This window comes from Vipera berus (genome assembly GCF_964194415.1).
Source record: "Vipera berus genome assembly, chromosome: 15".
Lineage (NCBI taxonomy): Eukaryota > Metazoa > Chordata > Lepidosauria > Squamata > Viperidae > Vipera > Vipera berus.
This window is the reverse complement of record NC_138218.1, coordinates 10870839-11012074: the sequence shown is the minus strand read 5'-3', so window position 1 is coordinate 11012074 and position 141236 is coordinate 10870839. Positions and strand designations below refer to the sequence as shown.

Genomic DNA, 141236 nt, shown 5'->3' with positions numbered 1-141236 from the left:
CTTTTTAAGGTCTCAATATCTTTTTTATATCGTAACGACCAAACCTGGACGCAATATTCCAAGGGTGGTCCTAGCAAGGCGTTATAAAGTGGTACTAAAACTTCTATTTATTTTTTACATCTTTGGACACGGAATTCTGAATTCTCTTGAATCGTGTCCATCTCCTGAAGCTGCCAGCTGGATGAATCTCAACCTCCAAATTACACCATCCAGACAGCTTTGCACAGCTCGCCGAACTGCAAACTAACCAAGGCTGTTTTAACCTAGCTGTGTGAACTCGCTCTCTGTGGCTCGTGGTTCAGCGTGCATCCGGAAAATTAAGATAATTGAGTAAACCACGGTTCATTTAACCGTGGATTAATTGCTGTGCAATCTGCCAAAGAGAGAGCACCACAAGTCTTCGGCACCACGATTCCTGTTTGCAAAGTTTTTTTTAAAAAAATATATATATGAAGATGTAGCTGCTGAAATAAATCTGGATATGTTAAATAACCTCTTTCCCGAATAGGCAGAGGGGGTGGAAAAGTCCTGAACTGAGAAGGTTGGGATAATAAAACAAGTGAGATTTATACAGTGGTGGGATTTTAAAAAAAATCTCTTTAGGGATGCCTATTCTCAGGGGGAATCATCCAGTGATCCCAGGCTGGCTAATCAATAGGGCAGTTTTCTCAGCCCTGCTTTGCCATCTGGGAATGCACTGGAAGATTAGCATATCATTTCTCTCCCCCCCCCCCATCTCCCAGCACAGAAGAGAGGCAGCCTCAAGAGAAGGAAGAAGAACATTAAAACTCTGTTTTCTTATTTGTTCTTCCTTCTTTAATTTTCTGCATCTTTCAGACCTTTCCTTCCTTCCTTCCTTCCCTGCTTCAGCATCTTTTAATCCTTCCTTCCTTCCTTCCTTCCTTCCTTCCTTCCTTCCTTCCTTCCTTCCTTCCTTCCTTCCTTCCTTCCTTCCTTCCTTCCTTCCTTCCTCTTTTAATGCCAAAAAGCATCCCAATGAACTCTAAAACATTAGGAATGTATTTCCTTTGCCTTGAATCCTTCCTTATTTCTGGAAAAGCATGCATCGAAGCTCTGGATCTGTAACAATATTTTCTCTGTTTTGCAGTCTGATATTTGATTTTCCTCATTTTAAGAGAGTTTCTCTTGGTTTTTAACAACCTTGTCCTCCAATTTATGAGTAGGTCCTTTCTTCCAACAGAGACAAATTTTCACTATTTGGGATTTTTCCCCTATGTACGTTAGCCAGCAAAAATTTCCTATGCGGAAGGCATCCCCCTGCTAACCCCGGTCTATTTCTCCAAAATGCACTTTCGGAGAAACATGAAATGCACAGGTTTTTTGCAAGCTTTTTCTTGCAACCAGAAGATATTCCGAGTGATATGAATTATACATAACTGCCCGTCAGGTTGCATGTCAGTCAGAAACTGTGAAATGTGAATAAACTTTGTTTCTTCCCATCGTTAAATATTTGCCAGAGTAGACCAGCTGAGGGCACTAACCAAGTGTAGAACGCTCTGGAATATCACATAACAAGATTCAGTTGGAGCAAAGCCTCCAGGGACAGAGGCAGTCTATCTTAAATTTGAAACTTTGTGAGAAAGAACTTTAGATTACTGGTGCCTTTCAGGACAGCTTGCGAGCAGAATCCCCAGCAGGAAATTGAGGTGGTTGGGGTCTTTTTTATGCTTCACACTACCAATATTTTGCCCAATTTCGGTTCCAATTTCAGATCCAATAACACAGTCCACTTATCTACAGACACAAATAAAAAGCACTGGGTTTTAAAGTCTCACCCAGAAAGTGCTGATTGTTAATCCTGGATGTTAATTTTTATTTTTCTATGTAGTTTTTGAGCCCAAAAGGACCCCTTGAAACTTTTAAAGGATATTTACCAATAAAGGAGAATATTTGTAACTCAAGTGTTGAATGGAGGGCTCCTCATTTAGCACTGATGATGTTACCTAGTTGGGTAATAAAATGTCTGCAAGAAAACAACCAAGCTTAGAGAGTACCAAGGACCCCACAGTCCTCCTCCTCCTCCTAGTTTTGTTTCAAAGTCTTTGGCAGCTGCCTGGAATCAATTCTTGTGCCAGCACAATTTCACAGAGTTTTCTTTAACAAGATTTGTTGAGATGAATGGGACGGAACTGCAATCATTCCAGCACCTGAACTAGTTTGAAACCTTTTAAAACCGATACATCTCCTTGGAGTTTTAAAGCAGAGCAAAACCCTTTAGATGTTCTTCCTATGATCTGGCAAGCGAGCAGACCTTTTCTGTTAGCCGAGAAGCTCACCTTTGGCTGTTTACTCACTAATCTCTTAGATCTTCCTCAGTCTGAGAAGAAACTATTGGGAGAGGAGAGGAAAAAAGAGAGGGGGAGGGAAGAGGGGGAAAAATGTGTGTGGGGGGAGCCCAAGGGGGATGAGAAATGGTCATCGTGGCCTCAGCTTGAAGGAAGCTGTTTCTACCCTGGCATTACTCGTTCAGCTGGGAGGGAGCAATCTTTATCTCAGCTTTAGCAGTCAGAGGCATAAAAGCTCCTCGTTTATGGCCTGTGTTCATTCACTCAGACACGGCTGGCTCATTGCATGTGAATTCTCCCAGGAAAAGCGTCTCTCGCACTTACCGCTTGGTGTGGGTTCAATCCTCCTTCTCTAGTTACGCTTGCAAGGACCGCTTGCCTCTAAAAGCACATTTAGCTGCTCATTGACAGCAACAGGGCAATAGAGAAATGCCTTTCTCTCTCTCTCTCTCTCTCTCTCTCTCTCTCTCTCTCTCTCTCTCTCTCTCTCTCTCTCTCTCTCTCTCTCTCTCTCTCTCCCATCTTTCAACCTTCCTTCCTTCCTTCCTTCCTTCCTTCCTTCCTTCCTTCCTTCCTTCCTTCCTTCCTTCCTTCCTTCCTTCCTTCTTTCCTCCCTCCCTCCCTCCCTCCCTCCCTGGCTTTTATGCCTAAGGTGCGACTAGAACTCACCATCTACTGGTGATTGGTGCAAAGTCACCCAGCTGGCTTTCATGCCTAAGGCAAAACTAGAACTCACCATCTCCCAGTTTCTAGCCTGGTGCCTTAACCCCTAGCTCAAACTGGCTCTCCCACATTATAGAAGTGGCTTCTGTTGAGATGGTGTGCATTGCTGTTATTGGAGTACGACGGACAAAATAAGAGTTTCCTTCCCCTTTAAATAATAATAAAAAAAAACAAGCTATGATTTAGCTGCCTTTTGAGCATTGCCATCTGAAACGGTGTCTGGGAAAATCTGGAAATTCTTTTTCAAGCACCCGGTCATCCTTCAGGATTCTGCTTTTCCAGACTGGGTGACAAAACAAACCAGCCCTTGCTAACTAAAACCAATCCCCGTTTTGAGAAGACTAGTGTGTCAGGATCACGGCCAAAATGAGCCTCCGTTTTGTCACTTCTATTCACCGTGCAAGATTTTTTCCCCCTCCATCTTTCACTAACATGCACAGTCAATTAACACCCCCTTTCTCCCCCCCCCAGCTATTTCTGACAACTCAATATTGAGGTTTATCTGAAAATTATAGATTTCTCTCTTTTTTTTAAAAAAATATATTTGCTGACAGGAAAGATTAAGTGTAGGGAGGGCAGTGCACCACAGCACACAAATCTGAACTCATTTAAAGACGTTAATAAGCAGCCTCTTTCTTGCTTGCTTCCGTCTTGCAAACCCACAGATCTAATTTTCATATCCTGGTCTTAAACGCTGACTTCTCAAATCTACGGCCCGTGCCGACGAAGATGTTAATAATCATAAAATGTGTAAAAAGTACTCATTTGCTGTTTTTCCTCTGAGAGTAAATTGCCTCCGATGAAGCTAAGCACAACTGATTTATTAAACGTTGTCTTAATAACTGCCAAACTCTACAAATGGAGTCTTGCTGGTGGCATCCAGCATTTGAGGGTAAACAGTCTATTTTGTTTTATTTTGTAATTTAAGAGTAAGGAAAGGGAGGGCCATCCATTCTGAAGTGGACCACAGACCTTCGAAAGGGAAGTTTAATTGCTGGCTTGTTCCATAACTTTTTTTTTTCAAAATGAAAAACTGTAATTGGTTTGTGCTATTGCTTGTTTTAAAATTAGATCCATTTGCTGTTAAATATTTCTGGGTGTTTCCCCCCCCCCCCATGTTTCTTGCCTAATGCAGAAGTCAGATCATAACAGAGGGTTTGTTTTAAGTGTGAAAACGGGTTTTTAAAGTCATCGGCTGGACCCTGTTGTGGGTATTACCAGGGCAGTTTTGCAAAACAAGTTTGTGCAGATTGCTAATTCTGTTTAGCTTTAAGCCAGGTTGAGAGACTTTGTTTGTGGTCATTAACTGGCACATTTAACCCAGGTTAGTTCCAAGCCAGTTGGTTTGCTGAGACTGTAGTTAGCTTGTGGTTTATATTTAATATATCCAGCCTAACATTATGACACCAAAACTCAATTTTCCAAATCCTACTATTAATAATGGAGATTCTTTTGCCTTCTGTAGTGTTCTCCCGAAACAATCAAGTCTCATATGCTTGCTTGTTTGGTAATTATTCCCTTGCTAATTTGTTTGGGTAGGTTTTAATACTGTTTGCTCATTTGCATGTGTGCCTTTGAAGACACACTGCAAGGAAATGTGTTGGGGAAGCCTGTTATATTTTGATCAGCGCTTTCCCTACTTAAAGTCAAGCAAAGGCCAATCACTAGAGCAGAAGCAGGTCTTGATGTGTTTAAGAGGAGTTTGATGCAAAGTATGAGGTTCAGGTTGAAGTTCAAAAGAGTATATCAAAAGAATGTTATAAGTGCTGCAAGAGTACAAATATGCTTGTTGTGTTGGCCTGGCAGAATCCTGGTGGAAACAGCACAAGGGTGACAATGAAGCACCAACTATGGACAACGTGACTTGCCTCGATGCCCTGGAGGTGTGTGAACCAAGAAAGTTTTTTTAAAAGTTTTCGTTGACGAAGAACTGAGTAGCTTTGAATTATGCAGGTTTGACACCAATGCAGAGTTGAAGGTTGATTGCTGCATATGATTAGAGCAGAACGTAGCAAGGCCTGAACCACAGAGCCGGGAGCCACACATAGATGTGTGCTGTTGCCTTGGTCGTTTAATCGGTTTGCAGGGAAGTGTGTAAAGGGTGGCTTCTGGTGACATTACCTGTAGTTGCCCAGGCTCTTCTCTGTATGCAGACAGTGACAACTCATTGGTGTGTAAGCTTGAATGATTTGCAGCAAATGTTAGATAGATTTTATGATGCAACAAGGAGTCTGGATTTGCAAATTAATGTCTCAGGGGCCAAGGTAGCTGGGTTTGATAGGGGAAATGAAATGAACAATTACCAGGTGTTCCCAAAGGCAGAAAATCTTAGAGTGAGTAGATGAATTTATGTTCCTGGGGATGATGCCTGCTAAGAGATGGAGATATTTATTTATTTATTTATAATGAGACTTGTATCCCGCCCTATCTCCCAAAGGACTCAGGGCGGCTAACAACAATAAAATACAAATGAATACAAATATTAAAAAAGAATTAAATTGTGTCAAAGTCCCACTAAAACCAATAAAAACATTTAAAATCATAATTAGAAACCCCATTATCATCAGTCATATTTTAAGGTGGGCAAAGGCTAAAGGAAAATGGTAGTTCATAGGTGGTCTTTGGGGGGGGGGTTGTTGCAAGAAGCTAAAATAGCCGCAAGCCAGAGAGCACATGATCTTCAACATTGAACATCTGTATGGTTGCTAAGAGTTGACTCTATGAAACCAGTCAATTAATCAATGGGAAGATAGAGAAGAAGAGGACGAGTGTGGTGGATGGACTTAGTTACAGCAGAGATGGTGCACCATTGGAAGAGCGAAGGACCAAGATGGGGACACTTCATCCTGGAGAAGTTTTATTTATGTGGTTGCTAAGAATCAACACTGACTTGAATGCCCATAATGAGACAAATCAATCTTGGGTTTCAGTCTTGGTGAAGGAACGGATTTCCACAGACGAAAATGCCTTTCTGCCTCATTTAGGGAAACTCGCAAATGTAATAAGCTGCATTAGTTGGCATTTGATTTAAGTTGAGCATATTAGTGAACCAGATTAAGGCTGTTTTTTCCCCTCTTCTGCAATGCATCTCCAGACTTCAGAGCATCACGAAACCGAGCACAAATAATAATATTTGGGGGAGGGGGGACATAAAAAACAACTCATGCTTTTCCCCCCCCCTTTTTTTGTTCTTATTCACCCAAGACAAAAAAGGGCCCAGCATTTTACGGTTATTATTCATCATTTCTATAGCGCTTTCTATAGTTTAGTGCTTCCTGGAATTGTACAGCTGCAAATTGTCGGGTTGAGGGGGGTTCTCCGAGCCCAAACCTCTTCACAGGATTCTTGTGAAGGGGAAGAAATGTTCCAGGTTGCTTCTAACATTCTATTCTATTCTATTCTATTCTATTCTATTCTATTCTATTCTATTCTATTCTATTCTATTCTATTCTATGTATTCTATTCTATTCTATTCTATTCTATTCTATTCTATTCTATTCTATTCTATTCTATTCTATTCTATACTATCTCATTCTATTCTATTCTATTCTATTCTATTCTATCTATTCTATTCTATTCTATTCTATTCTATTCCTTATTTCTATTCTATTCTATTCTATTCTATTCTATTCTATTCTATTCTATTCTATTCTATTCTATTCTATTCTATTCTATTCCATATTTCTATTCTATTCTATTCCTTATTCTATTCTATTCTATTCCATATTTCTATTCTATTCTATTCCTTATTCTATTCTATTCTATTCTATTCTATTCTATTCTATTCTATTCTATTCTATTCTATTCTATCTATTCTTTCATAATTCTATTCTATTCTATTCTATTCTATTCTATTCTATTCTATTCTATTCTATTCTATTCTATTCTATTCTATTCTATTCCTTATTCTATTCTATTCTATTCTATTCTATTCTATTCTATTCTATTCTATTCTATTCTATTCTACTCCTATTTCTTATTTTCTACTATTCTATTCTATTCTATTCTATTCTATTCTATTCTATTCTATTCTATTCTATTCTATTCTATTTCTATTCTATTCTATTCTATTCTATTCTATTCTATTCTATTCTATTCTATTCTATTCTATTCTATTCTATTCTATTCTTTCATAATTCTATTCTATTCTATTCTATTCTATTCTATTCTATTCTATTCTATTCTATTCTATTCTATTCTACTCCTATTTCTTCTATTCTATTCTATTCTATTCTATTCTATTCTGTTCTGTTCTGTTCTATTCTATTTCTATTCTATTCTATTCTATTCTAATTCTATTCTATTCTATTCTATTCTATTCTATTCTATTCTATTCTATTCTATTCTATTCTATTCTATTCTATTCTATTCTATTCTATTCTATTCTATTCTATTCTATTCTATTCTATTCTCCATATTCCATACTTTATTCTATTCCATATTTCTATTCTATTCTATTCTATTCTATTCTATTCTATTCTATTCTATTCTATTCTATTCTATTCTATTCTATTCTATTCTATTCTATTCTATTCTATTCTATTCTATTCTATTCTATTCTATTCTATTGTGACCTACCGACAAGCAAAGCCATTGGGGAAGCCAGATTCACTTAACAACTGTGGCAAGAAAGGTCATAAAATGAATCAGTTGAGGTGGCTGCCTGGTGACAAAGAAGCAGAAAAAGTGATTATTTCAGAGGAAATGAAAAAAAAAACTAGAGGTGGGTTGAATGTTAAATTCCATTTTTCCAACTCTTTGTCCATCCATTCCCAAAACACAAACCTCTCCATTATATATTAATTTTTATATCCTGTGTATGCATTTGAATCCAGAATTTCCTAGCTTTCTTACACAACCACCAAGTGAGATCAAAATCACCCTTCTTGTTGTCCGTATTTCCAACGTGTATTTGAAGCGCCTTCCTACATTCTAGACAGTTTCTAAGGGGATGCAGAACCAACGGTGCATCCGTTTATAAAAATTCTCCTGCAGATGATGACAGAGTCTCTGCCTTTCAGTCGCCTCAGTCACGTATTTTCCCATTGTCCCATCTGTATATTATAACCAATGTTTTTAGCCTACTTTATCATGCATTCTTCCACTTGTTTTCTTCTCTTTCCAGATTTCATAGAAAATGGAACTCAGAATCATAAGGCTGGAAAGAATATTGGAAGTCTTCTAGACCACCAAGGCAGGAGACCTTCCAGACAACCTCTTCTTAAAAGATCATCCACAACTTCTGGAGGCAGGTTGTTCCACTGGTTTAATTATTCTCACTATCAAGAAATTTCTCCCTAGTTCTAGGCTGATCTCTCTTTGATAAGCATCCACCCATTGCATCTTGTCCTACCTTCAAGGACTTTGGAGAATAGGTTGACCCCCCCCTCCTTTTTGTGGCAGCCCCTCAAATATTGGGAGACCGCTATCATGTCCCCCATCGTCCTTCTCTTTGTTAGACCACTAGACATACCCAATACCTGCAACTGCTCTTCATATGTTTTAGCCCCCTAATCATCTTGATTGCTCTTCCCTGCAGTCTTTCTAGAATCTCAACCTCTTTTTTTATATCGTGGTGAGCAGAACTGGATGCCTATATCAATCCTTGCACAAACTTTCAATAGACGTCTATGCATTTGAGCTGTCTATCTAGAAATTCCTCACGATAAAGGCCCAAGCCTTCTGCATCTTCCTCTCCCCTCTCCCATTTGGATGCATTTTGGAGGCCCCCCCCCCCAGAAGCCACCACCACTTCTCCACTTCCATCACCATCATATTAATAATGAAAGGGCAATTCTTCCCAAGATTTCAAGCTCCTGCTTTGCATGCAAAGTAGAGGCTTGTGGTGCTTCTGCCAAGTAAAAGATGGGGGGAGAAATAATAAAGAGGGGTGATTGAGTTACAACACATGCAGCACAAAAACACACATTTCTCTTTTAGCAAACAGTGGGGGAAATTAGCTGAGGACTGTCATCCTAATCCCCAGCCTCTATTCCTTTAAAAATGAAAAAAAAAATACCGGGGTGCTCTAGGTCTCTATTTTGCAAAGGTAGCTAAACAAGCTAAAACAAATACAATTTAAAAATGACTGTGGTTGGTTCTTTATTAATGCCACAATTCTCCTGCTGATTTAGTTCATCAGTTTATCCCCTTTCTTTTTGGGGTGACCAAGACAGAAAGGCTGAGCCTGGGCCCCTCAGATTATTTCTCCCAGCGAGGGTACCCTAAGGTTGAGGTGGGTCAACATCACCCCCTAAGCGCACCCAGCTCCGGGTGGCTTTGATCCTGGGGTGTCCTGAGTTTCACGTTGAGCAGTTCTGCCATCTGTTCTCTTCTTATCTTGGACAAGCTGGTCTGGCAATTATTTATTATTTATCAAGGTCTGTGGCAATTGATGTATTTTTAGGATGGGTTTTGGATGGTCAACAAACTGAAAAGTGAATTTCTCCTGGAAGGAAGTAACAAGATTCTCTGATGGGTTGGTTTACTCGATTGCTGTCCCCCCAAAGAGAAATCTCTTGTTTCGGGGTCCCTGACAGATCATCAGCCAAGCCGAATCCAGCTTCCTTTTGAAGCAGCTCGGTCCAAAGTTGTTGTTGTTGTTGTTATTATTATTATTATTATTATTATTATTATTATTATTATTAGTAGTAGTAGTAGTAGTAGTAGTAGTAGTAGTATTGTAGTAGTAGTAGTATTGTTATTATTATTATTATTTTAAAATGTTCATTTATATTTCTTCCATTCCATCATGTCAAATACTCAGAGACTGCCTGGACAAATCCCTGCAGTTTTCTTGGCTTCTTTTTCAGAAGACGTTTGGAGAATAAAAACAAAGACAAATAGGCTGAAAAATAGTTTTTAATCCCAGAGCTGTAACCCTATTAAATACTACTGTGTAGTGCAACATTGAAGTGCGATATTGGGGGGTGGAATGCGCAGGATGTGTGTGTGTGTGTGTGTGTGTATAGTGTATGTTTTTATTTGTGGTTTTTACATGTGTGTGGTGTCTGAGATAAATACCCCCCTCCCTCACCTGTCGGGATTCCAGCCAACTCTTCCCCCCCAAAAAAAAAGTTTTCCCGCCAAAACCTGACAGAATCTCCTCCTCCCCTTTTTCTGCCCCTTCCTCAGCCAAAGCTCCAGCCCCCCCCCCCCCACAAAGAAAAGACTGGACAGCCATTTGTCTGAAATGGTCTAGGGTTTCCTGCTGAAGCAGGAGGTTGGACTAGAAGATCTCCAAGGTCCCTTCCCACTCTGTTTTTCTGTAATTCTGCCATAGCGGGACATCTTGGACACAAGAGATTAGCCCCTGCTGCGAGGGGTTGCCCTCCCCCAATAATCCCAGTGAATGCCCTTTGACTTTGGCCCCTGCCCCTTTTTTAATGGACATACGGCGTCTATTCTTAATTATAAGAACAATTAATCAGTGGAAAGACTTGCCTCCAGATGTTGTGGGTGCCCCATCACTGGAGGTTTTTAAGAAGAGACTGGACAGCCATTTGTCCAAAATGGCGCAGGGTTTCCTGCTTGAGTAGGGATTTGGACTAGAGGACCTCCAAGGTCCTTCCCAGCTCTGTTATTCTGTGGATTCTCTCTAGAAGTTGTGGGTGCCCCATCACTGAGGTTTTTAAGAAGAGATTGGACAGCCACCTGTCTCCTGCCTGAGCAGGGGGTTGGACTAGAAGACCTCCAGGGTCCCTTGCAACTCCGTTCTTCTGTTAAAGTTGTGCAGCTATATTAATGGGGAAATGGGGCAGATTGCAGCTCATCGTCAGAAAAATGAGAAATTTGGGGAAAACAGAATTGACAGGACCACCCGTTCCTAATCATCACCTGAAGATGGTACGCATTTTTCATTGTAGTTTTATGACTGTGTGTATAGCACAATGGGGGAAAACCCACCACAACCCATTAGCAACATTATGTTAAAAATATTTTTTTTCCTGCTATTTTTTTTCCTGTTAAAAGCTAAATACATCAGGTAGATCTTGCTGTACACATCCGAACGAAATAAAAGAAAATATAACTTATTTCCACGTGCACTTTAAATGTGCTTCTAACAGCTCTGGATGTTTCTCGGAAAGAGATGTAAAATTTAATCCCTGGAGCTGATTTATAAAGAGGGCCAATTTGCTTCAGTCTGCAGCAGAAGATCTTTATTACTTGGAATAAGCAGTTAAAGCACCTTGGTCTTCTTCAGCCCCAGAAAACTCCTAGATGCTGCTTCAAATTGTAGAGTTGTGTTCTTGTTATTTGTGAAGTGAAGCTCTGGCAATTAGGGGGAAACCTGGCTAGGGAAGGCAGCATACTGATTTTAAAATTAAGAAAGGAAGCGTTTAAGAGAGAACTAATAACCAATTTCTATTTGCTGCTTAGTGGTTCGTGCCTTAGCACGGCACAGTAAGATTCAATTCCTGGTGTGGTGGTGATTTGTGACGGTTCCTCTCTTTCAATGGCCTGAACATTCAGATGAGACACAAGGTAGAACCAGTCTTTTATTATTATTATTATTATTATTATCTTGTCTTTTGTGGTTGAAACTCTTAGTATTTCTTAGATGGAGTGTGGGCCTGCCCACGGACCTGTATGTGATGTAAAGGAAAAAGTCTGAGGCTTCATGTCAAAGGTAAAAGTTTCTCCTGTCCAGCTGTATCCGACTCTACGGGGTGGTGGTCATCTCCGTTTCCTAGCCGAGGGACCCAGCACTGTCCAAACACGCTTTCATGACCGTGTGCCAAAGGTGCAACTTCCCACCAAAGGGGTACCTATTTATCTACTCGCATTTGCAAGCTTTCGAACTGCTAGGTTGGCTGAGGCAGGAACAGGAGCTCAACCCATCACATGGTGCTAGGGTCTCAAACTGCCACCTCCCAGTCTACAAGCCCAGAGTCTTAACTGCTGGCCACACACACACACACACACACACACACACACACACACACACAGACCCAATGTGGTATAGGATGATGTTATTTGCAGGATCCCTTTTCCATAAGGACGCCTACTGATTCTACCAAGGTGGACACGCTCCTAGGCCCTTCCCTTAAATTTTGCACCTTATGTGAGCTAGGAAGCATGTCTTCTGCTTCCTGCCCTATGGAATACCTCTCCCCTACCTCAGCCTTGAAGAACTGACTTTCTTCCCCCAAAAGCTGGGATAGGATGAGGTGATTGCATGTTGGGAGTTTAACATGTGATTTTTTATTTTTTATTTTTGGTTGTTGTTTTAATGTTTATGGTTTTAGTAGTTTTTGCATGGTTTTTTTTTATCTTGTTTTAACTCGTGATTGGAGCTTCCCAGAGTCTGCTATAGGATGGGGAGCTATATAAATCTTTTAAATAAATCATAAATAAGCAATTAACCCCTAAGCATTTGGACAGCTCCACTTGGCTAAGTGAGAACAATTAACCAGTGGAAAGGCTTGCCTCCAGAGGTTGTGAGTGCTTTTCAAGAAGAGACGGGGAAAGACATTTGACTGGGATGGTATAGAGGGTCTCCTGTTCATGCAGGCGGTTGGACTAGAAGACCTCCAAGGTCCCTTCCAATCCTGTTTTTCTATGCTCTAAGTCAGGGATCTTCAAACTTGGCCCTTTTATGACTTGTGGACTTCAACTCCCAGCATTCTTCAGCCAGCGATGGTGGCTGAGGAATACTGGGAGTTGAAGTCCACAAGTCATAAAAGGGCCAAGTTTGAAGACCTCTGCTCTAAGTCAACATCTGTCTGTTCTACTGTGGAAGACCAAGAGATAGCAGGATATGTTTGGAGCTGTCTGCGGTCCTGAACTTTGCTGTCTCTTAATCAGGGAATTACTATTTTATCTCACGGAAGTTGACATGTATATGGCCCCAAATTTCCCCATCCAGATTGATCTCTAAAAGCTTTTCCTCCAAAAGCTTCCAAAGTGGTCCTAAATGAAACAGGGATCACTTTCATCTCCCACCTGGTGCCTTCTTTAGCGAGCAGTTATTTAGTGCTTACCTTTCTTTTTTTCCTAAAAGAGCTTTTTTGCAACCATCCGGTAGGGTGTTTGTGGACGATTCTTTGCTCATTTCATTGATAAGTAGGACTTCTATTTTTCCAAGTCCGTTTTATTGTCTTTAACCTCATTTATCCTCCAGATCATTTGATTTCCTTAGAGTGTCATCCTCCATTCTGTGAAGGTGGGATTATTAATATTTGGGGAGGGGAGAATCTTCTATAAAACTCTAAGCCAAGGTGAGCCTATGGGATAGAAGGAGCTTATAAAACCGCCATTCAATCAGTCGATAAAACAAATATCTCTGCTTGAAGAAACGTCTAGGGGTGCCTGAAAAATCCTGCTAAATGTGACTCTCTCTCTCTCTCTCTCTCTCTCTCTCTCTCTCTCTCTCTCTCTCTCTCTCTCTCTCTCTCTCTCTCTCTCTCTCTCTCTCTCTCTCTCCTCCCTCCCTCCCTCCCTCCCTCCCTCCCTCCCTCTTTCTCTCTCTCAAATGGGGCACATTTCTGCATTGAGCTTTGGTGTGGAATTCCAGTTGGAAAGCATAGAACAGCAGAAGTCCACCTTTGAAAACTACCTAGAGTAAATCCTACTTAACGTAAGAAAAATGTGAACAGGGTATTGGACCGGAAGACTTTCAAAAAATCCCTTCCAACTCTATTATTCTGTTCTGTTATGCTTCTTCTTCTTCTTTCTTTCTTTCTTTCTTTCTTTCTTTCTTTCTTTCTTTCTTTCTTTCTTTCTTTCTTTCTTTCTGTTATTCTTTTTCTCCTTTCTTTCTGCAGTTTCTGCTTTCCCCCCCCCCTTTCATCTTCCTTCCTTTCCTAACTACTTTCACCATTTATGAGTTTGGCTTCAATTATGTTCTTTGTAAAACTCGTAATAAAAATTTACCCCGGGGGAGTGGGGAAGCGTAGGCCTAAGGAAGGGAGAGGGGATTGTGTGATTCATCTTAGGTGTCGGGGGCAGCCCTCTTGAGTTTCTTTCTTTCACAAAAGGGAGAAAAAGGAGGGAGGGAAGGAACATCTACTAGCTGAAAGCCAGAAGAGAAAAAAAATGATTGTCTACCCAACCTGGGAGCTTTCAGGAGGCTATTTAGAAAGCCCTTGATAATGTTGAGTTGTTGTTTTTTTTTTCAGCCAAAGAGAAAAAGCTGGTTGACCATCCATTGAAAAGAACTCATTATCCGGTGATCTTAAAAAAAAACACAATTGCGGACAATAGTTAATTATTATTTTTTTTAAAAGGAATTGTGGGGTCTGTGCAGGGAAGACCCCCCCCATTAGAACCACTAAGGATTTATTCTCTTATTCTCTTTCCAAACACAATTGTTAAGCACAGCTAACCATTTACTTTAACTATGCTTTCTTTTTCTATTTAATGAGACCACGTTCAGGAATAATCATGGGGGGAAAAAGGGAGATCCCCGCAGGGACAGATTTAAAAGAGGAAGAAGACCATCCTCCCTCATTTGTACGTGCCGTGAGACTGGCTAATGGGAAACTGAGGCAGGGAAGATTTTGGCTTATTCCATTGCCCGGTTTCCTCACTTCTAGGCTGCCTTCCACTGGCCTGCTGTGCCCAAGACCAACAGCTAAAAAAAATGGCTACTAACTGAGACTCTGTTCCTTTCTCTTGGGGGAAAAAAATCCTCTTTTGACTGTCTGTCCCCTGTAAATGATTTTGTTTTTTAAAGAAAAGGAGCAGTCAAGATGAATGAATAGTGATCGAAGCCAGAAGCACTGTGATTCCCGTGAAGGTCACCAGAAAGTTGAAAGGGGTGGGTGGGGTTTAAGATGGTTCACAATCTGGAGCCAAATTATTGGAGCACCCCAGCCAGATCCTGAGTTCTTCTCTTTCCAGGGGGAAGAACCACAAGGACATAATGTTTCAAAGGTTCTTCCCCAAAAGGTGGGGATTGGCAGGTCCCATGGATGTTGTCCATCCTGAGGTCTCTCCTTAGGTTGTATGGGAAGGTGAGAAGCCAGGGAAGATGCAAATGGGTGAAGAGCACGTCCCCATCTCTGTGTCCTTCTGTACCCTCCTTGGCTGCTCTTCCCCAACTGAAAAATTCCCCTTGGGGACCGTTCCTTCTGAAGCCAGGCTCTTGGGTCTGGAAGGAAGGTGGGCCGCCAGAGAGAATGAAAGTGGCCGGAGAGAAGATGGCCTCTTCCATCACTCTGTCCTTCTTCAGCCTCTCTGGCTGCTTATCCTTTGCAATAGGGAAGAGAATTGGTGGGAAGCCAGAGAGGCCGCAGAAGGCCGGAGGAAGGCTGGTAAAATGAAAAACAGAACATCCACATATCTCTTGCCTAAGAGGGTAAGAATCCCACACAATTTCTCTGCCTCGAACTAGGGAAGGTCTAAAGAGTGGAGAAAGTAAGTAAGTGAAGGAGTGAGGAAGGAAGGAAGGAAGGAAGGAAGGAAGGAAGGAAGGAAGGAAGGAAGGAAGGAAGGAAGGAAGGGAGCCCTTCCAGTTTTCCTTCCCACTTTTTCACAAGCCTTTCCCACTCCTTCCTTCCCTCCCTCCCTCCCTCCCTCCCTCCCTTGAGTGTCTGTAGAAAAAAAGTAATTAGGAGTTCCATCACAAATGATTATTTCCCCCCCAAAAAGGCAACAATCATGACACGGAGTCTGTTGTGAGAGATTAATTCCACAGCTTAATTGAAAGTGCAGGAGCAGAACTGAGAGGCTGGGCGAGGATTTTGGAGAGGAAGGAACGTCTGGTGATAAAGCCCATCCATCCTTTTTTTTTTAATCCGAAATGGCCTTCCGTGTTCACAACTGTTCGCCCTCAGCTATTCCCCATGGCTAAAGTTGAGAGGGGGGGGAATCATTTATTGTACAGGTTACCTCTGATAGTTCTTCTGAGCTTTGTGATGTTTCGTTTCTTATATTACAACATTCCATGCCTCCATCCTTCAATTTCTATTCAGGGAAGCCACACAATCCGCAGGGAACTCCATAATTTGGGAGGAAAGGTGGATGGACTCAGGTGCAACAGCAGGGAGAACATCGCTGGAAGACCTGAAGGACCAGATTGTGGACAGAGTCTCCTGGAAAAAAATTATGGGGTTGCTAAGAGCGGACACCAACTTAATGGCATGTAATCAACCAACTGATCAATGCCAAGACGGAGCTCCTCTTGAGTCCATAACGCTGGGAAAGGTGGAAGGAAAGAGATGAAGAGGATGACCATAGCAAGGTAGAGGGGACACCATTGGGAATCTTAGAACAGGTTAGGGGTAGATTATCACATCAAAATCTATCTATGAGCTCGCTATGTTGATTAAATCCAAGGTTGATTCTCGCCTATTCCTTCCTCCTCCTGTTTGGGATGCTCAAATGCACCCCACACTGAACAAAGCTTTGCTTAGACGACCTCTAAGTTCCCTGAGTCTTTAAAAAAACAAAAGGCCCGGATTTCTGTGACAACAAAAGATCAGCGTGGCTCAAAATAGATTTTGTGGTGGTATTGATGGAATGACAAGAAACAGAGCTTGACACGGCTATCATTCTTCGGTCCAAAATTTGCTCAGCTTTTTTCTGTTATATATTTAGCAGAATGAGTCTATGAAGCAGCATTTATCTAGGGCCAGCGGGACGGGAGATAAATTAGGAAAATATTTTAGAAAGTGAACACAACTCTATTGCTATAGTGAAGGTTGAAGAATTTGTTTAAGAAATCCAGAATGAAAACAGTTAAGGAAAATACTTAAAACATACAACTCCTGAGAAGTTAGCAATTAGCTAGCCCATTCTCACCTTTTTTTTTTCTTAGCCTCAAATCGAGAGCACTAATTTCTGCATTAGTTTGCTTTCTTTCTTTCTTTTTTTTCTTAAAAAATAGCGTTCTTGAACTCTTGGGCGAATATAGTTCCAATCTGTGTAATTTTCCATACTGTTTTTTTCTCCTGAGCATTTTGGATGTGCTCCTAATATATACATTGTTGACAAGGAAAATTAATACCTGTCATTTTCTTGATATAGATGTCTGTGTGTGTGTGTGTGTGTGTGTGTGTGTAGGTTTGTGCTGTATTTCAGAATTTTGACAAATGCATGCTTGTTTCAGGATATAAATACATTCTGCCTGAATCCATAGGAAGGAAGAATTGGAAGGGATCTTCGAGGCCATCTAAACCAACCCTCTTGGCCAAGGCAATAAATGGGGTAAGTTTATATGAATAAACTAAATCAATTATTATTATTACTTGTTAAATTTATAACCGTTCGTTTAGTGGCTGTTTGAAGTTACAACGGTAGTGAAAAGAGAGACTTATGACTATTTTTACACTTAACAACCATTGCAGCATGGTTTAGATGCTCAGCAACGGACTCGTACTTATGACGGTCGCAGTGTCCTGGGGTCACGTGATCCCCGTTTGTGACCTTCTGACAAGCAAAGTCAATGGGGGGAAGCTGGATTCGCTTAACAACCATTAACAACGGCAGCGATTCACTTAAACAACTGTGGCAAGAAAGGTGGTAAAATGGAGCTGAACTCACTATCTCAGTTAGCCACAGAAATTATCCGCTCAATTGTGGTCGTAAGGGGAGGACTGCCTGTGTTTGCTCACTAACTCGCCGTTGGGCTGTCCCAAAGGTGCTTCTTTCACGAGGCAACTGGATTTTCTGGTTTTTCTTCGAAGACGTTTCGCTTCTCAGCCCGGAAGCTTCTTCAGCTTCCTCTCTGTTCCTTACACAAACCAACAATTCTTTTAAACAGTTTCCATTTGAGTGACAGCTAAATGGAACCTAGTGGTAAGTTTCATGTTTCCACATAAAAGGAGGCATATAACCAAATGAAGGAAGTAAATAACCATTAAGACATTTACATAAATGCTTGCTGTTAAAATGTTTACTCTTCCTGATTTTGAATAAGGTTTTTTTCTTCTTCTTCTTCTTCTTCTTCTTCTTCTTCTTCTTCTTCTTCTTCTTCTTCTTCTTCTTCTTCTTCTTCTTCTTCTTCTTCTTCTTCTTCTTCTTCTTCTTCTTCTTCTTCTTCTTCTTCTCCTTCTCCTTCTCCTTCTCCTTCTCCTTCTTCTTCTTCTTCTTCTTCTTCTTTCTTCTTCTTCTTCTTCTTCTGGTCCTTTTGCAAAATGAGGTTGTTTTCTCCCTGGATCTCCTTGTGTGGGGGCAAGGTTGTCTTTGCGATAGAAGGATTAAACACTCTGAAGGAGGATATTATTTGTGTGCCTTTTTGTGTTCACCATAAGTGATAAAATAAAGCCAACCCACGCAGGTTTTTTTTTATGGAAGATCTAATCACAGAAACCTGATTTGAATCAATACATCAAACCATTTAAAAAAAGGGGGGGGGCTTTTATATTTATATTTATTAAATTTTTATACCGCCCTTCTCCCGAAGGACTCAGGGCGGTGTACAGGGCAATAAATATTAAAAACGAAGTACAAAAGTTAAAAAAACAATTAAATATTATGCCCGATATAAACAGTAATTAAAACCATGTTAAAAACCCAGCCCTTAACCCATCAAACCAGGCCGGATTGCTCAAATAAAAGACAAAAGAAAGGAAAATGCTCAAGTTTGTCCAATGAAGATTGCTTAGAACTGAATTTCCACTGGAGGTTTTTAAGACGTGATTGGAGAGCCATTTGTCTGAAATGGCACAGGGTCTCCTGTTTGAGCAGGGGGCTGGACTAGAAGACCTCCAAGGGCCCTTCCAACTCTGTTATTTTCTGATTATTCTGTACTCAGTCTTTGCTTTTCCAACAATGCTCAATTTAGAGCACTGAAAAGGAGCAACCCCCCCCCCCCCAAGGAAACAAAATACATTGGTTGTAAATTGAGGAGTATCGGTAAATTGTGTGGCTAGATCCTGTCAGCAGACGGTGACTTTGGGGATTGTGTCTTTCCAATATCTGCAACCCATATTCCATTAGCAGAAAGTTGGGTTCCTAATAGACCTTTGCAGGTTTCTTTTTAAAGCTCAGTGGTGACTGTTCTCAGAACTGGAGAACAGACCAAATGTCCTTTTTTCTTTGTGGCAGTAAACAATGCTGCTTGTTGATCGGTCCCGCAGGAGCTTCTCAGATCATATAAATCAAAGATGACTGCCGGGAACTTATAATAGGAATACAATCCGCTGCCTTGTCCCATTTTCTTTTCAGAAAAGTTGAATATTTCCCCATATCTGCCTCCTGAAAGTCTGTTGTTCTTTGTGTCTCCTTGGATCTTAACAAAATGAGGTTAAAATCTCTTCCGGGGCTGATTAAGTGTTCTTCTCTTTTAGCAACTCCATTTCTTCGTTTAAAGGGGGGGGGAAATAAAAGCTGTGCGTGTAAACAAAAACAACTACAAATTAGGGTCAAACTTTTCAGCAAATTGCCATGTGGTGTTTTAGAAAACAGGATACCTTGCATGATGCAAAATATAATATAGTGTGATACTTCGTTTACAGCAGGCTTGTGTCTTCAGGATTTCACTACGGGTCCGATGTGTGCACTTTGCAATTCACAAGCTCATACACGGAGCACTCAAATTTGCTAGCAAATAATCTAAAATCAGTCTTCTTCCCTTCCCTTCCTTTCCCTTCTCTTTTTTCCTTCCTTCCTTCCTTCCTTCCTTCCTTCCTTCCTTCCTTCCTTCCATCCATCCATCCATCCATCCTCATTATCTCTGGGTGATCGGTCTAAAGTCACTCGGCCGGCTTTCATGTTTAACATGGAACTAGAATTCACCATCTCCTGATGATTGGCCCAAGTCACCCAGCTGACTTTCATGCCTTAGATGGGACTAGAACTCACCCTCCCCTAGTATCTAGCCTGGTGCCCTTACCACTAGACCAAGCATACACAATGTTTCCCACTGTGCACCTTATTCCTGTTTTCTAGAGCCTTATTATTCTTTGAGGTCCCCCAATCTTCTTCACTCGTTGCATGTTGCAGAAGGTCCTGCGTGATGCTCCAGTTCTGATTCTTCTGAGCAGCTCAGTGCCTGCATTCCCCAGCAAGCATCTTCTTCCGATGTGGTCTGTGGTATTTGGTCAAGCCTTGCTTGAAATATCTCAAATTACAGCCTTTTCTCTCAGCTTCCCATGGGAAGCTGTCCGGAGGACTAAGAGCTGCCAAAGCCTGTCTTTTTATAAACCATTCCTCTCACGCCTAACTGTTCCTTTGCTTAATTTCATTTGATCGCTTGGCCGTTTGGCCTTTCGGTCCCACTCTTGGGAAAGGCATCCGTTTTCTCCACCATCTCTGGACTGGTTCTCTTCATTTCCATTCGGCTGCTTCGTCTGAGCTGTTAAGCATTGCATCGTTTTAGCTTGCCCTCTCTTGAAAAATAAAACCCTCTTCTCTATGATGGCTTCATTCTGCTGTTCACTGTAGCCTCCCCTCGACCCAAAAGCAAATCTAATAAAAGTATGAGGTGCAAATAACCAGCAACATTTGTTAAGTTCAAAGCACAGAAGAGTTGTTTATTGCTACCTCAGATAGACTAATCCAGTCAACTAACAGTCAAAGTTAAATTGGCTCTAGGTAAGGATCAACATAATTTGGGTGGGGGGGGCCACTGGATTTGGGTCTCTTGTCACTGTGCAGCAACTCCAAACTGCTGATGTATTTAACCCCACCTTCCAGCTCAGTCTCTTCTCCTGCTACATCAATTTGTGTATTATAAGATTATTCTCATGTGTGTCATGCATCCCAGAATTAGTTAAAAGATGCAATCAGGCCTCTAACGCTTGCTTCAGGAGACAATCCAAATCGAATCGATGTGGGCTGGCAGCTGTCAAATCTTTGTGAAAAAAACATTCAGTGTTGGTTAGGATGTCTAGGTCATCTTTCTGAAGCTTTGATTTCACCAACAAAGGAGGATATTTGTAGCTCAGGGTCGAAATGAGGGGTCCTTGGTGCTCTCTGAACTTGGGGGTTTCCCTGCAGACATTTCTTTACCTGACCTAGATAACATCAGCAGCGCTGGTGAGTGTGACTTGTTCCCTGTTTATATACTGTAGCTCTGAGCTTGGTTGTTTTCTTGCAGACGTTTCATTACCAAACTAGGTAACATCATCAGTGCACTGTTGAAATCACCTAATTGAGTACTGAAATGTCTGCAAGAAAGCAACCTAGCACAAAGAACACCAAGGACCCCTGACTTTGATTTTAGCATTAAAACGTTCCACCCATTAGGTCTTTTTATTCTAGAGTCCCACTGCTATCTTGTTTTTAACCATTTCCATCTTGAGAAATACTCAAAAATACAGACAGGTCCCAAAATCTTTGGGCTTGTGGGATGCTTTGATCAGTTGGTTCTCTTTGGAGAAGAATCATTTGCCTCCCTCTTCCAAATTAAATCTTTAAACAGCTCTGTGGGGGGAGCGGTTTGCATCAAACTGAGTGCCAATCACAACCCACTTTGCTGGTTGTTTTTTAACCGAGGCAAGAAGACATTTTGTCCGTCTGAATCACCTTATCTAGCTCAATGCAATTCATCAAATCAGATGAATCAGAAGTTGGGCGTTGAGGGTGGATGGAAAGCGCTGTCCAGGGTCCTGATCAGTTTTTCTAATTTCCGTCACATCCAATTAGATTCTTGTCTAATGAGGGGGTCCTTGGTGCTCTCTGAGCTGGGTTGTTTTCTTGCAGACGTTTCACTATCCAAACCAAGTAACATCATCATATAAATTTAATAAATAAATATTGAAGGAAAGAAGTTATATGAAAGGAAAGAAAAGAGAAGCACAGTGAGCTGCAACGCATTGAGGTTTTTTATCTGTCAATCTGTCTACCTCATCTCACAGCAAGCCTTCAGAAAGGCATTAGGAATTTTCTGCACCCATTCTTGCAAATTGCTGACGGTTAGAAGTCAAACTATATTAGCATGAAAATCTTAGAGTAAACAGCTGCTTGGATTGGGCTAAAATGATTGAAAATAACAGAATAATGGAATTGGAAGGGACCTTGGATGTCTTTTAGTCCAAACCCCTGCTCAAGCAGGCACCCTAGAGCAGGGGTGTCAAACTCAATTTCATTGAGGGCCGCATCAGCATTGCGGTTGCCCTCAGGGGGCCGGGTGGGCGTGGCCTACTGGGTAGGCGTGGCTAGAGTGCATATCGCCTACTGGGTGGGCGTGGCCAGCTCTACATCATTCACATCAAGGGTGCCTATGGGGGCCTGGGCAGGAGTGGGACAGATCTGAGGGTCTCTGGCAGAAGGAGGGTCTCAGGGCCAGGGCCAAGGCAGTGGGGGCCGTTCCCTCAGTTTCCAGGATGGCTTCGCGGGCCGCATGAAACCACTTCATGCGGCCCCCAGGCCTTGTGTTTGACATGTCTGCCCTAGAGGAAGAGGAAGGTGGTTTAACCGCAGTTAGACTAGCATTCTGGATGTGCCTGCCAGAATCCTTCTTTCAATGCTAGTCTGAAGGCAGTTAAACCACCTCCCCCTTCTGTTGAGATGGTTCTGCTTTTCTTTACACTTCCACTGAGCAAGATTTATATTTCTACCAAATGTTTATCACAACTGCTTCGGGGTGATGTACAGCACAGCTGCAATGTATTTTTTTTGTGTGGAAGAAAAACAGACAACCTCTCTCAATCAAAACTGGAATGTGTATGCCCAGGTGTATGTGTTTTTCGTATTTATTTATGTTTTATATTGTGTATGTTTATGGCTTGGTAAAATTGAGATGGGCGGCTATATAAATGAAATAATTGATAAAAGTACCTTTGCTTGCATTGTACTGTTAAGCCCTGTAAGGTAGACCAGCGTTAGCCATGATCAGAGTTTATAGGGATGGCTGTGGAAAATATTGTTTAGTTCTTTGGTTTGGTTGTGTTGATATTCATATTCAATATATTCAGGGCTTGCATTTGTACATCTTCTGAGCTCTCACAGAATACCTGATCATAAATTAACAAAATGAGCTGCATTCACACAACCCACAAGGCTACCAATGTAGACACAGATTTTGAGCACCCTGAACCTGGTATATTGCAGCACAAAGTCAACCAGTCGCCCATTCACTCTCCTGATTAAATGTATTGTGTAGGTAAATAAGCGTACTGTTGTAACCACATGTCATGACATGGGAACGCCATAAAAAAGTGGGTTGTGTGAACATGCCACTTAGCAAGACTATTGTTTTGTCAATGCCCGAATGCTTTATTGGCCTCGCGCTTTCCCCACAATCAATATTCTTTGTAGCCTGGATGCTTCCGATGAGTCATATTATCACCCATTATCGTTGCTGTGATTACTCACAGCCCTTAATCTTTTGCAGAGCGTTGGGATCTGAGAATCATCATAACTGGCAAGGATCCAAGCCATGCTTTGGTGGATAAGGGTAACCTCTCCTTTAAATTTCCCCACAGATCCTTGGCTCTTTGATTGCTAATTGGTCCTTCCCCCACCCAACCCATCAAAGGATTCCTCTGGAAGAGAGAGGGGGGGAAAGAGAGAGAGAGGCAGATGATAGATAGATAGATAGATAGATAGATAGATAGATAGATAGATAGATAGATAGATAGATAGATAGATAGATGATAGAGATATAAAAGATAGAGATATAGAAAACAGAGATATTAACTTTCCACATTTCTAATTCCTTGTTCCTAAATCCTAGTAAGGAATAACTGTGGTTTCACCATAACGTTAGTCCACAATATTTTTGCATCATTGTATGGATATGCACCCTTCTTAAAAAATTCTGCTTTTCCCCGAGTCTACCACGTCGAGAGCAGTTGGGATTCTGAACAAGAATGGCTGAATTCTGTCCCTTTTTGTATTAAATTCTGCTTACTGGTGGGGGGAGAGCAAGAGAGAGGAATAAAGCAAGAGTTTCTAGCAAGGCCATTCATTTCTTCTGAATTCCTTTGGTTTTCCTGGTGCTTGCACAGCCAAAGCGAAGGCAGTTAGATAATTATTCTCATTACAGTCACAAATTTGGCATGCCGGTTGTGCTGGCTTCCAAATGAATTTCTTTTGAAAAATCAAGGGATAGAAAGAAAGTGCAGGAAAAGCAGCCAATTCTGATGGCAAATCAGATCAATACGTGAACTGTTTCTCCCCCCGTTTTCTTTTTCCGTCAACGCTCGACGGTTTGAAAAGATATCGTTGCACTCAATGGCAGCTTTCTATTTTTATTTGGGCCTGAAAGTTTTAATTCCCACAAACACCCATTGGTGTCCTAGGAACAACCCCCAAAGCCATTATTTTAACGTGGTTGTTTTTTTTTAAAGTGAATTAGCCCACCTATCTCTTCGGGCGTGGGTGAAGTGGGCAACATTTATCCAAGGGACAAAATAATAGAAGGGGGAATTGCACTTTTGTCTTCCATTGAGGGTTGCCTGAACTGTATCATAAAAACCTCAGATGAAATTTTAAATGACCCTGGAAGGAAAAACATGTGCGGTTTTTTTTTTTTTGAATTGGGCTTTATGCCTCAATTTTCTTTGTTTTTCTTTTTTTACTGGTGGTGCATAAAACCCCACAAAGTCAAGTTTTTGCCTGCCAAATTAAGTAAACGGAAGCCCATTTACTAACCCTAGCCCTAACCCTAAGCTCAGAAAGTCACTACATGAAGTAAGTGGAGGACTAACGGTATTTCAGTGGGGGGAAGAAGGACAATGAACCTTTCCGTTCCCAGAGGACCAGTTTCCCCTGGGCTTGTGTTTTGTTTTCCCCCCTCCTCCTTTTTCTCCTCGTTCAAATGTTGCTTCCGTGAAAGTAAATTCTGCCAGTCGGGGAGGCAGAGGGGGTGGAAACATTAAAGGGACACTTCAGAGGAGCGCCTACAGAGACGAGGGAGCGGGAGGGAGGATGCGGATGTAAAACACTTTGCACATTAAAAGCTTGGGGATGAACCGTGAATGAAAATTGCATGGGGGAAAAAAAGAGAAAACCACTGTGATCTCCAGGCAGAGGGATGCGGGCGAAACCAAGATATAAGATCTTACGTTTGCAGCGTGAGCTTTCTCGCCTTCTTCTCTCTTCTTCCTAAATTAGTTTTATAACCGAACCATAATTAAGACTAATACCTCCAGAATTGACTAGGTCGTACTTGAAAAGAGCTTTGAAAAACTCTTTCGGCCAGAGAAATCTTAAGTTAGGGATACACGTCCGAGTTTCAAACTTTGCTTGCACCCGGAGCCCAGAAACGAAAAATATTTTTACAATAATATCACACACACACACACACACACACACACAAAATCAAAATCTTTATTAAAGGCACCAGGGCATGCGAGATTCAGTTCTACGTGGCTGGATTGGTACCGATTTCTTCATGTTTTTCTTTTGATCTCTGTTTTAATCGGCATTTATTTGTGAGATTGGTACTCTAGCTGGATGAACAAGGCTTGAGGAAGCAATCTTTTGCAATCGGTGGATTTCTTTTTATGCATACGTTGTTTGCCAGCATTGTGGCAAAGCTGAATTTGGCTTTAAAAAAAAGCCCAATTCAGAATGTGCTTGGAAGCAACTGCCTTATTTCCCTATAATTTCAAGAGCTGGCAGCAGATGTTTAGGCCCTACAAAACTTCAAAATACCTCTTGGGACACAAAAAGCAAAATGATTGTTGGCTGCACAAGTTTTTATGCACCAGCAGTAAAAAAAAGAAAAGTGCACTTCAGAACATGCTTAAATAAAGGCTCTTGAAAGCAGCTGCCTCTTTGCAATCCCAGAAAAAGAGGCAACTATTTTCAAGAGCTGGGAGCAGATGCCATGTTTAGGCCCTATAACACTTCAAAATATATCTTGGAAACCAAACAGCAAAATGAATGCTAGCTGTGTGTGGTTTCATGCACCAGCAGTTACAAAAAGAAAAATGTGCTTCAGAACGTACTTAAAGACTCTTGGAAGCAGCTGCCTCTTTGCAATCCCTGGAAAAGCAGCGACTATTTTAAAAACTTTGCCACACAATATGTGATGGAACCGCCTAACAGACAGAGGCATGCATCTGATTTAGATTAATCTATTCAGCCCCCCTTGACAACCTCTGGAGTTTCACAACAGCCGCACGGGGTATTCTCTGAATGTATAAAGAGAGCAGCGTAGTCAGGAGAAGGTAGAAACGTCAAAGTCGTCAACATAACAGGTTGTTGAAATGTGTCCCGTTAATCTCCATCGCGAGCTGTCCTCAAAGACATTTATCAGATATCCCTCGCTTACAGTAAAGGCTGCTGTAATATTAGCTACTGTCATCAGATCAGGGTCCCGAGGACAGAAAACCTTTTGCCTTCAAAAGGGCTTGAGGAAAAGCAGGATCAATGTATCCATCAGTTGTCAAACGGCCGCCAGCCAATAGAGTTAAAAATAGGGTCCGTGAGCTCATCCTTTGGACCGAAGCAATGAATTAAGTTCATCAGAATTTATTTCCCTGTCATGGGAGATGCAGCTTGCTTGTCTAATCACTGCTTCTAGAGTGGGTGCATTGCATTGGAAATTAAGCAAATCTTGGGGGAGAGCCAATGGATTACTGTTACCCAGTTTGGGGAGGAGGGAATCTGGCTTTTATTTACCAACGGAGATTCTGCTCCCCAGTGCAGTGATAAGTCTGGGACTACCTGTGCAAAAAAAAAAAAAGAGAGGCATAGACTTACCAGTTTTTGCAACATGCACCTCCAATCCTATTAAAACTATCTGCAGAATTTCACTCCCTAAGGAAGGCGGTGGTGAAGCGAATCACACCTGATTTTATTTATTTATTTATTGCCATGGTGGTTAAGCCAATCACTGCAGTCGCTAAGCGAATCACGTGTTCATTAAGTGAATACAACTTTGCTTGTCGGATGCCGGTGGCAAGGTTGCAAATGGCGATCACATGACCCTGGGATCCTGCAGCCAGGCGCCTAAATTGTGATCATGTGACCATGGTCCTAAGCGTGAGGATCGGATGTAAGCCATTTCTGTCAGTGCCTTTGAATTAAGTGAACTGTTGCAAGCCGAGGATTTCCTGTGGATTTTGAAAGGCAGGTCCTGCAAACGTAGACTTTTCTTTCTCTGTGTTTATTTCCACATGCATTTTTTTTTTTAAAAAAGCAGAGGCACAAGGAAAAAAGCTTTAATTCTACTCTCATCAAAGCCCAGCCAGGATTCCTTTAATATTTATGACAATGCTTGTTTTTTGCTTGAAACATAGCCCTGTTAACCTGGTTTTCCCTCTGAGCAGCCTTCTGTCCCCATCAAAAATCTTTCTGCTCCCACCCCTTTGTAATTTATACAGTCTTCCGGCATAGCCCTTGCCCCGGTTGAATCTGGATCAGGTTGAAGGGCACGAAGGCCATCTGTTGGAGAGCATGCTGCATGAACCTTTCCACCCCTGTCTTCTTCATCTTAGATAAATTGAATTGTTGGCGTGCAGGTTTGCTTAACCAAAGCTGAAAGAGACTCGCAGAAGGGGCAATGAATGCAACCTCGTCTTCTCAAGGAGGAAAACATCCGCCTGTTATCCTGGGAGAACGTCCTTCACGCTGCAGGTAGTCCTCAACTTACGACCACACTGGACTCCCAAATTTCTGTTGCTAAGAGAGAGATGTTAAGTGAATTTTGCCCTATGTTAATTCCTCTTCATTCGGACCCACTCTTCTCTCAGACCACCGTAAGACACCCCCCCCCTTAATTATGTGCCAGCCGTGTGCTGCAGCTGTCAAAAAAAGCCAAATGCGATCCTAGATTTGGCAATGTTGCCTTTCCACCCCCCCCCATCCCTTCTCTCGTGGATGGTCATCTCCATTGAGCATGGAAGCAAACCTTCACAGATGTTCTCCAGCTTCTATGGAACAGTGTTTCCTCAGCTATCCGACTCCCACCCTCTTGCTCTGAAGAAAGACCATTAAAACTTGGCTCTTCCAACGCATCCTGGTTGCAAAGTGTTATCGTATTGTTCCCCCGACACTGGAAAGCTTTGACTTGTGCAATTGATATCCCCGGTGTTTAGCTCTATTGATTTGCTGTCCTTCAGATTCTTTCCAACTTGATTGATGGATTGTCATTTTGGTTTTAGCTTGATTTATGAAAAGCAGCATGTCTGATGCTCAGAGCTGGCAATGGGAGAATGGCATGGAAGCCCAGGAGATGAGTAATAGCAAGAAAGAAATTAGGGGTGGGGGGGCTCTTTTGCGTGTCCTTCTTAACCACCTTCCCATGATCCAGTGGTGTGTCTTTTCAATGATAATGGAGACATTTGCGGCTGGCTGTCTACCTAATGTGTAATAATTCTGAGGAACTGTCTCACTCCAATGGGATTGGCCCACCAACTCACCTTGGCAGAAGAGTCATGTTGTGGATCCCATCCGCTGGTGGGATCCAAGGGGAGACCTTTTCCTGCCATAGGTCCTGTCCTCTGTAATATCATTTCCCCCTCCCCCAATACTGATCATTTCACCATGGGGATATTGCAATGATTGCAAAACAGTTGTACGGACCATCTTTCTGTCCGGCTCTGCTTTTCAATAAACTACCACCTTCTTTCTAAAGCAGTCTCCACTTTGTTTATTCCCAGCTTGGACTGGGCCCTGGTGAAGATTTTTCTTTCAACAGGGATATTGCAATGATTGCAGGACAGTCATACGTCACCTTTTTCATGCCGTTGTAACGTTAAACGGTCGCTAATTGAATGGTTGTAAGTCAACCACTTACAGGGGAGGGCTGTCTATACGTCCCTCGTCCCTGGAAACTCTGACTTTGCACTGTAGACTTGCTCACTCGGACAGGTCCAAAGTATTCTTTTGTTTAATGGTATCCAAGGACCATCCGGTTTTTCTTCTTAAAGACTCTTTATCTTGATTAGTAACTGCTAGCAATGAAATTATAACAGTCGTGGGTCCAAAGAGGCCAGATCCAGCTTGGCTACTACAAATGCATGTATGAAAGAAGTCCAGATTCATTCAAACTCAACACGTCTTGCAGAGTTAAGCCAATCCCTTGTGAATCGGGTCTCTGAATTCCATTCCTGTACCAACCGAGGCTTTAACTTCTTTGGACTCTGGGTTGGGCTGCCTTCGCTCTCGTTTCTTCTACACCCACAACAACATTTTTCCCTTGCCTCCCTTTATCCACCGCTGTGTTTAAGAAGAATAAACCTGGAAAAGCTCAGAGCCTCTCACTTGCTCGGAAGACAGACCGCAGGGAGTGAAGATTGAGCACTTGGCTGATGCTACTTCATTGTCGATTCTGCCCGGATCCCATCAGGATTAGCTTCTCTTTGGAGACCAAACGTAATTCAGAAGCTGCCTTAGTGCATTCTTGTTCTCATGTCAAGCCTTTCTCCGATTCTCTCAATCTTGTCTTGCTGACGGTGGCAAAATCGCTCTGGTAAATGCATCTGAGTAATTCTTTCTTCTTCTTCTTCTTTTTTTTACACACGCTGTTAGCCTGGAGCAACGTGGTTCATTTGCACTATGAAACTGCAGCAATCAAATGAATGCAGTCTTCCAATATCTGAGGGGCTGCCACAAAGAAGAGGGGGGGGGTCAAGCTATTCTGCAAAGCATCCGAGGGCAGCAACGGATGGAAGCTAATCAAGGAGAGAAGCAACCTAGAACCAACTGGTTCCTATTTATGACGGTCACAAGCGTCCCAGGGTCACGTGATCCCCTTTTGCGACCTTCTGACAGACAAAGTCAATGGGGAAGCCAGATTCACTTAACAACCATGTCACTAACTGGACAACTGCGACGATTCACTTACCAACTATTGCAAGAAAGATTGTAAAACGGGGCAAAACTCCCTTAACAACTGCTTCACTTAGCAACAGAAATTTTGGACTCAGTGGTAGCCATAAGTCGAGGATTACCTGTAATCCCACAACTCACCTGTTGAAAAAAAATTGCCTGCTCCCATCCTCTAAGGCATGACCCTGGGGATGCTGTGCCAGTCATAAATGCAAGGACTTGTAAGTGACTTTTTTCAATGCCGTCGTAGCTCTGAGCAGTTGCTACACGGACGGTTGTAAGGCAAGGACAAGCTGTATTCCTTGAAAGCATCTGGGAAGCTAACAAAAGTCTCCAGCATGAACATGTCCATCTGTAGGATTTCCATCGCTTTGGAAGACTGTTCTATCTCTCTACCGTCTTCATTTTTTTAATTACTTTTTTATTTGCAAAGGTTGTTCTGACACAGGGACTGTATTTGTCCAAGACAACATCGGAGAAGCAATGCAAAATAATTGCCTACCTAGACCGTTATTTCTCATTGCGTTGCCAATGTATTCTTTTCCTATCTTGTTCTCCAGGGCTTTGAAACTTTCTAATTTCTCTTGGGGGCCTTTCTTAGCCGACTTGAGCGTTGCAGGAGACAGAGAAGGCTTGGTGCCTCTGTTGAGTTGACGTTTTGTCTCTGAGCATCCTGTCTGCTCCTCCAAGACCCAGAGCATTGTCTGAGTCCCAGGAGAGATGATGTGGTTTGGGCATTAAGGTGTTGACGAGGGATGAGGAGCAAGAAAATTCAGATTCAAGCCTATCCTTGGAGATTTGGGAGAAGGCACAGACCTATGTTGCAGTATGATTCTTATTGCAAAAGTGGGAGGGAGGGAGGGAGGGAAGGAAGGAAGGAAGGAAGGAAGGAAGGAAGGAAGGAAGGAAGGAAGGAAGGAAGGAAGGAAGGAAGGAAGGATAGCAAGAAAGATTGTAAAATGGGACAAAACTCATGTAAGACTATCTGCATCTGCAAATTTTGTTCCCACTTGGATTAAATTGTATTTCCCATCTCTCAATGTTAATGGTATCTCCCCTTGTCCTGTCTGCGAAATTTAAATAAAAGCAGCAGTTTCCCATGCGTGAAGTTTGCTTTGTAATCTTCAGATTAAGCCCTCTCTTCAACTGCATCTCTTCCCTTCAGTTAAAATTCCGCTTCCAAATCTTTCTTAAAACAGCTTCCAACTTTGATCCCACAGCAGGATCCCTTGAATAGCGGGCAGAAACATTATCCAAGCAGAAAATGGCAAACAGAGTGAAAATAATATCTCGAGCTTCTCCTGTTCTTTTTATTTTTTCCTTTCCCTCCCCCCCCAAAAAAAATCTGGGCTTCCTGTGTAAACCTGAACTTTACAAATGTCAAGGAATAAGCAAAATGGGAAGCTAGGGAATAAGTAAATCTTTATTAAAACCCCTGATGGTAACATCCCTTTTCAGGCTAATTTGATATTAGTCTTTATGGATCATCTCTGCTTATGCCGAAAACATGTAGCTCTGGAGCAGAAATGATGCTTTAATTAGCACGGTCATAAATAAAGCTAGGCACAAACCCAAACCAGGCAAGTGAAATGGGTAACTTGGGAACTGATTACCTGGAAAGCAGGAAGTGATCCTTGATGTTAGTTTGTTTTAACCCTTTGGTTGCTGATCCGAGGTGATCGGTGGCTCAGGATTGCACTTAAGATGGAAAGTGACAGGTTGAAGAGCGAAAACGGGGCTGAAGCTGCGTCAACATTCCTGGTTCAAAGAAGTTGAAATTCCTCCTTAGTTCCAGGTTGCTTCTCTCCTTGATAGGTTTCCATCTATTGCTTCTTGTCCTGCCTTCGGGCGCTTTGGAGAAGAGGTTGTCAAATGGGGATCACATGACCCCAGAACATTGCAACCGTCATAAATGTGAGTCAGTTGCCAAGCGTCTGAATTTTGACCACGTGACCGTGGGGACGTTGCAACAGCGTGAAAACAGTCACAAGTCACCTTTTTCAGTGCCGTTGTAACTTCAAATGGTCCCTAAATGAACTATTGTAAGTTGTGGACTAGCTGTAACTTGTGCAAGAAACATCTTCCCTTGAAACACAACGGGAAGTGTTCAGGGAATAAGGCAATCAGGACTTGTATTCTATCACAGTTCGAGAGAACGGTTCTTCTGTTTTAAGAAGTCGTTTCAAAGCATCAGTTTGGTTAAGACCATATAATCTTTGAAAAATGTATCCCAATTTGCTCTTAACGGCTGAGAAATAGTTTCCAATATGTAGTTAAATAAGATCATTTACCTCTTTCCTGTAAATTCATCCTGAATACATCCATTTCCTGAGCATTGAAACTTCATTCTGTCTCCAGCCTCACCATTCCCGTGTATTCAATTTTGTTCCTAGATTTTATTATTATTATTATTATTGTTATTATTTCAACCTTTTGCTGACAAAAATGCAGTAGAGTTGCAATAACTAATTATAATCATTTCAATCTTGCATAAAGTCTAGGCGGGTAATGCACCAGGTTAGAAACCAGGAGATGAAACCAGGACTTTGGGCCAATCACAATTACCAGGAGACGGTGAGTTCTAGTCCCCCATTTGGCATGAAAACCACCTGGGTGACTTTGGGCCATTCTCAGCCCAACCTACTTCACAGAATTGTTGTGGGGAAAATAGGAGGAGGGACGAGTTTTATGCATGATTGCTGCCTTGATTTACTTATAAAGTAATAAAAGTGAGATTTTAAAAAGTCTAGTAAAATAAATAATAAATAAATCAGAGCTCCGTGGATTTGGAGATTCTGTTTAAGGGCTTCTCCAGCAAACGCCTTCCCAGTGGTGAACCAACTCATGGAATCCAATTTAATCTCCAACTCATGTGCCAGTTCCAGATGCAGAAAAGCTGTTCTCCTCTCTGATGTGCAGTGTGAAACTGGATTGATCCAGGTGGTGAAATTGGATTAGTTTAGAGCCCACGTCTGCACCGCTTGGATGCAGGTGTCGACACGCCGGCAATGTGGCTATCGCTAAATAAAGCCTCTGACTTTTTGCCATGGCAGTGCTGCAATCTCTCGAGTGGCAATTGGTCTGAAATATTGAGAACTGCCATCTGTGCACCGTAGGAAATATGACCTGCGAGAATCGTGCTCTAGAAAACAAAAACCAATTCTGGAGCATCTCAAGATCCTCAACTCGGTTGCCTTCTTTATATCTCAAGCAAAGATTGAGGGACCTAATTTAAGGGAGCTATTTTGTGGTCTTCGTTTTCCTAGGCATTTTTTCCCTCCCCTTCTGTTCCAAGAGGACTTCGTGAATGCTGATGTCTCTAGTAACTGCTCGTTTCCACGGCACCAAAAACCTTTGATCTCGTTCCAGGCGAGGCCCAGTTGCCTCGAAATCCAGAGTGGTTGCATGGATCAGACACTTGTTTTATCTCCATCTTGCCTCTAAGCTCCGGAGTCCAGGGGTGCTCAGTTGACTTGTGAAGTTTGGGCTGGAGGAAAGAATTGGCTGATGTAAAAAACCAGTGATTTTCAATTCCTAGCTAGGACCCCTGAGCTGCTGGGGATCGTCGGAACAGGAATTGGAGAGGACTTCAGAAGGGGAAGCCAAGCAAACGCAGGCATTGCAAAGTAGCCCAGATAAGGAGCCCAACTTTCTCTTTATCGTCAGGTTACCTTCACAGAATCTTGCCAGTCTCTTCTTTTCTTACCGTATATCTCTGGAAAACTTAAGGAGATGTTTCCTGTGCCCCTTTTCCTTCCAAGCCTCTTTCATAGGAGATGGTGGCTTTGGAGAACCTGGACACCATCTTTTTGTTAAATCCTGTCTTCAGGGCTCGAAGCTTCTTGCTAAAACAAATCTTCCAATTTTCATCTCCTGCAGATAATCCAGAAGACTGTTCTGGTCAATCCGAAACCCTGTCAGTCCTCCTCCTCCTCCTCCTCCTCCTCCTCCTCCTCCTCCTCCTCCACCTCCTCCTCCTCCTCCTCCTCCTCCTCCTCCTCCTTCTCCTCCTCCTCCTCCTCCTCTTCCTTCTCCTTCTCCTTCTCCTTCTTCTTCTCACGAATTTTCTGAAAATATGTCCATCTATCCCAAACTTTCTGCGGGTTCCCAATGTCAGATTCTGAGCTGATTAATTCACCATCCTGTCATCTTGTTAGCCCCGTCCTTGAAATGAATCTCGTTGGTTGTCTTGTCAGGTAGCCAAATTAAATGTACTTAGCATCCTTCATTGGTCTAATTAATCCAACATCTAGTTGTAAAACTGATCTGATTTAACACGAGTCAATTAATTTGACATCCTAGGCCTTGTTTTGATTCCCTGACAGTCACTAGCCCAAGGGCTTTAGCCTGGTTATCAAGGAAGGACCTGCCTAAAAATAACCAATTTTGATGCAAGAGTCCTAGGGCCGAATGCAAATCGCAAATTACAGCACAGCTATTTAACACGTCTTATTGAAACTTGAAGTTACAATGGCACAAAAAAGTGAATCATGACATATTGAAAAACTGGATTCACTGAACAACTGCAGAATTTCCCTATAAATTAAAAAATGGTCATAACTTTGAAACTGGTTACAAGATGCCTCAATGCAACAGCTTACCACTATCCTGGCTGAATTATGGTCGTAGGCCAAGGATTACCTATAGCGCTGTTTACTATCTGTCTAGATCTACCATTTTTCCAAGCAGGCATTACTTCCTTAAAATCTCCAAGGCTAATTGTTCAAACGTCTCTCTAAGATTGGCTGATTTTTTAAAATGTGGACAGCATGCCTCAATTCTTCCGTGTCTTTCCCATCTCTTCAATCGATTAGCTTTGGCCCGTTTATGCAGCCCACACTTTGGGGACAAAGCAAGGAAAATGGAAATGTGGCTGGATTTTAATTTACTTATTCCACATGTATATATTATTTATATATGCTTGCCTTTGCAATTCCACCCACCCTCCGTTTTTGAAAACTTCAGCGGTTTTCATGCACACCAAGCTCACTCATAAGCTGCATTCCATCTCAAGATTTGTAATAATGCAGTTTCCTCCCCCCCCCCAAAATAGTCATGTGTTGGAAGGCATTGTGATGATTGAGAATTGTTTACAAATCTACTGGCAGATTCTCGGCGAGCTGTCTTCAAACCGGGCACCAGAGTGGATTTTTGGTCTTTAACACGGCAGAGGAAGCGTCATTATAATTTCTTAGCCTTAAAGTTCAGAAATTCCCCATGATGCTGTGCAATGCTGAACAATAACTCAACTCAATGGGGATAGGAAAGGGAGTTTTCTTTTGAGAACAAAGCCAAGATTTTCTGATTTGAAGGCCAATATGTGTGGGGTTGTGAAGATCAACTTCCAGTTTGATTTGGAAGGAGGATTACAGTTGATTGGGGAGACCGAGACAGGTTAGTTTTTTCAGGACATATGCAAAAAGCCTTCTGAACTTTTTGCTCAATTCTAGAGGCATCACCTTTACCTGGGTTAAGGAATACAGCTGAATTCAACTTCCAGACTGATGTTTCCCACTGACATGTGATCTGAAAAATCTTTGGGGAACTGGGATCTCTCTCTCTGTTTTTTTTCCCCCTTCTCACTTGGGCTAGATTGTCAGGATTGATCAGAAAACATCTCAGTTGCCCCTTTTTGCCCAGTTTTAATTAGCATCCCTTTCATCTCTAGCCTGAAGGAATCTGCTCACTCCTGTCTCCTTAATTAATGTTCATTAAGTAAATCCAAAGAACGTCTTCGCTTTACTAACTGGAAGATTCTTAACCCTTGCAAGAGGCAGCAATGGTGTAGAGGAAGAGTAGGGCTGACCTACCACTCCTAGCATTTTCGGGATTACTTCGGGATTATTTCAAGTTAGTTGGCGCTCTTGTATCAGGCATGAACAACTGGCGCTCAAATGCTAGTTGTAGCTAGTAGAGTTCAAACTACCTACTTTATTGTTTGTTGCCCATAATACAGGAATCTCCCCAGACTGACACCCGGTCATAAGTTAAGGCCTACCTGTGTCTCCAGGGCTCAAAAGTTACGGCTCTTTCTGTGAGCAGAAATGCCTGGCAGATTTTTCCCCTCCCTGGTGAGATTCAATGCCCCCCCCACTCAGAGGTGGCTTTGATAGCAACTTCGTTTTGCTGTGCTGTTTTCCTGCGCCTGTCAGAGCTGTGACAAGCCGGGTGTTTTTGAACGCCGAAGACAAATGCACTGAGCTGTCTGTCAACCCAGAAAGATGTAACCCAGCTCATTTGGAGAACATGCAAAGAGCTTTATGGGAAATGTCATCTGGAGCAGCCTGACAAAGCCCTCAGACGCCAATCCAACACAACAGCACAGCCTTCTACTAATGGGCTAATCGTGGTTAGCGGATCAACAGCACTCTGTATGAGTGTGTGTGTGTGTGTGTGTGTGTGTGTGTGCACATGCAAATACAGATAGCCCTCAACCCTACAGCCATTCATTTAGCAACTGTTCACAGTTGCAACAGCACTGAAAAAAGTGACTTAGTCCTCGCACTTACGACAGGTCCTCAGTTATGACTAAGGCAGCATTCCCATGGTCAAAATTCAGTGTCTTGGCCACAGGCAAATATTTGGGATGGTTGCAGCCTCCTGGAGTCACATGACCTTCCCAGACAGCTTCTGAGAAACTCGATAGAGGAAGCTAGATCCGTTTAATGACTGTGTGATTCAATGCTGCAATTCGCTTAACAACCGTGACCAAAAAAAAAAAGTCATAACATCAGGCACAATTCACTAAACCGCCTTGCTTAGCAACGGAAATTCTAGCCCGAATTCTGGTCGTAAGTCAAGGGCTATCTATAATACAGTTTATGCAGATCTTCACCCAGAAGGCTTTGCAAAAGGGGAATACTGTAAATTGAATTAAGGAAATCAAGGTTTGGTAGAACTTACCAATCAGATCTTAAGATGAAGTCAGCTGTACATTTCTGCCACTTGGGGGCAATCAGTTTCCAAACAGGATTTCTCTCTTTTAGCCTCTTTGGAAATTGCATCGGTATTCTTTCCTTTTCTTCCCACAGGGAAATATTGTGCTGGATCCAGAACTAAATCCATTTCAGGGTGATAAGGATCCGTGGCTGAATATTATTTGTGGTTGGCAGACCGGCTCAAGTGCACCAATTAAAAATACCCTCCAGCGTTAATTTCACCAGCCTGCCGCTCAGGATCCCACAGGGGAGCTTGTCAAACGCTTGGCTGAAGTTCAAATATCTCCACGATAAGTAAGAGGTATAAAATCAGGTGTCAGGATCATTTTTGGACAAGCCCTGTGCCGAACTTCTAATCATCCCAAACATTGTTTTCAAGCTATTGGCGGATCAATAGCTTTATCGCCTGTAGCCCGATCTCACTTCCTGAGTTGCATTTCTGCTGGGGGAGGGGAGAAATCAATTGGAAATGTGAAGTGAATCTTATTAACACATCTGTTCCCAACTGGGCTGCAGGAGAAGTCAACTTTGGGGGTGTAATTGTGGTTTGCTTTCTGAGGAGAAGGCTTCAGGACTGCAACGAATATGTTGGATTTAGTTCTGGATCCTGAAGGGAGCTGATTTGTGCACGGGTGGGGGGGGGTGGGGGGGGGTGGGAGGGGAAAGAGAGAAATTTCTGCTTGATTTTTCAGATGGGTGGTTAAGGCATGTCTTTCTTAATGTCCAACTCAGCTAACATCCCAAAAGGACATCTAGCACTTGGATTGAAAATGTCACGTCGTAATTAACTAGACTTGGTGAAGAGCAAGTGTTTTACTGTAGTACAGGCAGTCCTTGAGTTAAAGCCATTTGTGACTGTTTGGACTTATGACAGCACTGGTAAAAAATTTTAGTTGGAAGACAGAGTGGCCATTTTGCTAAGGGAAATACAGGATGTCCTCAACTTACAATTACAGTTGGGACCAGAATTTCTGCTGCTAAGTAAGGCTGTTATTAAGTGTCTCACATCTGATTTTGTGACCTTTTTGTCAGAGCAAAAACTATGCATGGTCTAGTTTTAGGTAAAGGTAAAGGTTCCCCCGCACATGAGTGCTAGTCGTTTCCGACTCTAGGGGCCGGTGCTCATCTCCGTTTCAAAGCCGAAGAGCCAGCGCTTGTCCGAGGACGTCTCCGTGGTCATGTGGCCGGCATGACTAGACGCCAAAGGCGCACGGAACGCTGTTACCTTCCCACCGGAGTGGTCCCTATTTTTCTACTTGCATTTTTACATGCTTTAGAACTGCTAGGTTGGCAGAAGCTGGGACGAGTAACAGGCGCTCACTCTGTTTTGCGGCACTCAGGATTCGACCCGCCAAACTGCCGACCTTCTGATCGACAAGCTCAGCGTCCTAACCCACTGAGCCACCACGTCCCTGGTCTAGTTTTAGTTACCTTTAAATTAATTTATTCCAGGAGACTTAATACGCCCATTTCCCATTGATCTAATCTTTGTTTTCTCCTTCTGAATCTGGTGCCAACTTCGGGACTGGTCCTCGTGACTCTATCCAAGATAATATTTTACTTCTCTGCTCTCTAAAAAGTTGATAGTCTTTGGTTTTAGAGGCACAAGTAGCAATTTCAAACAACTTAAATTCCCATCTTGAACCAAACGGCTTTCTTTAGATATACACCTATTATTGATCCGTGTTTTATTTTGCCGTTATGTAAAGTTTATGGGCTGGTTTGCCATGTCCCGGGCTTAGAAATCAATGGCAGACAATCACCTCGCTTGGAAAATGTCTGGTTGGTTGTAGATTGCAATGGCTGTAGCGTGCAACGGACAAAGATGAAACTCAAACCGGGGAAAAAAAAAGAAAATCAGGAAATGGGAGGCAGAAGGATAAACTCAGCCATCTTTCTCTAACCTAGTGCCTCCAAAGTGAAAAGAAGGACTGGGGGGGGGGAGACATGATAGCAGTCTTCCAAAATTTGAGGGACTATCACAAAGAAGAGGGGGTCAAATTATTCTCCAAAGCACCAGAAGGCAGGACAAGAGACAAGGGATGGAAACTCATCCAAGAGAGAAGCAACCTGGATTTAAGGAGGAGTTTGCTGGCAGTGAGAACAATTAATCAGGGGAACAACTTTGCCTCCGGAAGTTGTGGGTGGTCCATCACTGGAGGCTTTCAAAAAGAGACTGGACAACCATTTGTCCAGAATGGTACAGGGTCTCCTGCCTGAGCAGGGGGCTGGACTGGAAGACCTCCAACTCTGTTACTCTGTTATTCAAATGCTTTGGAGACCACCTCCCATCTTCCCCAGCCAGCACAGAAGTTGCTGCTTTAATCAACTCTATAAATGTAACAGAGACAGGGGGGAAAAATAATCAAGCTAAGGAGTTTGACCTCTTTATAAAAATAAATGCCACTTCAAAGAAAGAGGATGAACCGAAGGGAAGCGTCTTTCCCTGTTTCTGATTAAAAGTAATTGCTTCGTTTAACAGTTTTAGAACAGAAAGAAGTGAAACTTAATTTAAACTGGTGGAAACAGAAATCCCTTCAAGCCACTTTTGGATTATTTGAAAGAGGACGCTGAATATTTTCTGTAGCGTTTTGAGTACAGGCCGTCCAATTCCTGATGCTTTTGCTTTCCAAACTCTGGGTTTTTTTTCCAACTCTATGAACATGTGCAGCAGGAAAAGGCGAAAGAAAGTTTGGGAGTAAAACCACTTCCGGGAAGATGCAACGCATTGCAATGTGATGTTCAGAAATGGCCAAGAAAGTGGAGTGGAAAGGAAAGGAGATTTTATTTTATTTTATTTTATTTTATTTTATTTTATTTTATTTTATTTTATTTTATTTTATTTTATTTTATTATATTATTTTATTTTATTTTATTATTTTATTTTATTTTATTTTATTTTATTTATTTTATTTTATTTTATTTTATTATTTTATTTTATTTTAATTTTATTTTATTTTATTTTATTTTATTATTTTATTTTATTATTTTATTTTATTTTATTTTATTTCTTTCCTTTCTTTTCTTTCTCTTTCTCTCTTTCTCTATTCCTTCCCTCCTTTCTCTATTTTTTCTTTTTTTCTCTTCCTTTCTTTCTATCTCCTCCCCTCTGTTTTTCTCTTTGTCTCTATCTCTCTTTTTTATATCTCTTTCTTCCTCTTTTTTCTTTCTCTTTTTTCTTTCTTTTTCCCTCCCTCCCTCCATCTATTTCTTTCTCTTTCTTTCTTCCCTTCTTTCTCTGTTTATCTTTTTCTACCCCTTTTTTCCTCTCTTTTTTCTTTTCCTGTCTTTCTCCCTCCCCCTTCCTTTCTTATTTTCTCTCTTTCTTCCCTCTTTCTTTCTCTCATTTTAATTTGCAAAGGCCATCTGCGGTCCTATTTGGCACAGTAAGAATCATTGAGCACATCCACAATGTCCCAAGTTAAAAATCATCCAAAACATCCATTTCCGACCCACCCATGAATGGGTCCCACATAATTTCTTTGTATCATTTTTTTTAAAAGGGGAGGATACAGGATCAGCCCATAACCTGGAGGATCTGGGCAGAAAACACCCACAAACTCCACTTGAAATCAGAAGAGGGAGGGAGAAAAGGATGGTAGGAGATCAAGCACATTATTAGTTCTCTGCAATTAAGTCCCAGAGCAACCCATGCAAATTTTCCCCAGTCTGGGAAATCCCCCGATTCTATTCCCGCTGTCAAAGTACAGATCAATAGATGTTAACAAGGCTTTGAAACATGACAAGCGCTAGGAGTGGTGAGGGTTGTTTTTTTTTTGCAGGCGTTCAAAGACCCTTCATAATTCATGGTGGTTCCGCCATGCCTTCTCTCTCCCTCTGGTCTTTTTGGAAGAGCAGGGGGCTGTGTGTGACGAACATACCCATAAAGAGAGAGAGGGAAGCTTAAATTATAGATGAGGGTGAAGTTTCGGGAACCCTTGGCAGAGTGTTTGAACAGGCAAATGAGCAAAATCAAATGTGTGAGGAGCAGAAAATGCATTTTGGATCGTGGGTTTTTCATTTGTAGATGGAAAAGGATAGGTGGAATGCAAGCTTCTAGGATCTCAGAGTACAGAATAAACGAATTGCAAGGGACCTTGAAGGTCTTCTAGTCAAGCATCCTGGTCAAATGGCTGTGTAATCTCTTCTTGACAACCTCCCGTGATGGAGCTCCCTTAAGTTCTGGAAGGAAGCCGTTCCCGTGATTAACTGTTCTCACTATCAGGAAATTTCTTCTTAGTTCCAGGTTGCTTCTCTCCTTGATGAGTTTCCATCCGTTGCTTCTTCTTCCTGCCGTCTGGTGCTCTGCAAAATAGGTTGACCCCCTCTTCTCTGTGACAGCCCTTAAACATTGGTACAAGTTGTCATGTCACCCCTCATTCCTCTCTTCATTATAGTAGACCAAGCTCTCTCAACTGTTCATCATATGGTAGACCCTTAATCATCTTTGTCGTTACCCGTGATGCTTCTGTTTGTTAGACTAGACATACCCAGTTCTCCCAACTATTGATTCCACAATCCCCATCTTAGTTGTGAGTAAATCTCACAAAGACTGACCAGCTGAGCAAAGCGTCAAACTGTCTGACTTTCTCTCCTTGATAAGCTTCCACTGGTTACTTCTTGTCCTGCCCTCGGGTGCTTTGCAGGACAAGCTAAGCCCCTCTTTTCTGTGACAGCCCCTCAAATATTGAAAATATTGGAAACTCTTTCAGGCATCTCCAACTGTTTCTATCATGTTACCCAGGTAGCAGCAGAGCTACCTTTACCACCTGTTTGAAAAAGACCTGGCATCTTAGTTGAAGCAAGCCGTAGCATTTTGCCGCAACCACTGTTAGCTTTCCTTAATCCAGTAATAAATGGCCAAGTGCAGAAGGCAGTCTGTTTCCATCAAAAGCGTTATCACAGCCACAAGCCATAGCAACAGAACATGATCAAAGCACACTGACATACACGGAACAATATTTCTCTAAGAAATCAAAGCGCAAGAATAATTAACAAAGATGTACATGTCGTGTTCCTTTTCCCTCTGCCCCCAAATTCAAGCTAGATTTTTCTGAATTACAGTATTAGATCTGAAAGGGTTTTTTTTAATGAAATTAGAGAGCTTTTGCCAGTAGAAAATGTATTGTTATCAGTTTGAGAGACAGCAGGATGAAGGTTGGCTTGCCTCTGTGGAGAGCATCTCCTGAGTAATGAACCACTCACGAGTAAGTTCCCTGAAGGAGTAGGAAGGAGACATCAAACCTTGCGTCTGGTGAGGGTCTTCAAATTGTCTTCAAGTTGCCAAGAAGGAGACACTGGAGCTAAGATCTGGGTGAAGGCCTTCTATTTTGACCTAGAACATGAAATCCTAGGGCTGGAAGGGACCTTGGAGGTCATCTAGTCCAACCCCTTGCTCTATCCCATGCTGGACAACTGGCTGTCCAGTCTCTTCTTGAAAACCTCCAGTGATGGGGCACCCACAACGTCTGGAGTGGAGCCGTTCCTTCTCCATCATAATTTGCCTCCCAGTGTTATGGGCAAGCAACTGGTCCAAAGGAATGAAAGGAGAGGCTGAACATGCTTCAAAGCTCACTCAAAAGCAACCAAGAAAAACATTCTAGCCTGCAAACATGTTGGCAACCAAAGGATCCTTTGAAAAAGAAGGGAGGGAAATTAAGAACACTTTTGGCATCAATTTTTGACTGGGGTCGAATAAGGCAACTTTGCTCCTTCGTGGTATGGCTTGGTTCATCCTCCCTTCAAGGTGTCTTCCAGTGCATCAACCACGCAGTCTAGAAGTTCCTTCTGGCTGCTGGAACAGCTGGAAGACGCCTTGAGGCGACGACCAGCAAAACAAGGTGACTGCTTTGTTTTCAGCAGCAACAAAGATCACACGTCTTTCCATGCAACACCTTTGTGCCTCGCATGAAACCTCATCAAAGATTCAACATTTTGAATCTTTTCAAATCTTTTCAAAAGTGTGTTTTCTTGCACTTAGAGAATGTTTGCATGTTAAATAAGACGTTGGTCTTGCAAAAAAAGGAACAAAGTCTTTTTTTTTCTGAACATTTGAGCACCCTCTCACCTGTTCTGGCAAGACTTTAGAATCATAAAGGGATCTTGGAAGGGACCTCAGAGGTCTTCTAGTCCAACCCTCTTCTCAAGGCAGGAGTCTAATGTCATCCCAGTCAAATGGTTCTCCAGTTTATTTCTGAGGACCTCTAGTGATGGAGAGCCAACAAGGCAAGCTATTCTGTTGACTGATTGTTCTCACTGTCAGAAAATTTGTAGTTCTCAACTTGCAACCATTCATTTAGTGTCCATTCAAAGTTACAACGGTACTGAAAAAACTGACTTATGACCAGTTTCACACATACAACCGTTGCAGCATTCCCCTGTGGTCACGGGATCAAGGTTCAGATGCTGGGCAACTAACTCATATTTATGACCTTTGCAGTGTCCCAGGGTCACGTGATCCCCTTTTGCAACCTTCTGACAAGCAAAGTCAACAGGGAAGTCAGACTCATTTAACAACGGTGGCAAGAAAGGTCATAAAACGGGGCAAAATTCACTTAACAGCTGTTTTGCTTAGCAACAAAAATTTTGGGCTCAAGTGAGGTCATAATTAGAGGACTATCTGTATGATGAAATCTATCATACAGGCAAGAAAGGTGTCCATGAATTAAAAAGACACTGATATGTTCATTAATGCCTAAAGAGGGACAAGATTTGATTATTATTTTTTTAAGGAGAAACAACAGACAATATTTATTGAATGAAGACTACAACTTGTTCACAAAGATTCTAGCTGATCAACTGAAAATGATTTGGCAGGAATTTGTTCATGAGGATCGATGTAGTTTCCCCCCCAAAAAAAGATAGTTAAAGGGTAATGTTAGACATATGTTAGACATCCTAGATTATTTGAACCGATGCCATGAAAAACGAGCCGCATTGATTTTCTTAGAGGTGGAGAAGACCGTTGACAATTTGAATGGGGATTTCACGTCCATGGTTTTGGAAGATATGAATTTTGGAGAGAGAGAGAGAGAGAGAGAGACCTTTATAAAATGGGTAAGATCAATTTAGACTTGACAGAAAGTACACAAAAAAAAGCCCACATCATTAATGGAGATTTAACCACCAAAGCTTGTAAGATTCAGAAAGGAACAAGACAGGGGATGTCCTCATTTCTTGTTTATTTTTGTTCTTGAAATACTAAACGGACATATTAGACAAGATGAGAAGATTGTGGGAGTAAAGATTTTTTTTTAAAAGAATCATATGTTTTGCAATTGACTCGTTGATTCTGGAAGATCCTTTAAAGGGAATTGAAACATTAATGGGAAAACTCAAATAATCTGGTCTGAAACTAGATGCTCGAACAGAACTGATGGATAAAATGGGTCTGGAAGTTCAGAAGGAAATAAAAATATTTAAGTATCACTAGGAATTGGGATTAGTGTGTTAATATTTCAGTCCTTCGGATCAATTCACCCAACATCTTGAAGCAGGGTGCAAAATGTCATTAATTATATTGGTTCGCTTGCTTATTAGCCTTCTATCCTGCCTTTCTTTTGGGAGATGAAGGTGCGATGGATAATATTCAATCCTCTTGTTTGTTTGTTTTTCCATAACAACAACCCAGTAGAGTAGATTGAATGGTGGACATGCCAAAACTAATCATTCCTGCTAAATGTGCTGTTTGGCAAAAGTAGCTTGTTTTTGATTCAGTGACACCCTCACCCCTCAAAAAGACAAGGCTTGTGAGAGGTAAGTCGGAAGACTACCTGTAAATTCAGATGGCCAATTATAATTTGGCTGCCAAAATACAGGTGGCCATTTGGTGGCAGTAGTGAGATAAAGAATGCTACAAAGCTTTGCTGCCACCTAAAGGTTCCCTAGATTTTCACCACCTGGTTCTGGCACAGTGCAAAAGAAAGACAGGAACAGCAACAAAAAAGAGTTCGACAAATAAACTCACAAATGTTATTTTTCCGCTCTCCTGGGAATTTATCCTAGTCCTTCAGCTTTTCCTTGTAGGAAACAAACTCAATTTACAAAGGGGAAAAAAAAGATTTTGCTAGGAGCTACAGACATATTCTCTTTCTGCCATCTACAATAGGGAGTGATTCTTGCAAGTTTTTTAAGACAGCCCTTGCACCACACCAACAAGAGTTGCAAATGTCAAGGATTATTTTGATTCTACATCAGAAAAGTGCCTCCCTGGCACTAACTACTGTGCATTACTCTTGAGTACTTTATTATTGTTGTTACAAAAGTATGTGTGTGCCTCTGCAGATTTGCCCAATATTAATGGGTAAGAAGCCAGTTTAGTCTAATGGTTAAGGCACTGGGCTAGAAAGCATGAGACAGTGAGTTCAAGTCCTACCTTAGGCATCATGAAAGCTGGCTGGGTGACATTGGGAGACTCACCAGAAGATGGTGAGTTCTAATCCTGCTTTAGGCATGAAAGGTGTCTGGACTTTGAGCTGGTCTGTCTCAGCCCACATTACAGGATTGTTATTGTGAGAAATTAGGAGGAGGAAGGTGGGTTGAGTTATTTGTAAAAATAAAGGCAGGAATAGAATAGAATAGAATAGAATAGAATAGAATAGAATAGAATAGAATAGAATAGAATAGAATAGAATAGAATAGAATAGAATAGAATAGAATAGAATAGAATAGAATAGAATAGAATAGAATAGAATAGAATGTTAGATGCAAGATTAGACCACATGGAAAAATCCTGGAGCATTTCTTCCCCTTTACAAGAATCCTGTGAAGAGGTTTGGGCTCGGAGAACCCCCCTCAACCCGACAATTTGCAGCTGTACAATTCCAGGAACCACTAAACTTAATGTCCCGCAAATGCACATTTGGCCTTTTTCTCTTGCTGTTGCATATAAAAATATCCCTCGGGCACCCACTTTCCCAAGTCTTCTGGAGGGCTTAATTTGTGCATCCCTTTTGCCTGAGTTCCCCCCTTCCCCCGCCCCCAATCTGTGCAAAGAAGGGGGGGGGAAGTGTGTGTGTCTCTCTCTCTGCTTTTCCACCCAGCTAGAATAAATCCTTCTTTTTGAAGGAGCTTATTTCTTCCCAAGAAAGAGAGATTCTCCTCAAACAAGGCCATTCCTGATTCCGTCCACAAGATGGAAGTGAATGGGAGAGAGAGAGAGAGAGAAAAAAAAAGTTCCCGCGACTGGGAAATTGTTTTTCCCCATCCTCTGTGAAGGAGGAGGAGGAGGAAAGAGCTTCAGAGGCTGGGACTGTGCAAAGAAGACATCACAAAGATTCTTCCCAGACCCATCATGGCACAGCGGCTGCTTTGTTCTCTGGCTTTTGTCGTCTTCTTTCGCCCGACCGCAGGAGCCATGGATGCCTGCTACAACTCCCAAGGCCGCGCCCAGCGTTGCATGCCCACTTTCGAGAATGCAGCATTTGGGCGGCAGGCGCCGGCATCCAACACGTGCGGCTGGCCCCCCGAAACCTACTGCTTGCAGATGGGCACGCGTGAATCCAGCACCCTGTGCCACCGCTGCGACGCGGCGGACCCTTCCATGCACCACAACGCCTCCTACCTGACCGACTTCCACAGCCAGGAAGAGCCCACTTGGTGGCAAAGTCAGTCCATGGCGTTCGGGGTTCAGCACCCCACCTCTGTCAACATTACTCTGCACTTGGGTGAGTCGGGGAAGGGGGGACGCATCGGTCTCAAGCACACAGCTGCACACTTGTGTGTTTCTTTTTGATCTGTGACTTCCTTTGCAGGAAAGATCAGAAGGAACCAGATAGCAGGTTTCAAACGGTTGTGTTTTATTAAAAGCGTTGGGTTTCTCCGATGGGCAGGGGACGAAGGGAGCCGATGCTTTCCAATGGAACTGTGAAAAGCTGCTTTCAGATTCCTTCTGGTTTGCGCCTCCTCTAGAGCACTGTTTTTCTTGGCAACTTTAAGACGGGTGGGCTTCAACTCCCAGAGTTCTCCAGCCAGCATGCTTTCAATCAGTGAACAGTGATGATGTTTCTTAACTGGGTAAAAAGCGGCCTGAAAGATGAATGAATGATAACGAATGAGTGAAGAACACTGATGATGTTATCTGGATGGGTCGTGAAACGTCTACAAGCAAACAACCAAGCCCAGAGCTGCAAATAACAAGCCACACACAGCAGCCCTCTGGTGCTTTGGAAAATAGGTGGACCCCCTCTTTTCTGGGACAGTTCCTCAAATATTAGAAGTCTGCTATCCTGTCACCCCTAATCCTTCCTTTTGTTGGACTAGGCATACCGTGTTCCGTCAACCGTTCAGCATACCGTTTATCCTCCAGACTCTCTTCTCTGCACTCTTTCTAGGAGATCAGCATCTCTCTCTCTCTCTCTCTCTCTCTCTCTCTCTCTCTCTCTCTCTCTCTCTCTCTCTCTCTCTCTCTCTCTCTCAGACTGTTGTTTTCTCAGCCTCCTGTGATTTTGCCAACATCTGTTCCAAATTGAGAGAACTTCCTGCTTAGGATGAAAAAACAGAGGGAGGTTGCTGAGTTTGGGGTCCAGACTCTTACACTTCCACTCTCTTGGCCTTGTCTTGGACCTCCTGGGCGGACGCTAAGTCTCTTAGCGGTGACCTGGTGGGACCTTGAAGATTTTCTGGAACACCCAAAATGAAAACCGTAAGGCTGAAGCAACGTGGGAGTCACCAACGCTGCTGGTTCTCTGGCAGTTTGATCAAGGCTAGGAGATAGTGGTAGCTTCCTACAAGCTGAGCCAACAGGTCCTTCAAGGATTCTTCACGTGTTTTAGTGGCTTGCATGGCTGGCTCCATCGCCGCCTCCCTTCCCAAAGGGGAACTAATTTTTAGAAAGTTGCTTCTGCAAATCTGTGGTTCATTCAGATCCATTTGCTCACTTCGACAACCACAGGTCTGTACCAGAATAGGTGGAGGGAGGGAGGGAGGGAGGGAGGAAGGAAGGAAGGAAGGAAGGAAGGAAGGAAGGAAGGAAGGAAGGAAGGAAGGAAGGAAGGAAAGAAGGAGAGTATAAGGGAATTATAAAAATTATAAAAAGCTACTTTTTTTCCTCGATTTGGGCTCCTCTCCTCTCCCTCCTCCTCTCCCTCCTTTTCTCCTTCTCCTTTCTTCTCTTCTCCTCTTCTCCTTCTCCTTCCTTTTCATCTCCTCCTCCTCTCCAAAAATATTTGCAAACCACTGTCTTTTCTCTTCATCCCCTCTTCCCTGCATGCCACAATAATGGTTGAAAAAAATAGCTGTTGGGTGTCTTCTTGGTGGAAACAAGAACCGTCTTCCTCCCTTGTCTTCTCCTGATCCATGGCAGATGTTGACATTTCTCCTTGACAGTTGTTGAATAACCCCACACACTTAACCCTGCAGCTCTTTTGCGTCAGCCCAGCTCCTCCTCCACAGACAATGTTCATATGGGTGTAATTAAGGCTTGTTTTAATTTTGCTTGAGTGGGTGCCCCAGAATAACTGCCATTTTTCCATAATAGTTCAGACTCCTTACCGCCTTGCCCATTAGTTAATTGTTCTGCTTTGGACATCATGTGTGATGTTGTGCCTTGAACCATCAGCTCTTCATGGAGAGAGTCTTTCCTAAAAAATAATAAATTGCTTTGAGACTGGTTTTAAAAAAAAAGCAAATGCTCACTTTCCAGAAAAAGAACCGATCTGCTTCTGATTAATGACACGGCTGGGCATAACACTGCAGTGAATAATGGTTTCTTTTAACCATGGTTTGTTGAATTAGCCTCCATGGCTTTCATGTAGTCCATTAAGCCATGAACAGTGGCTTGGTAATCACAATAGCTGCATTTGCAGAACACACTAAAATTAACTTAAAAGCACTAGGAACAGGAGATAACCTAAAGTAACTTCTGAACATAACTCTAAAGAAAAATCTTGTTTGGTCTTGTGTTCAATTGTTCAATATTGTTAACACTGGTTTAGTTCATATGAACCCAGTTAACCTGTTTATTGGTTTAATTTGTTTTTCTGTTGATAGAATAAATTAAGTCCTAAATCAACCAGACAGACTAAATTTACAAAAACACACTTAGTCATGAAATTGCTTAACACCAGCTTTTGATGTTTTTCAGTTCAATACCTCTAGTTTTGCAGACATGAAAATAAAATTTAGCTGATCTGATTTGTTTATAGAACTTACAAGATAGAATAATTGAGTTGGAAGGGACCTTGGAGGTCTTCTAGTTCAACGCCCCCCCCCTCAATTAAGAGACCCTATGCCATTCTGGACAAATGGCTGCCCACTCTCTTTTTGAAAACGTCCAGTGATGGAGGACCCACAACTTTTGGAGGCAAGTCATTCCACTGATTAACTGTTCTCGTTGTCCAGAAATTCCTCCTTAGTTCTAGGTTGCTTCTCTCCTTGATTAGTTTCCATTTGTTGCTTCTTGTTCTGCCTTCAGGCGCTTTGGAGAATAGGTTGAAACCCCCCCCCCCTTTTCTGTGACAACTCCTCAAGTACTGGAAGACATCATTCCCCCCACCCCAATCCTTCTCTTCACTGGACATACCCAATTCCTACAACCTTTCATCATATGCTTTAGCCTCCAGCCCCCTAATCATCTTTGTTGCTCTCTCTCTCCAATTGTCTCTTTCTTTCTCTTTTTCATATTCTCTCTCTCTCTCTCTTTCACACACACACACACACACACACACACACACACACACACACACGCCAATGCCAATAGCCACTTTTCATGCAAAATGGCCTTAGGAAGCTTTAATCTGTTCTGGGTTTCCTTTCAATTTCTTCTCTGGCAAGCTATGGCTGCAACTGGTTGCAACAACAGATCCTTTCTTTGGACAGGATTCCTTTGTTTGTTGATCCAGAGAGAAAGCCGGGGCAAAGGAATAAACATTATGGTTCAGATGGAAAAGATAGCGGTGGGAAAACTAGATGTGCAGCTTGTTTTTATAGCAAGGTCGTGAGCCCAGCTCGCTGAGAAACGGTCCAGGAATGGAATGGAAAAGCTGCCTGTAGAAATTGGAAGGAGAGGAAGTTGCACTAAAATTTGCTGGAGGGTTTGCTGATCTCGTTTCCCAGTTCTCCGACCTCTGAACTCCTGATTTCCCAGAATTCTTTGGGAAAGTGTGGCTAGGAATTCTGGGACCTGCCATTCCAGCACCTCATAAAGGTGTCAGATTGAAAGCAAAGCTGTTGTTGCTTCTGCTGCTGTTGTAAACATGGCTGAGTGCTGTTTCCCTAACCGAAGGAAGTGATGGCTTGCATCAGTTCTCAAATTAAAAATCCATCAGCAAAACATTTATACAGAATTGCCACCACTTTGAGAAAACATCTCAGAGGACAGAATCAAACATTAGCATAACAAATCCCCCGTGCGGCTGCAATACTATCAATATTTATGAGGCTCTCCTCCTGGGGAAGGTGCTTACTTCTGAGTAGACATCGGTAGAGTGCACTCAACGGAGAAAAATCACAGAATAAAGAAAGCAAAAGCGGAGTAATTCAATAGGGGTGGAACTCTTCCTAATACAGGTATCCTGTGTAACAAACCGAAGGACTAGGGGTGACATGATAGCAGTCTTCCAATATTTGAGGGGCTGCCACAGAGAAGAGGGGGACAACCTCTTCTCCAAAGCACCTGAAGGCAGGACAAGACATAACGGGTGGAAACCTATCAAGGATAGCTCCAACCTAGAAATAAGTAGAAATATCAATCGGTGGAACGGCTTGCCACCTGACGTTGTGGGCACTTCATCAGTGGAGGTTTTTAAGAAGAGATTGGACAGCCCTTTGCTATAGGGTCGCCTGCTTGAGCAGGGGGTTGGACTAGAAGATCTCCAAGGTCCCTCCCAACTCCTATTATTCTGTGTTCTATAATAACCTTGAAGGGGGGAAGTTGAAAAGACCCTCATCCTACCCTGAATAGTTTCCTTCCTGGAATTCAATTTAATTTTTTTTTTCTTCCCCTCTCCACTTTAGGGAAGTCTTATGAAATCACCTACGTGAGGTTGAAATTCCACACCAGCCGTCCAGAGAGCTTTGCCATTTACAAAAAGAGCCAGGCCGACGGACCCTGGATCCCGTATCAGTTCTACAGTGCCTCTTGCAAGAAGACCTACGGAAAGCCAGAACGGCAGTTTTTGAGACCTGGAGAACATGAGCAAGTGGCCTTCTGCACGGATGAGTTCAGCGACATCTCCCCTCTAGGCGGCGGAAGCGTGGCTTTCTCCACCTTAGAAGGGCGGCCCGGTGCCTACAGTTTTGACCAAAGTCCTCTCCTCCAGGTATTAAAAATCAGGCAGGTAGAAGAATCCTAATGCAATTCTCCCTGCCTTTCGCTTGAAAACCCTCCCCCAAATTAAAACAGTTGGTTGAAGCAGTCAGACAAATCCAAATAGTTTCCAAAGCTAAACAGCAATAAAATTAGCAATTGAGTAGTGGCAGGATAAAAGCAGTGTTCAAACGAAAGATGATCCAACACGAATGCATTGACATGTTTTTGTTATCATTAGAAAAATCTGGGAAAAATTACAACGGTCTTGCCTGGTGCCCTAAAGGCAATAGAGACAGTGGAACCTGAGTGAAACTTCTGGTTCCAAATTCAGAGGGCTACTCTTGAAAAGTTCCACTCTCAAGTAAACTACTTAGCACATCTGAGAAGTTCTCTGGTGATGGTGTACAGGAAGGAACAGGATGAGGAGTAAGTCTCCTTTTTAAATTTTGGAGCCACTTCTCCAGATCTTCACAGCTCCCGTGGTTCCCCAAACCCCAAAGGAAGAACTAAGATGTAAGGAGGCCGTCTCTGGAGGCCTCCAAAACTCTTCTCTTCTTTCCAAGTTGGTTTGGGAAGGACCAAAAAGGACACAAAGAATTCTTAATTCAAACGTGGCCATCTCCTGTTTAAAGGATCTTGGATAGCAGACTTCTTGATGTTCCTCAACTCTTTTGCAAACGTTCGTGCCAGACCAGTGTGCTGCCCCCAACATTTTTATTATTCTGCAGGAATGGGTGACCTGTACTGATTTGCTGATTTCTCTGGATCGCCTTAACACCTTCGGGGACGACATCTTCAAAGACCCTAAAGTGCTTCAATCTTACTACTACGCCATTTCAGACTTCTCGGTCGGGGGGAGGTAAGATGAAACTTTATAAGAGGAAGTCTCCGAGTAATTTTGGGGGTGGCATGAGACAACTTTTATCAGTGGAAGAGGATATTTGTAGCTCGGGATTGAACTGTGGGGTCCTTGGTGCTCTCTGAGCTGGGTGCTTTTCTTGCAGGCGTTTCATTACCCAACTAGGCAACATCATCAATGTTAGAAGGGAGTGGGGACTTTCTCTCTGCTTACGTACAGAAGCTCTGAGCTTAGTGGAAAAAAGCCACTGGAAAAAGTGACCTAGGACCGTTTTTCACACTTACGGTGGTTCAGCCTCCCTATGGCCACTTGATCAAAATTCAACGTTTGGCAACTGATTCATATTTATGATGGTCGCAGTTTCCTGGGGTCACATGATCCCCTTTTGCGACCTTCTGATAAGCAAAATCAATGGGGGAGCTAAATTCACTTAACAACTGTTTTATTAACTTAATAACTGCAGTGATTCACTTAACAACCGTGGCAAGAAAGGTCGTAAAATGGGGCAAAAGTCATTTAAGGACTGTCTCACTTAGCAACAGAAATGTTGGGCTCAGCTGTGACCGTAGGTCAAGGACCTCCTGTATGTACAATCTGGAATTACTATCTTTTTCTTTTAATGTTAGGGGGAATCGTCTTTTGATAAATTGGTTTTCTTGGCAAGGCTTCTCCTGTGGTGAGGTCACCTACAGGGAGGGAATTCTCTACCTTATCTTTTTCTCATTTATGTCGAGAAAGTTTCCTCCTTGTTGTTAACCTCCTGTCTCCGGGGCGTTTTTTTTGTCTTCCACTTCAAACCTGAAATTCAGTAGATTCTAGGCAGGTTTTAAGAAAAATAAATAACGCCCCTCTGCCCAAAGATTACATCTCTCTCATTTGAGATATTGAAATTTCACGCAGCACGCCTGTCGAAATAATCCAAAAGGGCCTGGTTAAATCATATTTAAGCAGAAATGTTCAATAAAACATGTCTGCAGAGATGCTCGTAAGCTGACAGTGAGAGAGACGTCCTATCCCTCGGTTTGATTAGCGAGTAAGGCATTAAAATGTGATTAAAGTGTTCTAACGCACAATTAAAGTCTACTACCTGAAATAACGTTTAAAAAAATCAGCCAAACGAAGAAGGATTAGTTTGAGGGGACATCCAGCCATTTAAAATGTAGATATCCCTCAACTTACAACTAATTGTTTAGTGACTGAAGTTACAGAAAGTGACTTATGACCGTTTTTCACACCTAACGACTGGTGCAGCTCCCCGTGGTCAGGTGATCAAAATCCAGTGCATGGAAACTGGCATGTCTCTAGGACAGTTGCAGCATCCAGGGTTTGTGTGAACTTTCCCAGCCAGCCTCCGACAAGCCAAGTAAATGGGGAAGCATGATTTCCTTAACGGCTCCAGCGATTCGCTTAACAACTGTGGCAAGAAAAGGTCGTAAAGTGGAGCATAGTTTGCTTAACAACTGTCTCGCTTAGCAAGGGCTCAATTGCGAACGTAAGTCGAGGACTCTCTGGGGTAGAAATTGCAATTACTTTTTTTTTCCACCGAGTTCATTATTTTCCCACTAAATCGTGGTCACAGCCTATCCCTCATCCCCTTCAAGTTGAACGAATTGCGGCGTCTATGAGCCCCGTCGCTTTTTCCATTCATAAAATTGATTAAACGGTGGCCATTTTTCATTAAAAGGCTCCTTTCCCTTCCCTGCCAGAGCCTCGCTGAATATATTTCGTGTTTGCTCCGCTTGGGAAGAGAGGACATATATTTTCTTTGGATTCTTAGGGGGTCTCGAAGCTTCGGCACGCTGTGGGGTTTTTAAATGAGGTGTGTTCCACCTTGCAAATTAAATATGATGTACACTTTCCCTTGGGGCAAAGAGAAGAGAGGGAGATATCCCCCCAGCAGTCTGCTCAGAATATCTTTCTTTCTTTCTTTCTTTCTTTCTTTCTTTCTTTCTTTCTTTCTTTCTTTCTTTCTTTCTTTCTTTCTCTTTCTTTCTTTCTTTCTTTCTTTCTTTCTCTTTCTTTCTTTCTGAGGTTCTTCTTTCTTTCTTTCTTTCTTTCTTTCTTTCTTTCTTTCTTTCTTTCTTTCTTTCTTTCTTTCTTTCTTTCTTTCTTTCTTTCTTTATTTCTTCCTTGCTAATTTTCAGTGCCTGTGGCTTAGCCGGAGTCCTGAATTGTGTCCTGCAGGAAAATAAAATAAATGTCTCATAAAATCCTAACTAGGACCACCCTGCTTTTATTACTCAGTCATCTCAGAGAGCTGGAATTTTTTAGTCAGCTAAAAAAGGGCCATCGACCCTAGCCCAAAGGATGGGTCAGAGTGAGGCTCTGCAAGGATACCAGACAACTTGATTTGTCTCCAACTTTGCTGATTGTATGTTCCTCCTGGCTAAGGGAAGAGGAAGCAAATGGGGACATTGTAGACATCGGGTGTGTGACCATTTCACCCACATTTTCTGAAGGTAATTAAACCCAGGGCTGTATTAAATTACACCCAGTGATGTAAGAAGGAAATTACAAACCAGCTGGAGGAGAACAATAATTAAAGTATTGGAGTAAATTGGTGGAGTAGGGTAGGTTGGATTAGTGCTGGAGCAGAATGCTAGAATAGATCAGAGTAGGCTGGAGTAGGGATAGCTTGGTGTAGGTTGGAATAAGAGTAGGTTGTAATATAAAGAAATATGTTGTGAGTAGAGTTGGAGTAGAACTGTTGGAGTAGGAGCTGAAGCAGGTTGGAGTAGGAGTTGGAGTTGGAGTTGGAGTAGGTTAGGGTAATGATGGAGTAGCACTGCTAGAGTAGGTTGGAGTAATGTTAGAGAAGAAATAGGATGGAGTCGTGTTTCAGTAAGTAGGAGCGTTCAAGAAGAGCAACCCATTGGTTACAGTCCTGGAGGAGGATGGCAAGACCTAATCCAAGGGTGGGGTCCAGCCATTGTGACCGTAGCTTCCTTCTCCACGAAGAAGTGGGGGTGCCCTTCTCAAACAGCTGCCTCTTGTGCCTTTGCCAGATGCAAGTGTAATGGCCATGCCAGCGAATGCATCCCTAATGAAGAGGACCGGCTGGTTTGTCTCTGTCAACACAATACCACCGGGGTGGACTGTGAGATGTGCCAGCCCTTCTATCAAGACCGCCCCTGGGCAAGGGGTACAGCTGAGTCAGCCAACGAATGCCTTCGTAAGTTCCCCCTGGTTGGTGTTTTTTTTTGGGGGGGGGGTATCCATTCAACTTTTACACGCAGCTCATTCCCATCAACTTGTATCAGCTGACGCACAAAATGTAGCAAAATTGTGTATCGCTATTGAGTCACAACGGGGCACAATGGGTGGCAAGAGTCTGCAGTCAGAAAATACATCAAGGCAGCCTAATTTCATTTCTTAACATTTGCATAGTTTTAAAAAACTCTTTAAAGCTTTCCCAGTATCTATACACTACTGAGGCTCTTCTGTCTGTTTGTAATCTTCAGTTAGCTGAAACAGTACACCAGGCAACAATTTTTGTATCAAGGTACCTCAAATCACCAACTTAAAGAGAAAAAAAAAACCTTTAAAAATCCAAGACCCGTTGCTCCTGTGGGAACTGAACTTTCCAGGATGTTCAGACCAGTCTTATTCACAAAGTTGTACCCACTGCAGCATCCCCACAGTTGTGACTGTGATTTCCAACATTCCCTGCTAGCTTTCTACATGAAATGTCAATGGGGAAGCCAGCAGGAAGTCAAAAGTCATTCCCTCATCTATTGCTTTTTTGCTGACCCGTGGTGATTATCTCTTGAGGCAGGGAAATATTGACACAGGATGACCCCAATGCTCATAGATTCTCTAATGATATCTGCAAATACAGTGGTACCTTGGTACTCATCATTAATTCATTCCGGGAGGCACAATGAGTACCAAAAATGATGAGCACCAAACAAATTTCTCCCATAGTGTAGTGAGTCACAAGGTAGCCAACACCAACAAGTTCTAGCTTGTGCATTGAGTAACAAACAAACAATGAGTATCAGGACAAGATTTTCACGTCAAAATGCGTTGAGTCCCAAATTCAATGAGTTTCAAAACAGCTGAATACCAAGGGGATTCAATCTGAAGTTAGGCAGCAAGGCTTAGCTTCAGAAGAGTGAAAACTATCCATGATGCTTTTCTCCTGTCTTTATCCAGCATGCAACTGTAGCGGTAGATCAGAGGAATGCTATTATGACTGGGAACTGTACCGGCGCACTGGGCATGGTGGTCATTGCGTGAACTGCCGGGACAATACGGGTGGACCTCACTGTGAATACTGTCGGCCCAATTTTTATCGTTGGGATGATCAGATGGTGTGTCAACCCTGCAATTGCGACCAAGCAGGTAGGGTGGCAGGAAGATGGGACAATAATTTGTATTACTGGGAAGGGTGAAGCAGACAAGGGAAATAGTAGCATCATTAATCTTCCACAAGAATTCCATTCCATAGGAATGGAAAACAAATGCTTTTTATGTGCGTGTCATAGTAACCTAAGCTTGGAAGGGAACATGAGGGTCTTCCAATTCTGAGCAGAACACAGAGTAATGCTATCCAGACATTGCTTGAAACCCTCTAGTGATGAAGCCTCCATCACTTCAAGAGGCAGGCAAATCCTTTTGACTTTTTTTTCTCCTTGTCCTCCTTTTCTTTGTTTAATGGGTTTCCAGATTTAATCAAGACTAGATGAACATTGAAGCCTAAGATTGGGTAATCTTGTTATTGCTACTGTCTTCTTCTGTCTTCTCATTATTGCTTCTGACTTTTTCTTATTCCTTCCGTGGTCGTCTTATTCCTTCTGTCTTCCTAGGTTCTTTGAATCCTCAGTGCGATGCTGCAGGGAAGTGTGAGTGCAAAGCGACAGTGACAGGCTGGAAGTGCGAGCGATGCCAGGAAGGATTTCATTCCCTGAGCGAAGGAGGTTGCAGGTGAGAACCAAGGAAGTCAGAATGGAAAAGTCATCTGCTCTTTGGTGTAATGTGTAGCTGCTGATATGAAACGGACTGCCCACCTCCACCTTTGTTTTTGCAGACCTTGTGCTTGTAACTTTGCTGGAAGTTTGGGAATGTGTGACCCCAACTCAGGGCACTGCAAGTGCAAGAAAAAAGTGGAAGGCTATCTGTGCAACAAGTAAGTGAAATGTTTGTAAACTGAAATCTCTTCTCTTCTTCTTTTTCATCTACCTCTCTTTTCCTTTTCCTAAGTAACTTGACGGAATCTGCTGTTTTCTTTGTGTGGTTTCCACTGATGCTATTGAGGACAACCATTTTTAAATTTGTAAATAAATAGACGAAGAGGCAACCGTAACTGAAGGCCCCAAAACAGCCCTCATTGCATTGCCAAATTTTGATGGGAAAAGATGAAATTTGGGGAGTGCAATTTAGAGTTTAAAAAACGTGACACTTGGAAGGGTCCAAACCAACTGGCCTCAAACTATTATCCATCCATCCATCCCTTGTTAGAACAACGTGTTCTAACTGTGTGGAGCTGTCCAAGGTCCTGAAAACACAGGACCATTTCTCCAGCTTATTTATTTATTTTATTTTATTTTAATTCCATTTATATCCCACCCTTCTCCGAAGACTCAGGGCGGCTTACAAGCTTAGCAGTAGCCTTCATTCTATGTATATGCCTGCTTATTAGGGCTTTCACACACACACCCCAAGCAGCATTATTACAAAGTCAGCTTAATTGCCCCCAACAATCTGGGTCCTCATTAAACTTAAACCATTCTCTGATCTTTCTTGAGGTTCTTCTTTAATCTGTAGAGGTTCTTGTTACAATTTTGGGGCCAGGATTTTCCCCCATCAAAAGCTCCCCACGCAGAATGAAGGAGGGTTAGAGAGTGAGCATAACCACTCACTACGGTCAGTAAAAAGTTGTATGTCGGGAGAATGATTGCATAGGACTACAGATTTGTGAGACCCTTCAGAAGTCGTGATAAGGACTCAGCGCAGGGAAGGGAAAAGAAAAGATGAGAGGTGGATCACCATCAGAGAGGGCATCAATAGAGGGGGTCAAACAGTTCCTCTTATTAAATTTCCGTCACTCTCTCTCTCACACACACACTCACTCACTCACATACAAATAGCTGGAACATCTGGTCATGGAAAAACAAAAACCTCTGGATGTCTTTAATGTTTCTTCCTTAGAACGGAACAGAATATTGTTTTCCATTTTATTTTTATGGGCAAGTCGGTTCTCTTCTCAACAAGCAAAGTTTCATCTATTTACCTCATTTAGTTTGGGGGAGAAAATTTGTTCTTTTGCACCAGCAGGAGGTATTTGGATTCTAGAGACTGAAGCTTTACTTAGCAAATAGTTCCCTGTTTATTTTTTATTATTATTTAAAGGAATCTAAATAAAATGCAATTGGAAGAGAAGCCCAAGGAACTAAATCATAATAAATAAAATAAAACCAGGTGGGTGGTAGAGCATCTGGCAGGCCTCAGAAGAGGAACACCAAGCAAAATTGAAGATCTGGTGTTTAAAGATTGTCCACTTATGTTGTTGTTATTCTTGTTAACAATCTTCTTTTTTCACTAGGTTGGGGCTGGGGACTTTTAATTTTACAAAGGGATGGTGCTTTGTAAAATTTCCATAAAAGTGACCCTCTTCCCATGGTTTTGTTCACACAGATGTCAGCCCGGCAGTTTTAACCTACAACCTCACAACTCAGAGGGATGTACAAGTTGTTTCTGCTATGGACATTCAACCGTCTGCACAACAGCTCCAGGATACGAACCCCGTGACATTGTCTCTGACTTCAGACAAGGTGAGTTGCAAGATTTTGGTTTCGTTTTCTGGTCTGTCTTGAAGGACTGACATTTTATCTACTCTGTCTGTCTATCATCTATCTATCAATCATCTATTTATCATATATCTATCATCTGTCTGTCTGTCTGTCTGTCTGTGTCTGTCTGTGTCTGTCTGTCTGTCTGTCTGTCTGTCTGTCTGTCTATCTATCTATCTATCTATCTATCTATCTATCTATCTAGGAACAGGAGGAAAACCTGGTATCAGATCAGCAATTAGATAAAAAAAAATCTGAGTTTGAGACACAACTGTCCCAGATGTTCTCTGTGGAGCATTTCAGAGCAATTTGGGGGCACACCACACCGTCCCTGGGAATTGGGACACCCTTTCATTCAGTTGAAGGTCCCCAAAAGATCTATTATCTGAACTATTAAATCCGTGAGCTGCTGTGAAAAACATTTTGGCCAATTACTTTTTGCAGAATCCCTTAAAACGTCTGGATCATTCATGTCTTAGCTTAGTATAAGTGGGGCCATGTAGCTTTGCCTTTAAAAACAAACAGACAACCCCTGTGTGTGTGTGGGGGGGGGGTTGTACAGATGGAGTGTGAAACACCATCCTATTAAAATCCATCCTGATTATATTTAAAATGGAATGTGAATTGCCACATTAATTTTAATGCGTTCTTGGGTTTGTAGCAGAATTAACCTTTGTCTCTGCTTAGCATGGGAAATTCAACTTATTTTTTGCTGGGCCACTTAAGGGCAACGTTTTTAAAGCAAGGGATAATTGTATTTTTTTTAAAAAAAAAATAAAAGCGTTGCAGTCTTTCAATGACATGTAATTAAAGATGCAATCTTTTCTGCTCTCCATGAGTAAGGATGCTAAGGATCGGTTTAGACCAGATGAATGTGGTCATGCTGGCTGCTGTTTTTTCCCCATTTTCTAATCCAGGACTTGATAGCTGGAAAGCAGAAAACTCAGATGTTTTTCTAGGCTGGGATGGAGACGTCATCTTCGTAGACCAAAATGAACAGGAGGTTACTGCATTTGAGGCACCAGGTAGGACAGCTCCTTGCTAAACTAGGCACAGTTGGATCTGATTAATAGTTGGATAGGGCACCACTAGGAGATGCAGAATGCAGAATGACAGAGTTGGGAAGGCCCTTGCAGGGTCTTCCAGTCGAACCCCCTGCTCAAGCAGAAGATCCTATAATATTCTGGAGAAATGGCTGTCCAGTCTCTTCTCGACAACCTCATTCATAAGATGGATCAAAGCTCACTTAACAACTTAGCAACTGAAACTTGGAGGGCCACCTGTAATTTCTTGCATTCCATCATTCTTGCCTCTCCGTTCTTGCCTCTCCACTGCTTAGAGAAATTTCTAGGCGATCAGCATTTTAGCTACGGCCAGCTGTTCTCAGTGGTCCTTCACTTCGAAGACAACACAACGGACGCTTCTTCCGTCCAGTTGATTTTGGAAGGGAATGGCGTCTCTTTATCAGCAAGACACAAGAACCCGGAAGAAAAAAGAAACGACATCCCGTGCAAAGAACGGATTGTGTCCTTCAGGTATCGGCCTGCTTTTTCCTCAGCTTGATGGGTGCTTTTTCCTTCACGACCCTTTAGCCAGGAAAATGCCACAGACCTAGCAATCCCATTAAACCTATAGGTAGCTGGTTGAGGTTATTCTAGACCAGAGAAAACCTGATGAAGTTGTTCCTTGTTCTGGGCTTTTAAAGCTGCGGTTTGCCATGCCCAAATGGAAGCCAGGTTAGGGTTATGTTTAAGTTTTAAGTTTAAGTTTTATTCAATTTCTATACCGCCCTTCTCCCGAGGGACTCAGGGCGGTTAACAGGGCATATATAAATAAATAACAGTACAAAAATTAAAAGAGATTAAACCAATGCCCAATTAAAATACAATGTATGTATACTAAACGCAGCCAATAAAATGACTTGTAAAACCGTGGCTTTTATTCAGGGTCATAGGCTGAGAGAGACAGCAGCAAAGGAAGGGAAGATGAGGAGGGAAAAGGAAAAAAAATAGAACTAGCTGAAAACCTAGATCTTAAGAAGGGAATAATTCTGGTTGAGGTAAGGCTAGAATTAGGTGGTTAGGGGAGAAATAATAAACCATAAGGTCTTGGGAATGTCTACCAAAGACTTTCTTCTACCACTGAACTGCAAAATTGTCTTGCTTAGCAATCGAAATTTTGGGTTTAATTGTTGTAAGTCGAGGACTACCTGTAAGTTTTAGAGGTTGCTTGGAGAACAGGTCGATTACGGTCCTTAGTCTTGAAGAATCCATCTTGCCTTGGAGTAATTTCATCTTCCTTGTGAGCACCCCAGAGGCATCTAGTCAAACCCCTCTGAGCTCCGAAATGCTGGACTGTGAAGGATCTCAAATGTGTAATAGACCACAGACATCTTCATAAAAGCAGCCCACTTGATCTTTTTTTTTTTAACAAAGCAATAATCATGCTGAGCACTGCAATACCCTTTGATGCTGTTCAATTAACTCTAAACCGCTGCTGGCAAACAGCAGGATGAGCTGATCAATGCTGCATCCTTTTCTTTGTGGAAAACTATAAATATCCAGAGAACAGCAAGGGTCAGAGTTTCTGCAGAAGGGAATTAAAGGTTTTTATTTAAAAAAAACCTTGATTGAGTAAGGACCTGTTAATCCTTCAGGTGACTTTTCTGCAAGTTTTGTCTGATTACAATCCAGGCTTGGTTGGTTGCAGGTTGCATGAGGCGGAAGAGGCCATGAGTTTGGCTCTGTCGCCTTTCCAGTTTCAGCGGATGCTTTCCAATCTGACGATGCTTCAGATCCAAGTTAAGAGTAAACCCAGATCAGGTGAGCTGAACGACAGAAAGAGGTAAACCACGATGTGGTCACATTTGCCACGAGCTACCAGAAAGTCAAATCCAGGTCTTTTAGGATCCAGTTGCTAAGAGGTTACTGTTTGGCTGAAGGCAGCTGAATTTTTTATTCTCACCGTATAACCCATGTTTCTTCTTCTGCAGGCAGAATTGCGCTAAAGGAGGTTCGACTCGCCTCTGCTCATCCGGGTTTCTCCCAGCGGGCTCCGTGGGTTGAAGAATGCCTCTGCCCCCAGGGGTACCAAGGCCGATTTTGCGAGTTTTGTGCTCCGGGTTACAAACGGGAGATGGCTTGGGGTGGACCCTTTGCAAGTTGCGTGCCTTGTAGCTGCAACCAACACGGGAGCTGCGATGCTAATTCAGGTGAGAGTAAAGTTTTGTTTAAGATTCCTTTCTGGGTTTCTTTCTCTTGCCTATTATGCAGCTCTGGGCTACGTTGTCTCTTATCTGATGGTTCTCTAAAGCTGCCTTAACAGACTCTTGCCAGCCTGAAGGTACAAATCTCCCACCGTCTCTTTTACATCCTGAGAAACTGAGGAAGAGTCCGCCCTTTCCTTCTCTAGCTCATCTCTCTCTTGTCTGACCTTTGCCTAGTCTGCAGCGATTCTTCCTACCTCCCAGGGTCAATAAATCAGTAAGCAAGGCAGGTTTATCAAGACTACTAACGATCAAAGCAAATTGGCGGCAAATAAGAGTCAACAGAGTTCAAGGAGGGCTGGATTCACATCTCTTGTGGGCACGAGGGGACTCGAGACTGGTGACACGTTTGACCCCTCCCTCGGGTCATCTCCTACCATTATACTTCCTAAGATCTTTTCTTTCTGAGAAAATCTTTCTAAGATTTCCTTGTCTCTGCCCCTTCCCTCCTCCCCCTCCTCCTTCCATAGGCATCTGCCAATGTCTGCACAACACCGAAGGGCCAGCTTGTGAGCGATGCGCTGTGGGCTTCTACGGCAACCCTTTTCTTGGGCACCCAGATGACTGCCAACCCTGCCCGTGTCCGGGGCAAGGGCCTTGCACGACCATGGTAGACAACGGAGAAGTGGTCTGCACACACTGTCCCCTGGGACAGAGAGGTGGGTGACCCCACAGCAGGGCCTCAAGCCCCCAGCCTCCAACGGCAAGCCACACCGGTCCAAACCCAATGCTCTGGGTTCTCATTAGCACGAAAGAAAGAAAGAAAGGACAGGCTTTGCAAAAATAAAATAAAATGGCAGGGGGAAAAAAGAGATGGTTGAGAATGGACTCTCTTCTTTTGTGCCCAATAAAAGAGAGTTGGCAGATTTTTTTACTTTATTTCAAAATTTGCCAGATCTGTTTGACCGTTGAGGAAACAGCGGTGATGCCCGTGCTTTAGAAATAAAAGGCTTTGCAGAATTGGTCCTTGACTTAACCATTCGTTTAGTAACCATTTGAAGTTAGGATAGCACTGGCGGAAAAAAAAGCCACTGACCACTGTTCCTCATACTGACGGTTACCACAGCATCCCCATGATCACTTTTCAAGTGGCCCATATTTGTGGTGTTTGCAGCATCCCAGCATCTCCATTCACGTCTTTCCCAGGCAGCTGACTCAGCTTCCATCCTTCCAAGGTCGGCAAAACGAGGAGCCCAGATTGACTCTGTCAACCGCTTAGAGGGGCCGTAAAGCACTGTGAAGCGGTCTGTAAGCGCTAAGAGCTATTGCTATTCTGATTATTATTATTATTATTATTATTATTATTATTATTATTATTACTCTGTCACTTTGCATGTACACTGAGAATTTCTGCACCGGAGACCAATTCCTTGTGGGTCTACTCACCCTTGGCCAAATAAAGTATTCTAATTCTAACTCACCACCACCACCACCATCATCATCATCCATTACCACCAAAGAAATTCTCTTTGCCTTTTTCAGGGCGCCTCTGCGAATTATGTGACGATGGTTTCTTTGGGGATCCCCTGGGACGACACGGGTCGGCGCGGCCTTGCAGCAGCTGCGATTGCAGTGGCAACACAGACCCCAACGCAGTGGGCAACTGTGACACTCTCACCGGCCGTTGTCTGCGCTGCTTGTATAACACTACAGGGGAGCGCTGCGAGAGGTGCCAAGGGGGCTTCTACGGAGACCCTCTGGATGCCAGCCCAGCCGCCAAGTGTGCCCGTGAGTCTTCCAGCTAAACCCCAAAGGTTTCTAAGACATGGCAGGAGGTCCACAGCGTGAGCGATCAAATCAAGACCACTTTTGATCTCTTGAATGGAGCAGAATAACAGAGTTGGAAGGGACCTCGGAGGTCTTCTAGTCCAACCCCCTGTTCAGGCAGGAGACTCCATACAATTCTCGACAAATCCAATCTTTTTTTTTTAAATCTCCCTCCAGAACTTCTGGAGGGAAGCCGTTCCGCTGATGAAAACTCACTTAACAACTGCCTGGCTTAGCAAGGGGAATTTGGGGCTCAACTGTGGTCGTAGGTCGAGGACTGCCTGTATAACAAGACAAGAAGCAACGGATGGAAACTAACGAAGGAGAGAAGCAACCTAGAACTAAGGAGAAACTTCCTAACCGGGAGAACGATTAATCAGAGGAACGACTTGCCTTCAGAAGTTGTGGCTTCTCCATTACTAGAGGTTTTCAAGAAGAGATTGGACAACTAATTTGGCCAGGATGGTACAGGGTCTCCTGCCTGAGCAGGGGGTTGGACTAGAAGACCTCCAGGGTCCCTTCCAGCTCCATTCTGACTGAACTCTGCAGGGTTTTTTAGCCATTTGGTTGTATTTCAACATCTCCTTCTTTCTCACACTCCTCTCTCTCTTTTTCTTCCTAGCCTGCAACTGTAACCCTGATGGCTCTGCCCATGGACTAGAAGCTTGTGACCCAGTTTCGGGTCAGTGTCGCTGCCTCCCCAACGTAGCCGGACGAGAGTGCACCCAGTGCCTGGAAGGCTATTTTGACCTACAGCCAGGGGTGGGGTGCAGAAGGTAAAGGATGTGGGATTGAGGGAGGAGAAGGGGGGGTACATAACCCACCCTCCTTCAAATGGGTGGTTTTTGATGTATTGGGATTATGGATTACCATCTGCCGTTTGGTCCCTCTGGCGTTTTCAACCTTGGCCACTTTGATGGACTTCAACTCTCAGTACCCCAGTATGGGGAATTCTGGGAGTTGAAGTCCACTCATGCTGAATGAAGAATTCTGGGAGTTGAAGTCTTTGCATGCTAGATGGGGAATTCCGATGCTGGCTGGCCTTGAAGTCCACACATCTTAAACTTGGCCAGGTTAAAGAACGCTGCTCCAGATGACACTCGGCCGCTGGTGACCTTCCCGTCCAAGGAGAATCATGTTGCGTTAAACACGTCCTCTTCTCTCTCTTCCCCCCAAGCTGTCAGTGCCACCCGTTGGGAGCCCAGAGCGGCATCTGTCACCCCATCACGGGCCAATGCGTCTGCCATCCCGGCGTGGCAGGGCTATCGTGCAATCAGTGCCAGGCTGGCTTCTTTGGATTCTCTTCCCAAGGCTGCCAAGGTAGGCTACCCTTCGCAAAGGACTTCATGGACCCATCGTGGGAGAGGTGGAAGGCAGGGTTAGGGACCTCTAAACCCCGAATAAACTTCTAAAAACGAGGCTCTTCTTTCCAAGATCATTTGAACTAGGGGTGACATGATAGCAGTGTGCCAATATTTAAGGGGCTGCCACAAAGAATAAGGGGGGGATGTCAATCTATTCTCCAAAGCACCCGAAGCAGGACCAAAAGCAACAGATGGAAACTAATCGAGGAGAGAAGCAACCTAGAACTAAGGAGGAATTTCTTGGCGGTGAGAACAATTACTCAGTGGAACGGCTTGCCTCCAGAAGTTGTGGGCGCTCCATCACTGGAGGTTTTTAAGATGTTATTGGACAGTCATTTGTCCGAAATGGCTTAGGCTTTCCTGTTTGAGTAGGGGGTTGGGCTAGAAGACCTCCAAGGTTCCTTCTAATTCTTTTATTTCTCCTTTATTTTGTACGCACCGAAGGTAACCATTTGGGGAAGTGGCTGGCATCGTGATGGCCCCACCTCCAAATGCAGTTATTATTTTGCATTCTCTTCCAGCCTGCGACTGTTTGCAGATTGGCTCGGTATCCCTCCAGTGCCACGACAACAGCACTTGTGTGTGTAAAAAGGGCTTTGTGGGTAGCAAGTGTGACCACTGTGACGTGAACTATTTCTTTGACCTGGAAAGTAAGCAGTGCCAGGAATGCCCTCTCTGCTACAGCCTTGTGAAAGAGGAGGTAAGATCCCATTTGCCAAAGTTTTTTCTGCTTTGATCTGGTGAGTTGATCAGCCTTTCAGGCAGATTAATTGAACGTTCTCACTCAATCAGCCTTTTGTTTCATTGCAATATTAACTTTCTTAATCAGCCTTCCACTCCCCTTAACGGAAAGTCAATCAGCCTTAAATATACACCTTTCTGCATGGCTTCTTCGTCTTCTCCATCCTTATTCTTCTTACGCTCCATCACTGGAGTTTTTTAAGAAGAGACTGGACAGCCATTTTTCTGGAATGGCACAGCAGGGGGCTGGACTAGAAGACCACAAAGGTCCCTTCCTTTTCTGCTGTTCTGTTATATTTAGAGAGAGGTGAGGCTTTCTCCAAGACAGACTCATGTGGACTTCTTTCCTGTGCAGACAGACAGACTGAAGGACAAGCTGACCGAAATGGAAGCCTGGTTCCAGAAGCCCAGCTGTGACCAATCAAAAGCCAAATATGATCATGCGGTGTTTGGCGAGAGCCCACGTGGAGACAACCTACAGCGTCCCTACCTGTGGGAAGGTAAAAATAACGGGAGGAGGATCATCTGAGGACAAATGTGGTTCAGGAGAGTCCACCCAAACAATGATGTCTTGGTTACAGGTGCTAAAGCCGCTTTCTTGGAGAAGGTGACGGATCTGAAGGACTTGGTAGAAGATGCCCTCCATCGGCTGAGCAACACCAGCAGAACCATCGCTTGCGATGGTCATCGGGCTACCAAAATGTGTGGGCTCCTTTCTGATGTATCTTCCACCCTCCGGTCCACCCATGAGGAGATCCAGATGGCCACTGAAATCCTGGAGAGCATGGTACCCAATATCTGTCCATCTCTGTCTCTCTCCACGCCCATCTACCTTCTTTCATCTGTCTTTCTATTTATCCATCCATCCATCCATCATCCATCTGGCATATCTCTAGCTCTCTATTTCTCTGTCTCTATTTATCCATCCCTTCTTTGCAAGGGGCTTTCCAATGCCAATTGCAAATGTTTGGGGGGTTTTTTTGTTTGCAATTGACTTGAAGAGCCAATTGTCAATCATTTGCATGTGTTTACTCCTGTGAAATTGGCTCCTGCTGCCTGCTGTAAATTACGAGCCCACACTTGTTTATTTATGCGCCGTTGCCACCCAGTGCCAAATGAAGGCGATTAACATGTAAGTTGCTCGTTTGTCTTCCGATGGCGGTTGCAAACGAGCGAAACCGACTTATTTTTCCTGTAGTTGGCTCACCACGTCAATTACACATTATTTTTAAAAAATTTTATGGACAATCCCTTGAATCAACGGCTGTTCATGTCCTTATTTTTGGCCAAAATAAAGAAGCAGTTTATTAAGTTTTATTTCAGGGAAGCTTCGTGTATCTTCAAATCCTAATTTATAATCAACAAGCCCTAGTTAGTTTTTCAAGGCAATCAAAGTTTGCTAACTGGTGCCACCTAGTGGGGACAAATTGCTGTCCAATACAGGTAGCCCTTGACCTACTACACAACCTTTCCTTTAGTGACTGAAGTTACAACAGGACTGGAAAAAGGGACTTACGACTGATCCTCACAGTTATGACCATTGTAGCAAGCTCACAGTTATGTGATCATAATTTGGGCAGTTGGCAACCAACAGGTGTTTAGGATGGGTGCAAGATCCTTGGGTCCTGTGATCACCATTTGCAACCTTCCCGGTCAACTTCCAAGACGATGGAGGAAGCCAGATTCAGTTAACAACCACCCGTTTCACTTAACAACGGCAGCAAGTCTAAAAGGGTCTCTTATCCACCCCATCAAATGCATGACAAATAAAATGTTACAATAGCAAAAAATAAAATAAAGGAGGGAGAGTTTTTGTGGAGAGAAAGGGGCCCACAAAATCCCTCAAATAACCATTATATTAAACAGAACTTGGTATACTTTTAAAAACAAGTAGATTTTAAAAATAAATACTCAGTTATCCTCTTACTGCTGCATCTTAGAGTTTTGAAGTCTACTTATCTGATAACAAATAAGAAATGAACAAACCATTGTAGATCAGAGAGTGTGTAGGATAAGTATGCTTTGGGCTTTCCTGACTGAAATTTGAACTAAAATGCTTGAATCCCACAGAAAATTCACAAATGTTGACCAATTACTCCCTCCCTTGTCTCTGTTTGAGGATTTTCTAACCTTTTCAGAGCGCGAAAGATTTATTTCCACTATCCTCAATTTCCCCAAGCTTCAGTCGGAAACAAAAGAACAATTTTTCTTTCTTCTTCTTCTTCTTCTTTTTTTTTTTACCTCCACCTGTTAGGAACTTTTTTCTGAGATTCTTTACCTGTCTACAAACTGGAGCCGCCACGCGATCAGATCCGGCGCATTGGCCCGCAGGTAGGTTTAGACGCTAAGCCCGTCCTTGTTCAGACCATTTAGCGACCGTTCACACGTGCCAGAGAAAGACAGAGAAGCTTCTTCACTGGGCCCTTTTAAGACCGGAGGCAGGCAGGGAGGCTGCAAGGGTAGAGAGATGGGGAAACGGACAAGACTCTCTCCAGCCTTCACACCTTCTCACCTCCCCGTTCAATCCTGGGGGCTGTTCTTCCTGGGTGGGGTGGGGGGGCGGCTTTTCCAGACGGGCAGCCACGCTGGCCGTAGAAGAAGAGAGAGAGAGGAGACCGATTTGGGCAAACCTTTAGCCTAGGACAGAGGACCCCAATCTTTTGGGCGCCAGGGATCGCCGTTTCCGTGGACCTGGTTTTGTGTGCTGCCTGCATCCCACAGATATGGGGCTTTGCTTGTTTGCGGAGACCGGTTGCTGGCATGCCTCAGCCTGGTGCCGGTCCACGGACGGGGGGGTTGGGGACCCCTGGCCTAGGAGATGTGCGCCAGCAAAGTCACCAGGTGGGGTTTTCCTCTCTGCAGCCATTTCGAAACGGCGTCTTTGGTGGAAGACCTGGTCAAAAGAGCCCTCGTGGCATCCAATTCGAGTCACCGACTTCTGAAAAATGTTGCAAGCGCCAGCAGGCTGCAGGAGTTCAGGCGAGAGATGGAAGAGAGGTGAGCTGGCACATTCCAGGTTGGCGACATGCTCGAGGCTGTGCCCCATGGGTCTTCTGTGTGGGTAGTCCACAGAGCCTAGAACGACCCCCGTCTCCTGGCTTCAGCGTGCCGATGTCTCCAGACATCCTGAGAAATTGCTTTGGGTTTTGTTTGTTTTTTGAAAGTCCTAAACAGGATAACAAACATTAGGCGAGTGTGACGTCACCACCCCTGAAACAAACCGTCATAGGTTTCTCACTGCCATAGAGACCAAGCCCACCGTTTAAATGAGCTGGCAGATTGCCTCGATAATTTGAGACTGTTTGCCTTGCAGTGGTGAGAAAATTGAAAGGATCCAGAAAGACCTTGTTTTGCAAATGCAGGAGGCTGAGGTCTTGGTTTCAGGGCGTCAGTGCAACACAACCCTGGTGCAGACAGACACTTTGCAGTTGGTAAGCATTAATAACGGGTTGGTTTTCTACACGAAATCAATTTTCTCTCATATTTTGTATATTTCTTATCCAGTTGATGCTTTTTCCAGTTTGATTCCAGGTCTTCTAAATCCATGTTTCTCAACTTAAGCCACTTTAAGATGTCTGGACTTCAGTTCCCAGAATTCCGTAGAATGCTGGTGGTAGAAGCTATTCTGCGGGGCTAAGGGGCTGTTCCCCCCCCCCCAAACATACCCTAGCAACCTACACATGTCATAATTCTAGTAATAAAGTGATCTTTCAATTCTGAATAGTTTTTATTTTGATTGAGTAAATCCCCAGCTTCTGATCTTGCAGCATCCTCTGGTGGAGAAAGCTGGAAATCTGGTTCAAAAAGCAGAGGAAATTCAACAACTGGTTGAAACGAAACATGGGTTGGCAACCAACAAATCCTTGGCTATACAAACTAGGTTAAAGGAAGAGCTACAGAGGACTCAGCCCTTGGAAGAGGTGAGTGCTTTGCGGCTTGATTTGTCAATATTTGGCAGCAAAATTTGGCACAACAAACCAGGATGCAAAGAAATAATCAACTAAAGGAGTATCTGACACCAAAAAGCAGGCATTCCTGGTTAGATCTTGGCTATATTTTCATGTCCCATCCCAGAAATATAAATCAGGTATTTCAAGAAGCGTGGTAAGTGCCACAAACCACTTTCTTTCTAATTTGCGTAGTCCTGACAGTTGGGGAAGTGGAGTGTCTATTTTTCATCCTGAGGACTAGCTACTTGATTATTGTATTAGCTGACAGCTAGGGTTTGGAGAATGCCCAGAGATGGTTTTGTGTTTTCAGGCATTGACAGGGCAGCTTTGAGCTGGTCATCTGTAGGAAATGTTCACAGTTATGACTTTTTTAAAGCCTAATTTTGCTTTTCTCTTTTTCACAGCTATGGCAGAGAACAAACAACGGACGAACAGTGGCCGAGTCCTCCTTGGCCAATGGAGAAGCGGTGATTTCCAAAGCGAAGTCTTTGGTGACCACACTGGACGGTAAATCGAGACTAATCTGCCTGATTCACTTTACAACTGCAGTGATTTGCTTAGCAACCGTGGCGAAGCAGGTCGTAAAAGGGGCGCGACACACTTAACAAACGCCTTGCTTAGCCACGGAAATTCCAGTCCCAATTGTGGTCTCAGCCTTTCCTTCTCTGGGACTTATTTTATCCAGCTTGAAAGAGGATGACCGGTTTCTCCTTTCGCCGGCAGGAATAAAGGCCCTGATTGCGGATCCTAAAGGCCGCGCGGCGGTCAAGAGGAAGAGGCTTGCGGTGCGGGGCAAGGGGATTGCAGAGACTCAGAGGAAGATCAGGCAGGCCCAGAGAGTTCTGGGTAATTCTGGACCCGTTTCTGCCAAGGCCTTTGAAGTTGCCAGGGATGGGGAATCGGTCTCCAAGAAGAATGCTAAGGTGGGAGCCTGTTGTGCTTGCTGGATTGGTGACTCTCAATCTTAGCAACCTTAAGACGTCTGGACTTCAACTCCCAGAATGCCCCAGCCAGCGTGCTTTAAGATGTCTGGACTTCTGGGAGTTGAATTCCCCAACCAGCATCTTTGAAAATATCTGGATTTCGACTCCCAGAATTCCCCGATCAGCATGCTTTAAGATGTCTGGACTTCGACTTCCAAAATTCCTCAATCAGCATCCTTTAAAAATATTTGGACTTCAGCTCCCAGAATTGAAGTATGTTGCATTTTAAGGAAAAAAGCTAAGCAGAATTAGACTTTGTAAGTTCTCGGATGGGAGACCACTAAGAAATCCCGGCTAGAAAGGGGGAATGGAAAAGCAGCTAAGAAAAGGGCTATTTTGGGATCGAGGAAAATGGCGTGGCTGTCTCTCCGAAATCCCCCAAAGTGGCCCTCGTTTTTCTCTCATTTTTAACTGTTCTGTAGGCAGCCGAAGGCGTGCTGAGCCAGGCCAAGCAAGAGAGGAGACAGGCGGGCAAAATTTCTGCCCAAGTTGCTCTTACCACGGCAGAGATCTCCAGACAGGAAGACGAGGCCAAAGAGCTTGGGGTCCAACTTGGAAAAGCCGAGGAGGTCAGTCCCTTTTTCTAAGATACATCAGGGCAAGGGATGTCCCCAAAGTGCTTTTTCAGAAGGCCACTGGACTTCGTTTTCCCTTGAAGACGTTTCACTTCTGAGTGAAGTTCAGTTCAAACTCGAGTTCAGTTCAGTCAGAACCGAAGAAGCTTCTTGGATGAGAAGAGAAACGTCTTCAAGGGAAAACAAAGTCCCGGGGGAGGCTAACGCGAGACTTGTCTCGTTGGAAGGTCGTAGTGGAGATGACCGGGCTCAGCCAGGACCTCCGAGAGGCCCAACGCTCCTTGGAGGTGGACATTCAAGCCCTCAAGCATCTGCTCTCCAAGCTAGGTGAGTCCTCAACCCAGGGCCACGTTGAACTAACCACAATTAGCCCAAACGAAGCTTGCTTGTCGTGTGATTAGTAAATGTCGTGTACATTTACTAGCTGGTGGTGTTAAAACAGAGACTTAAAGGGCATCCGTGGGAGGGTGGATCAAACATACCTGTGGATTTCGTTTTTTACCTGGCAAGGAATACACCTGTTCCCTGCTTGAGCTTTCAGAAGTTCCAGCCATCTCCACTAGGGGGCAGACTCTTCTTTCCGTGAAGATTTTTAAAATAAATAAATAGCTTTGGGGTTGAGCTTCCTTGGAACAATCCGTGATGCTTCCTTAACAGTGGTTTCCCAGTGCCAAGATTTTGTAACCCAGCCTGCTTTAATTAATAAATTGAAAAAATTAGCTCGTGTGCCAATATTTCTTCCTTCTATCTGCAGTTGGTCCTTTGCAATAGCCACTCTGCAGGCAGAAATCAACCGGTCAGCCTCATTTTTTCTGGCATGGCTTGAGACAAGCGTTCAGTCCTTGATTTGCACTGCCCCCTCCCCCCACAAAAAAGGGGGCAATTAAAACCACTGAGCACCCCCCCCCAATACATAATCTTTGTGACAGTGCATGAAAGGAAAAATAATAAGAGTAACGAGATGACATTCATTACGTTCCTAATTCACAGGGGTACAAGGGGTGAGTGGGACGAGGTCCAGCACAATCCGAATTGTTACGATAGCCAGACTCAATCAGTTCCAGTGTTCCAGTGTTCTTGTGGAGTTGATTTCCCGGTCTGGTCTACCTAGCAGGGCTGTGAGGGAGCTAATGGAGGTTTGTGTCAATGCCCTCTTCTGCGTCCTCAGGAAACCTGGATCAGCCTGTGGCGGTGCTCCGTGCGAGCCAGGCCCAGCTGGCAAACTTGAGGCTGCGCCTGGCAGGACCCGGTGCCCTGAATCAGACGCTGGGCATCTTGGAACAGGAAGCGGAGCAGCAGCGGGCATCGCTGGCAGCCTTCCAACAAGACCTGGAGGAGATCCAGAGCGACAAGCAGAACCTAGAGGCCATTCTTCAGAGCTTGCCCAGCGGCTGTTAGAGCTGAAAGGAGGCTGGTCATGCCTGCAAAATTGCGCAGATTGAAGCCTGGTACCGAGGGGATCCATATATAGACCCCTTTTTTTTCTTCAAAAGAGAAATGTTCACAGAATGCCACTGGCAAAGGAGGCAGACGGAGCCACCATCTTTTGTCAGGGGCAGAGAATAGCTCGGGGCACCCTCTGTCCTTCTGGGCTGCCGAACCAACCGTGAGAATCAAACCCTGAAATGGAGATCTCCCAAATTTGCTGCAGTCATGAGGACTAGAAACCTGAAACAGCCATTTACTGAGCATTCCGGCTTTTTGGTCCAAGTGGTTTTTGGACCCTGGTGGTAAAAAGAAAGAAAGAAAGAAAGATTCTAAGATATCGGCAGAGATTTGAACCCAGGATCAGGAGTGCAGAGATATAGCATTTGCTTGTGATGGATTCCAGTTCTTCTGGTTCAGAAATCTGAGGAATATTTAAAGAGAAATTCTCATTTTCTTGTTCAAAACCAAGCTTAAAAAACAAACACACCAACAAACGCAAGCAATGCCTCTTAGCTGGGAAATTGACCAGAGCCGCAGTGATGAAATTGGCCAGACTCAAAACTGTGAAATTGACCTTATGAAATTGACTAGATCCACAACGATGAAACTGACAAGAACACAGCTTGTGAAATGTCGGATCCAAACTCTGATATTCCCTTGTCCTGAAAATACACCTTGGCCAACAAAGACCCAAGCCTGCCCTGCTTTATCATGCAAACTGTGGAGGGCTTCTCTCCCTGTTGAACATTGGCCCGGCAAATCTTTCTCGCATTCAGCAAATGTGGAATTCATTAGCTTGCTGGCATGGAAAGGGATTTCAGCCCAGTTCGTCTTCAGAGAGAAACTCTGCAGTTACGTTCATCCATGTAATCGGGAAAGCTTTATCTGAGTTTCTAAGAATTTGTACTGTACGGATATGTCTTTTAATCTCTCTCTTTCCTTAACCCCAGCTCCTCAATTCTGCTTTAAAATTGCAATGAGATCTTATAGCTGACGGTGTGAATGTTTACAAATACCTTATTTATTTCTTTTTTCCAGCCTGGGCGGGACTCTGGAATTTTATTTGTAAGGAACAGCAAATGGAATGCTAACTCCATATTACGCCCATCTACCCCCTGGAGGGATTGTTATCCTGTTTTACATCCTAATTCCCCGCATGCATAAATCAATCGATTTACATTTTAAATATTTAAATGACGCCTTTGATGGTGCTCTCGAAAGAACTAGACAACAATTGCTCAGCAAGAATGCCAAGTGGCTCAAATTAACAGGCACACCGTTCCCTTACGATTAATTTTAGGCTGAGTTAATAACGCTATCTTTAGCTGTGAGCCATGATGGGTTGAGTTGGCCTGACCTGGTAATCCCTAAACTATGATTTAGAGGTTCCGATGGGTGTGCTGACACGAATCAGACCAAAAAAGGAAAATTTATATCTTCACTTGTTAAGTGAATCACTGCAGTTGTCCAGCTAGTAACCCGGTCGTTAAACGAATCCGGCTTCCCCCATTGACTTTGCTTGTCAGAAGGTCGCCAAAGGGGATCACCGTCATAAGTACCTGCCAGTTGCCAAGCCTCTGGATTTGGATCACGTGACCCTGGGGATGCTGCAATCATCGTAAGTGTGAAAAATGGTCATGGGTCACTTTCTCCAGTGCCCTTGTAAATTCAAATGGTCACTAAATGAACTGTAGTAACTTGAGGACTGCCTGTATCCAGCCTCTTAATTTCTTTCCCAAGCAGCCATTAACTCTTTGGGCAGCTGCAACAAAGCAAAGCTAATAGGCTGACAGTCTGAAAGGGGTGAAAATAGAGGAAAGGGGGCTTGGGAGGGAAGAGGAAAACCTGATTCGGCTCCTGGATCTGCTGGGGGGGGACCTAGATGACGGGCAGGGTGGAGGAGACCCTGGGCTGCTCTCTCTGTCCTTGAGGAAGTTGACAAAGGTCTCCAGGAATGCAGCTGATAATAAGTGCTTTGGGCCCTTCAGATGGCGATTCAGAATCTTGGCTTAAGCAAGTTGGGTGGGGGGGCAGGAAGGGCCGTGGCCAACGCCCGTTGGGTTGCATTTCTGAACAAACAAAAAATTATTCCCAGGAAATTTGAAAGCAGAATAGAGCAGGGATGAATTCTTTTTTTCTTTTTTTCTTTTTTTCTTTTTTTCTTTCTTTCTTTCTTTCTTTCTTTCTTTCTTTCTTTCTTTCTTTCTTCCTTCCTTCCTTCCTTCCTTCCTTCCTCCTTCCTTCCTTCCTTCCTTCCTTCCTTCCTTCCTTCCTTCCTTTCTTTCTTTCTTTCTTTCTTTCTTTCTTTCTTTCTTTCTTTCTTTCTTTCTTTCTTCCTTCCTTCCTTCCTTTCTTTCTTTCTTTCTTTCTTTCTAACACAAGACCTAGGAAAAAAAAATAAGGGGGTGGGGAGGGGCGGTTGTCACCACCCGCTATCTGAAAGCAGCTTCCTCAACTGCTTAGGTTTAGCCCCAGCCTATTTTGTGAACACACAACCAACCGACCCCGCAAACCGAGCCTTTGTGCATTGTAGAACTTCCAAAAAGCATGTTTTCATTTCAGCCCGGGGCAAGGGAAGCTAACAGCATAACGGAGTTGGAAGGGACCTTGGAGGTCATCTAGTCCAACCCCCTGCTCGAGCAGGAGGCCCTCTCCCATTCCAGGCAACTGGCTGTCCAATCTCTGCTTATAAGACTCCCGTGACGGAGCAAGCCACAACTTCTGCAGGCAAGCCCTTCCACTGATTAATTGTTCTCACCGTCAGGAAATTTCTCCTTAGTTCTAGGTTTCAGCTTAGTTCTAAGCTGGTTTGGGCCCCTTGGGGGAACCCATGTCTTGCGTTCTGTGAATCCAGCAAGCTCCTGGTGGCTCTAACTCTTGAAGTGCCTCCGTCAGTGCCCGGAGCAAGGCATTCATGGCATAACCCAGGAAAGGGTTAACTTGCCAGCCTGCTTTGCAACGGCAGAGGGGGAGGGAGGCCCTAGCCTGGAGTGCTGAGCGCTTGCAAAGGCTTCCTCCCCCAATCCCAGCAGAGGAACCGACTTGTGAATGGCTTCATTGAAGAGAAATGGGCTGGCTTAAGCGCACAAAAGTCCGACGAGAGAAAAGCAACACAACCTCGAGCAAGGAGAGAGAGCTTCCAACCCAGCCCCCCCACCCCCACCCTCCAGGACCCGCCACCAGTATCCCACCATGTCTGTGATGCTCAACGATGCCCCGCAAGGTACGTGGGCTCAGGGGAAGGGTCCCTGCGTGGGTCTGTGTTGGTGTTGGAGAACTTCAAAAGTGCATCAGTTGCTTTCCGGACACACACACAGTCGCTTGTTGTGAATGCAGAGAGGGTCTTTTTAGGGGGCACAGTTTCAATCTCTCCCACCGCCACCGCCACCACCCTCACTCCTTTAAAGTATGACCAGGGGTGCTATTTCCTTCTCCCTCCTCTTCTGTTTTCCCTTTGAGGCTGTGACTTTGAGATGGGAAATCTTCTCAAGAAAAAGATGTTTTTTTGTTTCCCTTGATGGGACGTGATGCTTGGGGTTGAAAGAGAGCAAAAAAAAGGCACCCAATAGATAAGGGGAAATATCTGATCTGCCGCTGCACTCGTAAATGAATGCTCTCCTGTTTAGGCGACAGGCAAAATATTCCAGTTTTTCCCCCTTTCCTCCGTGATTTCTCTCGACTTTTCCGCAGGGGGAAAAGCGCTCCGGCTACTGAAAGCTGAGCAAGAAGGGAGGTTAGACGAAATCAACAAAGTAAGTCCAACAGTTGCTTCTCTCTGACTCCCCCCCCCCTCTTTCTCTCTTGTCACATCGAGCGCACATTCACGCAACCTGAATTAACCGGGTCAGCAACAAACCTTGCAAATCTGAGTGCTCAATTTGTGGCACTTAAATCATAATAGCAAAGTTGGAAGGGATCTTGGAGGTCATCTAGTCCGGTCTGCTTTCCTACGGCTGGCAAAATTCGCTTTGAGGTTTATCCCCCAAAAGGGAACCAAACAGTTAGTATCCAGGATGGGAAAAGAACTGGGTTAGTTGACGGTTGTCTGAATTTTGATCACGTGACCCGCAGGGATGCTGCAATGGTCGTAAGTGTGAAAAACGGTCATAAGTTCCTTTCTTTTTAACTTTGACCAGTCGGATCACCTGTACATAGATGCAAGTTGAATGGGAGCATTTAATCAGTTTTTTTTGCTGAGAGTCTAACCTTTGGGGACCAGACAGACAAAGGGTCCGTTTTGATTTCTCCCTGCCGATAATTCACAGAAAATAAGGATCAACTCATTCTCCAAAGCACCAGAAGGCAAGGCAAGAAACAATGGATGGAAACTAATCAAGGAGAGAAGCAACCTTCCTGACTTAGAAGGCTCCTTCCAGCCCTATTCTATTCCAGATCTTTCAAGGACTTCCAGAGACCTAGTTGCCTATTCACCCTATCCCTTATCTTCCCCTTTTCCAGCCCTCATCTTTGCCAAGAATTGTATTTTCTAGTTAATTTATCATCCACTCACTTTCCGGTGCCCAAAGTCTCTCTCTCTCTCTCTCTCCCAAACTGTTGAAGCTTTATTTTGCACTTGCAGTATATAAAGCTCTCCGTTGTCTTGTGAAAACTTTTGGAGGTGGGTTTGGGAGCCGAGGCCTGAAGAAACGTGGAGGCTGGCAATCAGACTTTGCGGCATGCAAGAAACCAGCCAGATCGGCACTTTCTGATCCCTCCCTCCCTACATTTCAAAAATGGATCACCCAGAGTAAAAGGCTCCGATTGTCCCTTGGCAGCTTCGGTTTTTCAGGAGAGAATGTGCTGGCTCTTAAAAAAGAAACGCGTGGCTCTTGTTGATGCAATCTAAATGGATTTCAAAACAGCCCTCTGGGTTGAACGGCTGAATTAGGCAAGCCACGGCTTTTCCTGTTTGACATCAGCCTGGGAAAGAGGACAAACCTGCTTGAAAAGTCTCAGGTAGTGACTTCCAGGAATTCCTGGCCTTCCTGCTCAAAGGGTGTATTTTTTTAATCTTAAAATAAATCCCTTTGGGGTACGGCTGAGAGTTATGAGAATCTCTCTCCCTCTAGATTCTCAAAAGGAAAAAAGCGCCCAATTTTTATTCATGTGACTGTGGCCGTAAGGAAGGGAGAAAACTGGTCATAAATCACTTTTTTTTCAGTGCTGCTGTAACATGTCTTCTTAGAAACCTCCAGGGACGGAGCACCACAACTTCTGGTGGCCAGCTGTTCCACTGGTTAATGGCTCCCACTGTCGGGAAGTTTCTCCTTAATTCTAGGCTGCTTCTCTCTTTGATTAGTTTCCACCCATTGGTGTTTGTCGTGCCCTACCCTCAGTTGCTTTAGAGAATAAGAGGAGGAAGAGGATTTTAATTGGGGTTTTAACTGGGGTTTTATATTTTTTCAGGGATATAGTTTAATCTTTTTTAATTGCTCTTAATTTTTGTATTGATGTTTTATATACCCTGTAAACCGCCCTGAGTCCTACGGGAAAGGGCGGTATATAAATTCAATAAAATTCAAATTGTGGGGTCCTTGGTTGTTGTTGTTTTTTTTGCAGACGTCATCACTGCACTGATGATGTTACTTCATTTGGTCATGAAACGTCTGCAAGAAAACAACCAAGCTCAGAGAGCACCAAGGACGCCTGGTACAAGGTTTTGAGCTGAGGGTTGGGCTAGAAGACCTCCAAGGCCCCTTCCAGCACCATGCTCCTATAAATAGAGGACTATCTGCATTCCATTTGTCTGAATTGACTTTTCTTCGTATGCATCCCACGGAGTCTAGTTCAGCTTGGCTAAGAGGATTGTTCTTTATCTCTGCTCAAGGCTCAGCCATGTCCTCTATAATCTCTACTTCAAGATAACTTTGTGCAAGATTGAGCCTCGATCTTAATTCAGGGACTGTTTTCTCTGCTGTTAGTGCTGTGTTTTCTTTTGGGCAGTTTCTCCCCCCACCCCCCACCCCTTTTTTTAACAGATTGCTCCAGTTTTTGCAACTATTTTTTTCCCCCTGCAACACCCAGCAAAGCTATTTTCATTGTTTGGTGTAAAGTGATTAAATTTGGCTTCCCCACTAAAATTGCAAAGGGATTCTGATAGCCTGCTGTAATATATACAGGTAATCCTCAACTTAAAGTCACAAATGAGCCCAAAATTATTATAAACATGATGTTTCTACCTAGGCTACTTGAAAAGCAAGCCACTGGGAGATTTGATTGTTGCTTAAATCTTGTGATAGCCTCCTTTTTTTTAATCCTTTTTTCTCTGTGTTTCAGGAATTTCTCTGCGACCCAAAGTTTAGCGATGAAGAAGACCTGGAAGAAAAGCTTGCGATTTTTAAAGGTACTAGTCCACATTGAGTGAACCAGCTGTAGAAAAGCACTTTCTTTTGGGTTAGGGCCAGAAGCACTGCAATTATCCAGAGGATGGAGAAAGAAACGATGTGATGTGATAACCCCCAAGGTTATTACTTTGGATAGATCCATGCCTCTTAAAGCATTCAGACTGAGGAATTCTGGGAGTTGAAGTCCATGCATCGTAAAGTATGTTGAATTCCCCTATCTGCGAAATACCCTGGACTAGACTTCAATGACCTGGAAAAATGAGAGTCCATCTAAACCAAGGAGATAGGAAATCTTTCTGTAGTCTCCTGGGATGGATGGAAACCAGTTTTTCATCTCCAATTTTAGGGAGATTGGTGAGAATCGATTCTCCTTTTACCAGTCAAAATTATTTCAAAAAATTACTTCCATTCACCCTCCTCTTTTTCTTCCCTTCTTCTTTTTAAGTGAAACTGAGGACATCTTAAAAGTCCTATTGCGCTCTCCTCTAGCTTGAAGTTCTCCAGATGTTTGAGGCCACCACCTCCTCCCCCCTGGCTCCAAACCCAGCACATCTGGAAGGGATTTTGCATCCCACCAGTGGCCAGGCCTCGTGGCCAAATCCGGTCTGAGGAACTGGCAATGGTGGCTAGTCTTTTCCAGCTGGGAAGCAAGATTATCTGTCAAGAATGTGTCTTTGGCTACAAGATCAGGGCGTGGGTGAGGGATGGGAGTATTATTGTTGCCAGTGCAACAGATGTGATAGAAACCTCTGATTTTTAAACATGTTTGGGCTCCTTCGAGATCTCATAGACTACGCCCGTATATTAGATGGTTTCACCCCCAAAAAAGGATGTTTAGCAACTGTTCGAAGTTATGACGGTGCTGAAAAATGTGACTTACAGTCTTCATCTGTTCTCACGCAAAGGAGAACCACTTTTATCCAATTTGGGGTATCTTAGTGGTTAGGGGAACCCTAATTTAGGGCATTGTGGAACCAGTGCTGAGACTGCAGGATCTCCAAGGCTGCAAAGGGTCTTCCCAAATCTTCTGGGCGCAAAATGGTTTGGAGAAGCAAGGACGGTTTTCTCCTCTCAAAGTATTTCGTCTTTTGTTTTTCCATGAGGTTCACTGGGAGCAAATTCTGGGAAGTGTTGAGCAGCAACACCACACAAGAATTTGAACCTTCAACTCATTTGTGCTAAGCCAGGAAGAGCAAGGAGGCAAGGATTAACATAACCAAGCATTCAGCAGGTTGTTGGGAAAGGCTTAAATGATCCAGTTTAAGCCTGTTTTATGGATGGATCAGGGGCATTATTATGATAAGCCCACAGGTCAAAGGAAGGCATGTTATTGTACACCATAAAAGTGTGATAAATAATAAGGGAATGGAGTTTTAAATTTTGTAATTTGCCTTCCTTCCTTCCTTCCTTCCTCCCTTCCTTCCTTCCTTCGTCCCGTTTTTCTTTCTTTCTCTTTCTTTCTTTCTTTCTTTCTTTCTTTCTTTCTTTCTTTCTTTCTTTCTTTCTTTCTTTCTTTCTTTCTTTCTTTCTTTCTTTCTTTCTTTCTTGGTTGCCCTCTCTTCCTCCTTCCCTCACTCTTCATTTATTTATTTCATTTCTCCCTCCTCCTTCCTCTTTTTTCTCCCTCCTCCTTTTTCTTTCTCCTTTCTCTACCCTTTTTTCCTTCCCCTTCCTATCTCCTTTCTCTTTTTTCCTTTCTCTTCTTTCTCTCCCTTCCTGCCCTTCCTCCTTCTTCCGTTACTCTTGTAACATCAAGCACCCAGCCTCATCTCCCAGGAGGAAACAGCTGCATTTGAAGCCTACTTTTTCTCCGAAAACAGAACTTGGAAACCAGCAGAAAACAAGCATCAAAGTAAAGCTGCGTTGAATAGAATAATATAGCCCGCAGGAACAGGAAACAAGTCAAGGGCATTTTCCAGCATCTTGGCATGGGGCTAGCCCTTCAGATCTTTCAGAAGAGGGGAGTACGTGTTGCAAAACAAAAAAGAAAAAAAAGTGAAAACTGGAATACTTTCCCTGCTGACTAAACTGGATAGCTTTTATTCACAAGTGAACTTCAGATATTTTTCCTAATCTAATGGAGGCCTTTTTTTGTTTTTGCTCTGTTTCAACCCCAAAGATTACCAGAAAAAGAAACAACAACAACAAAAAGAGAGACAAAACCTTTTCTTGCAGAGGTTTACCATCTCAATGTCACAGCCTCAAAGGAAAAATGGAGGAGGAGGGAGAAGAAAAACGCAAGTCCAGCCATCCTTTTTCTCCAAAACAATTAGAATAACGGGTCTCAGGAAGAAGCCGTTGGGTGCAGTTGCACAGAGGACAGCAAACGATGAGGAAGAACCCACCTAATTTGCCCCCAGCCATAGCAAAGATTTTGTAGGGCAGAAAAAGGAGGGATCAACATTGCTTCTGACAGCCAGTCCAAGACCAGAGGTGGGCAAGAGGGACAATGGGGCTGTGGGGAAAAGAATCTTATCATCCGTAATGCACCTTCTCTGGGCTCTTAAGCAGCTTCCTCAGTTTCTCCAGCCATCGCATCAAGTGCAGCAGAAGCAACCTGTTTGCAGAGAGTCCATGCGATGTTTTGTGCCTGCTGCAAAGATCGCGGGGGGGGGGGCTGCAGCATCCAGCCCCTCCTTTTAGTCCCTCATGGTTTCACTTTCATACGTGTACTCCTCGACTTACAAGCAGAACTGAGCTCAACATTTGTATCGTTAAGTAAGATCGGGGGAGGGGGGGAGGTTGGACTAGAAGACCTTCAAGGTCCCTTCTAACTCTGTTATTCTACCTTGGTGTGTTCTAGAGGGTGAGCTAACCTCCGCTTCTCTTTTCTAGAAAAATACATGGAATTCGACCTGAATAATCAAGGCGAGATCGGTAAGATATTCCTGTGGCCAAATGACCCCTTGAAAAGAGGGAAGGGAGGAAGGGAGGGGAAGATATTTAGGGTGTGCAAAAGGACCTGTACAGAGGTGGGAGGTACACCTGCCTGGTCTCTGATTTTTAGTGAGCTTCCCCATCGGCAGGCATTAAGTCTCCGGCCTCCTCCGGCTCTTCTTCCTTGCAGATCTCATGTCGGTGAAAAGGATGATGGAAAAACTGGGGACGCCCAAGACCCACTTGGAGCTGAAGAAAATGATCTCCGAAGTCACCAGGGGGGCCAGCGAAACCATCTCGTATCAGAATTTCATCACCATGATGCTCGGCAAGCGGTCGGCCGTCTTCAAGCTGTGAGTATCCGAAAGAGGAGCAAAGGCGACGGAATGGACGCAGTGCTTCCAGAGAGGCTGGGCTGAATATTAGTCGCCTTTGCTAGCTTGGCAGCTGCTGCCCAGCCACGACGGTGCCTCGGAAACATGGCTGCAGGAAACTTCTGCAAAACTCTTAAGCCGTTGTCCAAATTCATCAGTTCTCGCCCCAGTTCAAACACTGACCCACAACCAGGGCTGCAAAATGGATTAATTTTTAAAAGTATTGTATAACAATGCTGGTGGCTACCTTGCCCTCAAATCCTTCTATGTTTTCCTTCCTTCCTTCCTTCCTTCCTTCCTTCCTTCCTTCCTCCCTCCCTCCCTCTTTCTTTCTTTCTTTCTTTCTTTCTTTCTTTCTTTCTTTCTTTCTTTCTTTCTTTCCTAACCTTCTCAAGTTCTAGTTTACTTATTTAAGTTTGTTAGCCACAAAACGTCAGAGAACCGAAGTTGACACCCCATCAATGGAGAAAGGAGCTCCTCTCCCCCCCAGCCCAGCTAAGACGAAAAGATGCATTGCTTTAAAAAGCTAAACTGCAAGAGGAACAAGAATCTCAGGAACAAACCAGGCATTGTCTTTCGGCCCCTGTCCCGGTTTTCATTTCTGTTCCAAGTTTTGAATTCTGGACAGGGAACAATAACTCCGAACTCTGTGTGGGCACAAGAGAGCTGGCTCCCATTATCAAAGCTTTCCAATTCCCCTCCCTTCCCCTCCTCTTTGCCCTCTGGCATGTGTCCTTCCTCCATGGCTGACCAGGCCATTCGCTCCAAGATTCCCAAGAGGGAAACCATCGGTTGTGATGTTAGAAGAACCTTTAACTGGTGTGGGTTAGAGTCAGCCAACTAGGGGTGGAGCAGTCTAGCCATTCTCAGCAGAGAAAGTTGGAGAGGTTGGAGATGTACAGGTGAGTAACTTTGTTATTCAAGCCCCAGAATGCCCCAGCCAGCCCTACTTTAAGACGGGTGGACTTCAACTCCCAGAATTTCCCAGCCAGCATGCTTCTTTAAGCTGGTGGACGTCAGTATTCCCCATCATGCTGGCTGGGCGATTCTGGGAGTTGAAGTCTTGAGGATGAGAATCACTGCTCTAGGAACAAAGCAAGCGGTTCCATTAATTCTCCTCTCCTTTTCTGTTCTTTTCTTTCAGGGTCATGATGTTTGAAGGCAAAAGTCAGGAAACCACCCCCAAATTTTCGGGTCCCCCTCCAGAGAGAGATCTGTCAAGTCTTCCTTAAAGGGATAAGAAAATACGGAACATTTTCACCTCGTGACCATCATCGCAAGAGCTCCACTGCATTTAAACCAGCCCGTTTTAAGGACTCCATCCAAAGGAACTGCAAGCAAAAACCCACAGGACGTCAAAATGTCACAGAATGATTTTTATTCTCAATTCTAGCAAGCCCCCTCATTCTCCAGAATGGGAGCAAAATCCAGATTTCAAGGGGCGTTTTTCAACAGATCAATGCTCTCCAAAGCCCTCCTTTTTCTCTCAGACCTGAAGTTCTTCACCATCGCTTCTGTTCCAAATAGAACAGAACACCTTTCGGAGAAATGGCTGTGTGTGCAGCTGAAAAAAAGCAACCACTTTTGCTTTCAAAGGGAGGGGGGGGGAATTCAGAGGATTTAGTTCATATCTTTAGAAGGACCCATGCAAATTATACACCGGCTTCTGAGCACCCCAGAATTTTGCATCAAGTGACAGATTGTTATTATTTTTTAATGGTGATGAAGCAAAGCAAAAAGGAAAAATCAGAAGCAGTCCTAAGCCAGACGGGGCGAACTTGAGTGTCCTCGTGGCTAGTTCTGGAGTTGGGGGGGGGGTCTACAAATGAAAAAAAATGGTTTTGCAGAACAACCACAAAAATTCTAAATGTCTTCTCAAAGTAGCTTTCCTGATTCCTGAAAATCTTTTCCTTCTGTCATTCTTTAAAATGCAAACATTTTCACGATGCCTGTTTTTCCAATCTTGCTTTCTTGTTCAAGCCAATTCGATGCCTTTCCTTGATCAGATCAGTGTGATTTCCCCTTCTCAGTACAGGTAGTTCTTGATTTACAATCATTCATTTAGCGACCTTCAGAGTTACAGTGGCACTGAAACAAACCAGTCTTCACAATTATGACTGTCGTAGCAATCTCACAGTTGTGTGATTAAAATCCAGGTACTTGGCAACTGGCCAGTACTTATGATGGCTGCCACGTCCCAGGATCACGTGACCTTCCCAACTAGCCCCCGACAAGCAAAGTCCGTGGGATTCATTTAATGACCATGCAACTCAACCACTGCAGTGATTCGCTGAAGAACCATGGCAAAAAGGTCATAAAATTGGGCGCGACTTAACTTAACAACTGTCTTGCTTAGCAATGAAAATTCTAGTCTTAATATTGTGGTCATAAGTCAAGGACTACCCTATGTGAGTTTTGGAATAGGAAACATTTGGCTGTGGAGTTGGATTTAGTCATCTTAAGGTGCTCTCCTTCTTTTAGTGATTTCGTTCACCCATGGTCAAGTCTCTGTTGAGTTGACTTCAACGCCTGATGAGTGAATGGAGACTCATCAAGTTTCTTTACTTTTCTTGGTATCAATACAAAACAACTTGCCGTTTAGTTCTATTGTTTCTTTTTTTCAACTTCCCAGTCCAACCATTTAGCCTTGGGGGGGTGGTTGTCTCTTGGTTGTCTCCCATTCAAACGCTAACCAGCTTCAACCCTGCTTAGCTTTCCGCCAGAGATGGCTAGAGGCGCCCCCTGCTGACTTTCAACCCAAATGAATCCATACAGTTCTTCAGATTCTGGCTTCTGAGGTACATATCATGGACACCAGTGAAAAATATCTTGTTTGTAAGAGGATTCATGCAACGTGCTAAACTCAGGATCATGGCTGTATTCATACAACCTGATTAAAGGCATGGTGCCCTCTCCCAATGCACCATAGACCAGTTAAGTGCATTTCAGCCTGATGTGTTGTGTAAACTCTGGGGAGGTGTGTTATTTCGGCTCCTTTAGGTGTGGAAATCCAGCTTTGTTTCACACAGACCTTCCTGATTATGTTGTCAGGGTTCTATCTTATTGTCTTTGCTTTGATGTCCTGCATTTAATACTATCTGGATTCATACATTGCACAAAGCCACAAAACTATTATTTGGATTTAGCTTCCTTTTTAGTTTTAACCCACGAGGTTGCAAACCAAGGCTTAGGAGTCAGTGTGCCAGGTCAATCTACCCAATGGTGGTTTATTCAACCAAGTTTAATTAATCAAGTCTTGGGCAAAACCAAGCTACATGGACTGTGGGGAACACTTGTCATCTGGGATGTCTTCAGTGCTGGCTGTTGAGGGGTGTCCAGGTGTGAATGAAAAAAAACCAAAAACTGAACTTCAAGCTACCACATCTAGTGACATAAATCCTACAATGTAAATGGATTTGGAACTCAAGAGTTTCCATTGACCTGCTCCTACAAGGAGAAACTGCATCCAGTTCTGATCACAACAATATAAAAAAAGATGTTGAGACTCCAGAAAGAGTGCAGAGAAAAGCAACAAAGATTATTAGGGGGCTGGAGGCTAAAACATATGAAGAACAGTTGCAGGAATTGGGTATGTCTAGTCTAGAGGAAAAAAGGACTAGGGGAGACATGACAGCAGTGTTCCAATATCTGAGGGACTCCTACAAAGGCAATGGGGTCGAACTATTTTCCAAAGCACCAGAAGACAAGAAACAATGGTTAAAAACTAACCAAGGAGAGAAGCAACCTAGAACTAAGGAGAAATTTCCTGATGGTGAGAACAATTAATCAGTGCCTCCAGAAGTTCTGGGTGCTCCAACCGTGGAGGTTTTCAAGAAAAGACTGGACAGGCCAGTTGTCCAAAATGGTATAGGGTCTCTTCCTTGAGAGGGAGGTTGGACTAGAAGACCCCCAAAGTCCCTTCCAAATCTATTAGTCTATGTTCTATGATACTCCAGGGACATCTGAATCTGGACCAAGGATTCAAGAACTTGGGAGAAGGGCTAGGAACTATCAACTGATTCTTTTATCTTATAGGAACATCTTCAGATTTGTTGTCTGAATTGGTATAGGGCAGGGGTAGGCAACCTCGGCTCTTTTATGACTCATGGACTTCAACTCCCAGAATTCCTGAGTCAGCATAGCTGACTCAGGAATTCTGGGAGTTGAAGTCCATGAGTCATAAAAGAGCCGAGGTTGCCTACCCCTGGTATAGGGTTTCCTGATTGAGCAGGGGGGGTTAGACTAGAAGACCTCCAGGGTGCCTTCCAGCCCTGTTATTCCATGTTCTGGGGAATGATAGGATTGGAAGGTCTTCTATGCCATGTTCGTCCAAGCTAATGTTGCCCTGCTTTTCAGAGGTATGATAGCTCATTAACCTCAAGCTAGCAGGAGAGGTCTCTGAAGCCTTTGGCATTTATTGAACATTCATAGCGGTCCTTTTCTGAATGTCTTTTTTTCCTATTCCATCTTCGTATGAAGGGTTGGTGAGTTGGTTTGGGACCCTCTTTCCTAAGCTTGTAAATCCATGATCTTCCGTAATAAAACAGTAGCAGTGCAATCATGCAGTTGGATTCTCTTATTCCTTGACCTGGGATCAAGCGAAGGCATTGCAAATCCTGGAATTATTCCTCTTGAGATCAACCATCGGCAAAAGTATGGTTGGGTGCCAATATTCTAACCCTGTTAATTAAATCCAGCAGTTAACCTAGTATTTCTTCCCGGTCCTCTGTCGTGCCCAGGTGGATTCCAGATAATCCTTGTCCTTACCTTTCAAAATTTGCACTAGTTTATCAGAAAATTAAAATCATGGGAAACGAAAGGAGGGGGAAACTCTTTAGATGACATCTAAAAGGATCCACAATCTCGGAAGTCGGAGAAGCCGCATGACTCTGTCATATGCCTACATCTATGTGCTCATACTTTTGTTTTCATCTCCTTAGCGCTAGCCCATAGAGTTGAGCAACCGGAAGAGCGCCGATACCGGAAAGACGTCATTTCCTTTCCCTCGCGAAGGAACGGAGGGTCCGGGACTCCCAACCGGGCTATCGGCGGCGGCATCTACCATTTTCCGTCCCTCGGCCTTCCCTCGCAACTCCCCTTCCCTTTAGGCCTCAACCCGCAAGCCTAGAGCGTCGCCGGAAGCGGAAGCGCCGCGCGTCCGTTATTTTCTCCTTCCCCTCCGTTGAAAACGCGGGGATGTGAAGAGCGGGCGGCGCGTGTCCAGGCTGCCAAGCGCCCGGGCGGCGGCGGCGGCAAGATGGGCGACGACATGGACGTGATCCCCGAACGGGAGATGAAGGTGAGGCCGGGCTTCGAAGGAGGCGCCGTCTGGGGCAGAAAGAGCCCCCCAGTTCCCCCCCCCCCGGTTCATTATTTTTATTTTAATTCCATTTATATCCCGCCCTTCTCCGAAGACTCAGGGCGGCTTACAAGCTTAGCAGTAATTATGACCTTTGGCGGCTCCTTTAATAAGTCTGAGGGGGGGAGGGTCGCCCCTCTCCTCCCCCCATTATTCCTTTACAACCTTCTTTCCTCCTGCACAACAGCCCGGCCAGGTAGGCCAGACAGGATAAAGTTCCCAAGATGTTACTGTGTTGTAATAATAATAATAAAGTTGGAAGGGACCTTGGAGGTCATGTAGTCCACCCCCCTGCTCAGGCAGGAAACCCTACACCAGACAAATGGCTGTCCAGTCTCTTCTTTAAAAACTTCCAGGGTTGGAGCATTCACAATTTCTGGAGGCAGGTTGTTCCTCTGGTTAATTGTTCTCACTGTCAGGAATTTTCTCTTGTATTGTATTTATTATATTTATTGTATTGCGTTATTGTGTTGTAGTGTATTATATTATGTGTTATTAATATTGTATTACATTATATTACACTATACTACGCTATACTTTTTGTTATTTTATTTCATTTCACTGTATTTAGTTTCCATTTTCATTTATTATTTGGTAAATTTCTCTGCTGCCCCTCTCGCTATCCAAGGCGACTTTAGGAGTTTTCCAAGCTGGATTACACTGTGGGGTCTTTGGACAGCCCCTCCCCCCCGCCAATTAAAAACAAAAGAATTACCCCGATTGGGGTAACCTAAAAGTTTTCCAAGCCTAGAAGTTGGATTTACTGCCCTCCCATCCCACCCTCAAAAGAATTATCCTGACTTTGGTTATCTAGAGCAGGTAAGCAACAGTTACTTCTTTAACAGAATGTAGAAGATAGAACCATCAGGCTGGTAGGAATTCTATTCTCATTCAACTCAGCTCCTGCAGTTGGAAGGGACCTTGAAGGTCTTCTAGTCCAACCCCCTGCTCAAGCAGGAGATCCTATACCATTCCAGACAAATGGTCGTCCAATCTCTTCTTAAAAACCTCCAGTGTCAGAGCCCTGGAGGCAAGCTGTTCCCCTGGCTAATTGTTCTCGCTGTTAGGAAGCTTCTCTCCTTGGTTGATTTCCGTCCGTTGTTTCTTACCTTGCCTTCAGGTGCTTTGGAGGAATAGCCTGTGGCAACCCCTCAAATATTGGAAGACTACTATCGTGTCACTCCTACTCCTTCTCTTCGTTAGACTAGACATAACGCGTTAAAAGTTTGAGTTTGTTTTTTTTTCTTAAGGGGTCTCCTGAATGTTCTCTTTCTAGTCAGGCTTCTAATACCGTGCTTTTCCGGCAGGATTTTCAATTCCGCGCCCTGAAGAAAATCCGGATCTTTGAAGCCCCCGAGGATCTGCCCAAGGAGCGTGGCAATCTGCTGGTTGTGTCCAACAAATATGGGCTGACATTCACCGGTTGTGCAGCTGGACTGCAGGTCTTCCACACAAAAAGCCTGCTTATGCAGATTCAGGCTGGGGATTCGCCTAATAAAATAGGTGAGTTTTATATTGGATTTTCCCTTGTGTTACACTTTAGCTGGTTGGCTGTTTGTTTGATGGAATAGGTGCCATTAAATCGGTGTCAGCTCTCAGTGACCCTAGAGAAAGATTATCTCCATGAAGATCTGTCCCTAGCCTGGTTTTTCAGGTCTTCAAAAGATGCCTCCATCACCATATAACTGAACCACTCCACCTTGCTGCTGGACAGGGTGCCTGCAAAATGATCAGCACCGGGGCTGAAGGTGCCTCCAGAAGTTGTAGGTGCTCCAACACTGGAGATTTTTAAGAAGAGATTGGACAATCATTTGCCTGGGATGATAGAGGGTTTCCTGCTTGAACACAGGGTTGGACTAGAAGACCTCTGAGGTCCCTTCCATTCTGTCCCTTTAAGACCTCTCCCTTGCTGGCCTAGCAACCTGTGGCTGTAAAAGCTGGGCAGAGAGACAACTAGGGTTGGCGGTGTTGGTGTGAGAGTTGGTTTGTGTTCATTGAGGAGGTGCCATAAAGAAAAGGAATTCTATTCTCCAAAGTGCCTGAAGGTAGGACAAGAAGCAACGGATGGAAACTTATCAAAGAGCAGTAGGTTTTTTTTTCAACTTTTCCTTTCATTTTATTTCCACAGTCGAGAATATCCACGGCCTTTTTGTTCCTACAAAGTTTTGGGTGCATCACTTGGCGCTCAGCTGTGATAACCTCACACTGTCGGTCTGCATGGCCTCCAGCGAAGTTGGGTCTTTCATTGGCTTTTTCGATGTCCGCACCTTTGTGAACCAGGTGAGCTGCCCGCTTTAAACCCAGTTATCATGTGGTGCATTATCGCAAAGGTGCTTTTATTCTGAAACCAACTGAAAAACTCTGATTCCTGTGTGTAGGTTTGAGCAGTAGAATTTCTGAACTGCCACTCAATGTATGCTTTGATCTTTTATGCCTGACATTAATCTTCTCATCTTTCCTACTGCCTTCCTCTCCTGTTAGCATCCTATGATTTACCACTTGTTTGTATGCTATGATTTATGATTGTATCTTAGGATTTATGACCTAGGATTTACCACTATGTTGTTATTGGTATGTACGCTGAGAGCTTAAACACCGGAGAGAATTTCCTTCTGTGTCTAATCCCACGAGGAATGAGAACCTCCATAGACACTTGATGCATTGTGCAATTTCACTTCTTCCCTTTAGAACTTGGCTGCTAGTCATTTTGGGGAGAGAGGATTTGAAAATAAGAAAGAGTTTAAAATCTGCCATTAGTGGGTTATTTTCTACCCTGACTTGCCGAGAATCAAGTAGGGAGGGAGAAGGGTAAGAAAAAAATTACCCTGTAATTTTCCCAACAGGCTAAACAGCAAAAGCGGCCGTTTGCTTATCAAAAGATGCCAGGCGCGCTGGTCAACGACCTCAAGTGGAATCCAGTGAATGCCACAATGTTAGCTGTCTGTCTGTCAGATGGGAGTGTCTCCGTCCTGCAAGTGACGGAGACCGTAAAGGTGTACGCCACACTTCCTGCTTCAGTGGCTGTTACATCCGGTGGGTCGCACCGTCTCCTCCCCTCACCCAAACCATGGTCGTCTCGTTGTAGTTATCTGTTTTTTTATTCATTTATTTGTACTTGTTTATATCTCACCCTATTATTTATTATAAATAACTCAAGGCAGTGCACGTACCTAATCCTCCTCCTCCTCCCTCCTATTATCCCTATAACAACTGCTCTGTGGGGTGGAGTGGGCTGAGAGAGGGATTGACCCAAAGTCACCCAGCTGGCGTTTGTGGCTAAGGCAGGATTTTCCCCCATTCTCTAGCCTGGTGCCTTAACCACTAGATCAAACTGGGCAGGCCTCAACGAAGAACCAACTCATGACCCTGGTTTACAATACCAGTATTCTGACTACTAAGGGACGCGGTGGCTCAGTGGGTTAGGACGCTGAGCTTGTCGATCAGAAGGTCAGCAGTTTGGCGGGTCGAATCCCGAGTGCCGCGTAACAGAGTGAGCGTGTTACTTGTCCCAGCTTCTGCCAACCTAGCAGTTCGAAAGCACGTAAAAATGCAAGTAGAAAAATAGGGACCACTACAGTGGGAAGGTAACAGCATTCCATGCGCCTTTGGCATCTAGTCATGCCAGCCACATGACCACGGAGACGTCCTTGGACAAGCGCTGGCTCTTCGGCTTTGAAACGGAGATGAGCACCGGCCCCTAGAGTTGGAAACGACTAGCACGCACGTGTGGGGGAACCTTTACCTTTACCTATTCAGACTACTAAGCTAGGTGGGACTACAGCTTCTATGTTCTCAGCCTGACTGCTTGGCCTGATGAACCATATCTGAAGTGTCCTCGATTGGCACAAGGCTGGGGCAAAAATTGCCCTGATTCGTCTCAACGATGGGTTGTTCTGTTAGGGTTTGAGAGGCGGGTGGGTGTAGCAATTAATGGGTCAGTTTTTTAAGGCTTTTTTTTAAAGAATGTTGTTTTTCCCCCAGTGTGTTGGAGTCCTAAAGGGAAACAGCTGGCAGTAGGCAAGCAGAACGGCACCGTGGTCCAGTATCTGCCAGTAAGTCTTAATTTTGGATTAATTCCCAGAATAATTAGCTCTGGATAAGTTGGAACTTAACTTCCTAAGTGCGGCATCAACAGACAAAATTATGGTCTGACTGTGTTTTTTCTTCTCCTTTTTCAGAGCCTGCAAGAAAAGAAAACAATTCCTTGCCCTCCGTTCTATGTGGCGGATAATCCTGTCAAGGGTACGAATTTAGTGATCTTTCAGTAGGAGGCCTTTTTTTCCCCTAATTTAAAATATAATTTCCTAATTTCTAATAACTGAATTAGGCCAGGCAAACCTGACACGGAATAGAAAGGACAGCGCATGGTTTGGAGAAATAATGATTTTTCAGATGAGGTTTAAAAACACAAAGGGAAAATCTGATGCGAAAAACGATCATAAAAAAAGGAACGATTTCCCCCTCCATCCAGACAAACCCAAACAATTTCACTAATTTTTACAAGCCGCCATCTTTCTGGTCATCTTGTCTCTCCCTGAAAAGGGACAAGGTAGAATTCAGTGGATCAATAAAGATCCACTGCGCCCGGGCGCCTCATTGAAAAGGAGACAAATTACTCTTGGATAATAGTCTTTTTTATTGTTCTTTTCCAGTCCTGGATGTGTTGTGGATCGGCACTTACGTCTTCACCATCATTTATGCCGCTGCCGACGGGAGCTTAGAGACTTCCCCTGAAGTGGTGATGGCTCTGTTGCCAGTAGGTATCCGCCAGGGATACGGTTGTGCCAAATCTTGGCTTGAAAAAAGAAGACGACGAGAAACTAAGTCGTTGTTCTTCTCCCTCTCCAGAAAAAAGAAGAGAAGAGACCTGAAATATTTGTAAACTTTATGGAGCCTTGTTACGGTAGCTGCACCGAGAGGTTACATCACTACTTCCTTAACTATGTGGAAGACTGGTAAGCATCAACAGGAGAGAATATATGTAGCTCAGGGTTGAACTGCGGGGTGCTTGGCATTCTCTGAGCTGGGTTGTTTTCTTGCAGGAGTTTTCTTAGCCAACGCCAGGGCTGGCGTGACTTGCTCCCCACTTATACACAGTAGCATGATTGTTTTCTTGCAGACGTTTCATGACCCAGCTAGGTAACGTCATCAGTGCTGGAAGGAAGTGGGGTTTGCTTTCTGTTCTTTCCGAAAGACGTTCTCACTTGTATCCACCGTTCCAAACGAATCTCCCACCACAGCGTCAGCTCTTTCTTTCCTGTTTGTGGGATGATCGGATCTCTGGCATGCACGGTCAAGGATATGCCTGAGTTGTTCTTTTCACAGGAAACCTGAGCGGGAACTTAATTTGTTCTTTACGCTAAGATTTTCCTTGAATTTTCACATTTACGTGGGGTTTTGTTTTGTTTTGTTTTTTAATCCCCAGGGATCTGGTTTTATTAGCTTCTGCCGCTTCCACAGAAGTCAGCATCCTTGCAAGACAAGGGAATCAGGTAATTCTCTTCCCACGTTATTCTAGTGGCTCAGGCAGAGTAGATCTTTTGATAAGAAGAGAAAAAAAAGTCACATTCTGGATACTTACGATGGAAAAAAGCAGGAGAAAAAAAAACACAGCCATATCTGTCCAGCCTCCTAGGACCTGTCCTCAAGTTCACTGGTTTTCAGTGCCGTTGTAACTCGGAATGGTCACTGTTGTAAGTCAAGGGCTGCCTGTAGTCACGGGTTTGTGTGCTTCAGGGCTTGGGGGGCTGTTGCAAAGCACATTTTGAGAACCGGATTAACCTCCATTGCAGAGCAACTGGGAACTGTGGGTGTTGGAAGACTCCAGTCGCGCGGAGCTTCCCGTGACGGATAAAAGCGATGACTCTTTGCCAGTCGGGGTTGCCATTGACTATAGCAACAACATGCCCATAACTGTCAGTAAGTATGAGGGCGATTCGTTTGGCCTGAGAAAGGCCAAAGGGCTCGTGAAGACACCATCTACTCTACTAAGGCTATTTGTTTTGTTTTGTTATAATTTGTAGGCCTTCCACCGCTTTACTAAGCAGCTCTGGGTGGCTTGCGAGACTATAAATAACGGAATAAAACAATAGCAGTAGAACTTAGACTTACTTATCTACCACTTCACCGTGCTTTCGATCTAGCCCTCTTATGTAGCCAACCCAGGCTGATTTCCTTGTTTAAGCCCTCACCCCACCCAGGATGATTGCTCTCCAGCAAACTAAATTAAATAAATAAAAACAAAGAAGAAGATGGTTCCCAAAAAAAAGAGTCACTGGCCAGAATTCTGTGAATTGATGGGAGTCTGATTATGTGCGACAAAGTCAGCGTTTGTCTCTTAGCAATCACGTGGATTACCTCCGTGACTATAGGTTAATGAAATGATTCAAATAGCTCATTATTTCTTTTCTCCTGCATAGAGGGACAGTTTAAGAGGGTAGAGTGAGGAAACAAGATGGTGTCCAGTTTTGCAGACACGAAAGCAAAATTGAGCCGTTCTGATTAGTTTAGGAACGGCTAGTGCATCTCTCGCGTTACTTACGGTTCCTGGATTTTTATTTTATTTATTTATTATATTTTTATACCGCCCTTCTCCCGAAGGACTCAGGGCGGTGTACAGGGCAAGTGAAGTGAAGTGAACCTGTTGTCTTTTGGTATGATTTTCCCAGGTGAAGATAAAACCTTGGATCCTGCTCCGGTGTTGATGTTACTATCCACAGATGGGGTATTATGCCCCTTTTACATGGTCAATCAGAACCCGGGCGTCCGATCTCTTCTGGTGACTCCCGAATCTCTCTCTACAGAAGGGGAGAGAGCAGCAAAAACAGCAGGTAGGCACTGAGGCCCGGCCAGGAGTGTGGGGCTACATAAGAGGTAAGCCAGGTGGAGGCATTGAGAAGATGTTGTGGCTTTCCAGGGGGGGGTCTCCTTCAAAAGCACAACTCCCCCCAAACTGGCCCCAAACGTTGTAAAGTCAGGGATGGTCTCTTGAATCATCGAGTGACTACATCATTTGGCGCCAGATAATGGTCACAAGCCGAGGACTACCTGTGTTATTCTTTTTAACGGTCAATCTCTCCCTTCCAGGCACCACCGCTCCTTCAGCTGCTGCCAAGAGCGATGTTCCCCCAGGCCCTCCAGCCCCGGCCCCGTCCTTAGCCCCGAGCAGTGGGGCCGCCCCCTTCTCTTTTACACCCCCTCCTCTGAAAGCCCCGGGGCCAGCCGCGGACTCTTCCCTGCCTTATCCGCTCCCATCGGAGGCCTCGACAGCGGCTCCTGGGTCAAGCACAAGCAAGACGGCAGAGTTCTCTTCTCCCGCCACCCCAAAAACACTGCAAGTCCCCGTCTCCTCGTCCGGCCTCCTCCCGGTGTCCACTCCACCTTTCTCCTTCGGGTCAGTGGGCTTCAAGAGCCGCTTCGACGGGCCGGTTCCTTCCGTCGCGACAAAGCCCAGCTTCGCTCCTGCGGCGTCCTCTGTCAAGGTCAACCTCAACGAAAAGTACGTTATCTCTTTCTTTCTTTTTTTTGTTAGTCTGTATAAATTAAATTCCCTTTATTATTTTTACAAAGCTCTTCCCCTTCCACACAAAATCCTGGGCTGTTAGTCAGCTCCACGGTTTCTTCATTCTGGACCACAGTTGGCGGGCATAAAGTTGGTGCTTAAAGCTGGACTTTTGCTCTAAAATGTATTAAGCTTCCTGCTGAATCCATCTAGAATGTGTTCTGGAGCCTGGCTGATGTCATCGACTCATTGGTGCCGTGTTGCGCCACCCGTGTCAGGCATGAAGAATCGGGGCCACGTGTTAAGTTCCAGCTAAGCTAATTGTAAGGGGCAGAATTGCCTTATAGGGGAGATGAGAAGCATAAAAATGTAATAAATTCATTAGTTGTACACGAGAATCTAGTCAACTCACAGCACCAAGTGGACACTTGAGAGGAGTTAGCAGAATTAACGAAACAGACGGGATGGGCTTGGATCAATTGTGGGAACGTAATGACTCTAGGCTGCGTCCTGTCTTGACTCCACCGCCTTTTCTCCTCCTACACCCAGGCCCTAATCTGAAGTTGTTAAGGCTTGGTTCCTGGCACCTCTTCACCTTATAAGTCAGCCAGGTTGCTAAATGCTGAGGGACGGGTGTCTGTCTAAGTCCAAGAACGCTAGGCCTGGCTTTGCCTATTTTCATTTTGACTTTTTCCTCTTCAGGTTCGCTGCTGCCGAGACAGCTGCCCCCTCTGCCAGCACCAGCCAAGGCTCTTCGGCCTTCCTCTTACCCCCTGCTGCAAAATCTACACCCGTAGGACCCCTAGGCCTGTCCACACCTCCTTCTGCCCCAATCAAGGCTTCCACCCCTGTGACTTCTGCAAGTACGGTTCGGCCTCTGCTTTCGCTCCCCTGCCCGTGGTTGTCTCTGCCATTAGGGTGCTTGAGTGTAAGCTGTTGGGGCAGGCAGGTGTTCCCATCTGCTCTGTTGTTCTCAGGTGACTTACTAGCACAGGTAGGGTCAACCGTCCCGATACGCTAGCCGGCGAAAGAATTTCCTTTATTGTAAGGCTACATTAACCGGGTCTGAAAGAAGAAATCCCCCACTGTCATTTTTACAGCCTGGGAAATTTGTCCTTGACGCAGCTCTGGACCACGCCCTCTCTTTTATCTAATCACCCCACCAGGCCTTTACGTTAGATGAGCAAATCCAATATGTAAATAAAAGGAAGCAAATAAACACCGTCCTGTAATCTCCGACGTAAGAGAGACCCTCGGCCTTACCAGAGGGCCTAAGTCGTAGCTGACCACGAGCAGCAGTTGTGCGAGCGTGTCACCCTTTTTGTGTCTCTGCCTCCAGTGGTGCGTCCACCTCAAAGCGCTCCCGCAGCCACGGGCCTCCAGAAGACTGCCAAGATATCCCCAGCTGTGCCAAAATCAAGCCCTGCGCAGGTAAGGAGGAATCTGATTGCTTTTCTGTGGACTGAGCCCTTCCATATTACAAATTAAGAATCCGGATTTCTACTCGGTGAAAGGCAATATCTGTTGGTATTGAGGGCACTGCTGAACTGGCAGCTGTCGTTTGTTTCGGGATGCTGAAGGGTATAAAATTCAGGTGGATTTAACCACCTTTCCCAGACAGACAGATCCAGTGCAACAGACAATGTGCCTACAATTCTTTCCGCCCACTGTGGGTTGCAAAACAGCCTGGGGCAGCTGCTACATACAGCTGCCTTCCAGGAGGTGGCAGATGGATTAAAGCCAGGCACTTTGGGGGACCCTGTTCAAAGCCATGCACTTCCCTTGTCAGCCCTGTGAGGTAGTCCAGGCGGGGGGGGGGGGAGTCCAGCAAGATGAGCTGATCCTACTGCATTGTAAGGCTACACTAACAAGAGTCTTGCAAGTCCGAGGGTACAAATCTCCTCCCGTCTCTTTTGCAGCCTGAGCCTCTCTCTCCACCCATTATGCAGCTCTGGGCTAGGCCTTCTCTTACCTGACCGTTGCCCTGGCGGCATCTTTTCCTCCCGTTCCTCAAGGTCTTTCTCACGTACCGTTATACCCCTGGGAGATGGGACAAGTGCTGGTTGTTATCTGTATATCTACACTCTTCTGAAAGTGTGTGTGTGTGTGTGTGTGTGTGTGTGTGTGTGTGTGTGTGTGTGTGTGTGTGTCTTCGCTCTCTTCACTCCAATCATTCGCCCCCCTGATTCTTTGTCTGACATGTTGCCTTAACCTTCCGCCTTGCAGAGTCGGCAGCAGCCAGCCGGGATCGGGACAGAGAAGCAGCCCGGTGAGTGGAAAGAGACGGATCCTGTCATCGTCGGGATAAGAGAAGAGGTAAACCTCTCTCACCTTTGCCCCTGTGGTGTCTTTCCTGCAGCTTTTGTCTCTAAGTGAACGGTTGTAAGTCGAGGAAACCCCACCCCACCCCGCTAAAGGAATGTTTTCACAATGGAGTAGAAAGTACATTTTTAATTTGTTACACCAGAGAAAGTCCTACTGGGTATCTCTGTTTACTTCCACTTCTCCTTCTCTTGAACTGGGCTTTTAGTCTCAAACACCCACCGGCCCCGTTTGGTTCCGCAGATCGCCCATTTCCAGAAAGAGATGGAGGAGCTCAAGGCTCGAACAGCCAAGGCCTCATTCCAGGTGGGCAGTGAAGAGGAGAAGAAGTTGCTACGCGTGGAAGCCAACGATCTGCACACTTTTCTGCTGGAAATCAAAGAGACCACAGAGGTAACGAGGGGCCGGTAGAGTTGCCGGTAACCAAAAGCGGCAGATTTGGGGAAAAACAGATCTGTGGTTTGAATTCGATCAGAATACAGCTGGAAGGGACCTTGGAGGTCTACTAGTCCAACCCTCTGCTCAAGCAGGAGACCTTACACCATTTCAGACAGATATTTTTATTTTTTTTTAAAATTTTTTTATTTTAATTCCATTTATATCCCACCCTTCTCCGAAGACTCAGGGCGGCTTACAAGCTTAGCAGTAGCCTTCATTCTATGTATATGCCTGCTTGTTAGGGCTTTCACACACACCCAAGCTGTCCCATCTCCAGGGACGGAGCACCCAGAACGTCTGGTGGCAAGCCGTTCCACTGGTTGACTGTTCTCACAGTCAGGAAACTTCTCCTTAATTCCAGGTTGCTTCTCTCCTTGATGAGTTTCCCTCCATTGCTTCTTGTCCATGGTGCTCTGGAGAATAGGGTCACACACACACACACACACACACACACACACACACACACGCATGCACTTCTCTGGGACAGTTCCTCAAATATTGGAAGTCTACTATCATGTCACCCCTAGTCCTTCTTTTCTGTAGAACAGCCAAACCCAAATCCTGAAATAAATAATTTAATAATTGATAGTAAAATAATTAATAAAATTAAGAGCAGATCATTTGTTAGACTCAGGCATTTATTTATTTATTTTTTCCCCCTTTCCCTTATTTTCCTTCCTTATTTTTATTTATTCCATTTTACCACTGGTATCCTGCCTTTACTATCTGTACAAATAGTTCAAGGCAGGGAAGGTATCCGGTCCACCTTCCTCCTCCACCTCTTTTCCCCAGAGCCACAACCCCGTGAGGTTGTGAAGAGCTGGCCGAAAACCTCCCAGCTGGCTTTCGTGGCTAAGGCGGGACTAGAACTCACCGTCTCCCGGTTGCTACGTACACGGTCGTAAGCCGGGGACAACCCCTCCCTGTCTCCTCTGTCTCTTGCAGTCCCTTCATGGAGACATCAGCCTTCTGAAGACCAATTTGTTGGAAGGTTTTGCAGGGGTGGAGGACGCCCGCGAGAAGGACCAGCAAGCTAACAACTCGGAGTACTTGCGCCTGCTGTACAAGAAGCCTTTGGACCCCAAGAGCGAAGCGCAGCTTCAGGTAGGAGCAGAGCAGTTTCTGCTGGGAACCACGGAAGGAGGCCTCCCAAATGTCTCGAGCAGGTGCCTTCAAGATGCTCCCCAAGGGGGTCAGGAGAACAATAGGTCCTCTTCTGCTGTGGTGGTCATCTGTTGAGGGAAGCTGCCTGAGATTCGGTATCGAAAACTAGTCGCCGGCAATAGCCCCATCTCTAGGAGTCACAGTCGTTTTGTGGTGTGGGAGACACCAAGGAATGAAGTGGGAAGGGGAGGAGGAGGAGGAGAGCAAAGGAGAGGAAGAAGAAGAGGAGAGGAGAGGAGAGAGGGGGAAAAAGGAGAGAGAAAAAGGGAAACAAATTAGTTTAGTTTAGTTTAGTTTTATTTGATTTCTATACCGCCCTTCTCCCTAGGGACTCAGGGCGGTTCACAGGGCATATATAAATAACGATACAAAAGTTAAAAAGAAATTAAACCAGTGCCCAGTTAAAAAACAATAATAAAGTACTAAAAAACGCCAATTTAAAAACCCATATTCCCCATCAGGCCAGACCAGCTAATTCAAATAAGTGGGTCTTCAGCCCGCAGCGGAAGGTTCGGAGGTCTGATGCCATCCGGAGCTCAACCGGCAGTTGGTTCCATAATGCCGGAGCGCCCACAGAGAAGGCCCTCCCCCTGGGGGCCACCAGTCGGCATTCCCTGACCGGAGGCACCCTGAGGAGGCCCTCCCTGTGGGCACGTACTGGGCGGAGGGAAATTACACCACCAGGGTTCAGATCTGTACTGACCGTTCGCTCCAATACATCCAGATCGTCCAGAGGGGCAACACCGTTATAGCCACCAAGCCATCCCTGGTGTTGGCTTAATCCCAGATGGATGAGGACACAACATTCCCATCAGGCTGCTTTTTCCCCCACCCCCACCCCACCCCCCAAGAACTTCCCGGGTTGACCTTTTAGGCTGAACGTTGAATGTTCTTGCCGGCAGGAAATTCGGCGCTTGCATCAGTACGTGAAGTTTGCCGTGCAAGATGTGAACGACGTTCTGGATTTAGAGTGGGATCGGCACCTGGAACAGCAAAAGAAGCAGAAGTAAGTGATTTAGGATGGGGAATAAAAAAAAGAAAATCCTTTTTTTTTCCTCCCCCCCTCCTGATATTTTTTGCAGGCTTTTTAAGCACGAACAGAGCTCTGCTTTGTCGATTTCGCTGCTGGGCGGCTCAGATCTCAAATGCTTTGGGAGGCTGATGATCATTCCCTGGTCATCTGCTCATCTAAGTTCACTTTACACAGGTTTTTTTTTAAATTTAGATAATATATTAACTAATATATTGTCACAACAGCCTTGTGACTCCTTCAGTAGGAGTGGTCCTTGACGTACGGCCACCATTGAGCCCCAAATTTCTGTTGCTAAGTGAGACAGTTAAGAGAGTTTTGCCCCGTTTTACAATCTGGCCTTGCTTGTCAGAAGGTCGCACACGGTGGTCACGTGACCCCGGGAGACTGGAACCGTCATAAGTACATGCCGGTTGCCAAGCCTCTGAATTCTGGTCACGTGACCACCGGAACTACCTGAGATGAAGCGACCCTTTTTCTCCTGGACGTGGATGAGAGATTTCCTGATCGGTTTGGGTTGAGGTAACGTGACCCCCGCTAGGTGACGTCAGCAGAGAAAATTTATCTCGTTTGATGGAATTCATGAAAGCAGCCCGGTCTCTCTCCCCGGGTCTCCCAGCCGCAGAGAAAGTCCCAGAAAGCAACCCGAGGCAGCTGTTTCAATGAGTTGCGAGCGCAGCCTTACCTCGTTCTCTCTCCCTGCTTTTGACCTAGGCGCATGGCTGTGCCCGAGCGAGAGACGCTCTTCAACGCCCTAACTAACAACCGGGAGATCATCAACCAGCAGAGGAAGAGGCTGAAGAAGTTGGTGGACGGCTTGTACGAACTCCGCCTTTACAACAAAGTCTCGCAGTGGAACCTGTCCGCTCCCAGTTCTTCTCATGGCAGCATCCAGAGGTCAGGGCTGCTTAAGGACCTCCCAGGAAAGCTTTCCTTTCCAGTGTTCTGTCTTGACCCCTTTGGAAGGGAGGGATCTTTCTGGATTGGTGTGGAACATCATTTTTATGACTTGAAAGAAAGCCAACTCTCTTGGTAGCCAGGATTCCAATATCTCGGGGGCTCAACCTGTTCTCCAAAGCCCCCGAAGGCAGGACAAGAAGCAACGGATGGAAGCTAAGCAAAGAGAGGAGCAACCCAGAACTAAGCAGAAATTAACATGATAGTGAGAACAATTAACCAGAGGAAGGGCTTAAGAAGAGACTGGACAACCGCTTGTCTGCAACAGTGTAGGGTCTCCTGCTTGAGCAGGGGGTGGGACTAGAGGACCTCTTAAGGTCCCTTGCGTCTCTGTTATCCCGCAGTACAGGTAGTCTGCAACTGAGCCAAGCTTTCTGTTGTTAAGTGAGAATTCAGCTGTTTTAAGTCCTTTAATTGGATTCGGATTTGCCAGCAGTGTAACACTTCCTCAACTCAACTTTAATTTTATTTATTCGGTTTTTTTCCTCCTTTGGTGGCAGCTTGGAGAGCGAGCTGGAGAATCTGAGCAACGCCTTGACGAAAGCCACCCTGGAATCTTGCAACGAAGCTTCGTCCCCCTCAGCCGGTAACTAGTCCCTGCTGTTTTCCTCGACCGGGTTCTTCAGGAGTAGTGTGCCATTGCCTCCTTCCTAGGGCTGAGAGGAAGTGGCTGGCTCAGGGTCATCTGCTGGCTTTGCGCCTAAGGCAGGACTGGAACTCACACCCTCCCAGTTTCTGCCCTAATGCTTTAACCATGTCTGTTCATGGCATAGAGCTCACATAATGATTTCTAAAAATATATAAATTAAGATAGGTAAATAAGGAAACATTCAATAACTACTTATTGTTGTAAGTCCTCGGCTTACAACAGTTTTCATTTAGTGATTGAAGTTACCACGCCACTGAAAAAAAAAGGACTGGTGACCATTTTTCACACTTAACCACCATTGTAGCATCCCCATGGCCAAAATTCAGAGGGTTGACTGACTCCTGTTTATGACGGTCGCAGTGTTCCAGGGTCACGCGATCCCCTTTTTGTGACCTTCTGACAAGCAGAATCAGCAGCGAAGAAGCTAGGTTCACTTTACAACCAGGTTACTAAATGAACAACTGCAGCGATCCCCTTAACAACGGCGGCAAAAAAAAGTCCCAAAATGGGGCAAGGTCTCCCTTAGCCAGAAATGTTGGGCTCCATTTTAGTCGCAAGCCGAGGACTGCGTGTCTGTGATACATGTAGGACAAACTCCGTGGCCAAAAGTTGCCCAGATTGAAAAAGGGTTTGTGCAAAGTGCGTTGCAAGCCAGGAGCCATAAAATGACGCTCTTTGTTCTTCCAGCCAAGTTGTCCCTCGTGAAGCAGACTCAGCTACGGAATTTCTTGTCCAAAAGGCAGATGCCTCCCATCCATTCAATGGCACCAGGTAAACCGACATAGCTGAAAATATTTCCCATTTTAGGACAAAAAGCGAGACACTTTTTCTTTCGTTAATCCCCCCCCCCCCCCGTCTAGCAGCTGAATTTTTATCCGTGATCAGTGTAGTCCTCAAATTCATTTAACTGTTTATTCTGACTCGTGATGTCAGTACAGAGAGTCCTTGATTTACAGTAGTTCATTTAGCGACCAAAGTTTCAACAGCGCTGGGAAAAAGTGACTTAGAACTGTTTCTCACACTTTTATGACCGTTGCAGCATCTCCATGGTCATGTGACGCTTGGCAACTGGCTCGTATTTATGACGGTCGCAGCGTCCCGGGAGGGGGGGTCGTGTCGTGTGATCCCCTTTGGCGACCAAGTCAATAGGGGAAGTCAGATTCCACTTATCCAGCATGTTACTAACTTAACAGCTGCAGCGATTCACTTAAAAATTATGGCAAGGAAGGTTGTAAAAATAGGGCAAAACTCGCTTAAGAAACGTTTCAGAAATTTGGGACTCAGTTGTGGCCGTAAGTTGAGGACTGCCTGTATTAATAATACCCTCCGGTTTTTTGCAGCAACTCTATCCCAGTCAGCTTTCCTGTCTCTGAGATACGACGAAGACCTGGATGAGATTAGTTCCGCCTCTTCGGTTGCCCAGTCTTTGGACAATGAGGACCCTGAAGCAGTGGATCAGGAGGAAGTGGAGGAGGCACCAGACCCAGCCCCTCGTCACGCCCCGCTCGTCCGGATGCCGTCGGTCCAGCCTCCCCTGTTGTCGCAGCCCCCGCCTCTTGGCAAACCCCACATTACAATGGGCACCCTAAGTGAGTCACCTGAAGAATTGAATAAATTGTACGACACCCAGAGACCCTCCCTTAGGGAGGTGCTTGGTTAAGACCTGTGAAAAATGAATGAATGAGGGGGGGGATCCTTGGTGCTCTCTGAGCTTGCTTGCTTTCTTGCAGGCGTTTCGTGACCCAGCTAGGTAACATCATCAGTGCTAGAAGGGCGTGGGGTTTGCTATCAATTTATATTCTGGTGGCTTGCCCTGCTCAGTATTGACGGGGGTGGTCTTAGAGGCTCTTCGGTTGGGCTGTTGGCTGTTGGCTGCTTCAGCAGTAAGTGTGAAAAACAGACTTAAATGCCATTTTTTGATGCCATCATAACTTTGGTCCCTATGTGAAGTCAAGGTCTCCTGACGTTATCTGAAGCTATCCATTCTAGCTTGCAAACGAGAACCCTGGTTTGTTTTCCCACCACCACCACCCCGTGGTGTTTCTCAACCTGGGCCGGTTTTAGGAACTAAAATAATTCCTTTTTAGAAAAAGGTAAAAATGGATCTTCCCTAACGCCGGCAGTCTTAAGGGGTTGATGTGCGTGACTGAACGATGAGGGAGAAATTTATTTCGTCCCATAAAGATCTTCCACGAGGCGGCTTCAATTGCTTTCTGGAATGGCAAAGAAAACCGTCCTAAGCCGTGGCAGCAGTTCCTCCGGTTCATCTATTGGGATAATTAGCGTAATTGGCCTCTGAGGAACGCTTACCTTCCATTTGGGAGTCCAGAATTGCGATCGTAAAACAGACTCGGCCTCTGAATCGTGGCCTGGATCCAGCTGAAGAGAGACTGTGCGGTCCTGCCTCTTAAAGGGCTTCTGAAGGAAGCAGAAATTCCTTTGAGGAGATTTGTTTTTCAAACGGAGAAGGCCCTGGGGGAAGAGGTTCATACGGTGGGAAGCAAATTAATTGCCCCACCTGGTTCAGGATAGGCCTTACTTAAGGGAGCTGGTGAGGGGTACAGATAGTCCTCGACTTAACAACAGTTCATTTAATGACCAAAGTTACAGCGGCCCGGAAAAAGGGGACTTGTGACTGTTTTTTCAGAGTTACATCCTTTGCAGCATCCCCCACGGTCACGTGACCAACACGGGACTAGCCCGTAGTTCGTTTGGCTTAGCCTGGTGTAAAATCAAAGTTTAAAAGATTCCCCCAACAGGTCAGCTCCCAGAATCCTTAGCAACAGATACCAGCTGGGGCATTCTGGGAACTGAAAAACAGAACTTGGAGAGCCTTTCAGCTTCTCAGCAACGATGGAGGGCCGGTGGGGTGAGGGTTCTGGGAGTCGAAGTCCCCTAAGTCCAGGTTCTGTGCCTTGGCCAGCAAATCACATTCAGAACAAGCCGTGGTTTGAAGCAGGGGAAGCCACCTAAGGAGAGCAAGTTTCTTCAACCTAGTTTCATAGTCTTGTGACTGCTTCTTTCGCCTTGTTGGGGCTTTTGAGATTATCATGAGTGAAGCTCTTCTCTCTTCCTCTTCCAGTGTCTACCCCTAAACCTGTCCTACCTGGGGCGGAGAACACCATGTTGGCAACAAAGACCGTGAAACACCGAGCCCCCGTTCCTTCGGTCACTCTGCCAGCCCCCCAAGCTGCTGCAGAAGCTGCCTTGAGAAGACAGATGGCAAACCAGAATCCAGGTGAGCTCCAGGCATAAGCGGGGGCCCCCAGAGTCCAAATTTTCCACTGCTAAGCAAGACAGTCTGTTGTGTGACTTTTAATCACCCCCCCCCCGAAGCACATTTCTATGTGTAAAGCATTTTTTATTTTATTTTGCCCACTTGGAGACGTACCCTTGCGTGCGTAACATCTCCTGCTCCCTTGTCCTTATTCCACAGTGGTCAACACCTCCCTGACCGAATCGACGCTGAAGAACGTCCCTCAGGTGGTAAATGTCCGAGAGCTGAAAAGCAATGGGTCTCCTCCAACGGTTTCTGCAGCGATGGGGTAAGTAACTTCTGCTTTCCTCCTTTCTCCTCTTCTAGTAATCTAGAAATGTAATGTAGAAAAATTCTCTTTTATCACGTAGAGGGTGACGCTGTGGTTTGCAGAAATAAAAATGTAAATGTTTGAAGTTCTTAGTTTGAGATTCCAGCATAGGTTTTTGGGTTAGGGGTCCTGGGTGCTCTCCGAGCTTGGATGTTTTCTTGCAGACGTTTCATTACCCAACTGGGTAACATCATCAGTGCTAGTCGGGAGTGCTGGCTCAGGAATTCTGGGAGTTGAAGTCCACTAGTCATAAAAGAGCCAAGGTTGCCTACCCCTGGTCTAAATCCACCCCCTCTTGAATTCCATTAACCCTTATCTAGTGCCAATTTAGTGCTGACTATTACTTGCGGGTAGACGTGGGCAATAAATCAGCCTAACTGGAATTTAGCGCCTGGTCCCGATTCTTCAGGCCTGACAGTCAATGAATAAGCAAGAATTTAATTCTGTTGAAACAGATTCTTCTCCCCTAAAAAGCAAAGACATTGGGAGTGGATTGAGTTCATTCGGTGTTAATGTTAATTTTTTGGCTACAACGTGTATTTATACCTGGCAAAAATAATAATAATTTTTTGCAGGCTTCAGTGAAAGATTTTTTTAAAAAAAATGAATAAATAAATAAAGTGGGGGAGTGTGCTGACTTTCCACAATTGTGTTTTATCCAGTTTTCCAGCCATAACAAGCAGCTTTTCCTACTCCGCTAGTTGTCCTTGAATCTCTCTTCCCTGAGCAGCTGTTGTCCAAGCCAAGAACACCCAGTGTTGCTTAGCGGAGCAAAACTCTGCTGACAGCTGGACATTTTGCCTTGGAGAAGCCGGACAATTAGAGACAATCAGAGTAATAAGACTTTTTAACTCTTCCCCACAAGGTGGGCTGCAGTTCAGCCCCCATCATCCCTGCCTAGCAGATCTTGGCTAGAAAGATGGTGTGGGGTCCATCCTACACAGCTGGATTGACCCAACCGAGCAACTTTCAGAGGAAAAAGGATGCACACTTCCCAAAATTAATGAGTTAGAATAATAGGATTGAAAGGGGCCTTAGAGGTCTTCTAGTCCAGCCCCCTGCTCAAGGTAAGAAGACATATACCATCCCACTCAAACGGCTGTCCAGTCTCTTCTTGACAACCTCCAGGCTCTTGAGAACTTCTGGAGGGAAGCCGTTCCACTGAATAATTGTTCTCACTGTCAGGAAATTTCTCCTTAGTTCTAGATTGGATCTCCCTCTAACAAGCTTCCATCCGTTGCTGTCATGTCGCTTTTTTTTTTTTGAACCGTCACTAAACGAACTATTGTCAGTTGAGGATGGCCTGTAACGATCTCTACACTGGAAGCAGAAAGAAAACCATCAGATGCTGCTTCTCTGGTTTCGGAGTTCGAGAAAGAGCTGGGAGGAAAATGCTCCGCTCGCTCCACAATTATCCCTGTCCTTTTGTAGCTAGTAAATTAGGGCCTGCGTGAGTTTGTACAACGTGTATCTGCTAAGCTGCTGCCTGTGAGAGACTATAAATCTTCCTCTTTGTACTTCCCACTGCAGGGTGAATCCATTAGTCTTTTGTTTTATGCTGACCCTGAAAATTTTGGCAGGAGTTGCAAATAAGGAGCCAGTGAAATTTTATATATATATATTTTTCCCCCCAATTTCTCTGCTGAGAGTCTGGCCTGAAGCCACTTCATCACTCTTAGCTGTACGGGAGCTGCATCAGTCGATTCTTGGCCAAAAGGCTGTAATTCTTATTGTAAACATCAGATTTTCAGCAGGGAAACCTAAGTTCTAGTCTCTGTTTGGCCATAGTCTTCCATGACTTTGTGCCAGCTGCTTGGTGTCCCAGCCTACCTCACTGGACTGTTGTTACGGAAATATTAACTGGGCAAATCTGCCTTGAATTTTCTTTAATTTGGGTTGAGTTCTGTTTCTCTCTTCCTCTTCCAGGTTGTCAGTTCCTCAAACTGCTGCTCAAGGTGTCCATCAGGTTTTGGCAACCGCGGCAACAAATCAAGCCCACCAGGTACGGCTGACCTCTTGGAAGCCGAGTCCTTCTCTTCAAGGGAGAGTGAATGGGTCGAAAGGAAGGGAAAGCTGGAGGAGCTCAGGTTGAGTGGTAGACTTGTATACCGCTTCACAGTGCTTTACAGCCCTCTCTAAGCGGTTTACAAAGTCAGCATGTGCCCCCCCTCCGCCCCCCAACAATCCGGGTCCTCATTTTACCGACCTCTGAAGGATGGAAGGCTGAGTCAACCTTGAGCCGGTCAGGATCGAACTCCCGGCAGTGGGCAGAATTAGCCTGCAATACTGCCTTCCGACCACTGCGCCGCCCCTGATAAGGGAAGGAAGGAAGGAGGGGGAAAGGAAAAAAAAAGGAAGATAGACAGGCATTTTCCCGAGGCTTCCCTCAATGGAAATTTCTCATCTCCTGCTTTCTGGACAGGGAGGGAGGGGGGGCTGCCTGTTTTCTAACCAACCCTTTTTTGTTTAACGTTTTAGGGACCCCCGTCGAGCACCCTGAAGGTGTTGACGCCGCCCAGCTCAGCAGCGGCGACCGTAGCGTCCGCCAGCCAGACCTCAGCTGGGAAAAAGAATTCAGGTCAGTTCGGATCAACTGGAAGAGGTTGAAAGCGCAAAAGAGGGGGAAGGGAAAGCCGCTAAAACTGGAAGCGAAACCTCTGCCTTCAGCCCCTTTCCTGGCCACTTACAGAAGACAGAAAAACAGACCTGGAAGGTCTTCTAGTCTAACCCCCGCTCAGGGCATTTTCTTGCCAAAAGCGATTTATTTTTTATTTTTAAATAATAATAATAATAATTATAATAATAAAAAAGAGACCTCCGCTGGGCTTTTCCGCTTAGCAACAGAAACATGGGGCTCAATTGCCAAGAGTCGTAAATCAAGGACTACCTGTAAGAAGATTCCTTTGCAGCGCCTTGCCAAGCCCTCTCCTTCCACTTTCCGCCTTTGGCTGGCACCTCCCAAGGGGCTTGCTTCCTAATTTCCCCCACCCTCAGCTCAGCAGGAAAAGAATCGCGGCCAGCAGGCGTATTTTCCTCCCTAGGCTCCAGCACAGGATCCGTCTTTGAGACTATCAGAAGAGACAGAGGGAAAGCAAACCAGATCTTTGACCTTCTCAGTGCAGCAACATCGGGGGGGGGGGGGGGGGGGCGGGGAAACAAACAAAAAAAAACACCCCAAGACATTGATAGAACAAAAAGTCCCAGTGATTAAAATCCGGATTTTTAAGTGATCTGAAGCCAATCTGGCTTTCCCCCATTGCCTTGGCTTGTCGCAAAAGGGGATCACGTGATCCCGGGATGCTGCGGCCGTCATAAATACTAGCCAGTTGCTAAGCATCCCCGTTTGGATCACGTATCCCTGGGGGCGCTACAACGGTCGTTAAGTCTCAAAAACGGTCCTAACTCACGATTTTCTGGGCCGTTGTAACTTCGAACGGACGCTAAATGAATGGATTTAAGTCAAGAAACGGCCTGCGTTTGTTTATTTCCAAGATCTGCCTGGCTGCTCGTCTTGAAACCCAGCCCTGGCTGGCTGGAACCGCGATTAAATTCCAAAAGCTGAAATTCAAAACTTCGCACCTCCATCTTCCACCTAAGAATACCCCAACAGCCATCCACGGGGTCTCTCCTCAATTAACCCCACTGCCTGGGTCAAGAACTAATCTTTACGGCCTGCCAGAGAGCTGAAAAGGTGGGGGCCACCCAGATGTGGGGCATTATCCCACATTTTCAATTACACACCATTTGGGTAGATTAAGCATAATCCCGTCTTACAAATGCTGAAGCCAGGAGCTGAGTTTCTGCCACTGCTAAAGGCACGTATGCAGCCACCGGAAGCGTAACTCAGTTTTTGGTGGAGAGTTTGAACTCTGTAGGATGAGATCTGGAGAGGAAAGACACGGCGACCAACGAACCAATTTAGGATAGTTTATCTTTTTTCTTTCCTTTCAAACCCGATTATCCTACAAGCCACAATCGAGCGGAAGTAACTTTCTGTCCCTTTCTCTTTGTACGACCTTGGGTGGCCAACGGAGCGTTGAAATGCCGCAGCTCAGAACAGGCCCAGAGAAAGAGGTCTGCAGACTGGCAAAAATAATCACGCGCTTAAGCTGCGTTGAGCAGATCAGCCAGCTTCCCTGCCGTGGGTCAGCTGAGCCGCCCGCTCCGAGCTTTGCAGCACGCTCAGCAAAAGCGTGCAGGTGTGCCAAAAGAGAGCCACACCAAGAAAGTCGAAGCTTGGGGCTCGGTGAGCTGAGCTGATGCAGGAAGGTCGGCGAAGGAGAAAAATGGAACCGTGCAACGTTCACGAGTTTGGAGAACTGGAAAGCTGCTTTTCAACTCTCCGTTCCCAATGTTTAGCGAGTCTCAGCTCACTGTAGAAAGTGGGGAAAATCTGTTCTTAAAGTTGATATTCCTAAACGCCTCTGGGTGGTTATAAACCTTGGATGCCCTGGAATTCTTGGTGCTCTCTGAGCTGGTTGTTTTCTTGCAGACGTTTCATTATCCAGCTAGGTAACATCATCAGTGCTAGAGAGGAGGAGGGGGGGAGAGGAAGTCATCCTTCTCTAGCTCATCAACTCCTACTCCTACTCCTCCTCCTCCCTTCTAGCACTGAAGATGTTACCCAGTTGGGCAATGAAACGTCTGCAAGGAAACAGCCCAGCTCAGAGAGCACCAAGGACCCCACAGTTCAACCCTGAGCTGCAAATATCATTTTTCTATTGAAACGTTGCTCTTATATGAAATGCGCAGCTTTGGTGCCACCAGGATTTCCTCTTGGCGGAGGGGGGGGAATCACACCTTGCAAAGCCATCAAAATTTATTCCTCGGAACTACTAAATAGAAACAGCGCAGAGGTGGCTGGAAATGTCGGGCGGAGATGCAGGATTTTTCGATTTTGGGTGATTAACTTTTGGCAACTCTTTCTTACAATCCAGGCTCCACAAAGACTGTTGCAGCTGTCACCACGCCGGCAGTGACGTCCATCTCGGCTGCAGCTTCCCAATTCAGCAAAGACTTCACGTTCGCCCCATCAGGGTCAGTACTGACCATCTTTTCGTCCTTTTTTCCTCTCTTCAAACCCTTGTGTGGCGTGTGGTGGATGTAGCACCAAGCAGTGATCTAGAGGCTCAGATTTCAGCTTTGCCAGGAAGTTGGCCCTCAAAAGAAGTCTAGCTGTACTTTGGGGACATTGCGAGCAGGATAAGAGCTGTGACACAACTTTTGAGTCTTGGCACCTTCCAGGAGGTAGACACCGTCTCCCAGAATTCCACAGCCAGCACGGCTTCTGCAAAGAATCCTGGGAAGAGGAGTCCACACCTCCAGAAATTGCCACCCTTGGAAAACCTGGCGTTACAAGTAGTAGTCCTTGAGTTACAGTCATTCATTTAGTGACTTTTCAAAGTTACAGCTATCCGGGGTCCTGACCGGATAGAAGCAGCAGATAAACCTTAACCCCGTCCACCGAGGCGACTCTTACCAATGTTTGTTTGTTTCATTTTCAAACTTAGGCCTGGGTTTAACTTTGCTGCGGCCCCTGTTCCTGCTGCGACGTCGGCCTCTTCTGTTCTGGCAGGTAAGGTTGAGCAGGGGGTCAGGCTAGAAGGCCTCCGAGGTCCCTTCCAACTCTTTATCCTTTTATTCGTTCTGTTATTCTTTTGGCAGCTACAGCCACCCCAGCGAAAGAGCTGAACCAGCCTGAAGCCTTTTCCCTCGGAGGAGGAATAAAATTTGGCCCCGCACCGGAGGCCTCGTTTTCTTTTGGGGGGCCCAAACCCCCCACCCTTTCAGGGGCCTGTGCCACTGCAAGCAGCGGCTCTGGAGACCCAGGCCAGGGCGACGGACAGGCGGTGGAGACTTCCCTTCCCTTCGCCAACACCCCCAAACCGGAGGGCCTTCCCCTCAAACCGGCCGATCCAGCCAGCCAGGCCTCCGCGGCCGGAGAGACTTTGGGCAGCTTCTCCGGTCTGAGGGTTGGCCAAGCCGAGGAGAACGTCAAGGCCGCTCCGGCTAAGGGACCCTCCGCCAGCGTGCCGGGGATGCAGCCACCTGGAGTTCCGGTTGGAAACGCTCTGTCGGCGAGCAAGCCTGCAGAGGCCGGCCTCGCCCCCTTGACCACAGCGGCTAGTCTGACAACCGGTGGCATCTTTGGCAGCGCCCATGTGGTCCATCCCGGTCCTCCCGGCCTCTTCAGTCTCGCAGCGCCAGCGGGCGCTGGCAAGACTCCGTTCGCCTTTGGGGGTCCTCAGGCCAGCGCCCCCCAAGTGTCGTCTTCCTCATCTTCGGCCCTCCCGCCGCCCACCACAAGCCTCTCCTTCGGGAGTCTCTTGAGCTCTGCGGCCACGCCGGCGGCCCTCGCCAGCAAGGGAGAAGAAGACGTCAGAACGAGCCCTGCAGAGAAGCCGCCTCTGGCCGAGGGTGCCACAGCCCAGGATGACCCCCAACCGCCTGTCCCGGCCCCCGAGCAGCGTCCAGCAGAAGTGGCCCCTTCAGCAGCTGCAGAGACCAAAGGAGGGCAGCCCACTGCTCCTTCGGAAGCCGTGCCTGGCAAAGAGCCGGCTCCCACGTCGGCGCCCGGCCAGGCCAAGACTGAGGGGCTTCCTCCTCCGGAAGGCCCTGCAGAGGGGCAGGCCCCAGCCTCCCCGCCTCCAGTGGCCGTCAGCTCCCAAGTCACGGAACCCACGGCCTCCTCTGCCAACACGGCTGCGTGCACGCAAGCGCCGGCCAACAGCCCCTCCGCCTTTACACCAGCAGTCTCCACCTCTTCTGGCTTCGCACAGCCCACTGGACTCCCTCCGCCGCCTCCTCCTCCTTCTTCCTCCTCCTCCGGCTCGGCCTTTAGCCAGCCCTCCGCTGCAGGCTTGACCAACCCTTCTGCTCCACCCGTCTTTGGCCAGGTGTCCGTGGAAGCCCTCCCGGTCTCCTCTCCCTTTGGCCAGCCTCCGGCCACCTGTCCGTCTTCCTCAGCCGTCACCACTGGGTTCAGTTCCTTGGTCTTCGGGACGGCAGCCACGCCGGGCTTCGGCCAGTCGGCGTTCGGACAAGCCCCTGTTTTTGGCCAGTCCGGCAACACATCGAGCGGCTTTGCGTTCAACCAGGCCGGCTTTGGAGCTCCTCCGTCTTTTGGGCAGGCGGCTTCTTCCGCCACCCCGGCGTCCAGCAGCGGGAACGTCTTTGGGGCAGCGTCCAGCACCAGCTTTGGACAGCCTTTAACCAGCCCTGTGTTTGGGCAGAGTTCCGGCTTTGGACAGAGCGGGACCATCTTTGCGAGTCCAGCCTCCATGACAACCACCACCCCAACCTCTTCGGCTGGGTTCAGCTTTTGTCAAGCTTCCGGTAAGACCAACCAGGTCGGGGATGCCTGTGTGGACTCGCGGTCGTCCAGGCCATCGTCATGCCAACGACGCTTTTCCACGCTGCGACCGGACTTCCTTATTTTTCTTGGAAGACCTTTCGCTTCTCCTCCAAGAAGCTTCTTCGACTCTCACTGGATGGTCTTCAAAGGAAAACGAGACATCCCAGTCGCATCGTGGAAAAACATCTTTGGCATCAGGCCAGGGATGGGGCTGCAGGTGGAAGAAAGTCCCTCTGGGGGGACATTCCTGCAGTCTGCGGGACGGAAGGTGGCCCCTCCGGATGACCCTCGCCGGATTCCCAAAGGGTGCCGGGTTCGTTTTACCTGCTGCAGGGAATCCTCGTCGTTCAGTGATTGTTCGCAGTTACAACAACATTGAAAAAAAGAGACTTGCGGCCAGTCCTCGCAGCTGCGACCATCATAGCATTCTCACAGGTCACAGAAACAAAACGCAGGTTGCTCGCCCACCGGCGTGGACGTAGGACCCAGGGTGGCCTGATCGCCATCCGCAACCTTCCCAGCCAGCTTCTGGCCACTGCTCAATTTCTCTTGCTAAGGGGGATAGTCATTAAGAGGGGTTTGCCCTCATTTGACGACCTTTCTTGCCACCGTCCCGAGGCGAATCCCTGCAGTCGTTAAGTCAGTAACGCGGTTGTTAAGCAAACCGGGCTTCCCCACCTGATCACGTGACCCCTGGACGCGGCGACCGTCAAAAGTTCGAGTCAACTGCCAGGCCTTCCAGTTTTTGACCCCATGACCGCGGTCGTACGTGTGAAAAATGGTCGCAATCCCTTTTTCCCCAGTGCCGTTGTAACTTTGAACGGTCGCTAAATGAACAGTTGTAAGTGAAGGACTTACCTGTATTATGCCTAAAATTTTCAGAGTCGCCCAGAAATGAAAACGGGCTGTGTTTCCATTGCTAAGCGAATCAGGCCGATTTTGCGATCTTTATTGCCGGGGTTGTTAAGCAAATCAGTGCAGTTGTTAAGGGAATCGAGGGGTCATTGAGTGAAACGGGCTTCCCCCCCCCCCACTTTGCTGTTTGGGAAGGTCACCGATAACCACCCCAGGAGGCTGCAGCCACCATAACTGCCGTATAAAGGGGAGGCACAGAAAATTTTATTTATTTTATTTATTTTATTTTAATTCCATTTATTTAATTTCCATTTAAAATCAGGAAGAGACCAAGTTGTGTCTTCTCTTCTTTTTCATCCCTTCCCCTTCCCCTTTTCCTTTTCCTTTCGCTTCCTCCTCCTCTTCTGTGTTAATCAATCGATTGACCATAGTCTCTCCACTCTCCCCATTATGTGGGACGTGGGTTGATGTGTTGGTAGCCACGTCGTATCTTTGAATGTGATGTTTGGGCCTCCCCCCCCCCGAAAAAAAAATTACGACCAGACATCTAATGACCTTTGCAACGTCTCTGTGGTCATGCGATCACCGTTTGCATCTCTTGAGTGGTCACTAAACAAAGGGTTGTAAGTTAAGGATTATTTGTATGGGTAAAAATGCCAGTGTTTGGTGTCCGCAAGCTGCTTAACCTCCTGTCTTTGCTGGGTTTTTGTTTCCTCTCTTGACTCTTTCAGCGTTTGGTTCCAGCAGCCCAAGTACCGTATTTGGCCAAGCCACCAACACCAGCGGGAACCTCTTTGGCCAGGTAATTCTTCCTTTCTGGGGGCAAAAACTGCACTGGGTCTGTTGGGAAGAAAGTACTGTCCAGTTGCTTATAACTGAAATCAACAGCCACTTAAGTATGAGCCGGCAGCGTGCTGCTGCAGCCAAAAAGGCCAACGCAGTCCTAGACATTTCACGACAATGAGAACCCTTAGCCAGTGGAACGGTTTGCCTCCTTCCCGTCACTGGAGATCTTTAGGAAGAGACTGGGCAGTCATTTGTCCAGAATGGTACAGGGGGTTGGACTGGAAGACCTCCAAAGGTCCCTTCCGACTCTGTTATTCCGTATTCTGTATTCAAGATCAGAATCAGACCATCAGCCTGGACTGGCAGAGATGCGCCTCTCTCTATCGTCTGGCTTTTGGGGTGCAGGGGAGGTCCTGCTCCGTGTTGGCCCCCTCCTTTGAGAGACTTTTCTCCCCACATTTCTTACCTGCTGTTTGGCAGATCAGGAAAAAGGATGTGGTGGTTTTTCTGAACATTTGGACCTCCCACGGCCTGTGGCAAGGGCAGATGACCAGGGTCATCTCCAGCTGAAAAATACAAAGGAGATAAAATCCATGCTCCCTGCTGTTAACGCTGCAAATCCGAACAATTTGGGAGGAAAACCAGCTCCGGAGACAAGTCAACAAGTTTTATATCTATTTTTGAACCATCAAGATTTTTTCCTAGGCACCCCCAAAGTTGCACGAATGCTGATTATTACTACTACTACTACCACTACTACTACTACTACTACTACTACTACTACTACTACTACTACTATTATTATTATTATTATTATTATTATTATTATTATTATTATTATTATTGCTGATTTCCCCTTCTTGTCGTTTCCGATTGGCTTTCAAACGTAATAAATCTGCCTCCCCTTTCATTTGGCTTGAATGTCTGAATAGCCTACGCTTGAGATTACACACCGCAGGAGTTGGACAGCCTGCTCGAGCAAGGGGGTCAGGCTAGAAGACCTCTGAGATCCCTTCCCGCTCTGTTACGCTGGGACTTTTCACGCCAGGGTGTCTAGCAAAGGCTTTTTTTCGAATCGGACACGGTCGGTCTAAAATTCTTTGCTTGGTCTTTCGCAGCCATCCTCTTCCAGCGGGGGTCTCTTTGGATCCGGCAGCGGTGGAAGAGCAGGGGGCTTTTTCAGCGGCCTGGGAGGCAAACCGAGTCACGAGGCCGCCAACAAGAACCCCTTCAGTTTTACCAGCAGCGGTTTTGGCTCGCCAACCAATCAAAGTAAGCAGAACTGAGCGCTCAGCCACCCCAGCCCGCCAGTGGAACAGCAGTCTCTCCGCAAGCTGCATGCAGATCTGCAGGGCAAAGCTGCACGGCTAGTCCTCACTTAGTGACTGTTCAGAGTTACAACGCCACTGAAACCAGTGAATTGTGACCGCTTTTCACACTTTCACACCACAGCAGCATTCCCCGCCGCCACCTGGTCGGAATTTGGACCCTTGGCAACCGACGGTTGCTTATGACGGTCGCAGCGTCCCGGGGTCGTGTGAATCCTTGCAGTTGTTAAGTTAGCCACACGGCTGTTAAGTGCGTGTTACTTACGACCGCAACTGGGCCCACAATTTCTGTGGCGAAGCGAGACATTCGTCGAGTGAGTTTTGCCCCGCTTTACGACCTTTCTTGCCATGGTCACTAAGCGAACCCCTGCAGTTGTTAAGTGAGTCACACGCTTGTTAAGCGAGTCTGTCTTCCCCCATTAACTTGGCTTGTCAGAAGGAGGTCGCAAAAGGGGACCCCGGGACGCGGCTAATCGTCATGAACGTGACCCTGGGGACGCTGTGACGGTCTGAAAAACGGTCGTGGGTCACTTTTTTCAGTGCCGAACGGTCACCTGTAGATTTGCCCTGGCAAGAAAAGAAGAGAAACCTCTTGTTTTTCCCTCCTTTCCCCATCGCAGATACATCGAATCTTTTTGGAAACAGCGGTGCCAAAACTTTTGGGTTCGGCACCGCTTCCTTCGGCGAGCAAAAGCAGATGGGCACCTTCAGCTCCAGCGGAGGAAGCGTCGCCTCCCAGGGCTTTGGATTCTCCAGCCCCACCAAAACAGGTACTGCGTTTCTGCAGGATCCAGTCTGGGCCGGTCAAAATTAACATTATTTAGGGTATGAACCCTCTATTATTAGATAAGCACCCCCTTCAAAATAGCCACTGTCTAATATTTTTTTTGGGGGGGTGGGGTGGGGGAAATCAGTGGGCAGAGTTAGAGAATATAGCCCTCCACTTAGAGCCCCAAATTTCTGTGGTCAAGTTGTCAGGTGTGTTTTGCCCCATCTTAACGACCGTTCTTGGACCACTGCCCTTGTTAGGGTTGTTAAGCGAATCCGACTTCCGCCACTGACTTTGCTTGTCCGAAGGCTCCAACGGGATGACGTGGCCCCGGGACACTGCGACCGTCCTAAATAGGAGTTGGTTGCCCAGTGTCCCAATTTGGATGCCGCCACGGTCATAATGCGAAAAACGCTCCTAAGTTGCTTCCTTCAAGCCTTGGTAACTTCGAAGGGCATCACTAAACGAAGGGTTGGAAGTTAAGGACTACGTATAATTTAGAGTATCCAGGACAAGCTGCAGAATGCAATGGCTGCTTCAGAAAAGCCCAACAGATTGCCTCCAATAGTCCCGGTGGCCTGCTTTTTTATTTTGACCTCCCTTCTCTCTTTTTCCACCCTGGTTTTTTTTCCCCCCAGATAGTTGTGTTTACAACCGGGGTGGGGTGGGGGGTATCTATTACATTGGCCTAGTAGACTGAAATTTCACCCAGGGGTATTAAAAGCCTCCGTAGTCCCAAGAAGAGGAGAAAGAAGGTGGGGGAGAGAAGCAAGGGAAAGAGAGAGGAAGGAAAAGGAAAAGGGGAGATAGGAAGGAAGGAAGGAAGGAAGGAAGGAAGGAAGGAAGGAAGGAAGGAAAGAAAATAAGAGAGAGGAAATGAGGAAGGGAAGGATCAAGGCAGAAATTCACACAACCAATAATCCCCCTTCTGGGCGAGGGAGAAACACAAAGCCAGGCTCAGCAAGACCCCCCCACACACACAGATTCTCCCCCCCCTCCCAGCCTCAAGGTTTTTCTTCGCTGCCCCTTTCAAAAGAACAGACCGAACGGTCTCTGAGCAGAAGCCGCTGGCCTCAAGGGACCGGCCCATCTGCACGGCAAGCTGAAAGGAAAATGGAAGGGGTTTTTTTTCCCCCGGGCAGGGCTGATGATGCTCCAGACGCACAAAAAGAGGCCGGGCTTCCAGATGGAGGCAATTTTATTTTTTTTTTGGCCCGGCCAGCCCCCCCCCCCCCCCCCCAAGGAACCCCCTCTCGGCTAAGGGTCGCTTTCCCCGTCAATTAGCAGGTCAGGCGGAGATCTCTTAAGAGGCTTCCTCCTCCAGCCTGGCTGAGATGGTTGCGTTTTCCCAGCGCGACCAGAATTGCTACCTTAGCAACTGCTCTCGCAGGCGAGGGTGGCGGCGGTGGTGTGTTTTTTTTTCTTTTTCCCCCCCTTCCCTTCGCTCCTTCGGGCTGCAAGCTGCAGGCCGCAGCGGCTTCCGCAGCTGCCCTGCCTCTCTCCTCGCATGCCGGCTCCCCCCATCCTGCCCTCCTCCTTCAATCCATGTCCAAAGGCTTCCTGGTTCAGACCATGCCTGTTGAATGCCGGCCTCCCTTCGGCAGTAAGTGCGCGGGGCTCGGATGCTGTATGCTTCCGGATGGGTGTTTTGGGGTTTGTGCCGGCGTGGGAAGAGCAGGGAACACTTGCTTTTTCAGCCTCTGGAATGGAGGGTGGGTATTGCAGGACCCTTCCCCTGGCCCGTCCCCCAGACCCAGCTCAGGCCCGTCTCTCTTGGCCCCGGGGTGCCAAAATTTCCCACGCTCTGGCCGAGAAAATGGAGAGGCAGGCAGGCCCTTTGCCGGTCCTCAGGGCTGAAATCCTGCAGGCAGCCCAGGTTTAGGGAATCACCCTTCAATTTGGGGGGTCCAAATGCTTTACCAGGAAGGTGGGGGCTGCCGGTGGTAGGAGCGCGCCCCAGGCTGAGCTTCAGTGCAGCTGTAACCTTGCTTGGGGTTGACTTTGATGGGGGCGGTGTTGATCGATGTGTATCTATAAGACTTCTGTCCCTCTTCTCTTTTTTTGCCTCTGTTTTGCTCAGGTGGCTTCGGAGCTGCTCCAGTGTTCGGCAGCCCTCCCACTTTTGGGGGTTCCCCCGGGTTCGGAGGGGTGCCGGCATTCGGTTCAGCCCCAGCCTTTTCAAGTCCTCTGGGCTCGGCGGGAGGCAAAGTGTTCGGTGAAGGGACCGCGGCGGCCAACACGGGCGGATTCGGGTAAGCTGGCAAAAAAGGCACTCCTATGTTTCTGGACCTCATGATTTCCCTTCCATCCTTGCATGCCTGTATCACTTCCGCCATCCAGCTCCCTTCCTTGTTTTTCAGGAGGGAGGGAAGGAAGGAAGAATAGAAGGAAAGAAACAGGAAAAAAAGAGGGAAGGAAATAAGGAGGGGGAGGGAGGAATATCTCTAATCCTGATCTCTGCGGCATTCCTCTCTTCTGTTGGGCTACCATGTTGGGCTACCAAGAAGGGGCTATGCACCAGCCCAGCCCAGCCCTGTCGTCTTTGCAGTCTCCTCGGCCCTCCTAACCCCACTCTTCTCTCTCTCCTTCCCCACTCAGCTTCGGCAGCACGGCCAGCACCGTCTCCTTCGGCACCCTGGCGGGTCAGAACACCCCCACCTTCGGCTCCCTCTCTCAGCAGTCGACGGGTTTTGGCACACAGGGCAGCGGCTTCACTGGCTTTGGGTCCAGCGGAGGAGGTAGGAGAGGGAGGGAGGGAGGGGAAAAAGGGATGAAGGAAGATGAGAACGGGGGAGGAAAGGGAGGAAAGAGGAGGGAGGGAGGAAGTTAGGAAAATGAAAAAGGGAAAAGGAAGAAAAGAAGTAAAGAATTTGAAAGAGGAGACATTAACGCTAAGGTGCTGATCAAGAAACCAGAAATCGGGGAATTCTAGCGCCCCTTAGACGTGAAAGCCGTCTTGGGTGACATGGGGCCAATTACCAGGTGACGGTGAGTTCTAGTCCTGCCTTAGGCATGAAAGTCGGCCAGGTGACTTTGGGCCAATCACTAGGAGAGTGGGAGTTCTAGTCCTGCCTGAGGCACGAGGTGCTTCTCTTTCAGCCCAACCCACCTCGCAGGGTTGTGGGGAAAATAGGATGAGGAAGGAGCATTGGGTAGGTTCCCCACCTCGAGTTTCTTCTGAGATAATAAAGGTGGGATCAGATCAAATAAATTAGGGCTTCTTGTGTGGAAAGGAAAGTGTTTTGAATCCTGCTTTGAAACCCTTGCCTTCTTCTCTTTTTTTGGTCAATTTTTGCAATTCCTTCTTTGCAACTTCCCTAGTAATCCTTTTCTCCCTCTTTCCTTTTCCCCCCCCTCCCATAGGATTTGTCTTCGGATCATCGAACGCGTAAGTCCCGATCTCTGCCTTGTGTGTTTTCTAGTGGCTGCTTTCCGTACGCGAGAGCTTTCTTCTGGGGCTAAAAGATATTAAAAACGCTAATCCCAGTTGAATTTTTTTAATCGGCTGGAGGAGAGGCCGGCTTTGTTGGGCCTCTTGTGTCTCCTTGTAAGAGCATTAATGGAAAAGCCGAGGATCTGGCGGATGCTTCTACGGCTGGATCCACTCCAGGCTCTTCTCTCCCCATCCCTGGCTGCTTTTCTATAACTCCAGGCGGTCGTTTAGCGACAGAAATTTTGGGCCCCACTCTGGTCGTATGTCGAGGTCTCAAACAGAGCCGGTTCAGTCTTAACCAACCAACTTTCATTCTCAACCTCTCGTCATTATTATCTTTTTTTCCCCTCTTAGATCCGCCTCGGGATTCAGCGGCTGGAGAAGCTGAACAGACAAGGCCTCTTTCGCTGGTCCGGGACTCTTCTTTTTTTAAACGTCGCTTCCGCCGACTTTTTATACCAAACCACAAAAGGGGGGGGGGGGAAGCAGCGTGAAATTGCCTATTTTTTTTCCTGTTGTTATTATTAACAGAAACGTTGCTTGGCCTCTCTAAATAAAGCTATTTTATCTGCTGGTCTTTGAATTCCGCCTTGGCAAAACTCAAAGCCCGGAGAGGTGTTTTGTGGGTGTGGTTGTTCCATCTTCAAGAGGGATCCGTTGGGTTCCTTTCGACAAGGGAGCAGGATCAGGTAGAGCTCTGCTTGCCCTTTAGTGATTTGTTTACTGCAGGTTGCCCTCAGGTTGTGGCCTTGTATAACTTGGGACAGTTGTAAAACAAGTTGTTCAGCTGACCAATTGCGTTGTTATTCCTTTTTTGGTCGTTAAGCGAATGCCACAGGCATTAAGTAAACCGCGGTTCAGCACGGACAAAAGTTTTCTCAGAAACTGCTGGGGTTTTTTTGTGAACCCGTCATAAAACACAGTCAAATAACTGCAAAACACTGTCAGTGTGACTCAGTTACCGAATGTATGAAAAGCGGTCGCCTGACTGCAGTGATGGGGGGGTGGGCTTCATATCCATCACATAGGTACCCCCCTTGGCATCGTCCCAAAATGTTCGCCCGCTTCCTTCTTGCAGGATGCTTTTGTCAGCTTCCCAGTCTGGCTATAATGCTGAGATCTCCTTGGGGTGTCCCATCTACCTGCAAACCAGCTTAGTCTTAAAAAACAAAAATAAATAAAATCAACCAAGGTTGCCCAGATGTAACGATCTGTTGTATCTTCCTGGGTCTGAATCACAGCCACAATTAGTCAAAACGCAAAATAAATAAATAAATGGTTGGAAATCCTAATCCGTACTTGGAACGATTTTACAACACCGGGAACTTTCCTTTGAGGAAGGCTGGTACAGTGGTGGGATTCAGCCAGGTAGCTCATTTTTTGTTGCCCAGGCCCAGAATGGACTTCCGGAAGCGGCCTCCACACAGAGAACCGGTGGTTCACCTATTTGAATCCCACCACTGCCTGGCTGGTAGATTTATCAGAGAATTGGGAAGGAAGGAAAGTGGGGAGGAGGAAAAAAAGGTTCAGTATCCAGAAGATAAGATTTCTCCCATCTTCAAAACCACGAAGACCAGAAGCGTTTTTTTTTTAAAAAGATGCTCGCAAGTTTCCTTTTGTGGCATGGAAAAGATGCCGGATTCCTTTTTCCTAAAAATAGCAACCTGGAGGAAGGATGCCTTGCAGGCCCAAATGAAAACCAAGACCCCAGCCGAAGCCCCCTTACAGAGGCGTCTGAGGTTTCCTGCCTCGGCCTTGCCATTCCTATGTTTAAGGCAGCTATTCTCTTAACTGGGATTTTTCCCCCCCTTCCCCTTTTCATTTTAGTTCATCACGGAAGACAGCTGTGGCAGCTGGCTGGCCCTTTATCTTTCTAATGGCATCTATAAAGAATCTTCCGCACGCGGGCTATTTCGGTCATCCTTAACCTTCGGGATCTTAAGCCCCCTAATCGGTTTTCGAGGGCCCTCTGAGATGGAAGCCAAAAAATCACTTTTTCTAGGAGGGAATGGGTCGTGTGAAGAGAAAAGGGGGGAGGAGGAGGAGGATAGTGGGGTCCTTGGCGCACTCTGAGCTTGATTATTTTCTTGCAGACATTTCGTGGCCCAACTAGGGAACATCATCAGTGTTGGAAGGCGGCAGGGCTAGGCAACCTTGGCTCTTTGATGACTCGTGGACTTCAACTCCCAGAATTCCTGAGCCAGCAGGAATAGCTAGCTCAGGAATTCTGGGAGTTGAAGTCCACGAGTCATCAAAGAGCCAAGGTTGCCTAGCCCTGGTAGTCTCTCCCTTCTAGCACTGATGATGCTACCTAGTTAGGTGATGAAGCATCTGCAGGAAAACCACCAAACCTAGAGAGCGTCAAGAATGCCCCCCCCCAAGTTCTACCCTGAGCTACAAATGTCTCTCCTTCCTTGTGAATATTGGCTGCGAGGTCTTAATTTCAGGCAGAGTTCCTCCTAACCACTTCCCTACATTTTTTCTTCCTCCTCTGCAACAAAGAGTTGTCCCTTTCCTACCTGAACATCCACACACTGAAGGCGTGGGATGCAAAGTTGCCTATTTTAACACACAACCACATCGGCGGCTTTGTGGCTGAGCCCGGTGTCCGTTTTGTCAGTCGCTCCCAATACAGAAGCTAAAAGAGGCATTCCAGTTTGGCAGCTGGTCCCTCGTTGAGCTGGCCGGGATCCAGTTATCGGCAGAAAGTTAATCTGAGCTATAGATCCCTTTGCCCCTCTTGCTAGTATCTGGTATGCGAGATCAAATGGGCTTTGTCCAACGGAAGAGAATAAGTTCATTTCTTTCAATTTGCAAGCCGCCTCATGCCAGCTGTCTCCTGCAACAATTCTAGGCAGTTCACAGCAATCCATAAAACATGAATACAGATAGTCCTTGAGTTACGACTGCATTTGGGATCAGCAAAAACGTCTTTGAAGAAAAACAAGAAAGTCCAGTTGCCACCCAAAAAAGCACCTTTGGGACAACCGTGTCCTGGATGACTGAGAACCTCCACAGACATCTTCCATCTATGGGTTGATTAAACAACATCAGTCCTGTTCCATTTCTTGATCTCAGTTTGTGTTGGTCAGATGGAGAAGAGCTCAGCTGAGGTCCACTTGCGTGGCTTCTGTCCCTGGGAACAAGACTTAAGCAGAAGATGGCAGCCCAAAGTTGGTCTGCCAAGCTTGAGATGTTATTGCTGTAGACCTTGAAAAACGCCGACAGGTTGAACCATTGTGCTTCAACCAAAACATGATTTGACTTCTGCTGATTTTTAGGGCAGCCAACCACTGTGGAAACCGTAGCTCGTTAGTGGCTTGCTGGTTGAAGTGTACCTAAAGGAAATCAACCCTGATTGCTCTTTGGAAGGACAGATCCTGAAGCTGAAGCTGAAATATTTTGGCCACCAAAGGAGAAGAGGGGACTCACTAGAGAAGACGCTGGTGTTGGGAAAGGGAAGGCAAATGGGGTAGGAGACGGCAGAGGAGGAGATGGTTAGATAGGATCATCAGCGCAACGAGCATGGGCAAACTCCAGGTGACAGTGGAGGACAGGGACGCCTGGCATGCTGTGGTCCATGGGGTCACAAAGAGTTGGACACAGCTTAGTGACTGGACAACAACCACAAGCCTTCGCTTTATTTGAAGGTCTTAATTCCTGAAGCGTAGACTGAAGTTGGTTCTTCCTAAGAACCAAGCAAAAAGATTCACAAGGAGTCAGACCCAACTTAACAGCTACAAGTGTGTCGAGGACCTGATGCCCAAACGAAGTTGCATCTTGACTTTCAAACCCTTTTTAGTGCTTCTCGCTGGCCCACAAAGATGGAAGGAGGACGAGAGGATAAAGCAGAAGGAAACAATGCAAGCATTCGTCAACTACCTTCTCTTGGTCTGAGACCCGGTGGGGGGGGGGAATGAAACCCCAGCCACCGACGTCTTGTGTGGGCCTTCGTCATGGTGTCATAAATAGACCTGTCCTCTAGCCAAGATGCCTTCCAGATGCCATGCATTGTTAGCTAAGCCTTCAACAGGCTTCAGCTGCAGAGAAGATCCTGGTCCTCCGTGCAAATATCTCCAAGCTGAGCTCCTACAGGTGCAACATAGATAGATGCTGGCTTAAAGCCTTAATCAAGCCACATGCTATCTAGACATCTTTTTTGGGGATGTCCCCTGGAACATCAAATGATGTTTATGTGTAACAGGTGGGACTTGAATTGAACGTGAAAGGGGCCAGGCTTTGTTTAGTGACCATGTGAAGTTACAATGGCACTGAAAAAAGTGACTTATGACTGTTTTTCACACAACCAACCACGTGATCAGATTTCAGCATATACTTACGACAGTTGCACTTCCTGGGCTCCTGTGATCTCCTTTTGCGATAAGCAAAGTCAACGGGGAAGCAGATTTACCGTACAAAAGGGTTGCTAACTTTACAACTGCAGGGATTCACTTAAGAACCGTAGTGAGAACGGTCATAAAATGAGGCAAAACTCACTTAACAAATATCTCAGCCACAGAGGTTGGGCTCAATTGTCGTAAGTTGAGGACTACCGGTATTTGATGTTTTTTTTTCCCCCCACTTCCACATCTCCCTCGCTCCCTCGTTTTTCATAAGAACCAAAAGCCCAAATAAATTCACGTCAGTCCATTTCTCTTTTGGAAAAAAGCAACAACAACAACCGCTGCTTTATTTCTTTTTTTTTATTATTATTATTTTCATTTTAAACATTCCTCTTTTTTAAAAAAAAATTCCCTAAAAGCAGAAGTGTTCTTTTTTCACCTTGACCTCTTTATTAATAATTATTATTTCGACACCTCTTTTTAAGTGCCCATTCCTGGTACTTAAAACACACACACACACAGAGTAAATTCACAGTATTTTGGGGGGGAAAAAAGACAGTTCTTATTGCTGAATCAAAATCCAGGCAGAAGGTTGATTTGGAAGTGGTTAGGGCCGGTCCCGTCCTTCCTCAAGAACTTTACTTTCGTCCAGAGGAAACAGCTCTTCCCTTTTCCATAACCTCCACCTTCCTTCTGAATTCTTTGGCCCTTGTCTCCCTTCCCTTTTTGTGTGTGTGTGAACTGGTACCTAAGGGATGCTCAATCCCTAATCAGGAACTATTCACAGTGATACAGTGAGAAAGCAAAGCCTTTTGGATCACTCTTGCCCGGGAGAACAAACAAGGTTGAACCTTATCTATCAGGGTTTCCTCAAATGTGGCAACTTGACAACGTGCGGACTTCCACTCCCAGAATTCCCCAGCCAGCCTGTTTTAAGAGGCAGGGGGAGGCCCATCAGACCAAGCCAGCCATCTGTAATTTTCAGGAGGAGAAGATCAGCCTTTGCTTCCTGAACTTTGCACAACCCTGTAGAAGTTGGAGAAGGCAATTGTTTGGATTCTGTAGTGTTCTGAAGAACTAGCATTTTTTAGGAAGGAAACCTTGGTGGGAAACATCTCCATCGTTTCCCTGCAGCTCCCATCAGGCTGACCGGCTGTGGCTGACGACAGCTGGAGTCTCCCAGGAGGAACATCTCAGATGCCCTACTCTTGGTCTTTAGTGGTGGCCATCACCAACACTGTACATCAGACCCTTACAAGAAGATTTGGCTGGGTGTTGAAACTCCTTACGCGAAACCAATTATGAGCAAGACAGACCAAGCTCAGAAGAATAAACTTAGGAGTATTCAGTGCATCTTAAGTCGACAGAATTTTCTAAACAAGCACAGAAGCGGTCTTCAAGTATCTAAAGGATCCAAGGATGGAGAAGACAACGGTTTGGAATTGTTTCAGAAGACAGAACAAGAAGTTGTGAGAGTTTAAGTCACAAGGGAGATGTTTGGGGCCGGACACCAGCAGATAAGCCCTATCAGGAGATGTCCACTAACGGAACAGAGATCTCAAGAACCAGAAAACCAGATCCTCCAAGATCCCTCCCAAGCTCGATCATCAAATTTAAGAGTTGGAAATGGGGAGAAAATGGAAGAACAGAGTTGCACTGGGTTTTTTTAAACTGAGTTGTGGCAACTTGGCACAGCCTTACGTGTAATGATCTTTAAACTGTGGGATCCTTGGTGCTCTCTAAACTGGGTTGTTTTCTTGCAGACGTTTCATTACCAAATTAAGTAATATTATCAGTGCTAGCTGGTCTTTAAACGCCCGTGGTGTCTTTACCAAGAGAAGGCTCACTTCTGGCTGCTGGAATATTGCGTGAAACGTTTCTCCTCTCTCTCTGGCAGCTTTTGGGCAGAAATAGCATGGCAGAAAGTCAGCTGGATTTCTTTTTTTTCTTTAAAGAAGGCACCTACCCTATCTTACTGGTTTTTAAAAAAAAAAAAATAGAAACACCACCCCCCCCCCCCAAGATGGAGAACACGTTCCCTCCTTCTCTTTGAAACCTAAAACTAAATTCAGTTGTTGTGGCTAGGTTGTTCTTTCAGAATCAACTTTCCAGAACAGGAAAGGGTTGATTTGGGGGGAGGCATGGGCTAAGAGTGCAAGGAGCGTGCATTGGCCCTTGCACATTTACCAAAGGCCCTTGCACACTTTCCTGGGAGCTAGCTAAGCACCACTTTCAAAACAGCTCCTGTCTAATTTGGGGGGGGGGGGGAGAAATCAGTGGGCAGATAGTCCTCGACTTACAAAACCACAAGCCGCCATTGTTAAATGAATCGCTGCCGCTGTTAACTTAGTCAGACGGTTGTTAAGTGAACCGGGCTTCCCCCCCCCTTGACTTTGCTTGTCAGAAGGTCGCAAAAGGGGATCACGTGACCCTGCCACCGTCATAAATAGGAGTCAGTTGACAAGCGTCTGAATTTTGATCACATTTTCACGGGGATGGTGCAACATTTGTTAAGCGTGAAAAACTTTTTTTTCCCGCGCTGTTGTAACTTCGAACGGTCACCAATTGAACTGTTGTAAGTCGAGGACTACTTGCAAAATCCATTTCCCAGGCCATGATTTCCTTGTGGTCTCCTTACCAAGAACCTAATATTTGGGATTAACCAAGGTCAGCTATTTGCCCCATGTCTGTCGGCCTTCTTATTTCCAGCTAGAGGCTGTGAACCACACCAGAGAGGCAGAAAAAGCGTTCTGTCTTTCCTTCTTTTTAAGGAGCAAATATTCTTGCTTTTAGAGCAGAGGGCAGCTCATGCCCAACTCACCTCTCTTATCTAGCTAGAGATATTTACTTGCTCCCACAGTGGACCTTCTCAAAGTCCCAAGGCAACTGAACAAGAATCCAAGCTTAAACTGAAGTTTCTGCTTTATACTAATTTTTTGTATGCTAGCATCTCTTCCTGTGCTCTTTTCCTTGGCAAAGGAAAATATTCTGTATATTTCTGTATTTGCAGGTTTGCATTGATCATTACCCTACTTTCTACTTGGGCACCGTGAGCGCTAAACTATCTTTTAACCGTTCTGCGTCCTGGATCTTCGTTCTCCTAACCAACGTATCGTGGAGAGGCTTTCAACTTTGCTTCCCTCCCCCCTTTTTTCTTTCTTTTTTTCCTTTTTCCAATAAAAAAATAGGGCTCTTTTGCTCTGTGCAAATCCAAAGAGAAGATCTTGGCTGTGCTTGACATGAAGCTGTAAAATGGGAATTTCTAAACAGGAATCTTTTAATTAAAGAGGAAGAAGTCCTCCTTATAGAAAATGAAAGTGTCGATGTGGTTTTTAGAAAAAAAAATCAGAGAAAAAAATAATAAATAGGCAAAGATCACCAAAACTACTGGAATCAAACCAGCATTCGAATTGTCAGCATTCATAGGACACACTAAATCAACAATGAGATGAGCGAGTGTAGAAAGGACCTGGTTTTCTGCAACAGGCAGAAGTTCCAAAGATGCAGTTTAGGATGAAATGAGCTCAACCAGTGTTGTTTCAGCCTGTTTTCAATTCCAGAACAGAAAGAGAAATTGGGGGCGGGGGGGCAGGTGTCTCCTCGGACAATTCCTATCACCCTTACAGTAAATCTTCTGCCACACACATTAAAACAAAAAGAGAACACAATCGCTTGCTGTTTTTCCCCCCTTTCTTCCCCCACCAGGCTCATGGAGACCTGAATGCAGATTAAGGCAAATATGTTTGGCAACGCAAAGCAAACGTCTACCTAAGGCCGCACAACTTGGCTTTTAGAAAAAAACCAAAAATGGAACAGGCACCACTCTCAACCCATCATCCATGGAAATCCCCACTCCACCGTTTTAGCACCACTAACTCAGGTGCATCTATTCACCCTTCCTTCCTCCCTCCCTCCCTCCTTTTCTCTTTCTTTCTTTCCTCCCTCCCTCCCTCCCTCCCTTCCTTTCCCTCCTTCCTCCTCCCCTCCTTTTCTCTTTTTCCTTCCTTCCAACTGATGCCCCCCACCCCTCTTTTCTCCCCCTCCTCCAAATAAAACCCCCTTTTCTTTCTCTATAAGCGGTCAGAGTTAAGTCCACTAGACAGAACATCAGATCACCACCAAAGGGAGGAAAAAGCGAATTTTTAAAAAGCTGGAAGTAGAGCGGGCGTTGGGAATTAGACAGCCCGTGCCCCCCACCCCCCCCACACACACCAGGCTTGAAGGGAGTCCTTAAGTTGAGCTTGGCAAGCACAGTGAGATCCGTTCTGATGGGACAAGGCAGAATGGCTGCATTTTGTTTTTCTGATAAATGAGTTTAAAAGTGCACCTGTTTTTGCTGATTTTTTTTCTCTCTCTCTTAAATATGAAGTGTTTCTCTCTTCTTTTTTTTTTTCCTCTCCGTTCCTCTGTCCCACCCTGTTTTGCCCATTACCGATGCTTTGGGGGTATCACCACTAGGGGGCGCCCATTGTTGGGCCTCCACATGAGGACCTGGGCATCGTTGGCGTTGGGTTTCACAAGGGCACTGGGTGGTATTGGCTCGTTCTTGCTCAGGATCTGGGGCTGTTCCTGAGCAGAGGGTTCCCTCAGTCTGGCCCGGCGCCCGAGAGGTTTGCTGGGCTCCACGTCGATGGCCAGTTTCATCCTCCACTTGATAGTCTGCAGGATCACCATCTCGCTGGTGGTGATGTTGGTGGCCACCAGCCACGTGGTGAAGCTCTGGTCCCGGTGGATGCACGTCAGCTTGGGCACGTTGCTGTCACTCACGGGGACAGCCCAGGTGACGCTGGGGTAGAAGTTGTCATTCATGCTGATGGTGAACTTGGCTTCTTTCTTGGTAGGACCTACAATGGTGCACGTCTCCGTGGTGTTCCCGTACCAGGGATAGTTGACACCATCCGAGTCACTGATGGCTTGAATCTTGCCCTCAAGGAGATCCGGAAGTTCCCAGCTTGACCTGGGTGGAAATATGAGAAAGAAGGACCAGGTTAAAGAAGACCGGCATGAAGAAGACAGAAAAAGACAACGTTCCTGGGAATGAAAAACAAGGTACAAATTTTCTATCCTTCTCCATCCTCAGCCAGCAGTGGAGAATTCTGGGAGTTGAAGTCTACCTGCCTTAGATGAGAAACACTGATCTTGACTAACACTCATCGGCTAATGTCAGACGCTGTCCTAAACGTATAGTTTATGTAGCTTTGCCTTGAGTGGATGGAGCAAAACCAGCAATTGTGGTTTATTCAGCAAACTACAGTCAGACAAACCATAGCCTACAAAGACTGAGAGACTAATCTTCTCAGCCTCCCTTAATCTTCTTTGACAGCCATCCAAATGGGTGGCGGAAAGCCAAGCGATGCGTCTTGCAAAGCCGCCATTCTCTGTTCGTCATCACAACCTCAAAATAGCTTCCTAGATGACTAAACACCAGTCTTCCATTTATTTAAAAGGACAATGGTTTACAAAAGCTTTACCACATACATGCCCCTGGTTGCAAGTGACATTTGAGACTGGACTTAAAAAGTAATTTATTGGAAGCCCCCCCCCTCCCCCAGTCTGGACCCCCATAGTACATTTACATTTTCAACTCACAACACAATCGGGACCAGAAAGTTTGCAACTACCCTCATAATTTGCTAATAAGGTTGGGGGGGGGACCCCAAAACCTCAAAAGAAGGCTTTGCAAATTCAGAAACTCCCCTCTTTTTGCACCTCTTGAACCAAACTAAATTTGAAATTGAGGTTCTCTTCCTGTTTCACTTCCTGCCTGCGATCTGCGGAGATCTCTTTTTTACAGTAGATTCGTAGCAGGGCAGAGATGTTTCCTGCAAAGTGCCAACCAGTCCACGGCTCACCGAGGCATTTCAGCATTTATCTATTTATTTATCTAACCTGCTTTGCAAAGCCAACCCCACCCCATGGTTTGAAAACCATGGTTTACTGCAGCTTCGCTGGCTTGTCAATCCAACCAATCAGCTGAGCTTTATTGAATAAGCATTGTTTAATCAAAGCATGAAATTATACATATAAAAAAACAGGTTAGAGATACATTGTAGAAAAATCTATCGATGCAGTCGCTAGGAATCCAAAAATGAATCTGATGGCATATAATCCATCAGCCGAACTGGGGTGTGATGCAGTAGGAACACTGGACCACTGTTTAATCGTTATTTTTTAGCAGAGTTAAATAAAAAAAAACACAAATGTACACGCTATATATATATATATACACACACACAGTATGTTTTTTTTAAAACACATAAGCTATACACACACAATAGACAACTCATGACTTGTTGAGTCATTATTTCAGAATTATTTCCTTATCTAAAGAGAGAAACAGAATAATTATGACTGGGCATTAAAAGGAAAATGGACATGAGAGAGAGAGATGGATAAATGGGTGGGTGGATGGGTGGATGGGTGGATAGAGATGGATACTGCTCATCTTTGTGACTGTGTGTCTGTTTGTGTGTGTCAAAAGGAGAGGGTTTATTTCCAAGGCAGAAACTTTCGTGACCTACCGCAAGCAACCTGCTAAATAAATAAAAGAAATGCCCAATGAATAAGTAACTACTCTTTGCGTCTGAGGTGCAGCTCACGAAAGCTGATGCCTTTCGGTCCAACGTCTTAGTTCAGGGAAGGTGTGGTGATCAACCTAAGGCAGCCTTCCTCCTCCTCCTCCTCGCAGGTCCCTAATGCGAATTCTCCCCTGCAAGAGGACTTCCTTGACCTGCACATCATGCTCAGTGGTTTCCCGCCTGGAAATCAAGTGAACGTTAGCTGCCTCTGACCAGGAGCATCCTGGTTTATTTCGCCCCGGGCTGCAGCAAAAACAGCTGGGTCCTTTATAAGCCCTGGCAGATCCTCCCAGCCATTTGCAAGTCAAACTTCCTGTGTGCCTGCATGCACATCTGCGGAAACAAAAAAAAAAACCCCTTGGCTGGTCCGCTATCTTCCAAACTCATCTGTTTCTGCAAATTTAGGAAGCCTCTTTGACGTTCACCAGGAAATGCGGCTCTTCCAGGATGAAGGCTCAGCTCCCAAGCCAGCCATGTTAGGGATTTGAATGACCCTTTGGAGACCTTTGACCGAGTGGCCCTCCTGGGTAACTGTTCTGGTATTTCCCCCAGGATGTGCAACTCCAAACAGGGATCCATAGGCAACACAGGGCCACTTCCATAGTTCCCGACTGATGGGCAGCCGTAATTCCGAGGTTATTTCAATCCGATCTCCATCATAAAGTTACATCCTGTCTTTTTTCTTCCCTGGTTCACCCAGGCAGTCCTCGGCTTACGGCCACAACCGAGCCCAGCGTTTATCTTGCAAGACATTTGTTAAACGAGCTTTGCCCCAGTTCTTACGACCTTTCTCACCACAAGGGGATTGCTGCTGCCGTTAATTTAGCAAGGCGGTCATTAAGCGGGTCTGGCTCCCTCCATTGACTTGCTCGTCAGAAGGTCGCCAAAGGGGATCGCGGGACACACACACACACACACACACACACTGGGATGCTGCAACGGACATAAATATGAGTCGGTTGCCAAGTCTCTGAATTTTGATCACGTGACCCTGGGGATGCGGCAACGGTCGTAACTGTGAAAATTGGTCACAAATCACTTTTTTCAGTGATGTTGTAACTTTGAATGGTCACTAAATGGTAGGTATAGGACAGTCCTCGACTTATATCCATTTTTTCTGTGATTATTGGCTGGCTGTCTCTTTGATAGGTTTCCATCTGTTGCTTCTTGTCCTGCCTGCAGGGGCTTTGGAGAATAGCTTGACGGCTTCTTCACTGTGGCAGCCCCTCAAATAAATATTGGAAGACTGCTATCACGTCACCCCTGGTCCTTCTCTTCTTTATTATATGTTTTAGCCTCCGGTCCCCTCGCCATCTTTTTTGCTCTTCCCTGCACTCTCTTCTAGAGTTTCAACATCTTTTTTCTTTTAACAAGGCCAGAATGAAATAGAAGGGGAAAAAAAAGCTCTAATCTTCTTCTGCAGATGGCTGTTTCTTTTTAACGCCTGCTGTTTTAAACTTCCTTTCTGCTCTTGCGCTGGTTTAGACCGGGCTACTCAGAGCAACCTTCCTCTTTTACTTCCTCTGTTAACAGACAGGCAGGTGTCAGGGGTTCCAGCAGCCCTGCGCATTCCATAGTAGCTAACTATGGTTGAGCTTCAGACAATCTTGAGTCGAAAGCCTAGATAAAGGCTGGGAAAGCGCCCACCGGGGCTCTGAGGTCAATGATAAGGCATTTCCTACATCCCAGAGTGATTTAATACCCGAGCTGGCTTTGAGCGCCATAAACTCCTAAGTTTAACCTCAACCAAGTCCAATTCTGGTCACCATATATACAAAAAAGATGCAGAGAAGAGCAACAAAATTGATAAAGGGTCTGGGGGCTAAACCCTTTACGTATTGAATGAGAGAGGCAGTTGATTATGTCTAGTCTAACAAAGAGATGTGACATGATACCCGGGAGGATGACATGAGCAGGGGGTTGGACTAGAAGACCTCCAAGGTCCCCTTCCAGCTCTATTCTATTCTAGCCCTTTCAAGGACTTCCAGAGACCTTGCTGTCTTTCTATTGTTGTTGTTGTTGTTGTTGTTGTTGCTCCTCTTCCAATACTTGAGGAGCTCAACCTATTCTCAAAAGGATAAAGATGGCAGGACAAGAAGTAACGGATGGAAACTTATCAAAGAGAGAAGCAACCTAGAAGTAAGGAGAATTCTATTAATTCCCCAATTAACCAGTGGAACTCCTTGCCTCTAGAAGTTGTGGGTGCTCCATCACTGGAGGTTTTCATGAAGAAATTGGATAGCTATTTGTCCAGAATGGCACAGGGTCAGCTGCTTGAGCAGGGGGCAGGTTGGACGAGAAGACCTCCAAGGTGCCTAACAGCCTTATGATTCTCTACAGAGTTTATATTTATGACGGCCACAGTGTCCTGGGGTCACGTGATCCCCTTTTGCAACCTCCTGGGGGAATGGGGGAAATTCGCTTAACAACCACGTTACTAACTTAACAACTGGAGTGATTCACTTAGCAACTGTGGCAGGAAAAGCCGTAAAATGGTTGGGAAACGTTGGGCTGTATTGTGGCCGTAAGTCAATGAATTTTTGGGCTTAAAACCATCATCCTCAAACACGCCCCGTTCTTTCCCTGACAGTTAACGAGGACAAGAAAAATAACTCGAGGATGTGGCCGTAACCAGCCATCCAGGAGAATCCCCTCCCTCAGGATAGGGCTGTTTTATTTTTTCTACAAAGAATAAATGAAAACAAAAAGAGGTAAGTGACTCAATTTTTTTAAAAAAAATATAGAAAGCCAGATGAGAATAAAGAATGTAAGTTGTTAAAAGTGAGTGTGAATTTTTATGGACTCGGTCGAGTGACTGCATTTTGACAAACAATCAGCCTGGCTTGGGGACTTGAAAATATTACCAATTCGGCTCTTTTTAAATAAAACCTGATTATTATTTTTTAGGAAGATAATGATAAATTACGATAATGAACATTACAAAAGGATAAAGATAATATTTTGTTAAATAAGAAGGCCCGAGGTTTAAAAGTCTAAGCAAAGGGGGCATCTATGGATCTGCAGCTTTGTATGAGTGGGGAGCTTTGGGGTATAAAATTTGCAAACTGTCCTCAAATCATTTTGTCCCATCCTCTGTTTCTCCTGCTATGAAATGGGAGGGATAATCTCGATCTCTGTCGCAAGAGTTGTGAGTTCTGATGGGCTTGCAGGGGTGATTGTCGTAACTCAGTCACTGTTGGTCCTCCAGAGGTTTCGTGTGTTAAACCGAGAGGAAGTTAAGAGGACGAAATGCTGATGGGTGCAAAACTCTGTTCCCCCCCCCTCTCTTTTCCACACACTAAGCCTACATATTCTGGGGTTGCACAATATGCCAACCCAGTGTTTCTCAAGAATTGGGCAACGTGAAGAGGGGTAGGGTTTAACTCTAGCATGCTTTAGGATGTGTGAACTTTAAGGGCCTGAATTCCTAGCATGCTAGTTAAGGGAGTTGGGAGTCCACCCATCTTAAAGCATGCTGGCTGGGGCATTCTGGGAGTTGAAGTCCACCCATCTTAAAACATGCTGGCTGGGGCATTCTGGGAGTTGAAGTCCACCCATCTTAAAAGATGCTGGCTGGGGGGCATTCTGGGAGTTGAAGTCCACCCATCTTAAAAGATGCTGGCTGGGGGGCATTCTGGGAGTTGAAGTCCACCCATCTTAAAATTGCCCAGGTTGAGAAACACTGCACTACCCCTTAAATAAACCTCAAATTATATCCTGCAAAATGCATAGAGAAGCAGCCTGGCTTGCAACAACGCTAGTCCTCCCAGCCATGTCAACCGCCATGTGTCCCCAAAGATGGCCACTTACATGCCATGATCGCCATAGTAGTTATAAAACTCCATGTGACTGCAAGCCTGTATCCAGCCTACAATCCAAGTCTCCTTTTGGGGCACTGGAGGCAACAGGACTTGAGCCGAAGCGCGGAAATGTGGGGTGCGGTATCTCAACACCACGCTGGATGACTCGTCAATGTTGGTGGGGAGAGGGTCAATGGACGCCTTGACCTCCAGGACGGTGATGCTTTCCCGAAACCCTTTCCCCTTGCAGTTGATGCTCTGGATGCAGCCCATGGCCCAAAGTACCAGCACAATCGCCAGGAGGCACCAACAATCTTCTTCATCGGTCAGTTCAAAAGTGATATCCATAGGACAGAAGACACATTCTCAGTAGAAGACTTTAAGCAGTTTATGGCAGGCTGAAGAAATCGATTTTTTTTTTGCCCTAGAGGCCTACTAGGGCTAAAGTTCTCCGTGCCACTGAGTCAGAATGGGTTAAATCCACTGCTTTCGCTCCAAAGCAAGAAGATGCAAGTCCAATCATCCACTTTTGCTTGATTTTTTTTTTGGGGGGGGGGAAAGACCGCTTCCAGCTGACTTGGATTCCCTGATCGGCGAGTTACAATCAAAAGTCAACTTATATTCGCTTTGATATATTTCTTTGGGGGTTTTTTCTTCTTCTTCTTCTGTTTTTAATCTTTTAAAACAAGATGAAGGCGAAGTCTATGCAAAGGATATATGCATCTCTTTCATCTGTAGGCTTCTCGGTGGGTGACCGTGTCAAGTTTTCACTTCCTGATGGAGATTCATTCATAACTTCCCCTTTGCGAAAGCAAGAGAAAAAAAAACGTTTTTTGTTTTCGAAAGAGCCAAAGGAATTTTTCAAACATTGTCTGAACAAAAGCCCAGTTTGATATATTTAACCCATAATCTCTTATTTATCCCCTTCTTTTTTAGCTATTAAAAAAATGTCCAGGTTTAAAAGAAAAAAAAAGCACCATTCAAAAATAGCTTAGTAAATAGTCCCAGTTTTCTGGTCCTGCAGATTTATTTATTACAAAATTTATATGCTGCCCATCTCACCAAGCAGCTTACCACACGTAAAAGTAACAGAATAATAAAAGCTGAAAGCATTACATGGATAAAAAATAGCATTCAAGCGAATTAAATAAAAATTAAATAAAGTTTGTTCTGTTTTGTAACCGTAACGGAAAATCAGAGATGAGGTCCAAGTGGAAATATTAGGAAATATATATCAGTTGCCTGAACCATGAAATAGATGGATAGATGGATAGATAGATGGATAGATAGATGATAGATAGATAGATAGATAGATAGATAGATAGATAGATAGATAGATAGATAGATTAGAGAGAGAGAAAAAGGATAAATGATGAGAGAGAGAGCGACAGAAAGAGATTTGGGCCACAATACAGGCTGCTAAAACTTACAGGAGTTTTAATGATCCAAAGTCCACTTTTGTCTTTCAGAATCTCTCAATACAATCTGCACTAGTTTTCAAGGTGGGTTACAATTTGTGGTTTTGCTTAACAGTCCAGCTTACAGTCACTGTTTTATAAATAAGCCATGTTACTGAGGCTAATCAAGACATTCCTCTTGACGCCTCCTAAGAGCTCTTAAGTTAATAGACACGTCTGTCCTTCCTTCCTTCCTTCCGTTTGTAGATTTCTTTAGTCACATCCGCCAAAGGGTATGAAGGACAAAAATAAGAGGATGGAAGCAAGATGTCCCTGTCAGAGCCATTAATTCAGAATTGAGCTAACCTCTGAGCCAGGATAGTATCTTGCCAGGGTCTGAAGCCATCACTTACCTTTGGGCAGGAATATTGTTAATAATTCTATTCACCATCTCCTCCTTTCACCTTTTGCAGAGATTCTAACATATCCAGCTTTTCACTAAGTCCTAATCACAGTGGACAATTCCACCCCCACCCCACCCCACCCCCAAAAAAGCACTGAAATCGCCCGTCTTTTTTTTCCAATCAGCAGCTACACACCTAATCTCCCACGCGTTGTCCTCCAAACGCGAAGTCGGGGTGTGCTTGGAAGGCCAGGCGGAAAAAGTTTGGTTTCAACTTTTCTCTCGTGGGTTTTTTTTTCCTTTCCTTTTCTTTTGGCCCCTTCTCTTTCCCTCTCTGGCGGGTTCTTAATTTTTCTCTTCTCTCTCTCTCTCTTTCTCTTTTTTCTCCCCCCGCCCCAAAACCGGGTCTGAGGCTCCTGCGCTGGCTGCCCACTGTCGGCTGCAGGGCGCCCTAGTCTGTGCCCACCGCCGCCAGCGGCTTGCGCATCAATCGCGCCTTTGGTGACCGCGCGGCGCACCTCACAATCGCCGCCCGCGGAGGCGCCCCCGCCTGAAAGAGGCGCGGGGGGGGCGGGGGGGAGGCGGCCCCGGCGGCCGGCAGCCCCGCAGGGCTTCCTCTTTGGCGCCCCCTCCCCGCCGGCGCTTCCTCCTCGCCCTCCGTCTCTGGGCGCGTCTGCGCGTCCTTCCCACCCGGCTGGGAAGCTGCAGCCGCCGCGCTCTTCCTCGCCTCCTCTTCCTCGCCGGCTCCAGCCTCGGCTTCGCCTGCCTTGTGCTGCTGCCGCCGCTTTGCAGCGTCTGGCCAGCCCCGGCGGCGGCGGCGGCGGCGGGGGAGCCAGGCGCAAGGAAGCGAGGCGCTGGCGAGGACCCGCGCGCCGGTGCGTCTTCTGCTCCCGCTCGCCTTGCGACCGCCTCTGCCGGCCGCGGAGAGGGTCCTTGGAGGCGCGGGGCGGGCAGTTCCCTGGCTCGGCTGGCTCGTCCCTCCGCTGCCCTTCATCCAGCCGCGAAGAGCCTCCTCCTCCTCCTCCTCCTCCGAGGATCTCCGGACAGTCTCGCTCTGGCAAGCTTGCGCGCCGCCCTCCGCTGGGTTTCAAGGCTGTTGGAGAGGAGGAAGACGCCCGGGCAGGCAGGTCCTCTGCAGGGTGGCCGACACCTTTTGGCCACCCCCCTCGGGGGAGAGGAAGCAGTGCCCCCTTCCTTCCCCAAGGAGCAGCCCGCGCGTCTGGCTCCGGCTGGCTTGGATCCGCGGCCACCGTCCGCGCAAAGGCGGCGCCGGCGCCCCGTCTTCCCAGCCGCGCGCCAGGCAGGTGCGCGCCGCAATCCTGACGCCCGGTTGGCCTTGCCCTCGCCTGCCGCTGCTTCGGGAACAGGGAAGCGGGCCAGCACCTTGGACTCCGGCTCCTTTGCGCCCTGCTTGCGCGCCTCGCCCGCTTCTCTGCCCTCCTCCTCCCCTAGGCGGACAGCGGGGCAAGGGGCGAGTGGCAGAGAAAGGCAAGGAGTCCGGGGGCCCCGGCTTCATGGGGTGCACCGGAGACCAAACTTTTGCAAACCAAAAAATAAAATAAAAAAAAATCTATCTATCTGTCTATCTATCTATCCATCCATCCATCCATCCATCCATCCATCCATCCACCCATCAAGACTACTTGGGCGCCTCCACTGAGCAGGTTGTTTTATGCTTCTCCGCAAGTCGATATGTGCAGTCCGTCCTGAACGCCAACCCGGCGCCCCCCTCTGGGCTGTGTGGAATCTCTCAACAGATGGACGAGCCCCCTCTTCCTCCCTTCCCTCTTTCTCTCCCTCCCTCTCCCCCTCTCCAAACTGCAGCACTTTTGAAAGCACCAGGCAGTGTCTTCCAAGTTTAAGGAACGATGGGTATTGTAGTTTTAATTCCGCCTTCGGATTCCCCCCACCACCACCCTTGGTAGAATAAACCTTTTTTTTTTTGCCTCCGAGTTGTGACTGCGGATATGTGCAATCCGAGGTGCCTCTCCAGTGGTGCTGGTGTGGGATTAAGCGAGGGCTGGGTCTCTGCATGACCTTGGCCCAATTCCACCTCTTGATGTACTGTTGGCAGAAAGCAAGGCAAGCTAAAAGGAATTTTTTTTTCCAGGATTCAGAGTGACCTGCAATGGTAGCTTACGGTCTTCTGGATCCTGGCGATAAGCTGGTGTGGAGCACAGAAGCCAGGCTGGAATGTGGTGTTTGAGATAAGACCCCTTCAGGAGAGTTGATCCCCGGGCGGCAGCTCTGAGCCGGCCTCTGTCAAGGGCACTTGCAAAACCCAAATGCAGGAGGTGCGTAGATCTTACCCCAGTTGGGCTCAGGCCTGGTGGATTTGCTCTCCAGTCAGAATTACAGAATAACAGAGGTGGAAGGGACCTTCGAGGTCTTCTAGTCCAGCCCCCTGCTCAGGCAGGAAACCCTAGTCTAATCCCATGTAAAGATTATTGTATTGTTTTATTTTATTTTATTTGTATTTTATTATTTTATTTTATTATTATTTTATTATATTATTTTATTTTATTATTTTATTTTATTATTTTATTTTATTATTATTTATTTATTTATTTATTTTATTTTTATTTTATTTTATTATTTTATTTTACTTTATTATTATTTTATTATTATTATTTTATTTTTTATTATTATTATATTATTATTTTATTTTATTTTATTACTTTTTATTTTATTTTATTTTATTATTTTTTATTTTATTTTATTTGTAATACGGCAGCCTGGAGATTACAGCTCTAATCCAAAATGTGGAATTAGAACTTGGTGTCTTACAGTCCTCCCTCTCTGCCCCCCCCCCCTTCCTTATCCTCCAACTCTACTAACTAACTTGGTTTCAGGGGGCTGAAAGAAACCAGTTGGGGACTGTCAACCACCCGGAATTTTGTATACTGGGAATTGTCCAAGGTGCTAAAATAGACTTGGGCCAGAGATCAGATTGCAGGACCAAAATAGCCCCCGAGCCGCAGCGGTGACAGCCTGTCTCCGCCACCTTGGAAATCTGAACTGACAATTGCGACAGCCAGACAAACCCAGTTTGCGGCTGGCTCTGTGTAGAACCGAGAAGGAGCAAACAATGCTAAAAGAGGAACGCGACACCTTAGTTGCCAGCAGCTTCCAGATCCAGCCCAGAGTTTCCAAACTTGCGGTATTATTATTATTATGGATAGGGTTGCAGAATGACTTTTGGCCTCTGAGGAAAACAGGATGGTAAAATCTCATTTTTCCGTCAGGGTAATGTCTCAGCTGGACTACTGCAGTGAGCTTTCTGTGGGGCAGCCCTTAGAGGTGGTTTGGAAATGTCAACCAGAAAGCCCTAACTGGGCCTTTGAGTAAATGTTCGGCATTCATTTAGGAACCGTTCAAAGTTGCGGCGCCACTGAAAAAAAATGGACTTAGGACCATTTTCCACACTTGACCGTTGCAATATCCCAAATGGTCACGTGATCAGAATTCAGACGCTCAGCAAGTGACTCATGCTTATGACGGTTGCTGCATCCTGGGCTCACGTGATCCCCTTGTGCGAACTTCTGACAAACAAAGTCGGTGGGGAAGCCAGATTCATTTAACGACCATGTTACTAACTTAACAACTGCAGTGTTCCACTTAACCACAGTGGCAAGAAATCGTAAAATCAGGCACTGTTTGTTCTGGAACTATGTTTCTTGCTCAGCCCAGATTATCTCTGAGTGTCGGGATGGAATCTGGGGTGGGAGCAATCGGCCTGCAGGATGGAAAGTCAACAGGCAAGTCAATCAAAGAAAAAGATTCTCAGCAGCGGAAATAGCCCTTTTTCCTGGGTCCGTGCAAAGTCCCGGAACACCAAGCCAATCCAGCAGATTGGCTTTCCATAATGCAATCTCAAAACAGAACAAAAGAAAACAAAGATGCCTTTGCAATATCTGAATAAATTGTGCAGACGCAGTTTCTCAGCACTGACCTGAGCTGCTGAATTAATTGTGTGAACATAGTCCAAATGGGTCATCAATTAATATCTGCACCATGAAATCACAATGCTGTGTGGCAGATTCCTTCCTTCCTTCCTTCTTTTCCTTCTTTCCTTTGTCCCTCCCTCCCCCTTCTCTTTCTTTTTCCTTCCTTCCTTCCTTCCTTCCTTCCTTCCTTCCTTCCTTCCTTCCTTCCTTCCTTCCTTCCTTCCTTCTTTTCCTTCTTTCCTTCATCCCTCCCTCCCTCCCTCCCCCTTCTCTTTCTTTTTCCTTCCTTCCTTCCTTCCTTCCTTCCTTCCTTCCTTCCTTCCTTCCTTCCTTCCTTCCTACCTTCCTTCCTTCCTTCCTTCCTTCCTTCTTTCCTTCTTTCCTTCCTTCTTTCCTTCGTCCCTCCCTCCCTCCCTCCCTCCCCCTTCTCTTTCTTTTTTCCTTCCTTCCTTCCTTCCTTCCTTCCTTCCTTCCTTCCTTCCTTCCTTCCTTCCTTCCTTCCTTCCTTCCTTCCTTCCTTCCTTCCTTCCTTCCTTCCTTCCTTCCTTCCTGTCTCTCTCTTTCTCTCCTTTTCTTCACTGGCAAAACTGCTTCTAGACAGCAAAAACCAGCAGATGAGCTTTTTCCCATCAACCCTCCCGCTTTCCATTCATATTTAATTTAAAAGCTGCAATGGAAAGAACTCCCCCCCCCAAAAAAAGCAAAACAACCCACAAAAACCCAAAGAGGGCAAAAAAACCCAACCCCTCCTCCCTTCCCTGCACCTTCATCCAGCTTGCTGTCAGCATGGAAAAGAATTCCCCCACTGCCTACCCCAGCCAGCTTCTCTCCAACCCCCCCCCCGGGACTCCAGAACCCATTATCCCAGCCCCGCCAGCCTGGGCGGAGGGGATCGGCAGCCCCTTGTGCCAAAAGGCCCCAAGAGGGGTAGGGCGTTGTGGGGTGGGGGTGGGGGCGGAGTGGCGTTTGCATCCTTTATATCATCCCTTTCCCCCCCCCCCAAGACGAAACAGCCCAAAAAGTGGGAAGGGAGCAGCTTAAAAGCAACCAAACCTTTGGGTTGCGTGAGCACCCTCCTTCCACTTCT

The 141236-nt window shown here is 45.4% G+C and overlaps 4 protein-coding genes across 6 annotated transcripts; 3 read left to right on the top strand and 1 right to left on the bottom strand.

Moving 5' to 3' along the window:
* Positions 1-45875: 45875 nt before the first annotated feature.
* Positions 45876-73493, top strand: LAMC3 (laminin subunit gamma 3; the record flags this gene model as incomplete). Its single annotated transcript, XM_081339576.1, has 28 exons — positions 45876-46248; positions 50537-50841; positions 51560-51690; positions 54696-54862; positions 55846-56034; positions 56499-56616; positions 56720-56818; positions 58327-58463; positions 59399-59506; positions 59821-60016; positions 61191-61303; positions 61474-61692; positions 62217-62405; positions 63229-63474; positions 64136-64289; positions 64691-64833; positions 65399-65577; positions 65974-66118; positions 66200-66405; positions 67873-67949; positions 68481-68615; positions 68932-69049; positions 69371-69538; positions 69973-70075; positions 70292-70491; positions 70974-71120; positions 71354-71453; positions 72295-73493. The coding sequence occupies 28 exons, from the start codon at positions 45876-45878 to the stop codon at positions 72522-72524; spliced, it is 4695 nt and encodes a 1564-aa protein (XP_081195702.1). The 3' UTR covers positions 72525-73493.
* A 2156-nt stretch (positions 73494-75649) lies between these two features.
* Positions 75650-85102, top strand: AIF1L (allograft inflammatory factor 1 like). 2 transcript variants are annotated; one of them, XM_081339678.1, is made up of 6 exons: positions 75650-75777; positions 76245-76306; positions 78831-78897; positions 81734-81775; positions 81966-82128; positions 83294-85102. In XM_081339678.1, the coding sequence occupies exons 1-6, from the start codon at positions 75747-75749 to the stop codon at positions 83379-83381; spliced, it is 453 nt and encodes a 150-aa protein (XP_081195804.1). In that variant the 5' UTR covers positions 75650-75746; the 3' UTR covers positions 83382-85102. The 2 variants fall into 2 exon arrangements, with proteins under 2 accessions (XP_081195804.1, XP_081195805.1); XM_081339679.1 differs by lacking the exon at positions 76245-76306 and having other exon boundaries at positions 75721-75777.
* A 1971-nt stretch (positions 85103-87073) lies between these two features.
* Positions 87074-120264, top strand: NUP214 (nucleoporin 214). The gene is made up of 36 exons (XM_081339702.1): positions 87074-87448; positions 88816-89011; positions 89637-89788; positions 90352-90541; positions 91490-91560; positions 91687-91750; positions 92161-92264; positions 92357-92463; positions 92934-93000; positions 93301-93427; positions 94177-94338; positions 94595-95006; positions 95712-95872; positions 96349-96440; positions 97236-97325; positions 97575-97724; positions 98715-98873; positions 99836-99939; positions 100678-100860; positions 101421-101506; positions 102257-102340; positions 102910-103158; positions 104652-104807; positions 105006-105114; positions 107083-107158; positions 107635-107734; positions 110094-110193; positions 110667-110731; positions 110821-112491; positions 114097-114167; positions 115270-115423; positions 116100-116249; positions 118329-118500; positions 118847-118986; positions 119612-119636; positions 120036-120264. The coding sequence occupies exons 1-36, from the start codon at positions 87407-87409 to the stop codon at positions 120067-120069; spliced, it is 6075 nt and encodes a 2024-aa protein (XP_081195828.1). The 5' UTR covers positions 87074-87406; the 3' UTR covers positions 120070-120264.
* A 7841-nt stretch (positions 120265-128105) lies between these two features.
* FAM78A (family with sequence similarity 78 member A) lies at positions 128106-136767 on the bottom strand. Of its 2 annotated transcripts, none has more exons than XM_081339651.1 (3): positions 136399-136767; positions 134413-135203; positions 128106-128981 (listed from the first exon to the last, which is right to left on the bottom strand). In XM_081339651.1, the coding sequence occupies exons 2-3, from the start codon at positions 134748-134750 to the stop codon at positions 128453-128455; spliced, it is 867 nt and encodes a 288-aa protein (XP_081195777.1). In that variant the 5' UTR covers positions 134751-135203; positions 136399-136767; the 3' UTR covers positions 128106-128452. The 2 variants fall into 2 exon arrangements, with proteins under 2 accessions (XP_081195777.1, XP_081195778.1); XM_081339652.1 differs by having other exon boundaries at positions 134413-135176.
* Positions 136768-141236: the final 4469 nt, after the last annotated feature.

Coding starts and splice junctions, on each gene's coding strand:
- AIF1L (XM_081339678.1), top strand. CDS start 75,747: ATGTCTGTGATGCTCAACGATGCCCCGCAAG. Junction 75,778..76,244: donor GCTCAACGATGCCCCGCAAG/GTACGTGGGCTC, acceptor ACTTTTCCGCAG/GGGGAAAAGCGCTCCGGCTA. Junction 82,129..83,293: donor CGGTCGGCCGTCTTCAAGCT/GTGAGTATCCGA, acceptor CTTTTCTTTCAG/GGTCATGATGTTTGAAGGCA.
- NUP214 (XM_081339702.1), top strand. CDS start 87,407: ATGGGCGACGACATGGACGTGATCCCCGAACGGGAGATGAAG. Junction 98,874..99,835: donor AGAGCGAAGCGCAGCTTCAG/GTAGGAGCAGAG, acceptor TCTTGCCGGCAG/GAAATTCGGCGCTTGCATCA. Junction 100,861..101,420: donor TCTCATGGCAGCATCCAGAG/GTCAGGGCTGCT, acceptor CTTTGGTGGCAG/CTTGGAGAGCGAGCTGGAGA.
- FAM78A (XM_081339651.1), bottom strand. CDS start 134,750: ATGGATATCACTTTTGAACTGACCGATGAAGAAGATTGTTGGTGCCTC. Junction 128,982..134,412: donor TACTATGGCGATCATGGCAT/GTAAGTGGCCAT, acceptor ATTTCCACCCAG/GTCAAGCTGGGAACTTCCGG.